A 144,179-nucleotide genomic window follows, 5' to 3' on the forward strand; every position below is an offset into this window, starting at 1 on the left:
TTGCCGCGGATATTGTGAGAGTTCACGCTTTGGTTTGAGACGGTGGCTCTTCTTGACATTCTACTCCTTGAGTAGTTAGTACGAATAAGGGCGTCCATGTGATGTTTTACTGTACCTGTTATGAATAGCTAGTGCATCCCCATCCCCTACACTCCCTGAAGACACCCTTCTTGCTTCAGCAGTCATAACGAAAAGGGCACCATTACGGAGCATGAGATATGATCAAATTATTCGTAGTACTACTTGACCAACACCCCCAGCTGGGTGAGGGATAGCGGATGACACACACACACACACACATTAGGAGCTGGTTTTGAGACCTTGAAACTGTCGGAATGAATCAGCAGAAAATTGGTGAGGATGTTCCTTTTTCCACCTTATACACCATAATACCTAGTTTCACTTGGTAGGGAACGGAAAGCCTATAGACGCAAACAATAATGATTAGTAACACAAACCATGCAAAAATGTCTAAAACATCGCTGCGGAAATTGCCTTTTTTTAGATTTAACTTGTGAACAAAGAACTCCTGACATGTATATGCAGCGCTCTTATTACATGTTAGTGGATTTTTAAAATATTTATTAGATAATCCGAAGTAATAATATATGCAACTTTGTTGTAATCATTGATCATAAGATAAACTTGCGTGCGATTAGGAATTTGAAAATACAGATCCGTTTTAAAACAACACTTCAGTACTGGGGTGGGGTTCGACAGTGGCTCTGCTGAACTTCTATAAAAAGCTGCATGTGTCCCCAAGCAGGCCCTATCAAAGTGACCGTGTGGCGCTCAAAGCACACTAGCCCTGAATCCTGGTGTTGGGTAGGACTTTAAACAAATTTGACCCGACTGATCGAGCGTCTGTTCACCAAGGAGGTGCTGCTCCAACAGCGTCTGTTCTGGCATCCAGCTGCTGAGTATGAAATGCTATTCCCCGGAAGCTATACCGGTGGATAGGGAACCTTAGGCCAACAACCTACTGTTTCCGAAACATCAATTTGTTCGAGAATCATGTAACGTTTTACGTTTATTTCGATTAAAATTTAAATAAAAATATTCGTTTAGAACCGATAAAACAAAAATAAATTTTGAATTTAGTTTTAATTTATGATCGTGTGTCGTGTTTCGTTGGCGTTCGTAAAATCTGTTCGTTCCTGTATCAATTTCAAGTTTATAGTATTTGTTATAAAGCTCAACTCATTATGGCACGCATGTGAGTTGCAAATAGGCAACAAACAGGCGCCATGCCTCCGATCGCCATGCCAATCGGTTGGCGCAATTTTATTGAATATGCTTTAGAATCAAATTGAATGATAGCTCAGATTTGAATAGTGAATAGTAAAATGATTTCAAAAGATTCAAAATTTCTTGGCGCAAGTACGACTCAGACTCGCTCATTTCGTCTACGAATCGGTTGGAGAGCAGAAGTGCGCGAATTAAATACTTACGTTCAGTTCTTGAAAGTTTAAGATTTTGCTTGAGTAATTTTAGTTAATTTGAAGATAAAATTAGTGAGTGAGTTTAAAAAAAATAAGTGGTGTTACATGTTCTGTGTTTTCTTCCTAGTTTAGTGGACCGAGGGTCCAATCAATTGCGTTTTCTGCTCAGATAATTTTATTAACGTGAATTAATACGAAAAAAGGTAATTAAATTGAATTAAGTTAAGCAATTCTTAAATTAATGTGATTTCGTGTTGGACACGGGCGCCCTGCGCTTTTTCGTACAGCTGGATTTTCTGTCGCTAATTTTCTGTCGCGGCATTCATCGTCTCATCGAGATTCCGTTCGTGGTATTCTACCGACTTCGTCCGTTGACTGTCCGAGGACCGTCTAGACCCGTGAGCCCAGCGAAGGCCCGCCTCAAGTAGGTAGCCAAACGGAGGTGAGTGAGGTCGCTAAGTCACTCATGTGAATTTACCACGTTGGTCGTTAATTGCCGACGGAAAGGTCCATCCCGTTACATTTTCGGACCAGTGTTTAGAGTGTAGGTTCGTCTTTCTGCGTGTCGTAAATTGCACGCCACGAACCTCGATCCTAACCAAAGGATAGAGGACGCACCACTCCCGCTCGGTGAACCGGAAGGTACGCGAAGCCGGGTCGCTTGGGTACGTGTGCCTCTATTCGGCGGAGCCGATCGTCCCAGGAAATCAGGCCAAGTGCCACAACACTCTCTCCGATCGAAATCGGAAGCTTCCGTTCAGCCGCCACTCACTCCGCACCTTTAGATCAGCCATATCGCACACGGGTCATCTCCATCGCTGCGCGCCAAATCGCAGTACGGACACGCCGGTGACCACCATCGTGTTACCGCCATCTTCGTAGCTATCGTCGCCATCGTCAACGACATCGAAGCCTCATTGTTCCAGCCGGCATCGAGTCTACACAAACCCTGCGCAGGTACGTGAAAAGCTTTTGTTACATGGCCATGTTTTGCTCTTTTCATTCCGTACGTTAAATACGCGTCCAATGCGAATGAATGACCTAAAATATAGTGTTTTGATTGAATTCTTCAATTAGTTGAATTACGTTACGTTTAACGCCAGTTGGCAAATAAAGCATACTCGCTAATCAAATTAAGTTTCAGTTTCGTTTCCTTACTCGAATGAGTGAACATTCCTTAGGCCTTCCCTAAAATTCGTACGAATAAAGAGTCGTAGTTAGTGCATGCGTTACGAAATTGATTACGAGTATTCCGCGAACCGTTCGAGAATTTCCCTGAGCGAAAAGGTCTTCAAAAATCAAGCAAATCGAACACGACCGATGGTCTCTCTTTGAGAGTGACGCTAAAGCCACCGTTTAGCAAATCCTCGTGAACATTCCCCGAACGGTTACAAATCCGATTATGAAAGAATACGGACTGATTCTACGGCAACGATTCTTAGCGCGAAACAACGAACACGAATAGGAACATGGAACGTTTAAACCCTAGCCCAGCAGGGTAAATTGGCACAACTTGCCAATGAGGCACGCCGCATGAAGCTTGAGATCCTGGGACTGAGTGAAGTACGTTGGACAAACTTTGGAGAATACAGAACGCCATCAGGACAAGTTCTGCTATATTATGGTTTACGAGGTGAACACGCTCCCCGGCATCGCGGAGTTGGCTTCCTACTTAGCGCTCAGGCACATTCTGCGCTTATGAAGTGGGAACCTATAAGTGAAAGGATAATCGTTGCCAGATTTAGAACACGGGTCTGAAACCTTACTATAATCCACTGTTATGCGCCAACCGATGCTGCTGATCTGCAAGACAAAGAGAACTTCTACAGTCAAGTCAATGCCGTCGTAGATAGAATTCCGAAGGGTGATATCAAGATCTGTTTGAGCGACTTCAATGCGAAGATCGGATCCGACAGCTCGAACCATGAGCGCATTATGGGAAACCATGGTCTCGGAGAAATGAGCGAAAACGGTGAGCTGTTCGCAGAATTTTGTGGTAATAACGACATGGTGATCGGGGATCGCTCTTCCCTCATCGACCGGTTCACAAGGTCACGTGGGTCTCCCGTGACGGCTTTACAGAAAATCACATCGACCACATCTGCATCAGCCGAAAATGGAAACGGAGCCTTCTTGATGTACGGAATAAACATATATCGTGTCTGATCATCACCTCCTTATCGGCGAAATACGCCTACGCATTGCGCGGATTTGTCGGCAGGAGGAAGAATTGGGCGACGGCGACACACGCCGACTGGAAGATGCCACGATGAAGAACTGGAGACGCGTGCTGCAAATATTCCGGAAGGTGGCAGCGTGGAAGACCAATGGGAGCGAGCGAGAACAATCTGGGCGAACTACGCACCCAGAGAAAACAATGGATCACGGATGAGACCTGGAGGAAGATAGAGGAGAGAAGAAGGAGAAGAAGACAAAGCCGCGAAAGAGCGATCGAAAACCAGAGGAGCCAAAGTCTTAGCCCGTCAACGATACGCGGCTCTTGAGAAGGAAGTAAAACGCTTATGTCGACGGGACAAGCGAGCGTGAGCAGACTCTCTGGTCGACGAAGGAAAGAGAGCCGCAGCAACCAGGGACATTCAACTCCTCTACGATATCTTACGACGCTTAAGCGGGGCGAAGATGAATGCAACGATGCCTGTGAAAGACGCGAATGATCAGTTATTGACCGACCCAACTGACCAGCTGAAACGCTGTTTCGAGCACTTTTTGAAGTACCAGCAAGGCCATCACCACCTCGGCATGATCTGCCTAGGATCCGACGTAAAACATGCGACAATACCGAAGTTCCATCACTGCCAACCAAAGCATGAATTCGAACAAACCCCCAGGGTTTAGCATATCAGCCGAGATACTCAAATCTGACCACATGACGCTAAACTATTGCATCGTTTATTTTGTAATAAGTGGGACACCGCAACTTTCCCGGTCGACTGGATGCAGGGTATTATAGCGAAGGTGCCCAAAAAGGGTGACCTGATTCTATGCGATAACTGGCGAGGCAATACATTGCTGTGTACCGTTCTCAAAGTTCTGTGCAAAATTATCCCTAACGGATTCAGGAGAAGATCGATGCGACTCTCCGGCGGCAGCAAACCGGATTCCGTGCCGGAAGATCCTGTGTGGACCATATTGTCACGCTCCGCATCATTCTGGAGCAGGTCAACGAATTCCAAGAGTCCCTTTACTTGGTATTCATTGACTACGAAAAAGCTTTCGACCGTCTCAATCACGAGAATATGTGGGGCGCCCTGGGACGCAAGGGAGTTCCTGAGAAAATCATCGGCCTCATCGAGGCACAGTACGAGGCCTTCTCGTGTAGAGTGCTGCACAATGGGGTCTTGTCCGACCCTATTCGGCTCGTAGCTGGTGTAAGGCAAGGATGTATTCTATCACCGTTACTGTTCCTCATCGTAATCGACGAGATTCTGGTAGATACGATTGACCGTGAACCAAACCGCGGGCTGTTATGGCAGCCTATAACCATGGAGCACCTAAATGACTTCGAATTGGCGGATGATGTTGCACTCCTCGCGCAACGTCGCTCTTATATGCAGAGTAAGCTCAACGACCTTGCCAAGCGCTCTTCGGCAGGTTTAGTCATCAACGTCAACAAAACCAAATCGTTGGATGTAAACACGGTGACTCCTTCCAGTTTCACGGTAGCCGGGCAACCAGTGGACATAGGCGCAGTGAACGCACCAAAATACGAGTTTTCAACTCTAACGTGAAATCTGTGCTGTTATACGCTAGCGAAACATGGTGTGTATCAGTGGAGAACACTCAACGGCTGCAGGTGTTCATTAACAGATGCCTGCGGTATATAATTCTGGCCTGCTGGCCTCACAACTGGATCGCAAACAACGAGCTCAATCGTCGTTGTCACCAGAGGCCGATAGCAACAGAAATACGAGAAATTGGGGCTGGGTCGGCCACACTCTACGTAAGGGCGGAAACGAAATCTGTAAACAAGCATCAGACTGGAACCCAGCGGGATATCGCAGCAGAGGCAGACCCAGAGGCTCATGGCGGCGAAGCCTCAATAAACAAATAAAGAAGTCGACCGAAGTCTAACCTGGCAACAGGTTAAGGCGATAACCATCTTTCAAGTCAGCCCTTTGCACCACCGGAGGTGTACAGGATCCATAAGTAAGTAAGTAAAGTTGAAATGTCAATTTGAGAACGGTTTTTTACCAACAGATCGTAAGTTTCGAGTGGAAGAAGGATTTTCAGTTATAATTCGTTGAAAAAAGAACGAAAAAGATATACTTTTTCCCATTGGTAATAATTATTTTGAGTCGCATTTGTTAGATTATGGCGTGATTAGCGTTAAAAATGCTTTGCCTTTCTTGTATATTTAGACTTAAAATTTTTGACAAATTTGCTTGCGAAAAAATTTAAACAAAAAAAATTTCACTTACAATACGTTTTCCAACTAAGACTCTTCGCTAAAAAACGTGCCTTGTTTTGATTTGTTTTACGTAAAACCTATTTTTTTAATCTTTTATTTATTTGAGGTGAACAAGAATAGAATTAAGATTATTATTTGTTAGATTTTAATTAATTTGCTTAATTTTTAGTATTAAGTTTGTCATTGGGGTGTTTTTTAAGCCTGTTGGCTGTATCAAATAAATAAATAAATAAATAAATGGCTCGCGCTCGCCGGAAGGTGGCTTTCTTATATCTAATGAAGTAATTCCGTTAGCCTTGTCCCTTCATTAATCGTTATGAGTGCACATTATATTTACATCCATATCAGATCACAAAGGGGCGGGGCTAACGAGCTTAATTTATTGAATACAAGAAAGCTGTTTTCCGGCGTGCGCGAGCCATTTTAATCGGGATTCCGCAAAGAGCGGTTCGACAAGATTTGATGCAGCGGAGCAGACGCAACAGCACGAAGGCGTGGGTAGCACCAGTGGCAATGCTGAAAATTTATTCCACAGGGTGGAGGCATACACAGCAAATAATTTTGAAAATTCAACGACGTGTAAAATTAAGGCCCATCGCATCAAACGAATTAACATCCAATTTTAAATTAAATTTGATTGAAGTTTACTAGCAAGCACCGTTTAAATTTATTTCGATTTAAAGAATAGTTAGATCGATTGAACGATACGTTTATTTGCATGCTCCAAGTATGTGCATGAAAATACCTTTAAAATCACAACATATATTTTATCTGTGTAGCGAACATTCATCGAGTGGCTGTCGGACAATTTCAACGCAAGGCTCCGACAAGCGTTTGGATGCAGTTAGTTATTGGAAAGGCGCATTGGGAAAAGAAAATTAGTTCTTCTCAGGGTTGATTGCAAAAAAAAGGACTGTTTCGGTGGCATCGGTGTTCGGTGTGGTAACTTAGCTGCTGTGAGTGATTCCATCCATCCAAACAAATTTATTGCATTATCCCTTCCGTCGATCGCTTGTGGTTCTGCTTTCAATTCCAATGACTAACAGAAACGAAACCAAATAATCTTGCCAGAAAATTTCACTATCCGCCGATGACAGCCAAATCGATGATGATGCCAATACCTCTTCTTGGATAAATAGTTTATGTCCTGTGTAATTAATTCTTGAAGTTCTCCTTACTTTGCCACGTACGCTTCCACTGCGGACGAAAACCAAACGTTGCAAATAAATATATTAGTGTTTGGTTTCACTCCATTTCTGATTCTGCTTATGGAGTCCTCAAAAATGTCCGAAATAAAGAAGAAATAAGCAGAATCAGAAGTACCGTGAAACCAAACGCACATATATTTATTTGCAACGTTTGGTTTTCGACCGCGATAAACGTACGTAACAAAGCAAGATAATATCCCCACTGAAAGCCAGTCGAGTGGCTTCAGCGGCCGATAAGTCACGTTAATTCCACGGTTAGAGACTCAAAGTCCATCCAACTGGGAGTAGCTATTCGACTTCTTGATTCAGTTGACCTACGAGCAGTTTGCTCAATGTTAATAAAACGACACCAATTATTATGGGCCATACCATATTATGGGCAAATACCATCAATTTTGAATAGCTACGTAGTCCTACGTCACCTTTGCGTACAACCCGATTGGGTTGCACCTTTGAATTTTTTCAAACCGTGTACGTCCCACATGACTCGCCATACGCAACCGTGCCACCGCGGCATAATTTGAATTGAACGTCAGTAGGCCATGACTTACAACACGTTTGCAAAGCAGCCAGTTTTTCGCCTGATCAGCTACGGACGACACGTAAGTACAATTTTGTTTCCGACAATTACCTAACGTAATTACCTGCTCCTTTCTCAATGACACGAGGCCACACATTTGGCGATCCTTTCCGGGCATAATTTAGACCTTTCGTCATTTTTTTCATTCACCAGATGTTTGTGTCACCTGGCTGTTTTTCAAATTAATAAACTCCGCATCGGAAAAGAATGGACCGATCAAAATTATTACATAAAAATGTCAAAACAAACTACAAACAAAAGCGCAGGTGCTGCTCGCAAAAGCTCCCAGTGCGTGTGAAAAATCGCTAAAACATGTCCTTTTCCGAGGACACAAGGCCACACAAAACTGATTAGGATGATATGTGCATACGCTTGATGACTTGAAATCGAGTATTCGGATGATAGACGTAGCGCTTGAAGAATTGAAGTAGGGTGATGCACTTTTGAAACATTGCACTCTCAGGTAGATTAGGGAGATCCGGCGTGCAACGGCGGCACTATCATCACACGGTCTCATATGCTCATGATGAGAAACCCTACACTTTTCTGAATCTTACGCAATTTATTGCTTATCCCGAGAAAATAAAAATTTGTATCGAGTGCGGTCGTAAGCAGAACGATCGGCCGGTCTTCAAATTTTTGTTCTGCTTAGTGCGGTAGATAATTAAAATAACTTGTGTTTGTTTGAAAATAATCAAACCACACGCTATACACGGCATATCTTTTACCAAAACGAACTCTGCCACACTTCCTACCTCAAATATATTCAACATCCCAGTCATTTCTCGTAGACAGGCACGGATTTAGGAGGGAGAGGGGCGTGGCCCTGGCCCCCACAAATCTTGTGTACCAAAACCAACCTTTTTTGTAGATTTTGGGGCCCCCTTTCGGCTAAATCCGGTCCTACTCGTGGAAGTGTAAATGACTCGTCGGCTTCTATCAAAGCGAGTATCATGTCAACATTTTCCTACCCATTCCTTAATTGACCTGCATTCGAACATGCTCATGCTCTCTTAAACAATTTATTGCTTATCCCTACCTAATTTTTCACTAAAAACACTAAGAAAAACAGACAAGTTCCAACTGGAATATAAATCCATTGAAGAATAAGAAGAATATTGCTCAATGAACGGCATTCTTACGCTTGTTTAAGGGTTGCAATTTATAACAGCGATATACTGCCGCTAACCGCAAGTCGAGCACATCTGTATATGGATGCCATATAAAGATGTGCTCGACTTTCGGTTAGCGGCAACATACGCACGACCACTTTTTCGCACTGTACCAGATGTTACGATTGAACCGTCCCACAGCGAGTCAGCGTAGATGATGCGTAAGTGCCCATACCGTTTGTGACCATCCATCATACTACCGCGAGCAGATATGCTCCGCGTTTCTGAAAATAGGTATCCTCATTCCATCCAGCATTCATATTTGCATTTAGTGTCCTCACAACTCATGCACTCCAACCTCTATTCCGCCTTCGAGCTACTACAGTGGGCACAGGGTTACGACACTATTACGTAAAGTAGCACTTTTTCCCTCGATAGAAAACAGATTCTGGCGACCGCGTTGCTGCTATCATCTGCAGACAAGAGGCAGCCACCAGCGCCAGCGCCATTCAACGACCAACGACGACGATGCGATGGTCGATCAAAGCGAGTGCTGCAATCTTTCTTTTTCTATATGCCAACATTGCGTATGTCTGTGCCCATGTGTGGGGGTGTAATGTTGCTGATATTGGAATGACGATGATGGGCCAACCTGTGCACATCAGCAGATTCGATGCGTGAGATTGCTCTTGCATCATATTTTCCATCCGCACACCGATCCAGAGATGTGGAAGAGTTCATCAGAGCAAGTGGTACAGAAGGACGCTGCGAAGGGAATTTTTTGAAAGCCCAATTGACCTCTATTCCAATAAAACAAACATAAATTTAAAAAATAAACAAAAACAGATCATTCGGAGTTGTCTATTTCTTTTAATTTTTGAAAAATTAGAAAAACAATTTTTTTTTTTTTACAATTTTTGGGTGTGGTTTCAATTTTAATTCAATTATTGCACTACTTCTTTTACAATTTACAAACAGAAAAAGCAATTCTGTCCATTGTCTTCATTCCAATTCAAGTTCATCAAACTAAGCAACATACTGTGGATGTGCAATTCGCACGCTGCTGTGCTGAAGAGTGACAAAGGGCGAGTCCTAGTCTGGCGATGGCTTCTGCAATATCGATAAACGACACCAAGGCCGGAGGCCGGCCTCCGGGAGCCTAGATTCAGTAGCGCCGCGTCTAAAAACGGACTCCGTACACGGCTGCCGCACAAACAGCCATAAAGCTGAACCGTTTTGATGTAAATCTATTTTTACGACAAACGATGAAGGTGCCTACGTGCCGCGGCATAAAGGGGTCGTCGTCGTCGGTCGGGAATTCTCATATCGTTATCGTTTAGTACTTCTCTGATGAAGCATTAGGCATTTCGCTGGCGCCGTGCTCCTATAATGCATATGGCGGAAAAGGTGCTTATCCCGTTGCCATCAAACGGTTGTGCACCTTCCAGCCATCAAAGTTTGAGCCAGAAAGTCGTTATTCCAAGCTTCTTCCAGCAATTTCGGGCCAAATGATTCACTGGTGTGGGAGGTTGTTACGCATCCATCGTTTTTTGATAACAAGTTATGAAGACAGTAAGGAATATTATCCCAATATAAATCGAGATGTGATAAAAATCCGAATAATAAAAAACTGTATACAAATTCGTATAAATTCTTGAGTGGACGTGATTGAAATGAATTCAAAATAGCGAAACAAATTAAAGCCCTGAAGGAAATAAAATTATTGGAAATCTAGGACACTTGAATTTCGATTGGATTTGAATTGTATTTGGATTAGATTTAAACCGGATTTGGATCGGATTTGAATAGGATAAGGATCGGATTTTAATTGGATTTAGATTGGATTTGGATTGGATTATGATTAGATTCGAATTGGATTTGGATCGAATTTAAATCGGATTTGAATCGGATTTGGTTTGGCTTTGATTTGGATTTGAATCGGATTTGGATTAGATTTGGATTGGATTAGGATTGGATTTGGATTGGTTGGATTGGTTTGGATTGGATTTGGATTGGTTTGGATTGGTTGGTTTGGATTGGTTTGGATTGGATTTGGATTGGTTTGGATTGGTTTGGTTGGTTTGGATTGGTTTGGTTGGTTTGGATTGGTTTGGTTGGTTTGGTTGGTTTGGATTGGTTTGGTTGGTTTGGATTGGATTAGGTTGGTTTGGATTGGTTTGGATTGGTTTGGTTGGTTTGGATTGGTTTGGTTGGTTTGGATTGGTTTGGATTGGTTTGGATTGGTTTGGATTGGTTTGGATTGGTTTGGATTGGTTTGGATTGGTTTGGATTGGTTTGGATTGGTTTGGATTGGTTTGGTTGGTTTGGATTGGTTTGGATTGGTTTGGATTGGTTTGGATTGGTTTGGTTGGTTTGGATTGGTTTGGATTGGTTTGGATTGGTTTGGTTGGATTTGGATTGGTTTGGATTGGTTTGGATTGGTTTGGATTGGTTTGGTTTGGTTTGGTTGGTTTCGGTTGGTTTCGGTTGGTTTGGATTGGATTTGGATTGGTTTGGATTGGGTTTGGTTGGTTTGGATTGGTTTGGTTGGATTGGTTTGGATTGGTTTGGATTGGTTTGGATTGGTTTGGTTGGTTTGGATTGGTTTGGATTGGTTTGGATTGGTTTGGATTGGTTTGGATTGGTTTGGATTGGTTTGGATTGGTTTGGATTGGTTTGGATTGGTTTGGTTGGTTTGGATTGGTTTGAATATGGTTTGGATTGGTTTGGTTGGATTGTGATTAGGATTCAGATTGGTTTGGATCAATTTAAATCGGTTTGCATCGGTTTGAATCGGTTTGGTTGGTTTTGATTTGGTTTGGAATCGGATTTGGTTGGTTTGGATTGGATTAGGATTGGATTAGGATTGGTTGGATTGGTTTGGATTGGATTTGGATTGGTTTGGATTGGTTTGGATTGGTTTGGATTGGTTTGGATTGGTTTGGATTGGTTTGGATTGGTTTGGATTGGTTTGGATTGGTTTGGATTGGTTTGGATTGGATTGGTTTGGATTGGTTTGGATTGGTTTGGTTTGGTTTGATTTGGTTTGGATCGGTTTGGATTGGTTTGGATTGGTTTAGTTGGTTTGGATTGGATTAAGTTGGTTTGGATTGGTTTGGATTGGTTTTGATTGGATTGGTTTGGATTGGTTTTGATTGGATTGGTTTGGTTGGTTTGGTTAGATTGGATTTGGTTTGGTTTTGTTTCGGTTGGTTTGGATTGGTTTGGATTGGTTTGGATTGGTTTGGATTGGTTTGGATTGGTTTGGATTGGTTTGGATTGGTTTGGATTGGTTTGGATTGGTTTGGATTTGGATTGGTTTGGATTGGTTTGGATTGGTTTGGATTGGTTTGGATTGGTTTGGTTTGGTTTGGATTGGTTTGGATTGGTTTGGATTGGATTTGGATTGGTTTGGTTGGTTTGGATTGGTTTGGATTGGTTTGGATTGGTTTGGATTGGATTTGGATTGGTTTGGATTGGTTTGGATTGGTTTGGTTGGTTTGGATTGGTTTGGTTGGTTTGGATTGGTTTGGATTGGTTTGGATTGGTTTGGATTGGTTTGGATTGGTTTGGATTGGTTTGGTTGGTTTGGTTGGTTTGGTTGGTTTGGATTGGTTTGGTTGGTTCAGGTTGGTTTGGATTGGTTTGGATTGGTTTGGATTGGGTTTGGATTGGTTTGGATTGGTTTCGGTTGGTTCGGTTGGTTTGGATTGGTTTGGATTGGTTTGGATTGGGTTTGGATTGGTTTGGATTGGTTTGGATTGGATTGGTTTGGATTGGTTTGGATTGGTTTGGATTGGTTTGGTTGGTTTGGATTGGTTTGGATTGGTTTGGATTGGTTTGGATTGGTTTGGTTGGATTTGGATTGGTTTGGATTGGTTTGGTTGGTTTGGATTGGTTTGGATTGGTTTGGATTGGTTTGGATTGGTTTGGTTGGTTTGGATTGGTTTGGATTGGTTTGGATTGGTTTGGATTGGTTTGGATTGGTTTGGATTGGTTTGGATTGGTTTGGATTGGTTTGGAATAGAATTTAGATTGGTTTGAATTGGATTGTGATTAGATTCGAATTGGATTTGGATCGAATTTAAATCGGATTTGAATCGGTTTGAATCGGTTTGAATTGGTTTTGATTTGGTTTGGATCGGTTTGAATTGGTTTGGGTTGGATTAGGTTGGATTGGGATTAGATTTGGTTGGTTTGGATTGGATTTGGTTGGTTTGGATTGGTTTGGTTGGTTTGGATTGGTTTGGATTGGTTTGGATTGGTTTGGTTGGTTTGGATTGGATTTGGATTGGTTTGAATAGGATTTGGATTGGTTTGAATTGGATTGTGATTAGATTCAGATTGGTTTGGATCAATTTAAATCGGTTTGCATCGGTTTGAATCGGTTTGAATTGGTTTGATTTGGTTTGAATCGGTTTGGTTGGTTTGGGTTGGATTAGGATTGGATTAGGATTAGATTTGGATTGGTTTGGTTGGTTTGGATTGGTTTGGATTGGTTTGGATTGGTTTGGATTGGTTTGGTTGGTTTGGATTGGTTTGGATTGGTTTGGATTGGTTTGGATTGGTTTGGATTGGTTTGGATTGGTTTGGATTGGATTTGGATTGGTTTGGATTGGTTTGGATTGGTTTGGTTGGTTTGGATTGGTTTGGTTGGTTTGGATTGGTTTGGATTGGTTTGGTTGGTTTGGATTGGTTTGGTTGGTTTGGATTGGTTTGGATTGGTTTGGATTGGTTTGGATTGGTTTGGTTGGTTTGGATTGGTTTGGATTGGTTTGGATTGGTTTGGTTGGATTTGGATTGGTTTGGATTGGATTTGGGATTGGTTTGGATTGGTTTGGATTGGTTTGGATTGGTTTGGATTGGTTTGGATTGGTTTGGATTGGTTTGGATTGGATTTGGATTGGTTTGGTTGGTTTGGATTGGTTTGGATTGGTTTGGATTGGTTTGGATTGGTTTGGTTGGTTTGGATTGGTTTGGATTGGTTTGGATTGGTTTGGATTGGTTTGGATTGGTTTGGATTGGTTTGGATTGGTTTGGATTGGTTTGGTTGGTTTGGATTGGTTTGGATTGGATTTGGTTGGTTTGGATTGGTTTGGATTGGTTTGGATTGGTTTGATTGGTTTGGTTGGTTTGGTTGGTTTGGATTGGTTTGGATTGGTTTGGTTGGTTTGGATTGGTTTGGATTGGTTTGGATTGGTTTGGATTGGTTTGGATTGGTTTGGTTGGTTTGGATTGGTTTGGTTGGTTTGGATTGGTTTGGATTGGTTTGGTTGGTTTGGTTGGTTTGGTTGGTTTGGATTGGTTTGGATTGGTTTGGTTGGTTTGGATTGGTTTGGATTGGTTTGGATTGGTTTGGATTGGTTTGGATTGGTTTGGATTGGATTTGGATTGGTTTGGATTGGTTTGGGTTGGTTTGGTTGGTTTGGATTGGTTTGGATTGGTTTGGATTGGTTTGGATTGGTTTGGATTGGTTTGGATTGGTTTGGTTGGTTTGGATTGGTTTGGATTGGTTTGGATTGGTTTGGATTGGTTTGGATTGGTTTGGTTGGTTTGGTTGGATTTGGATTGGTTTGGATTGGTTTGGATTGGTTTGGATTGGTTTGGATTGGTTTGGTTGGTTTGGATTGGTTTGGATTGGTTTGGATTGGTTTGGTTGGTTTGGATTGGTTTGGATTGGATTTGGATTGGTTTGGATTGGTTTGGATTGGTTTGGTTGGTTTGGATTGGTTTGGATTGGTTTGGTTGGTTTGGATTGGTTTGGATTGGTTTGGTTGGTTTGGTTGGTTTGGTTGGTTTGGTTGGTTGGTTTGGTTGGTTTGGATTGGTTTGGATTGGTTTGGTTGGTTTGGATTGGTTTGGATTGGTTTGGTTTGGATTGGTTTGGATTGGTTTGGATTGGTTTGGTTGGTTTGGTTGGATTTGGATTGGTTTGGATTGGTTTGGTTGGTTTGGATTGGTTTGGTTGGTTTGGATTGGTTTGGATTGGTTTGGATTGGTTTGGTTGGTTTGGATTGGTTTGGTTGGTTTGGATTGGTTTGGATTGGTTTGGATTGGTTTGGATTGGTTTGGATTGGTTTGGATTGGTTTGGATTGGTTTGGATTGGTTTGGATTGGTTTGGTTGGTTTGGATTGGTTTGGATTGGTTTGGATTGGATTTGGATTGGTTTGGATTGGTTTGGATTGGTTTGGATTGGTTTGGATTGGTTTGGATTGGTTTGGATTGGTTTGGATTGGTTTGGTTGGTTTGGATTGGTTTGGATTGGTTTGGATTGGTTTGGTTGGATTTGGATTGGATTTGGTTTGGTTGGTTTGGTTGGTTTGGATTGGATTTGGATTGGTTTGGATTGGTTTGGATTGGATTTGGATTGGTTTGGTTGGTTTGGTTGGTTGGATTGGTTTGGTTTGGTTTGGATTGGTTTGGATTGGATTTGGATTGGTTTGGTTGGATTTGGATTGGTTTGGATTGGTTTGGATTGGTTTGGATTGGATTTGGATTGGTTTGGATTGGTTTGGTTGGATTTGGATTGGTTTGGATTGGTTTGGATTGGATTTGGATTGGTTTGGATTGGTTTGGATTGGTTTGGATTGGTTTGGTTGGTTTGGATTGGTTTGGATTGGTTTGGATTGGTTTGGATTGGTTTGGTTGGATTTGGATTGGTTTGGTTGGTTTGGTTTGGTTTGGATGGTTTGGATTTGGATTGGATTTGGATTGGTTTGGATTGGTTTGGTTGGATTGGTTTGGTTGGTTTGGATTGGTTTGGATTGGATTTGGATTGGATTTGGATTGGTTTGGATTGGTTTGGTTGGTTTGGATTGGTTTGGATTGGTTTGGTTGGTTTGGATTGGTTTGGATTGGTTTGGATTGGTTTGGATTGGTTTGGTTGGTTTGGATTGGATTTGGTTGGTTTGGATTGGTTTGGATTGGTTTGGATTGGTTTGGATTGGTTTGGATTGGTTTGGATTGGTTTGGATTGGTTTGGATTGGATTTGGATTGGTTTGGTTGGTTTGGTTGGTTTGGATTGGTTTGGTTGGATTTGGATTGGATTTGGGATTGGTTTGGATTGGATTTGGATTGGTTTGGATTGGATTTGGTTGGTTTGGATTGGTTTGGATTGGTTTGGATTGGTTTGGATTGGATTTGGATTGGTTTGGATTGGTTTGGTTGGTTTGGATTGGTTTGGATTGGTTTGGATTGGTTTGGATTGGTTTGGATTGGTTTGGATTGGATTTGGATTGGTTTGGTTGGTTTGGATTGGTTTGGTTGGTTTGGATTGGTTTGATTGGTTTGGAATTGGTTTGGTTTGGATTGGTTTGGATTGGTTTGGATTGGTTTGGATTGGTTTGGATTGGTTTAAATTGGTTTGGATTGGTTTGGATTGCGTTTGGATTGGTTTGGATTGGTTTGGATTGGATTTGGATTGGTTGGTTTGGATTGGTTTGGTTGGATTTGGATTGGTTTGGATTGGTTTGGATTGGTTTGGATTGGTTTGGTTGGTTTGGATTGGTTTGGATTGGTTTGGATTGGATTTGGATTGGATTTGGATTGGTTTGGATTGGTTTGGATTGGTTTGGATTGGTTTGGTTGGTTTGGATTGGTTTGGATTGGTTTGGATTGGTTTGGATTGGATTTGGTTGGTTTGGATTGGTTTGGATTGGATTTGGATTGGATTTGGATTGGTTTGGATTGGTTTGGATTGGTTTGGATTGGTTTGGTTGGTTTGGTTGGTTTGGATTGGTTTGGATTGGATTTGGATTGGATTTGGATTGGTTTGGATTGGTTGGGTTGGATTTGGGATTGGATTTGGATTGGTTTGGTTGGTTTGGATTGGTTTGGATTGGTTTGGTTGGTTTGGTTGGTTTGGATTGGTTTGGATTGGTTGGATTGGATTTGGTTGGTTTGGATTGGTTTGGATTGGTTTGGATTGGTTTGGATTGGATTTGGATTGGTTTGGTTGGTTTGGATTGGATTTGGTTGGTTTGGGATTGGTTTGGTTGGTTTGGATTGGTTTGGATTTGGTTTGGATTGGATTTGGATTGGATTTGGATTGGATTTGGATTGGATTTGGATTGGATTTGGATTGGATTTGGATTGGATTTGGATTGGATTTGGATTGGATTTGGATTGGATTGGATTGAATTTGATCTGAATCGGATGTTGATGGGAATTGGATGAAATTTTAATTAGGTTTGGATGTGATTTGGATAGGATTGAGTTTAAACCTGGATGGGATTAGATTTAAATTGGATTGGATTTGGATTGGATTTCGATTTGGATTGAATTCTGATTAGATTTGGACGTAGATTGCATTTGGATTGAAACTTTTTTGAAGTTTATTGTCAGATTTTTTTTCTTCACTTGCTATTCCAAAATGGTAATACTGGAGGGTCAGCAATGAATGATAAATATTTTGTATTTGTAATTCTAAGTAAGAATCATGTATAATTTTTTTAACGATAAATCAATAATGTTAGTTGTTAATGGCTTAAAGAGTTGCTACGCGATGAGTGGATCGTTGGAAGTCTATTCCTCGTAGCAAATCGCTATCTCCATGTGATGGATGCGAGACAGCTTAAGGCTGCAACGTCCTAATTTACATGTCGTTTTTGGTGTCGTATGTTAGGAAGTAAACGATTGACTAATTTTCCCCTTGAAAAAGACTACATCAAATGGGCGAAACGTCGGGCAGAGTAAAACGCCAATCGTTTAATGGTTTCATAAGACTGAGATAGCTGAATTCTCTAGATAAAAACCTATTTCCAGTCGGCTCTAATACCATGCTTTCAATCATCGATTTAATTTAACATAGGTGACTGATTTCTTACAATATTCGATGCAGAGCGTGTTTAAAATATCCTTCGATAACCTTCACATATTCATAATTCATGTTTGTCATTAGAACATTTTAGTTAGATTCAATACTTCTGCATTAGAAATTCAACTTACTATGTTGATGTCTAAGCCAATACGCTAGAAGAAATGTCAAAAAAGAAAAAGTAGAATCACGAAAAAAAATTCCACAGCGAGATATGGGATACAAATTTTTACAAATAAAAAAAATTCTAAATGATATCTATTCGAAAATAAATTTGAGTACCGGGTTAGACCTTTCATTATCTACATTGTACATATATTTATTTGATTGTTCATGATAATAAATGCTTTTCTCAAATTGATCCCGGAAAAGGTACAATTTTTTATATTTATTGAATTTCTAGTCTCGTGCAATGAACCATTTTAAAAAAATCAGCTTGTAACTTTTAATATTATTTTGAGTTCCGTTGACTATACCTTGCCATGAAAAATTTTAGTGATTCTACTTTTTGTCTGCAGACAGCCTTCATTCGGTTCTCCCAGCCCATTGTCCCTGCTTATCCATTTGTTCTGCTGAAGAAACACAGTCTACAAGTGAGGCGCTGCATATGCCCAGCGGTAAAAAGAGTAGTTGGAATCATGAACTTGAACTTGACCTGATGTATTCGTGATCGGATTTGCTGTACAGTTGAAAGTCAAATTTCTGAAGCCTAGAAATAAAACTCGTTTCAACTCGTCGCTTCTTCCCCACGTACTCAATGCCATTCATTATTAAATTCTGCCTCCAATAAATCCAGATTCATGAAAAATTCACTTCGGAAAGTGAACCCCCATTGTGTAAAGTGTAACCGATACGACGACCTGTAGCAGCGAGCCCGTCACAGTCTCCCCAGCGTCTATCCGCCCGGCTTCCGAGCACCGTTTATGCGGTCACATTTTCCGTCGGATCGCCATCCAAACGTCACCGATAATAGAGCACGTGGTGGTTCGACGCCGCAGTATGACACAGTAAACCCGGCCGTGATGGCCTTCATTATTAATGCAGCGACTTTCAATTACCGCCAATAGGTTCCGCTACTGACTGGTGCTGTAACTTTGCGCATATGTTGGTACAATTTTTTGCCCATCCACGCCAGCAATCAATTTATCGGAAATTGTGTTGCGGAATCGGAAGTTGCAATAAAACCGCTAACGAAAAAAAATGGGACCAATAAAATTGAACCAGGTGGCGGCTATTTGCCGCCGGAAAGCAAGTAAATTGACTAACTGTTGCTGCCCGGACGGGATTTCCCACCGATTTTTATTAATTGATGTGGGAACATTAAAAAAGGATCAAGCGCCGCTGTACGAAAATAAAAAGTCGCACAAAGCAGCCAAATCGCCAGACGTTTTCCCACCAACCAGTGAAGTTTTCCCCGACGACGCTCTGCTCTCAGCTGAGGCGGAATATCATCGTCAACACATAAGGGCTTAGCGGAAACTGATTATGATAATGATAATGGTGCGATCATTAAAACCAACGAATCGCAATGGCTGTTTTGCGATGGTGTCGTGGCGTCGACTTTTGTTGTTGTCTGCCAACGACGCGAACAAAGTAGGCCGCCACCCGGCGGTGTTTCGGAATGGGAATCAACCGACCCAGCCGAGAGCAGTGAGGCAGTGAGGGACAACTTTTGCTTGCATTAAAGTGCCGTATTAATAAAGAAACCACGAGGCCGGAGGATGCCAGGAAGGAAAGAAAGTCGAAATTGGCGTACTGGGAGTTTGCTCATGCCACGCCGCTCTCGAGCAGGCTGAAGATTTACGTAATTCTGCGTTAATGCTTTGTCGTGTACGGTGCCATTGTTTACAGACTGGCATTACCAGAGGGAGTCGAGCTGTCGTGAAGGACACTTATCACTTGAGCATCAGGTCACTACATTTTTCACAAGCAAAAGAGCCTGTTGAGAATGTTCGGAGTATGAGGATGGTGTATTTGCTTACTTCACGTTGCAAACAATAACAGCTTTTCATCAGTTGACAGCCTAGTCTAGAACAAATCTGACGCGTTTCTGTATCCATTGCTATACGCAAACGTCCCGAACCATCAGCCGTGCACAAGTTTATGTGCAGTAAGCTGAAGATAGACAACGATAACTTCGTGAATGCTCAGTTTCACAATCTTTGAAACTGTAAATACGTCAAGATGGTGGATATAGACACCGACAGATGGTTCCAAAACGCTCATCATCTAAAGCACCTTCTGCGGGGTGGTTAAAAAATCATTTACGGACAAAGAAGGTACGTCTGCAGCAACCTGAGGACGTAGAGCAAAAAACTTTAACCACCACTAGGATGAACCGAACATTACATTCATACTGGATGACAACAGCTCTCTTTCGTAGGAACAAATCCCCATTAAGACAACTGTATCCGAACAAAAAATAACGGTGAAAAAATCGGAGAAGTACCATTTGGCCGAAAGCTACAAGGCCGAAAGTAGTTTGGCCGAATATACCAATTGGCCAAACAGACCATTAGGCCGAAAGACATCAGGCCGAATAGAACATTTGGCTGAATAGGACATTTGGCAGAATATGACATTTGGTCAAATAGGTGATTTGGCCGAATAGGACATATAGCTGCAAATGTCCTATTCGGCCAAACGTCCTATTCGGCCAAATGTCCTATTCAGCCAAATGACCTTTTCAGTCAAATGACCTATTCGGATGACTTTCGGCCAGATGGGTTTCAACCAAATGATTTGTTCGGCGAATTGGTTTCGGCCAAATGACTTTCGGTCGCATAGGTTTCGGCCAAACGATCTTTCACCGAAAAAATCCAATCCAAATCCAATTCCAATCCAAATCCAATCCAAACCAACACAAACCAACCCAAACCAATCCAAACCAACCAAACCAATCCAAACCAATCCAAACCAATCCAAACCAATCCAAACCAACCAAACCAATCCAAACCAATCCAAACCAATCCAACCAATCCAAATCCAATCCAACCAATCCAAACCAATCCAAACCAATCCAAACCAATCCAAACCAATCCAAACCAATCCAAACCAATCCAAACCAATCCAAACCAATCCAAACCAATCCAAACCAATCCAAACCAATCCAAGTCCAATCCAAACGCAATCAAACCAAACCAAACCAATTTTAATCCAACAAACCAATCCAAACCAAACTTAAACCAATCCAAACCCAATCCAAACCAATCCAAACCAATCCAAACCAATCCAAACCAATCCAAACCAACCAAACCAATCCAAACCAACCAAACCAACCAAACCAACCAAACCAATCCAAACCAATCCAAACCAATCCAAACCAATCCAAACCAATCCAAACCAATCCAAACCAATCCAAACCAATCCAAACCAATCCAAACCAATCCAAACCAACCAAACCAATCCAAACCAATCCAAACCAACCAAACCAATCCGAATCCAACCAAAACCAATCCAAACCAATCCAAACCAACCAAACCAATCCAAACCAATCCAAACCAACCAAACCAACCAAACCAATTCAAACCAATCCAAATCTAATCCAAACCAATCCAAACCAATCTCAACCAATCCAAATCTAATCCAACCAATCCAAACCAACCAAACCACCCAAACCAAATCCAACCAAATCCAAACCACCGCCAATCCCAATCCAAACGCAAACCAAACCAATCCAAATCCAATCCAAACCAATCCAAACCAATCCAAACCAATCCAAACCAATCCAAATCCAACCAATCCAAACCAACCCAAACGCAATCCAAACCAATCCAAACCAACCAAACCAATCCAAACCAATCCAAACCAATCCAAACTAATCCAAACCAATCCAAACCAACCAGATCCAACCAAACCAACCAAATCCAATCCAAATCCAATCCAAACCAATTCAAACCAATCCAAATCTAATCCAAACCAACCAAACCAAACCCAATCCAAATCTAACGCCAATCCAATCCAAACGCAAACCAAACCAACCAAACCAATCCAAACCAATCCAAACCAATCCAAACCAATCCAAACCAACCAAACCAATCCAAACCAATCCAAACCAATCCAACCAATCCAAACCAACCAAACCAACCAAACCAACCAAACCAATCCAAACCAATCCAACCTAATCCAAATTAAAACCAAACCAATCCAAACCAACTCCAACCAATCCAAACCCAACCAAACCCATCCAAACCAATCCAAACCAACCAAACCAACCCAAACCAATCCAAACCTATCCAAACCAATCCAAACCAATCCCAAACCAATCCAAACCAATCCAAACCAATCCAAACTAATCCAAATTAAAACCAACCAATCCAACCAACCAATCCAATCAAACCCAATCCCAAATCCCATCCAAACCAATCCAAACCAATCAAACCAATCCAAATCCCATCCAAACCTATCCAAACCAATCCAACCAATCCAAACCAATCCAAACCAATCAAAATCCAATCCAAACCAACCAAACCAATCCAAACCAATCCAAACCAACCAAACCAATCCAAACCAATCCAAACCAATCCAAATCCAATCCAAACCAATCCAAACCAACCAAACCAATCCGAATCCAATCCAAACCAATCCAAACCAACCAAATCCAACCAAACCAATCCAACCAACCAAACCAATCCAAACCAATCCAAACCAATCCAAACCAATCCAAATCCAACCAAACCAATTTCAATCCAACCAAACCCAATCCAAATCTCATCCAAACCTATCCATTCAACCAATCCAAACCAATCCAAACCAACCAAACCAACCAAACCAACCAAACCAACCAAACCAATCCAAACCCAATCCAAACCAATCCAAACCAATCCAAACCAATCCAAACGCAACCAAACCAATCCAAATCCAACCAAACCCAATCCAAACCAACCAAACCAATCCAAACCAATCCAAACCAATCCAAACCAATCCAAACCAATCCAACCAATCCAAACCAACCAAACCAATCCAACCAATCCAAACCAACCAAACCAATCCAAACCAATCCAAACCAATCCAACCAACCAACCAATCCAACCCATCCAACCAATCCAAACCAATTCCAATCCAATCAAAACCCAATCCAAACCAATTCCAATCCAATCAAACCCAACCAAACCCATCCAAACCTATCCAAACCAAATCCAAACCAATCCAAACCAATCCAAACCAATCCAAACCAATCCAAACCAATCCAAACCAATCCAAACCAACCAAACCAATCCAAACCAATCCAAACCCAATCCAAACCAATCCAAACCCAATCCAAATCCAATCCAAAACGCAATCCAAACCAACCAAACCAAACCAAACCCAATCCAAACCAATCCAAATCCAACCAAACCAATCCAAACCAATCCAAACCAACCAAACCAATCCAAACCAATCTAAACCAATCCAAACCAATCCAAACCAATCCAAATCTAATCCAAATTAAAACCAAACCAATCCAAACCAACCTCAATCCAATCAAAACCCAACCAAATCCCATCCAAAACCCAATCCAAATCCAATCCAAACCAACCCAAACCCATCCAAACCAACCCAAATCCAATCCAAACCAATCCAATCCAAACCAACGCAAACCGAATCCAAACCAATCCAAATCCCAGTCCAAACCAATCCAAACCAATCCAAACCAATCCAAACCCAACCAAATCCAATCCAAACCAAACCAAACCAATCCAAACGCAATCCAAACCAATCCAAACCAATCCAAACCCAATCCAAACCAATCCAAACCAATCCAAACCAATCCAAATCCAACCAAACCAATCCAAACCAACCAAACCAAATCCAAACCAATCCAAACCAATCCAAACCAATCCAAACCCAATCCAAACCAATCCAAACCAAACCAAACCAATCCAAACCAACCAAACCAATCCAAACCAATCCAAACCAATCCAAATCCAAACCACAACACAAACCAATCCAAACCAATCCAAACCAACCCAAACCAACAAACCAAAATCAAACCAAACCAACCAAACCAATCCAACCAAACCAAACCAAATCCAACCAAACCAACCAAACCAATCCAAACCAACCAAACCAATCCAAACCAACCAAACCAATCCAAACCAACCAAACCAATCCAAACCAATCCAAACCAATCCAAACCAACCAAACCAACCAAACCAATCCAAACCAACCAAACCAATCCAAACCAATCCAAACCAATCCAAACCAATCCAAATCCAATCCAAATCCAATCCAAATCCAATCCAAATCTAATCCTAATCCAATCCAAATCCAATCCAAATCCAATCCAAATCCAATTCAAATCCAATCCTATCCAAATCCAATGCAAATCGAATCCAAATCCAATCCCAATTCCAGTCCAAATCCAATCCAACTCCAAATCCAACCCAAATCCAAATCAAACCCAATCCAAATACAACCAAACCAACCAAACCAATCCAAACCAACGCAAACCGAATCCAACCAATCCCAATTCCAGTCCAAACCATCCCAAATCAAACCAAACCCAATCCAAACAACAATCCAAACCCAACCAACACAATCCAAACCAATCCAAACCAACCAAATCCAATCCAAATCCAATCCAAACCAATCCAACCAATCCAACCAACCAAACCAATCCAAACCAACCAAACCAACCCAACCAATCCAAACCAACCAAACCAATCCAAACCAATCCAACCAACCAAACCAACCAAACCAATCCAAACCAATCCAAACCAACCAAACCAATCCAAACCAATCCAAACCAACCAAACCAATCCAAACCAACCCAAACCAATCCAAACCAACCAAACCAATCCAAACCAATCCAAACCAATCCAAACCAATCCAAACCAATCCAAACCAATCCAAACCAATCCAAACCAACCAAACCAATCCAAACCAACCAAACCAACCAAACCAATCCAAACCAATCCAAACCAATCCAACCAATCCAAACCAATCCAAACCAATCCAAACCAACCAAACCAACCCAAATCCAACCCAAACCAATCCAAACCAATCCAAACCAACCAAACCAACCAAACCAATCCAAACCAACCAAACCAATCCAAATCCAACCAAACCCAATCCAAACCAATCCAAACCAACCAAATCCAATCCAAACCAATCCAAACCAATCCAAACCAACCAAACCCATCCAAACCAATCCAAACCAATCCAAACCAATCCAAATCCAACCAAACCAATCCAAACCATCCCAAATCAAACCAAACCCAATCCAAACACAATCCAAACCCAATCCAACACAATCCAAACCAATCCAAACCAACCAAACCAATCCAACCAATCCAAATCCAAACCAAATCCAATCCAAATCCAATCCAAATCCAATCCAAATCCAATCCAAATCCAATCCAAATCCAATCCAAATCCAATCCAAATCCATTCCAAACCCAATTCAAATCCAATCCAAATCCAATCCAAATCCAAATCTAATCCAAATCCAATCCAAATCCAATCAAAATCCAATCCAAATTAATCCAAATCAAATCCAAATCCAATCCAAATCCAAATCCAAATCCAATCCAAATCCAATCCAATCCAAATCCAAATCCAATCCAAATCCAATCCAAATTCAATCCAAATCCAATCCAATTCCAATCCAAATCCAATCCAAATCCATCCCAAACACAATTCAAATCCAAATCCAATCCAAATCTAATCCAAAACCAAACCAAAACAAATCCAAATCCAATCCAAATCCTATCCAATTCCGATCCAAATCAAATCCAAATCCAATCCAAATCCAATCCACATCCAATCCAAATCCAATCAAAATCCGAATCCAATCCAAATCCAATTCAATTCCAATCCAAATCCAATCCAAATCATATCCAAACCCAATCCAAATCTAATCCAAATCCAATCCAAATCCAATCCAAATCCAATCCAATCCAAATCCAATCCAAACCAATCCAAACCAAACCAATCAAATCCAAACCAATCAAACCAATCCAAACCAATCCAATCCAAATCCAATCCAATCAATCAAACCAAACCAATCCAAACCAATCCAAACCAACCCAAATCCAAACCAATCCAAAACCAATTCAAACCAATCCCAATCCAATCCAAACCAACCAAACCCAATCCAAACCAATCCAAACCAATCCAAACCAATCCAACCCAACCAAACCAATCCAAACCCAATCAAATCCAAACCAAACCAATCCAAACCAATCCAAACCAATCCAACCAATCCAAATCCAAATCGAACCAAATCGAATCCAAACCAATCAAACCAATCCAAACCAATCCAAACCAATCAAACCCAATCAAATCCAATCCAAACCAACCCAAACCAATCCAAATCCAATCCAAACCAACCAAACCAATCCAAACTAATCCAAACCAACGCAAACCAATCCAAACACAATCCAAACCAATCCAAACCAATCCAAACCAATCCAAACCAAACCAATCCAAACCAACCAAACCAATCCAAACCAATCCAAACAATCAAATCCAATCCAAATCCAAACCAATCCAAATCCAATCCAAATCCAATCCAAATCCAATCCAAACCAATCCAAACCAATCCAAACCAATCCAAACCAATCCAAACCAATCCAAACCAATCCAAACCAATCAAACCAATCCAAATCCAATCCAAACCAATCCAAACCAATCCAAACCAACCAAACCAACCCAAACCAATCCAAACCAATCCAACCAATCCAACACAATCCAAACCAATCAAACCAATCCAAATTCAATCCAAATCCAAATCCAAATCCAAATCCATTCCAAATCCAATCCAAATCCAATCCAAATCCAATTTAAATCCAATTTAAATCCAATCAAAATCCAATCAAAATCCAATCCAAATCCAATCCAAATCCAATCCAAATCTAATCCAAATCCAATCAAAATCAATCCAAATCCAATTCCAATCCAAGTCCAATCCAAATCCAAACCAAATCCAATCCAAATCCAATCCAAATCCAATCCAAATCCAATCCAAATCCAATCCAAATCCAATCCAAATCCAATCCAAATCTAATCAAAATCCAATCCAAATCAAATCCAAATCCAATCCAAATTCAATCCAAATCCAATCCAAATCTAATCCAAATCCAATCCAAATCCAATCCAAATCCAATCCAAATCCAATCCATATCCAATCCTAATCCAAATCCAATCCCAATCCAATCCAAATCAATTACAAATCAATTACAAATTTATCAAAGTTTGAAGGGAATCTAATCAAAATCCATTTCAAATCTAATCTAAATTCAATCCTATCCAAATCCATTCCAAATAAATCCTAAATCAAATTCAAAACCATGTCAAACTTCATCAAAACTCAGGCAAAATCCAATTCAAATCAAATCAAAGCCCAATTCAAATCGAATTCAAATTTAGTTCAAATCTAATCCAAATCCAAACCGAATCCAATTCTAATTTAATTCAAAATTTGCAAGTATTTTTTTCACATTGTTAACCACCAAGAAATGAATAATGAATGACGATAGTGTACGATTATTATTCACGCACCATAGAGGTGGAAGAACTGTGTGGATTAAAGCTGGTGGAATTTGTCACAATTTGGGGCCCTCCTTAGCCGTGCGGTAAGATGCGCGGCTACAAAGCAAGACCATGCTGAGGGTGGCTGGGTTCGATTCCCGGTCCCGTCTAGGCAATTTTCGGATTGGAAATTGTCTCGACTTCCCTGGGCATAAAAGTATCATCGTGTTAGCCTCATGATATACGAATGCAGAGATGGTAACCTTGGCTTAGAAACCTCGCAGTTAATAACTGTTGAAGTGCTTAATGAACACTAAGCTGCGAGGCGGCAATGTCCCAGTGGGGGATGTAATGCCAACGAAGAGAAGGAATTTGTCACAAAATGATCAAATTTACAGAAGGCTTGTTTGTAATATTTAAAATACCGTCATCGGGGGTGACAATGGGTCAAATTTGGGTGAGAATGGGTCACTGTTTCAACTACTAAGAATGCTTGTAGAATAGATTAAATGTATCTGAGGGCAAGAAAACTAAAATATAAAAGACCTTTTTGAACGATTTTGCTGTACGACCGCCAGGCTGTCGGTGAGAGCGATGACCCATTCTCACCCCCCAGACCCATTATCACCCCCGATGGCGGTAAATGAAAAAGTATCGTATCCGATAGAAAGTAATCAGCAACATTTATTTGAATTGCTTTTATAGAACTTTTTTAAAGACACAAAAAAAAAAAAAAAAAAAAAAAAAACTTTTTTGTGAGTTTTTTTTCCGGAATGCTGTCTTCATTCCAGAATAAAAAAAAGGTTTTAGGAGAAGAAGCCCCAAAACGCCCCCTCGATGCAAAACGCCTTTTGTGGTTTGCCTCATATTTACCGCCATTAATATGTCTGTAACAAAACTAGATCTAAAATTATGTAGGATAGGCGAAGAAAGTTTCAAAATAGTGCATGGGAAGGTCGGAAAAACCGAAAATTTCCACATTTTGAAGAAACATCTAACATTTTGGCGAGGCAAAATGCCCTAGTGGCAATAACCTACAAAGTACTTGCGTCTCCACGGACTATCCATACTAGAATGCTGATTCGCCGACGCGTGGTACTTTGTTCCCTAGGTTGTTCCGGCAACAAAATATCACCACTTTTTTGAAATGTGAGTATTATCAATATGATTGAGATTTTTGACAATTTTTGAATGGCATCAACTAGCTATCTTGTTTAACTGATGCATAATGTAAAAATACCCATGAATAGCGTTACAAATAAGACAATAGAGCAGTGTTTGCTTAGCTAGGGCATATTCCCCCCCCCCCCCCCCCCCCTTCCCCTACTACTGTCCGACATTTTCTGTGTTAACTCTGGAATTAAGATTGTATGCCAAAAAAAAACCCAAAATATCAAAATTACAGTTTATCTATCATCAAATATTTTTTTTAAAATCGTTATTGAAGAAAAACAGAAAAAATCCCTCGTGAAAGACAATTTCTACATCAAACTAAATAGTTGTTACATTTTCAGATTCGAATCGCTGATCCACTCAAATATTCAACCCCAACATTGCACATTTCCTAGAAACAACTCAAAGAAAGCTCAACTAAATTCCATCCCAAGAAAAAAATCGTCTCATGCCATTTGCTTGATTGATACCCGCTGGCAAAACCCATAAGATTGGATTTCAAAAAGAAAGAAGCAAGATAAAACTGCATCGGTTGACATTTCCCGTTGGTTGGCGATGCGAAAGCTTCCTCTGCCGTTCCACAACAACCGCAAAGTATAGTACCGAACTCGTATTTTTGCTGCAAATCGCATTTGTTCGATGTGTGCGCCCACGTTCGCCTTTGCGATGGATGGCGATGATTCCGACAGGGATTACGGCATCTTTCCTCGTTTATGGTTCCGGAAGCGAACACGTTTGGTCTTGTGTGAAAAACACACGTGCTTCGTAAATCGCTTCCCACCCGTGTCGTCGCATGCAACCCCCTCGGCGGCGCACACCGGCACCTGTCACCTGGTGCAGGCATCCAAGGATGCCACGATGCAAACCGCCAGAATCGCATCGCAAAGAATTTACGGAATTCAAAGCTTGCTTTGCTTTGCAAAGCGAAACGACGGTAAACGATGCTGTGGGTGGAGAAAAGAAAGGAATATTTTGCGGTTAGGGCGTATTTTACGCTGTGGAAGAACAATTGTTCACCAAGCAGAATAGCTTGGTTTGGAAGCCAATCACCCTTTCTAAAAGTGGCTCGCCGAACAAGATATGCCTCCATCTTACTGTAATCCAGAAGCAACGTTCACTTTGATTGCATTTTTTCAAGTGGCTTACCCGACTTATTTTCCCTTGCAGATTTTCTTACAAGTTGTTTTGGCAAGATCATGGCCACCAGTTACAATGAGGAGGGTCAATTTCAGGGTGAGTAAAGCACCTCTTTGAACTCCCTCAAAGCATCCGGCCAAAACCAATTGAGTGTAAGAAAACAATCGCCGGTCTGGACTCCACTCCCACGACCGCCGTACCGGAAAGGGTCAAGGATGCCAGCCAACCGAAGAAAACAAAAATGGCTTCATGCCAACCATATCCACTTTCTTACCCGAAAAGAAGAGACCATCAGCACACCGTCGTCGTTCGTTGGTTCAACGTCAATGGCTTTTGTTGACCCAAATGGAGGAAACACGGCTACTGAAAGATGGGATGGAATATAGTCAGCTCTATATGATCCTGATCCTTTTGCCCTTTTCTCGCAAGTGAAACCGTCACACTAATTGTAATTCTGAGAAAACTGTGTAGTATGAAACACGTGATACATTACGAGAAGCGTGTCTTCTAAATTGTTTTGACTTCATCGTCAAAGGAATTTGCACCATCTGTGTGTTGCTTTAACATCGACCTATGACGGAAAAATATTTGTATACACCAACGAATATGTTGCCATTTTCCATAACGTACTGGCACTTATTTCAATCCGCGACAGCTGGTCTTCTCAGATCAAACGCGACCCGCTACGTTTCAATAAAAGCCAGTTCGTTCATTCGAAAAGCTCCTTTCAGTTTTCTCTTGCGGAACCGGTCGATTTCCATTCAGCTTTGTCCTTCTCTCCCATCTGTTGCGGATTCAGGAAAGATGTAATCAAAAATGAATCGTTCTTGGACGATCGGCGTGCCGACAGTAAATCAGGAAGTCTTTGTTCCGGTTAGAATTTCCTTTATGCCGAAGGGGGCATTATTTCGCATCTTTTATCTCTTTGTATTGGAGTGTCTCTAGCACCATCATCCCGATACTCTTTGTGAAATTTACGCAACAGCCCGCGAAAGCTGCAAAACGTAAACATTCGATTATTATTGAAGAGGTTTAGTTTGTTTATTTGTCTAAACCAGTTCTGTGGACGGACTAAATTGGTATTTTCTGATTGCACACCAATTTTTTATTACAAGCGTAAAACTGGTACATTTTTTCTTATTTCCACAGTCATATAAACTACCCACCACTAATGCCACAAAGTTTTGTATACATCAGTAGTGGGATGGCCAATCCTGTTAACCATCACTGAGCGGATTTTCTTAGAGCAACCGTGCGTCTCCATACACGCGTGGTCTTTATGTTGTGGATAGTGTTTGAAGCAAAAAATCGAACAGCTTTTTTTATATTATATCTCCGAAACGCTTTGTCCGACATCTCATTGAAATATTATGTAAGATCGTTAGATCTGTCAAATTAAAACAAAAAGGGTAAGGGTCGTTGATGATCCTTGTAGTACAAATCGCATTAGGTTTCGTTTCTTTGCTAGAAGCACTTTCCCGAACTTCCTAGAACCAAATATCCCAAGATTTACGAGATTTCAGAATCTCATCACTTATTGCGAGAAGATTGAAAAATTCGAACCGGGGTCCGACGGTCGACTGTCGGAAAGCTGTTCCGCAAACGTCAAATCACTTGTTGCACAGTAAAAATTTTTGGTTTATTTTTTCGGTGTGAATATTGATTATTAAAATCAACGGGAATATGCAACTTCAAACGAGTGTTACATGCCGCTATATTTTTTAAACAAGTTTTATGATACTTTGAAGGCATTTTGTCATATATTTATGTGATTTAGAAACATTTTAGATTTCTCGAATATTCTTGATATCAAGAAATATCAACACTTTTCGTACAGTGCATGCCATTTTCCGACACTCAGTCTGCTTCTTCTTCTTTGCTCCGCAAAATTAGAATTTTTCTCTTTTCTCGCAATATGAAAATATGAAAAGACAAGAAAACTAACACCGAGCATATCACTCGGGCAGGATCAAAGTAGGCTTTGCGCGTGGTCGGTTGTGTTGTGTTTTTAACAGCGTATTTTTTATTGACGTTTTTGCGGATTTTTTCTTCGTTTTGCTGGTGCTACGCTATCCAGAAGCAGAATTCTTGAGTTCTAAATTTTTGGGTGTCTTCGGAGTTAAGGCTGAAGATTCCAGATGTTTGGCAGTTTCAAAAAAAAGTTTCGGGATGTTTTGAGCAGTGGTGCAAATTCTCAGTCTCAGTACTTGTGACAGTCTATACAGTCCATTCAGTCCACTCGCTGGTGCGTGAAAGTGACGGCCCTATATGAATGCATGGGTCAATCCCAAGTAACATTTTAAGTTTTATAACGTTCTTGAAGAGCATAATTTACTCTTCAATAGTGTTTTAAAACCAGCTTAAACCTAAAATGTTACTAGGGATATTATCACTTGAAAGAAAAAGACAGGAAAGTTATGCCGAATGATCATCAGCTTCATCCCGCTGTTGGAAAACCGAGTTTGCTAATCTATTTCTGCTGTGTCTTTTTGACTGAAAGACATTATCATAGGCAAAGAGGAGTAGAGAAAAATACACAACAAAAGATCGCACTCAGTATGTAAACCTTCGTAAAGTCATGTAGAGTCCCGCACATTTTTGCGCTTTCATGCACCACGGAAAGAGAAATTCGAAGAGCACGAAATGTTTGAAAATATCCCTCCACTCACTGGAGAGCAGAAATGCGGCTCTATCCGCAGCACCCAAATTTAGAGTAAATCTGTTCTGTCGGATACGAATGTGGAGACTATTCGCGAGTTAAAAAAAAACAACTAAATTCACCACGTAGTGATTGTGCCTTTCTCGCATTCAGCCAAGACACCTAATATGGTTCGACGTACCATTTTCTTTATGACTTTTAAAAAGCAACTAGCTTTATGTACCCGGCCTTGCTCGGAATTGCCAATTTGGTTTGCAGTTTTGTTTTAAAATCGGAAAATGATAAAACCAATTGGTCAACAGGGTAATTGTGTTTACTTATTCATATTTTATCATTTGATTAAAAGAAGACTTTTGGAAACACTGACTGATTTTGAAGAAGGGATCGTGGGTTTGAAAAGCCTTATTCCAGGCAAACGTCTTCTTCTAAAGAAGGAAAAACATCCATCGATGCCATATTCCGGGCAAACGCATATTTTTAAAGAAGGGATCACACCCACCATTGCCTTATTTCGGGCAAATCCATACTTTTAAAGAAGCAACACATCCACAATTCAGAAGGAAACACATTAATCATTGCCTTTCACTGGGCATACCATTATTCCGACGAAGGGTAACAATTATGATTGTTTTATACTCAGCAAATGCTTGCTTCCTATGCAAGATTTTTCTGATGCTGTTCTTAATTATCCCAAATGTCCTTCATGTCGAATGACCTTAGGCCAAATAGTGTTATGTTAATGGCCTGCTACATTCAGAGATATGTCATGTTCAGGGAAATGTCATATTCTGGGATATGTGTATCGGGAAGTATCATTTTTGGGAAACATAATTTTCGTTAGAGTCATTTTTGGGGAAATGTTATTACCGAGGATTTGTTATTGTCGAGGATTTGCTATTCTTAAGGAATTCGGGCAATTTGTTTTCGGAGCATTGTACAATGTCAAAGAACCTTGGATGTACTAAATAAGAGGGATTTTAAATTAAGTCGTTTTCTAAACAATACCCAACCCCAATAACCACCCCCCCCCTCCCATTCCAAAAGTTCCTTCCAGTCTCTATATAATAGTTTCTTTTGGGTAGAGATTACGTGTTTACGTGTTTGGTTTGAATTGACCCATGCGATAAAAATGTATGCTAAACTGTTCGTTCAATTTCTCTCATTCAGCTATGACACTTCTACCCAGTCTGATATAGTCTTCCTTAGACAGATAATATGAGTTCCAAATTAAGAGGACATCGATAAATGGGTTCAGAAGTCATGCTGAATTCATCGATAACTAAACAATACCCCTCTCCCACACCCTCCCCTTTTTAAAATGACTTACTCATATCAACTAAAATCGCTTCCTTAGGACAGACAATATTTGATACAAATTTGGTTCAAATCGGTCATGAGGCTCAAGATTTACACTGAGTCGATCGATTGCTAAACAATACCCCTCCCCTCATACTCTCCCTCTTTTGTAAAGAGCATCCCTAACCTCCTATCGTCGTCTCCTAAAAATAAAGAATTTGTGTTCCAAATTTGGTTGAAATCGGCCAAGGGGATCAGAATTTACACTGAGTTAATCGATAACTAAGCAATACACACCCCCCCACACCCTCCCCCTTTTCCAAAGCGCATGCTTAACCCCATATCGTCCCCTCCTTAAGATAAAGAATTTGTGTTCCAATTTCGGTTGAAATCGGCCTAGGGGTTCAGAAGTTACACTGAGTTGATCGATAACTAAGCTATACCCCTCCCCCCATACCCCCCCCCTTTTCCAAACAGCATCCCTAACCCCCATCGTCGTCTCCTTAAGATAAAGATTGTGTGTTCCAAATTTGGTTGGAATCGGCCAAGGGGTTCAGAAGGTACACTGAGTTGATTGATACCTTAGCAATACCCCTCCCCCCACACCCTCCCACTTTTCTAAAGAGCATCCCTAACCCCCCTATCGTCGTCTCCTTAAGATAAAGAATATATTTCGGGATTTTCTTGGCATGCAGTCTTAATTCCAGAGTTAAAACAGAGTTTTACTACTGTCCGACGTTTCGGCAATTGTATTTTGCCTTCTTCAATGGGAGAACTATAAAAATTAGGTGTATTATAATTGTTCATAATTTTGTATGTTCGTTAACTTACTAGTGGTCTGTTTTTTGTCAAAATTGTCTGTCTTAACATGAATCCGTCTTTGGGTATTAGGTTTCGTATCACTGTTTGTATGAGATTGATTAGTGTAATGTAATAATTGAATAAATGTTGTTACTAACGTGTCATTTGGGTAATTTTCGCCTATTTGTCCTCACTATTTCACTATTTATAATCTGTACTGCTTACTGTCTGTTACTTTGTAATATTGTGTTTCTGCGTGTCATCAGTGTATGTATTTTGTTTATAATTTCAGAGTAATTCGTATTTAGTCCTTCTGTATCTGTTCGTTTGTTAATACTTGTTTCTTGGTTGTGTATCCATACCATCTCCAGGAACGGTAGTATGGCCTTCTTCTGTGTTTCGTCGATTATTGTAGGTTTGGTGAGGTCGAAGCGGTGGTCGTAATCAATACAGTGTGTGATGAGTGCAGTTTTTTCTCTGAGTGTTTTTACTGTATCGTCCTCGTGTGTGTGTCCAGAGTTGAGCAATCTCTCAAGTTTGTTTTGGTCACTCCTGTGACCGGACAGTCTTGTTTTCAGCAAATTGCTCGTCATGCCTATATAGCTGCCATCGCAATCTTTGCATTGCAGGCAGTATATTAGGTTGTGTCGGTGATCCATCGGCAGTGGATCTTTGATGCGTGTATACAGGTTTTTATAGTGTTATCGTTTCTTGCTATTATTGATATGTCCGGGTAGTTTTTCTTGATAAGTTGTGTGATTCTTGGTGTTAAGGCTGGAATATACGGTAGGGACCTGTAGGTTATATCGTTGCTGCTGTTGTTTACTGTGGTTGTGTTGTTTGTTTGATGTTCCTTCACTCGGTTCAGGCATCTGTTTACTAGGTTTCGGGGATAGTCATTCATCAAAAGATTTGTTGTTATTATTTCCTGTTTTCAGAGTCAGTTAGGTTTGTGGATAGCGTTTCTACACGAGTGATGAAATTGTGAACCACGTTTAACTTTTGATTCATAGGATGCATTGAATGAAAGTTAATCATCCTACCAGAAGCAATGGATTTACTGTACCACTGAGTTTTGATCGTGTTATCCGGTTGTCTTATAACAGTCATATCAAGGTATGGGATTTTGCCGTCGCATTCTTCCTCAAACGTGAACTGTAGTTTGTTGTGGTATGAGTTGAAAGTGTGTAGTGTTTCTTGTAAATGATCGGCTTCCAGGATTAGAAACAGATCGTCTACATATTTTCTAATGACTGTTATGTATCGTCCGACTGTTGCCATAGCGTACGAAATTAGAGTTCCCATCACTAAATCGGCTAGTACAGGAGATAGAGGGTTGCCCATTGCAGTTCCGTAGATCTGTTTATAATGCTGATTTCGGAAAACGTACATACAAACATACAAACATTGAGTTTTATATATATATGGATGGATGGTAAATCGTTGTTGATCGGCTTTGTCCCCTGACGAATTAAATATGTTGCGAGAAAATCGGTTAAGGATTACTATAAGAAAAGTTGTCTAGCTTTTGTGTACGCACATACATAAATACGGACAGACAGACATTTGCTCAATACGTCGAGCTGAGTGGATTGATGTATAACACTATGGGTCTCCAATGCTTATATAAAAAGTTTGTTTTTGTAGTGAAATGATAGCCTTTCGGTACAACTTTGTTGTACGAGAAAGGCAAGGAACGAATTAGTTGCCTGTGATCGCATATTAGTCCCATCTTCGAAATGAGTGTTTTCAGGGTCACTAGAGCTGTATTTAAGTTCCTCTTCCATTTTTCAGAAAAAGATTATGTTTGTGAGATTGTTTCTTTATGTTTTGTATGATGCTGGGTCATTAAGCCGAAGGTCATTAGGCAGAATGGCCATTAGACCGAATAAGAGGTAATAAGTGAGAAATCAGAAGTTAAAAGTGAGAAGTGAGAGGTGTGAAATGAGTAGTGAAAAGTGAGAAGTGAGAAGTGAAAAGTGAAACGTGAAAAGTGAGACGTGGGAGCAACGTAATCACGGGACTGACACTTGTATTCCTCCACCACAGTTTGTTGCGTCGCCAACATTGGAAATTCCGCACTGACAGTCATAAGGGTAATCACGGGACGGAAAGAGATAGATGCGGTCCACACTGACAGTTCCATAAACGAAAAGCAGAAAAAAAAAGAGACTGCATCGTTACTACGAAAACACAACCAAAACATCAGATCCCGATCGTAATAGATTGAGCGTGAGTGGATCGTGCTAGCAATACGTACGTAGGGTTTCTTCCGGCAACATTCCTTATCTCGGATGGCGGTGAGTAATATCAGGCCAAGTTTAGATTGGTAAGGGAAAGAACCTTGCACCTAACGAAGCATTCAATGACGAATGGAGGAATACAACAAATTCTAACAATTTGAATTTCCATCAAAAATCATTCCGAATTTCTACAATACAATGTCACAGAACTTTTTTTCCACACTGGAAATTCTTTCAAAGCTCCGCATAAAATTCCAAAGAAACTTCTTACGAATTACATCGAAAACTTTTTCCGAATTCCAGAGCAGTGGTGGAAATAGTCGCTTCACGAGTAAGAACAGAATGTAATTGGGCCTACCAAAAATGGCATTCTCGCGCGAACCTACTGCCTGCATTTCTTTGTGGCGCTTGCTTTGTTCGCGCAAAAAGAAAAAAAGCAGGGCAGTATTTTAAGGTTCCCCCAAACACACGCGACGCGACAGTCGCGAAGCGATTCTATCGCTTGGCGACAGCGATTCTGTCGCCGTTGGTATGGAAGCGTAAATAGAACATTGCCTGCAGCGACCCAAAAACACAATAACAATAAAGATAAACACAATAACAATAAACAAATGTGTTCTTGCTCGAACAGCCGTAAAAAAAGAGGTTTGATGTTGTTTTATGACAATTTGCAAATTAACCCGAATGATTCGCGTAGCTTCACGAACATTTTTCGGGGTTTATTTTTCTGTTTTTTTTTCTACGAGTAGTAGGTAGGCTAGGAAAAGGTAAAACAAGTGTTCGCGAGTATTTTGCATTGCCTATTTCTCGTTTTGTGAGCAAGGATCACAGATTTCCTCCACTGCTCTAGAGCCTCCGAAGGAAAGAACTCCATAATCTACAAAATACCATGCGCCTTTGTGGTTCCAGTTTCGTAAGCTATGTACGATCTTCGGTCCCTGGAAATGAATGCGTCACTTCATTACGTAATCTATTGATGTCCCTTAAAAAACAATTTTTAGTTTCGAACATTTTCGAAAGGTTTTATTTTCTTCAAACAACAACAAAATTAAAAACGAAAGTTATGATTTAAGGCTACGGAAAAGGGGCCCTCCTTAGCCGTGCGGTTAGAGGGTGGCTGGGTTCGATTCCCGGTGCCGGTCTAGGCAATTTTCGGATTGGAAATTGTCTCGACTTCCCTGGGCATAAAAGTATCATCGTGTTAGCCTCATGATATACGAATGCAGAGATGGTAACCTTGGCTTAGAAACCTCGCAGTTAATAACTGTTGAAGTGCTTAATGAACACTAAGCTGCGAGGCGGCTCTGTCCCAGTGTGGGGATGTAATGCCAATAAGAAGAAGAAGAAGGAGGCTACGGAAAAGTAACGTGAATGTTGTTTCATGATTCAAATTGCGTTGTAGATCTTAAATGACTGTTCCACCAGAGTGGCTAACAGGAGATCTGTTCTTCTACCCAGTCGCGTGCGACGCTTTTAACTCTAAGTTTTTTTGCACCAAAGAGTGACAGTAAGGACAATCGAGACATTCTGAAGATTACCCAACTATCTTTTGTGATACAATCCGCTCTGGCCTGATAACGTCAAATTATTCTCTTTCCTAGCCCCATGCGAATCAGTCGAAGCTTACCGTTTTCACGTCCATGGTACACCCCTGCGGCCATTCACCACACTTATTTCTCCGAAGACAACCTTCCTAAGAATAGCAACGGACCTGATCTATCCTTCAAGCGGTGGCCTACGGTGCCTTACCTAATCCAGATTCAAACGATCTGAATGTTTAACAATATAAAATATAACCGATATAAAAAACGTACAAAAGACTTAAGATTTAGACTCCATAGTTCACATTCATTAGTGTTCAACACATTTATTTCTCCTATCGTCGCTTTATAACAGTCCCCACAACATGGCCCCCCAGGTCGTGACCGACCACAGCCTACAAGTGGCGAGCCAGATCAATCTTTCGAAGTATCTAACAAGTGTCGCCGTGACCAGCTCAAGTTCAGTCATCCGCTTCACGTTGCTCAAAACATGGATCCCGACGAGTCCCCTTCCTCAAACGACCAAGCTAGTAGATTCTTGCAATTCTCATTAGAGATTCAGTCCCGTAATCCGTAAATGACATTAAATATTTATACTGTTTACTAATTGGAAATGCATAATTTTTTTCTGGAAAAAAATAGATACAAGACGAAAAAAGATCAAATCGGGAATCAATTTGACGATAATTTGTTGATACTTATAAACAACTCACAACTCAAAATACTCCACTCTCCTTGTCGTTTACTAAGCTTGAAATCCGATCCAGATGAGAAACACAGGCGACGAACCGGTCAATAAAATGGAGGTTCTATCAGTTCCGACCGTCAGCTTCACCGTAACCTGATCAACACGGGAATGACTCTCGAGTAGACGTGTGCGCCGGTCATATAATCGGTGGCGGCGGCGTAGTGGTAACTTTTGCCCCTGAGTAAGACTGGGGCACGATGACTAACCAAATTGAATATTTTCCTCAAAAGTTGGTTAAATATGACAAAAAAAAGTTCTTGGTGGAGTTCTTGAAGAGATTTCCGGAAGGAATCACGATTTTTTTGACGTTTCATTAGAAATTCCTTTGTGAAACACTATAAGAAATTCTGCGGAAACTAATACAGGCATCCAAAAAAAACATTAAGGCTCTCCTTGGGAAATTCCTTTATTAAAACCACAGGTAAAACCATAGAATATTCTTTCAGCATTTCATTTGGAAATTCTTTAAGGAAAGAAATAGTTTCCGAAAATAATCCTAAAACAATTTCCGAAGAAATTGCTGAAAAAATCTTCGAAGGGGTTCAGAAAGGGCTCTCCGAGGGAATAGCGAAAAGAGTTTATAAAGACATTTCTGGCAAAATTTTTGAAGGAATTTTCGAAAGAACTTAGTGTAAAATACTTGTCCGAACTTGGCCAACTTCACTATTGATCCCACTATGGACTTCCCACAAATCACACCAAGGAAATACAAAACCGAACTAGCTTGTTTGCTTGCTAAAAGTAGACTCGTTTATTCGTCATAAGGTACGAAGGTTTGGGAACGTAGGCCTTGCTTATTATATGTATAGGTATTTTATAATTTTGCCTGGAAACACCGACTTCAAAAATAATTTACATTAGGGAATCGAAGGAATTCCCAGAGAAAAATCATAAAGAATCTTTTCATTAAATTTCGAAAAAATGTTCTAGGGAATTCCTAGAAGAATTTCCAAATGGTATCCTAAAAGCAATTTCCGAAGAAATTTCTTTGAATGAATTTCAAAAGAGATTCCCGAAAAAATCAAAAGAAATGGAGAATGTTGTGACGGAACTACTGTGGGAAACAACCAAGAACTTCTTCCTAAAGTTACCAAAGAATTTTCAAAGGATTACCCGTAGAAATTCCCAAGGAATTACTCAAGGTAGTTCTGAAAGAATTCCTCTGGGAATTTCAGGAAAGGATGTCAAAGAACTTGCTAAGGAACCCCTAGAGGAATTTCTTAAAAACTTCCAAGTTTTTTTTTCTAAAAAAATCCGGTGAATTCCTAAAATAATCCTCCATATTAATTTACGAAGAAATTTCCTAAGCAAACTTTCAAAAACTAAATATATTTCCGAAGGAATCTGTAAATGAATTTCTGAAGGATTTTTTAGAGAAATTCTATAACATTTTCCGTCGATATTTCAAAAGCAATTTGCGAATGGTTTTCGGAAGGTACATCCGAAAAAATTTCTAAGGGAATTACGAAAGAATTCCTAAAGGATTTTATGAAGAAATTCCTAAAGCAATTTCCTACGAAATTTTTAAAGGAATTTCCAAAAGAACGAAACCTAACGAATTTCCTATGGTTTTCTTAAACAAAGGAATGCGTGGAGGAAATTCTGACGTAATTCCTGAGGTAAATTTTAAGGAATATCCGAAAGAATTTCCGAAAAACTTTCTGGAATTCGTTTCCGGAGAAGTTTTTGTAGAACTTTTTAAGGCAATTTCCTGGGGAATTCCTGGACGAATCTTCAAAGGAATCTCTGGAGGGAATTGCAAATAAATTACTGGGAGAAATTCCAAAGGAATTCTTGAAGAAATCTAGGAATTACATCAGGAATACCAGTAGGCATTTTCTCTGAAATTCTATTAGGAATTTCTTCGTAATTTCTTTTTAAGAATTCCTTCGGAAATTCTATCATAAAATCCTTTAAAAATACCTTTATGGATTTCTCTGGAAATTCCTTTAGGAATTCTTTAGGGAAGTATTTTACCTTCAAAAACTCCTTCTTAGTTCTCTTAGGATTTATTTTCGAAAATCCATTCAGGTTCTCTTTTGGAAATCCCTATACTGAACCCAACAAAAATTTCTTCAAAAACGCCTTAAAAATTTATTTGAGAACTCCTCCAGAATTTTCTTTCTTAAATAATCAAAAAATACCGCCCAGAATTCCTTCGGATATTCCTCCAGGGACTTCTTTAAAATATTATTCGAAAAACCTCCGAGATTTTCTTTCGGAGATTTCTCCAGATTTTTTTTTCTCGGAAGATCTTCCAGGAAAACCTTTGAAATTTATTGAAAATGAAGTTGGTTGTTTTAAAGGAAATGCTGTAAGAAGTTCTGAAGAAATTCCTTGGGCAAATTTTGAATGAATTCCTTATGGATATCTAGAAGAATTTTTCCCAGCGATTCATGAAATAATTGCCGAAACAATTTCAAAACGAAAAATTTCCGAAGAAATCCTCAAAAAAATGTCTGAAGAAATTCTCAAAAAACGAATGGAATTCCTTAAGAAATTTCCGCAGGAATTGCTAAAGGAACTTCCAAAGAAATTCCACAGAGAGTCTCCGAAGGAGAATGTAGGAATTCGTGGAACAAAATCCGAAAGCATTCCTTAAGCAATTTCCGAAAGAAATTCGTAAAGGATTTTCTGAAGAAATCCGTAATGAAAATTCTTAAGGAATTTTCGGAGAAATTTTGTAAGGAATACCCAAATTCCTAATTTCTAAATAATCTTCTACGGTTTTTCAAAAGAAACTTTTCGGAGGAATATCTGAAGGAATTATCAAATAAATTTCTTGATTTATTCCGGAGCTAATTTCCTACTAATTTCTAAATGAATGTTTATACGATACTTACTTCGAATATTCTCAGAAATTCCAGGAATTTCACAAAACAGTATTAAATAATTTTAAGACAAAAAAATAAAATTTAATTTTCGTAATGCTTGAAATACCTGATACCAAAGATCAATTTAACAATTTATGTACTGTTATACTACACAACAAATAATTTTGAAAATTCAACGACATGTAAAATTGCAGCAAGTCCCAACAAACGAATAAACACTCGATATTCAATAAAATTTGATTGATTTTTACAAGCAAGCACGGTTTAAATTTGTTTTAATTTAAAGGAACAGTAAGATCGATTGAATGTTACGTTTATTTCCATGCTCCAAATATGTGCATGCAAAAACATTTAAAATCACTACATATTTTTATCTGTGTAGATGAAGCCTCATTCAAACTCTCAAACTAATCAACCAACCTATTAATTCAAGATTTGAAATTGAATTTTGACGAGAGCCACCTTAACATGTCATGAGATTAATTAAGTTTAAGACAAAAAAATAAAATTTAATTTTCGTAATGCTTGAAATACCTGATACCAAAGATCAATTTAACAATTTATGTATTGTTATACTACACAACAAATAATTTTGAAAATTCAACGACATGTAAAATTAATTCAAGATTTGAAATTGAATTTTGACGAGAGCCACCTTAACATGTCATGAGACTGGTCATAAGACTAGTTTAGTACTATTCCAATTAACTCCACCACGCTGTATTTCTTCACAGATACGTATTTCGACCTCAATTATTAGGCCGTTTTCAGTGTCTCGTGTTGGCTCGACTCGACTTAAGTTAATTGATTTTTTCATTGCGATTAGTCATCGGCGTGGCAAAATTATGATCGGCGGCGCGCCGACCCAAAATTGTCATAACACACATAAGTTACAACATTCATGTTTCTGTGGTTTAATTAATGTTTTCAATGTTGTATTTACCAGTCAGATTATTTTATTTTGTCCTGACTGACTGTTTGTAATCCTATCTAAGATCTTTCTTATGAACGTCTGGGTTTAACAGCCTTACACTTTGGGAAAATTTCCCGTCCGATTGTGAACGCTGCATTTGCAAGGTTTTTGATATTCCGTGTCATAATACCGTTAATTCTGTTCCTATACTAATATATGGGAACAGAATCTGTGGCCAAATTTCAAGAGGTGTTAGGATACCTTAAGTTAGTTCAAAATCCGCATCTAGGGCGTATTAGCAAAAGTTGGAAAAAGTAGTGGATACTAAAGTGTAAATCAATTAGGGCAAGTGTATTTATCAGACACAAGACCAAAATTTATAACCGAGACTTTCACACATTGGCCTCATCGATAAAACTATAAGATAACATCCTCTAGTCGCCCAAATAAGGTTAGGGTTTAATCATTATATACACCGTTTGAAAATAAACCTTCAAACTAAGTTCTCACCCCAAAACCACTCTACGACCGCAGGTATTGTTGAATCCTGATGATTTGTGTAAAAATCGAATACCAACACCATTGGGTAGTCGATTATTATCAGTGTTGCATAAACGCGAGCTCCCTCTCAATGCACAGTGGTTAAAATCCCGAAATACGTGATCGTCAGCTTTTTCGGTATCAAATCGTGGTTTAGATGGCATAGTGTGTTCAGCAAGTATGTGGCATACATTAAGAGGTATCATTCGAGAAAATTTTATTTTTGATTAATTCACCTAAAAGTAAGATACAAATTTTATTTTTTTCAAAATTTATTTAAACAAAATTGCGTCTTCGGGAAAGTTGTAAAAAATAATGTGAAGAAAAACTTTGTCAAAAGCACTACATGTCTATCTATTGAAACGAACAAAATATGACTAAATTTTAGGTAAAAGGTAATTTTAATCCATAAAAACTGGTATACAATGAATAACTTTACATGGTCGAATTTTTGAGGTCAACAATGTTCTAGAAACTTATTCAGCACATAAAAATACAGCATTTAACTACTAAATCATAACAATAATTTTAATTGCTAGAAGGAAATTCGAGATTTACGAACAAAATTACACATTTTTCACAACAAAATATCTCGCAAGGATGCAAAAAGTGGCAGCCAATTCAATGCACATTCATAAGATAAGCTTCAAAGTGGTTTTACAAGTGTTTTTATTTGTATCCTGTTGTATCCTCGCCAGATAATTGTTATTGAAAAATCTAGACCAACATTAGAACATTAGGACGTAACAGCCAAAATTTATTACTTCTGATTCTTTATCTACATGTATAGCTATATATGTGGACAATGAATCAGAAGGAATAATTTTTTGCTGTAACGCCCTTTTCAAATGTTGGTCTAGAAATAGCTATTTTCTTACATGTTCGGGTTGGTCTTTGGTATAAAATAAATATTTATGGTTAAAAAATGAACTGGCCTTAATTACTATTTCTGGAACTCGATTCATGTATATGCACAACATGTGATAGGTTTAGTTCGAAAAATGTTTTGCAGGTTAGCCACTTCCTTCAGTGTGGTTTCATACCTTTAAACCAGTACGCTAGACAGGTGCATTCCCTTCTTAGCTAAGGATTTGTAACATTTTTATTATGGGATTGATAAAATACTAAAGAAAGGCTATGAAACGCCTTTGGTTAAGGTGTGGCGGTTTGCCCAGATACTTTTTAAAATTCATTTTTCACGACTTTTCAAAAAAGCTTTATTACGTGTTCTCTGTAATATTTTTATATGACTACTCAATGGCAATACATTTGGGACTTTATGGACTACCAAATAACACATAGTTTGCATAAATTGCGTTGGAAAGTGAAAAGTTATCATAGGTATTTCCTTCAGGGTACTTTCTTGCGTTTTGGTGATGCCCTCTGAGACTTTTAATGACCATAAAAAAAGGTGTCGTAAGCTGGAATAAAATCAATCAATAATTGTTGGAACCACCAACCAATATGCGATTTCAATTGAGGGAATGATCCTGAACATTACCCCCAGTCATGTAGGCTATCACCTTGCCAGGGCATAATGTGGAAGCGCCACAGTAAGTACATTGAGGTACCAACCCTCATACAAACCGGAAACGGCCAATCCAAACCAGCCCGAACAATCAAAGGTATCCCAGAGTATGAAATAGAACCGACTGAGCGTAGCGAAGCAATATTAATTTTTTGAACCACCCTGATTATTAGTTTGCTGCTACCGGTGCCGGTGATTACATTCGCTCTGCGATCATTTTTTCGTATGTTTTTGGGCAAGATTGGCGAGAGGGATAATAAATCAGGCATTGCAATTTATCTCATCATTCGATCTTCTGAGCCAGGATACTAATGATATAATAAGATATCGATCTTAGTTATCTATCTGCTCAGTAAACAAAGTGCAATGTTCGCCATGGAGAAACATTTTTTCACTGCTTTTGTTGTAGCAACGCCCTCGCAACGTGAACAAACCCCGAACCACGTTGGCTATCAGGATCATCTTCAAATGCTCAAATGATAATATCTTTCCAGAGTGCTCTTTGATTAGGGATAATATCTTTTCCCAGACAAAGATAATATCCTGTGCTCGGATGATTTTGTAATGGCTGTAATAAATTGGCACGGAACTGCTAATTTATCCCAAATTTCAAATCAAGGTATATACGATTTATTTATTTATTATCAGGCTAAGGCCGGAGTGGCCTGTGCTGCACATAAAAGTCTTCTCCATTCAGCTCGGTCCACGTCGCCAACCACGCAGTCTACGGAGGGTCCGCAAGTCATCTTCCACCTTGCCCGCTGCGCACCTCGCCTTCTTGTGCCCGTCGGATCGTTGTCGAGAACCATTTTCACCGGGTTACTATCCGACATTCTGGCTACGTGCCCGGCCCATCGCAGTCGTCCGATTTTCGCGGTGTGAACGATGGATGGTTCTCCCAGCAGCTGATGCAACTCGTGGTTCATTCGCCTCCTCCACGTACCGTCCGCCATCTGCACCCCACCATAGATGGTACGCAACACTTTCCTTTCGAAAACTCCCAGTGCGCGTTGGTCCTCCACGAGTATCGTCCAGGTCTCGTGTTTTGTAGATAGTCAGTTTGGTACGGCGGCGAACTCTTTTCGATCGGAGCGTCTTGTGGAGTCCAAAGTATGTACGATTCCCAGCCACTATGCGTCTCCGAATCTGCGATCTGTAGTGCTGCATTCCAGGCAGCACCAGTACCGAGTGAACATTATCTCAACAGATTGGTGGACTTACCTCGTCACCTATGATTTGGTTAGACTAAGGAGTTTAGTTTAAACTGTGAGTCATAAAATATTCATATAACTGGGTGCTCCGGATCTTCAAAACAGAAGTTTCGTGAATAATTAAAGATTAAACATAAGTATAGGTAGACATTAAAAATGCTCTCAGTTTCTCTACTATGGAGAACTGCGACTCTGTAAGAACTTTAATGATTGAACGAAATAATGTTTTGGTCAATTCAGTGATCTCCTTGAATACCAATGTAATTCCAGGATTTAAAGGCGTTCTCGAATATTGTAAGGCGATACAATATTTTTAAAATAGATATTGCAAATCCAACTTGTGAATATTTGCGCTTCAAACTGTAGTACATGTTACAGTTAACACGATAATTATCGATAAATCAACGAATACTCGATAACGATAACGTTAATTCAACGCTCATTTTAACGTCAACGAAGCATTATCGTAAAAGTGTTATCGTTATCGAAGTTGGCGTTAAATTAACGATGATAATTTAACGATTAACAACGCTGGGTGGGACGCTAAACAGCCCTGACACGACGACCCTCCGACGAGACAGGAGGTTTGCGCAGGCCCAATAAGCCGCCTGGAAAACCAATCATTACGAACAATATAAGAGATAATGCGACTCGATATAATCGGCAAAGACCTAGGCGACGAATACAGGATCGCGATTGGAAGCTTGGAACATGGAACTGCAAGTCGCTAGGTTTCGCAGGTTGCGACAGGATGATCTACGATGAATTACATCACCGCAACTTCGACGTCGTGGCGCTGCAGGAGATTTGCTGGACAGGATAGAAAGTGTGGAAAAGCGGGCATCGAGCGACTACCTTCTACCAAAGCTGTGGCACCACCAACGAGCTGGGAACCGGCTTAATAGTGCTGGGTAAGATGCGCCAACGCGTGATTGGGTGGCAGCCAATCAACGCAAGGATGTGCAAGCTGAGGATTAAAGGCCGTTTCTTCAACTATAGCATCATCAACGTGTACTGCCCACACGAAGGGAGACCCGACGACGAGAAAGAAGCGTTCTACGCACAGCTGGAGCAGACATACGATGGATGCCCACTGCGGGACGTTAAAATCGTCATCGGTGACATGAACGCACAGGTAGGAAGGGAGGAAATGTATAGACCGGTCGTCGGACCGGATAGTCTGCACACCGTATCGAATGACAACGGCCAACGATGCATAAACTTCGCAGCCTCCCGCGGAATGGTAGTCCGAAGCACCTTATTTCCCCGCAAAAATATCCACAAGGCCACGTGGAGATCACCTAACCAAGAAACGGAAAACCAAATCGACCACTTTCTAATCGACGGTAAATTCTTCTCCGACATCACGAACGTACGCACTTACCGCAGTGCGAATATTGAATCCGACCACTACCTCGTTGCAGTATGTCTGCGCTCAAAACTCTCGACGGTGTACAACACGCGTCGGAGTGGTCCGACGCGGCTAAACATTGGGCGGCTACAAGACGGTAGACTAGCCCAAGACTACCCGCAGCAGCTGGAAGTGACAACGGCCCAACGGAAGAGCAGCTGGGCGCAGCGCCTTTTGAAGATGGCTGGAGAGATATTCGATCCGCCATTGGAAGCACCGCAACCGCTGCACTAGGCACGGTGGCTCCGGATCATAGAAACGACTGGTATGACGGCGAATGTGAGCAGTTAGTTGAGGAGAAGAATGCAACATGGGCGAGATTGCTGCAACACCGCACGAGGGCGAACGAGGCACGATACAAACGGGCGCGGAACAGACAAAACTCGATTTTCCGGAGGAAAAAGCGCCAGCAGGAAGATCGAGACCGTGAAGAGACGGAGGAACTGTACCGCGCTAATAAAGTTGAACCGTTCACGTAAGGGCCACGTGCCACAGCCCGACATGTGTTGGGACATGAACGAGAACCTTCTTACAAACGAGCGTGAGGTGATCCAAAGGTGGCGGCAGCACTACGAAGAGCACCTGAATGGCGATATGGCAGACAACGGTGGCGGTTTGGTAATGAACCTAGGAGCACGCGCGCAGGACATGCGACTTCCGGCTCCGAATCTTCAGGAAATCCAGGAGGAGATCGGCCGGCTGAAAAACAACAAAGCCCCTGGAGTTGACCAACTACCAGGAGAGCTGTTTAAACACGGTGGTGAGGCACTAGCTAGAGCGCTGCACTGGGTGATTACCAAGGTTTGGAAGGATGAGGTTCTGCCGCAGGAGTGGAAGGAATTCATTCTGAATTCACTCAGGATTAATTTGATTTATTTATTAATTAATTTGAATTAATTTATTTAGTCTACATCTAAACAGATAACACTGAATCAACAATTTAACGCCACACTACACGGTTCGAGGCCGCATCTCTCCATCCTCGAATACACCCCACGCTCGCCAAGTCGTTCTGCACCTGGTCTGCCCATCTCGCTCACTGCGCTCCACGTCGTCTCGTCCCTGCCGGATCGGAAGCGAACAGCATCTTTGCAGGGTTGCTGTCCGGCATTCTTGCAACATGCCCTGCCCATCGTACCCTTCCAGCTTTAGCTACCTTCTGGATACTGGGTTCGCAGTAGAGCTGGGCGAGCTCATTCTTCGCCGCCACACACCGTCTTCTTGCACACCGCCAAAGATGGTCCTAAGTACCCGTCTCTCGAATACTCCGAGTGCTTGCAAGTCCTCCTGGAGCATTGTCCATGTTTCATGCCCGTAGAGGACTACTGGTCTTATTAACGTCTTGTACATGACACATTTGGTGCGGTGGCGAATCTTTTTTGACCGCAGTTTCTTCTGGAGCCCGTAGTAGGCCCGACTTCCACAGATGATGCGCCTTCGTATTTCACGATTGACATTGTTATCAGCCGTTAGCAAGGATCCGAGGTAGACGAATTCCTCGACCACCTCGAAGATATCCCCGTCTATCGTAACACAGCTTCCAAGGCGGGCCCTGTCGCGCTCGGTTCCGCCCACAAGCATGTACTTTGTCTTCGACGCATTCACCACCAGTCCAACTTTTGCTGTTTCACGTTTCAGGCGGGTGTACAGTACTGCCACCTTTGCAAATGTTCGGCCGACAATGTCCATGTCATCCGCGAAACAAATAAATTGACTGGATCTGTTAAAAATCGTACCCCGGCTGTTACACCCGGCTCTCCGCATGACACCTTCTAGCGCAATGTTGAACAACAGGCACGAAAGTCCATCGCGATTCAAACGAACTGGAGTGTTCGCCCGAAATCTTCACACAGTTTTGCACACCATCCACCGTTGCTTTGATCAGTCTGGTAAGCCACCCAGGGAAGCTGTTCTCGTCCATAATTTTCCATAGCTCTACGCGGTCTATACTGTCGTATGCCGCCTTGAAATCAACAAACAGATGATGCATTGGGTCCTGGTATTCACGGCATTTTTGAAGGATATGCCGTACAGTAAAGATCTGGTCCGTTGTCGAGCGGCCGTCAACGAAGCCGTCTTGATAACTTCCCACGAACTCATTCACTAATGGTGACAGACGACGGAAGATGATCTGGGATATCACTTTGTAGGCGCCATTAAGGATGGTGATCGCTCGAAAGTTCTCACACTCCAGCTTGTCGCCTTTCTTGAAGATGGGGCATATAACCCCTTCCTTCCACTCCTCCGGTAGCTGTTCAGTTTCCCAGATTCTGACTATCAATTTGTGCAGGCAAGTGGCTAGCTGTTCCGGGCCCATCTTGATGAGATCAGCTCCGATACCATCCTTACCAGCTGCTTTATTGGTCTTTAGCTGTTGGATGACATCCTTAACTTGCCTCAAGGTGGGGGCTGGGTGGCTTCCATCGTCCGCTGCCTTGACTTTCACTGCCTGTACTCTCTGCGCCATTCAAATGTTCCTCGTGTGTTTTTCTTGAGAACGGCACAGCTGTTCCATCTCCTCGCACTCCGCTTCTTCCAGGCGGCGTTTCTTCTCCTGAAAAAGGCGAGTCAGCTGTCTCCGCTTCCATCTATAACGTTCCACGTTCTGCCGGGTATTTTGCTGCAGCGCGACCGCCCGCGCTGCGTCCTTCTCCTCCAGAATCATTCTGAATTTACTCAGAAATTTATTCTGAATTCACTCAAGAATTCATTCTGAATCCACTCAGGAATTCATTCTGAATTCACTCAGGAATTCATTCTGAATTCACTCAGAAATTCATTCTGAATTCACTCAGAAATTCATTCTGAATTCACTCAGGAATTCATTCTGAATTCACTCAGGAATTCATTCTGAATTTACTCAAGAATTCATTCTGAATTAACTCAGGAATTCATTCTGAATTCACTCAAGAATTCATTCTGAATTCACTCAGAAATTCATTCTGAATTCACTCAGGAATTCATTCTGAATTCCTCAAGGAATTCATTCTGAATTTCTCCAGGAATTCATTCTGAATTCCCCCAGGAGTTCATTCTGAATTCCCCAGGAGTTCATTCTGAATTCCCCCAGGAGTTCATTCTGAATTCCCCCAGGAGTTCATTCTGAATTCCCCCAGGAGTTCATTCTGAATTCCCCCAGGAGTTCATTCTGAATTCCCCCAGGAGTTCATTCTGAATTCCCCCAGGAGTTCATTCTGAATTCCCCCAGGAGTTCATTCTGAATTCCCCCAGGAATTCATTCTGAATTCCCCCAGGAATTCATTCTGAATTCACTCAGGGATTCATTCTGCATTCACTCAGGAATTCATTTTGAATTCCCCAGAAATTCATTCTGAGTTCCCCCAGGAATTCATTCTGAGTTCCCCCAGGAATTCATTCTGGGTTCCCCCAGTAAATCATTTTGAGTTCTCCCAGGAATTCATTCTGAATTCCGCCCAAGAATTCATTCTGAATTCCCCCCAAGAATTCATTCTGAATTCCCCCAGGAATTCATTCTGAATTCCCCCCAGGAATTCAATCTGAATACCCCCCAGGAATTCATTCTGAATTCCCCCAGGAATTCATTCTGAATTCCCCCAGGAATTCATTCTGAATTCCCCCAGGAATTCATTCTGAATTCCCCCAGGAATTCATTCTGAATTCCCCCAGGAATTCATTCTTAATTCCCCCAGGAATTCATTCTGAATTCCCCCAGGAATTCATTCTGAATTCCCCCAGGAATTCATTCTGAATTCCCCCAGGAATTCATTCTGAATTCCCCAAGGAATTCATTCTGAATTCACTCAAGAGTTCATTCTGAATTCACTCAAGAGTTCATTCTGAATTCACTTGGGAGTGCATTCTGAATTCATTCAGGAATTCATTCTGAATTCTGCCAGGAATTAATTCTGAATTCTGCGCAAGAATTCATTCTGAATTCCCATAGGAATTTATTTTGAATTTGCTAAGGAATTTTATTCTGAATTCCCTCAGAAGCTCATTCCAAATTTTCCCAGGAATTGATTCTGAATTACCTCAGAAATTCATTCTGAATTCCTCCAGGTGTAAATTCTGAATTCCTTTAGAAATTTATTTTGAATTTTCCCGTAAATTCATTCTGAATTTCCCCAGGGATTCATTTTCAATTCCCCCAGGGATTCATTCTGAATTCCCCCAGAAATTCATTCTGAATTCCCCCAGAAAATCATTTTAAATTTCCACAGGAACTCCTGCAGAATTCCCTTAGGAATTCATTCAGAAGTCCCCCTAGAATGAATTTAAGGTTCCCCGTAGAATTATTCAGTATTCCCTCAGGAATTCATTTTGAATTCCCCCAGGAATTCATTTTGAATTTCCCCAGAAGTTCATTTTGAATTCCCTCAGGAATTTATTCTTAAATCCCCCAGGAAATCATTCTGAATCCTCACAGGAAATCATTCTGAATTTCTCCAGGAATTCATTCCAAATTTCCTCAGGAATTTATTTTTAATTCCCCCAGGTATTCGATCTGAATGTTCTCTTCGAATTCTTGCTGAACTTTCTCAAAAAATCATTCGGATTCATTCATTTCCCCAGGAATTTATTTCGAATTTTTCCCAGTAATTTATTTTGTATTCCCCAGAAATTCATTCTGAATTTCCCCAGAGAAATAAATTCCAAGAACAACTCCAGGAGTAATTTCTGAATGAACTTCAGGAGGAGCTTCAAGACGATTTTTTTGTAGAAATTCCAAGAAAGATTTCTGGATCAGCTCAAGAAAGGATTTCTTGAGGAACTTCAGGATAATTTCCAGATCAAATTCGAAAAAGAATCTCCGAAGAGACGCTAAGAGGAATCCCTAGACAAATTCCTGATGGAACTCCAGGAGGAATTCCGAAGGAAACTCCAGGAGGAAACCCTACAGATACTCCAGCAGGAATTGCTCCAGGAACTCCTAGAGGAAATCAAGGGAAAGTAAGAAGAAAGAGGAAGAAAGGGAAAGAAAAAATAAAACTCTAAAAAGAATTGCCGAAGAGACGCCAGAAGGAATCCTTAGAGAAATTCCTGTTGGAACTCCCTTGTGGAGCTGCAGGAGGATTTCTTGGAGGAACTCTTTGAGGAAAATTTCTGGTGGAGCTTCAAGAAGTTTTGGAGAAATTCCTGGGTGAGCTCCTGGAAGAACTGCAACAAGAAATTCCTAAAGTAGCTCCTTCATGAATTACTGAAGTAATTCCTGAAGGAATTTAGAATGAATTTTGCTTTTGCAGGGTTAATTGATGTTTCAGGCTACAGACCTCAACCAAAACCACACTGTACTTCCCAGTTTTCTACTCCTGGTTCCAGCTTCCATCTATTGTCCGATCCTTTTCGCTCCGTGGTCAATCCTTCTCGATGCTCGTCCTGAATCCTTCCCATTCTTGGCGCTTTCCAACTCGTCCCCCGGCAATGGAGAAAATGGCCGGAATTGTACGAGAAAGGCAAAAAGCAGCCAAATATCCAAAACAAATTCAAACAAATTTTCACGGAACATGGTATCGAATTTCCAAATCAAATTATTCCGTATTTCCACAAAACATTTTTTTTTCCGAATTTCGCTAGGAAATGCTTTCAAAATTCAACATGAAGCTCCAAAACTTCTAAAATACCATGCGTCTCCATCAGATTGTGAAAATATTTCTTTCCAAGAATCCTGCCTATTATCCAAAAAACACACTATGTAGGGACACGGCAGGTATTTTCGCCTGTTCGTCATAGTCTCGAAAACCAATAAAAGAGACGCTTTATGTAAAACTCATACGTACCCAATCGTAAGCTCAGGAGAAACGTTCTGCTATAGTGGAGTTCTAGCAAATGTACGTTGCTTTCGTTGGTTTTAGCCCCTATGACGATGGACGGAAATACCTGCCGTATCCCTACCTAATAATTGTAATTTTTAATTTTGCAAGAATATTGATCGTCAAGTGCTATGCTCTTGGAAGAAAGTTTCTCGTTTCACCGGAATGGTTTGCGGTTATCTTCGATCGATTGGGGAAACCATTTTTATGCCGAGGAAAGAACCCCGTTCCTTCGAAAAAATATTTCTTTGATTAAAAATTGGAAGTCATACAGCAGATGAAACTCCATTTTCCGAGAAGATGTTAATTGCTTATTTCTCACTTTTGAGTTGAGATATTGCTTTTCCCTTCAATTTCATCATTTATACAGCGATGCTACATTTTGGCGCCATTCTAAGAACATTGCAAAATGATATGCTCACAAAAGCCGTCACATTTAGTGCTTAAATCTTCTCACCAGCTCAAACTCCGTCGACGAAGTTTAATTCCCATTGAAAGCATCTACGGGCTCACCTCATCTCCATTTAAAACAATATCCTCGCCAACCATTCAATCCACCACTCTTTTCAATGAGTTAACTTCTCCTTTCGCCATTCGGCGGATATTCGAACGAGTAAGAGTACCATTTTTTTGTATGCATTTACTCCGTAAAATCCCTCACCATCAGCCAACGAACCGTACCGAACCGAACAAGATCATCCATTTCCCTGATGAACTTTTGCAGAACGGAGGAATATCGTCACAATAGAGCCCACGCTTTCGTTTTTGCTCTTGACTCGTCGAAAAAAAAAAGAACGGCATCTAGTCGGGTCCTTTCATCGCGTGCTTCACCCGAGAGTTCATTTCCTTTTTCTCTGGATTTTGTTTGATTTGAATTTCAATGGCGGCGCGGCGGCGTTGGCTCCTCTGACTCCCTGCCGATTGCCATCGCCATCCTATATCTTCACTTTCACTTGAATTCACATTCATTATTAAATTGCCATTGTGACTTATTAAAACAGGAGTGCCTTCCCGCAGCCCACCAACCAACACGCGAGCGCCTTCTCCGAAATCCGAAGAACGACTTTTCCTCCTGGATGGTGCGATTTCGATCGCAGTAAGCCGATAAGAGGATACCCCTCGACGACGGGGACGGCGACGGTAAGTACACAAGGAATGAAATTTCCATTTCGCACCACAGGAAAATGGTTTCCTTTTCATTTGGCATTGGATTCGAATTGATCGATTTTGATTTTTTGTTCATCAAGGAGAAATCCTACAAAAATAGGAGATTTTCAAATAGCTCGGAGATAACGCGAAATTGGAATGTGGCTCAAAATATCCTAAAATATATGTTCCGCAGTTGACACATCAATTCAACGCATTTTGGAGCCTGAAATGGCACAACGTCGTTTGACAGGATACACATATATGGGGTTAGGCAAACTCTCTTCGGGCTTAAAATGCTCCACTTCCAGGTCTCAAGCTGTTAAACGGCATTATCCCCTCGAAGACGGTGTGGCGGCTGCTGGCGGCAGCGCGTGACAATGCTGGATCAAATTGCCACAACACCGGAAATGGCACATGATGATGGCAACTCCTGCCCGGGTCGGGAGGCGAAGTGCGTATTTAAATTGAGACAATGCGATCCGCGTTACAACGACACAGATGGTACCGCGACGAGCGAAGTTGGAAATCGCGTGGTGTCGCTGGGAAGCGCCCCATTTTTGGATCCAATATCATTGCGGAACGATTTTCCAGTGGAGCTTGAGCGTTGCCGTTGAATGATGAGTTTTGCTCTCATTTGAATTTCGCAGATGGCGATGGAATGGGTTAGAAAACACGTGGAGGGAATGGTTTACTTGAAGCGCTTAGGATTTGCAACATGTTGCGATGCTTGAGTTCGTGTCTCTTCAGCGTTGGGTTTGATCGATTGGACCGATTTGTATCAATCAATGGGAATCAAGATTGATTTGTACACACATTTTGAGATAAATTTCGTGATGAAGTGGCCCTGTCGAAACCTGACGCGTGCAGGTGTTTTGAAGTTCAATCACGTGCTTCGCAATGACAAGGACAAATAGCGCAGAATCAGTGGTTGGAAAAACGAAGGCTATAAATTATAGAATGTTGTACATTGTACAAACAAGAACCAACAAGCGGGTGAAAGTTTTCTTTCTCGCAGTTCTATATAAGAACTTTTTCATTTGTGTGGTTATTTGGCTTTTGTTACTCCATGAATACGTATATTTAATTAGGCGAACTCGTAATACATCCTTCACCGCAACAAACGATTCTTTTCCACACCGCCGAAGAATTTCCAAAGTAAGCGTCGTTATAATACTTGAAGTTCTTCCACATCTTTTTAAACATTATCCAAATTTTATGTCCGTAGATGGCTGCCGGTCTTCCAAGTGTTTCCAAAAGTGGCAAATTAATAAAAACAAGGAATAAAAAAAACACTAAATAATTCACCTAAAAGATCGTTCGGAAAATTCTCCAGACATTTTTTCGTAAAAAATACTCCTAGGAATTAACCAGGTTAGTCATCTAGAAATTCTTTCAAACATACCTTCAAAAGTTCCTCCAGGAATTCATTCGTAAATTCCCCCAGTAATTACAAATGTCCTCAAGATATTTCTCTTAAAAAATCTCCTCAAATGAATCAAGGAGTACTATTTCTAGATTCCATAAACTCCATAAGGAATTCTGTAAAAAAATCCTACAAAAAATTATCTAAGATTTTTTTAAGAAACTTCTTTGGAACTCCCTTTATCCTTTTAGCAATACTATTAGTAATTATTCCGTAATTTGACCGAAACGTATAATTCTCAGAAAATGACTTCTCAGATGGATCCAGGAATTTATTTGTAAATGGAGGATATTGCTTCAAAAATTCCTTCAGGAAGACCTTCAAAATAAATCTTAAGGAATCCTTGAGTCTTGAGTTTTTCTTCCTTCTTTTGGAAGGAGGCTTCCGAGCCTCTTGAAAGGAGGCTTCCGAGCCTCTTGAAAGGGGTCTTCCGAGCCTCTTGAAAGGAGGCTTCCGAGCCTCTTGAAAGGAGGCTTCCGAGCCTCTTGAAAGGAGGCTTCCGAGCCTCTTGAAAGGAGGCTTCCGAGCCTCTTGAAAGGAGGCTTCCGAGCCTCTTGAAAGGAGGCTTCCGAGCCTCTTGAAAGGAGGCTTCTGAGCCTCTTGAAAGGAGGCTTGAGCCTCTTGAAAGGAGGCCTGAGCCTCTTGAAAGGAGGCTCTGAGCCTCTTGAAAGGAGGCTCTGAGCCTCTTGAAAGGAGGCTTCCTGAGCCTCTTGAAAGGAGGCTTCCGAGCCTCTTGAAAGGAGGCTTCTGAGCTTCTTGAAGGAGGCTTCTGAGCCTCTTGGAAGGAGGCTTCTGAGCCTCTTGGAAGGAGGCTCTGAGCCTCTTGGAAGGAGGCTTCTGAGCCTCTTGGAAGGAGGCTTCCTGAGCCTCTTGGAAGGAGGCCTGAGCCTCTTGGAAGGAGGCTCTGAGCCTCTTGGAAGGAGGCTTCTGAGCCTCTTGGAAGGAGGCTTCTGAGCCTCTTGGAAGGAGGCTTCCGAGCCTCTTGAAGGAGGCTTCTGAGCCTCTTGGAAGGAGGCTTCTGAGCCTCTTGGAAGGAGGCTCTGAGCCTCTGGAAGGAGGCTTCTGAGCCTCTTGGAAGGAGGCTTCCTGAGCCTCTTGGAAGGAGGCTTCTGAGCCTCTTGGAAGGAGGCCTGAGCCTCTTGGAAGGAGGCTTCTGAGCCTCTTGGAAGGAGGCTTCTGAGCCTCTTGGAAGGAGGCTTCTGAGCCTCTTGGAAGGAGGCTTCTGAGCCTCTTGGAAGGAGGCTTCCGAGCCTCTTGGAAGGAGGCTTCCTGAGCCTCTTGGAAGGAGGCTTCTGAGCCTCTTGGAAGGAGGCTTCTGAGCCTCTTGGAAGGAGGCTTCTGAGCCTCTTGGAAGGAGGCTTCCGAGCCTCTTGGAAGGAGGCTTCTGAGGCCTCTTGGAAGGAGGCTTCTGAGCCTCTTGGAAGGAGGCTTCTGAGCCTCTTGGAAGGAGGCTCTGAGCCTCTTGGAAGGAGGCTTCTGAGCCTCTTGGAAGGAGGCTTCTGAGCCTCTTGAAGGAGGCCTGAGCCTCTTGGAAGGAGGCCTGAGCCTCTTGGAAGGAGGCTTCTGAGCCTCTTGGAAGGAGGCTTCTGAGCCTCTTGGAAGGAGGCCTGAGCCTCTTGGAAGGAGGCCTGAGCCTCTTGGAAGGAGGCTTCTGAGCCTCTTGAAGGAGGCTTCTGAGCCTCTTGGAAGGAGGCTCTGAGCCTCTTGGAAGGAGGCTTCTGAGCCTCTTGAAGGAGGCTTCCGAGGCCTCTTGGAAGGAGGCTTCTGAGCCTCTTGGAAGGAGGCTTCTGAGCCTCTTGGAAGGAGGCTTCTGAGCCTCTTGGAAGGGAGGCTTCTGAGCCTCTTGCAAGGAGGCTTCTGAGCCTCTTGCAAGGAGGCTCTGAGCCTCTTGAAAGGAGGCTTCTGAGCCTCTTGAAAGGAGGCTTCTGAGCTCTCTTGAAAGGAGGCTTCTGAGCCTCTTGAAAGGAGGCTTCTGAGCCTCTTGAAAGGAGGCTTCTGAGCCTCTTGAAAGGAGGCTTCTGAGCCTCTTGAAAGGAGGCTTCTGAGCCTCTTGAAAGGAGGCTTCTGAGGCCTCTTGAAAGGAGGCTTCTGAGCTCTTGAAAGGAGGCTCTGAGCCTCTTGAAAGGAGGCTTCTGAGCCTCTTGAAAGGAGGCCTGAGCCTCTTGAAAGGAGGCTTCTGAGCCTCTTGAAAGGAGGCTTCTGAGGCCTCTTGAAAGGAGGCTTCTGAGCTCTTGAAAGGAGGCTTCTGAGCCTCTTGAAAGGAGGCCTGAGCCTCTTGAAAGGAGGCTTCTGAGCCTCTTGAAAGGAGGCTTCTGAGCTCTTGAAAGGAGGCTCTGAGCCTCTTGAAAGGAGGCTCTGAGCCTCTTGAAAGGAGGCTCTGAGCCTCTTGGAAAGGAGGCTCTGAGCCTCTTGAAAGGAGGCTTCTGAGCCTCTTGAAAGGAGGCTTGAGCCTCTTGGAAGGAGGCTTCTGAGCCTCTTGGAAGGAGGCCTGAGCCTCTTGAAGGAGGCTTCTGAGCCTCTTGGAAGGAGGCTTCCTGAGCCTCTTGGAAGGAGGCTTCTGAGCCTCTTGGAAGGAGGCTTCTGAGCCTCTTGGAAGGAGGCTCTGAGCCTCTTGGAAGGAGGCTTCCTGAGCCTCTTGGAAGGAGGCTCTGAGCCTCTTGGAAGGAGGCTTCTGAGCCTCTTGGAAGGAGGCTTCTGAGCCTCTTGGAAGGAGGCTTGAGCCTCTTGGAAGGAGGCTTCTGAGCCTCTTGGAAGGAGGCCTGAGCCTCTTGAAGGAGGCTTCTGAGCTCTTGGAAGGAGGCTTGAGCCTCTTGAAGGAGGCTCTGAGCCTCTTGGAAGGAGGCTTGAGCCTCTTGGAAGGAGGCTCTGAGGCCTCTTGGAAGGAGGCTTCCTGAGCCTCTTGGAAGGAGGTCTGAGGCCTCTTGGAAGGAGGCTTCTGAGCCTCTTGGAAGGAGGCTTCCTGAGCCTCTTGGAAGGAGGCCTGAGCCTCTTGGAAGGAGGCTTCTGAGCCTCTTGGAAGGAGGCTCTGAGCCTCTTGAAGGAGGCTTCCTGAGCCTCTTGCAAGGAGGCTTCTGAGCCTCTTGCAAGGAGGCTTCTGAGCCTCTTGCAAGGAGGCTCTGAGCCTCTTGCAAGGAGGCTCTGAGCCTCTTGGAAGGAGGCTTCTGAGCCTCTTGGAAGGAGGCTTCTGAGCCTCTTGAAGGAGGCCTGAGCCTCTTGGAAGGAGGCTTCCTGAGCCTCTTGGAAGGAGGCTTGAGCCTCTTGGAAGGAGGCTTCTGAGCCTCTTGGAAGGAGGCTTCTGAGCCTCTTGGAAGGAGGCTTCTGAGCCTCTTGGAAGGAGGCCTGAGCCTCTTGGAAGGAGGCTTCTGAGCCTCTTGAAGGAGGCTTCTGAGCCTCTTGGAAGGAGGCTCTGAGCCTCTTGGAAGGAGGCTTCTGAGCCTCTTGGAAGGAGGCTCTGAGCCTCTTGGAAGGAGGCCTGAGCCTCTTGGAAGGAGGCTTCTGAGCTCTCTTGGAAGGAGGCTTCTGAGCTCTCTTGGAAGGAGGCTTCTGAGCCTCTTGGAAGGAGGCTCTGAGCCTCTTGGAAGGAGGCTGGAGCCTCTTGGAAGGAGGCTTCTGAGCCTCTTGGAAGGAGGCTTGAGCCTCTTGGAAGGAGGCTTCTGAGCCTCTTGGAAGGAGGCTCTGAGCCTCTTGGAAGGAGGCTTCTGAGCCTCTTGGAAGGAGGCTTCTGAGCCTCTTGGAAGGAGGCTCTGAGCCTCTTGGAAGGAGGCTTCCTGAGCCTCTTGGAAGGAGGCTTTGAGCCTCTTGGAAGGAGGCTTCTGAGCCTCTTGGAAGGAGGCTCTGAGCCTCTTGGAAGGAGGCTTCTGAGCCTCTTGGAAGGAGGCTTCTGAGCCTCTTGGAAGGAGGCTTGAGCCTCTTGGAAGGAGGCTTCTGAGCCTCTTGAAGGAGGCTCTGAGCCTCTTGGAAGGAGGCTTTGAGCCTCTTGGAAGGAGGCTTCTGAGCCTCTTGGAAGGAGGCTTCTGAGCCTCTTGGAAGGAGGCTTCTGAGCCTCTTGGAAGGAGGCTTCTGAGGCCTCTTGGAAGGAGGCCTGAGCCTCTTGGAAGGAGGCTTCTGAGCCTCTTGGAAGGAGGCTTCTGAGCCTCTTGGAAGGAGGCTTCTGAGCCTCTTGGAAGGAGGCTTCTGAGCCTCTTGGAAGGAGGCTTCTGAGCCTCTTGGAAGGAGGCTTCTGAGCCTCTTGGAAGGAGGCTCTGAGCCTCTTGAAGGGAGGCTTCCGAGCCTCTTGGAAGGAGGCTTCTGAGCCTCTGGAAGGAGGCTTCTGAGCCTCTTGCAAGGAGGCTTCTGAGCCTCTTGCAAGGAGGCTTCTGAGCCTCTTGCAAGGAGGCTTCTGAGCCTCTTGCAAGGAGGCTTCCAGCCTCTTGCAAGGAGGCCTGAGCCTCTTGCAAGGAGGCCTGAGCCTCTTGCAAGGAGGCTTCTGAGCCTCTTGCAAGGAGGCTTCTGAGCCTCTTGCAAGGAGGCCTGAGGCCTCTTGCAAGGAGGCTTCTGAGCCTCTTGCAAGGAGGCTTCCTGAGCCTCTTGCAAGGAGGCTTCTGAGCCTCTTGCAAGGAGGCCTGAGCCTCTTGCAAGGAGGCCTGAGCCTCTTGCAAGGAGGCTTCTGAGCCTCTTGCAAGGAGGCTTCTGAGCCTCTTGCAAGGAGGCCTGAGCCTCTTGCAAGGAGGCCTGAGCCTCTTGCAAGGAGGCTTCTGAGCCTCTTGCAAGGAGGCTTCTGAGCCTCTTGCAAGGAGGCTTTGAGCCTCTTGCAAGGAGGCTCTCCGAGCCTCTTGCAAGGAGGCTTCTGAGCCTCTTGAAAGGAGGCTCTGAGCCTCTTGAAAGGAGGCTCTGAGCCTCTTGAAAGGAGGCCCTGAGCCTCTTGAAAGGAGGCTTCTGAGCCTCTTGAAAGGAGGCTTCCTGAGCCTCTTGAAAGGAGGCTTCCGAGCCTCTTGAAAGGAGGCTTCTGAGCCTCTTGAAAGGAGGCTTCTGAGCCTCTTGAAAGGAGGCTTCTGAGCCTCTTGAAAGGAGGCCTGAGCCTCTTGAAAGGAGGCTTCTGAGCCTCTTGAAAGGAGGCCTGAGCCTCTTGAAAGGAGGCTTGAGCCTCTTGAAAGGAGGCTCTGAGCCTCTTGAAAGGAGGCCTGAGCCTCTTGAAAGGAGGCCTGAGCCTCTTGAAAGGAGGCTTCTGAGCCTCTTGAAAGGAGGCTTCTGAGCCTCTTGAAAGGAGGCTCCTAGCCTCTTGAAAGGAGGCTCTTAGCCGCTGGAAAGGAGGCCCTTAGCCTCGTGACAGGAGGGTTCTAAGCCTCTTGAAAGGAGGCGTCTGAGCCTCTTGAAAGGAGGCTTCTGAGCTCTTGAAAGGAGGCTTCTGAGCCTCTTGAAAGGAGGCTTCTGAGCCTCTTGAAAGGAGGCTTCCTGAGCCTCTTGAAAGGAGGCTTCTGAGCCTCTTGAAAGGAGGCTTCTGAGCCTCTTGAAAGGAGGCTTCTGAGCCTCTTGAAAGGAGGCTCTGAGCCTCTTGAAAGGAGGCTTCTGAGCCTCTTGAAAGGAGGCTTCTGAGCTCTTGAAAGGAGGCTTCTGAGCCTCTTGAAAGGAGGCTTGAGCCTCTTGAAAGGAGGCTTCTGAGCCTCTTGAAAGGAGGCTTCTGAGGCTCTTGAAAGGAGGCTTCCTGAGCTCTTGAAAGGAGGCTTCTGAGCTCTTGAAAGGAGGCCTGAGCCTCTTGGAAGGAGGCTTCTGAGCCTCTTGGAAGGAGGCTCTGAGCCTCTTGGAAGGAGGCTCTGAGCCTCTTGGAAGGAGGCTCTGAGCCTCTTGGAAGGAGGCCTGAGCCTCTTGGAAGGAGGCCTGAGCCTCTTGGAAGGAGGCTCTGAGCCTCTTGGAAGGAGGCTTCTGAGCCTCTTGGAAGGAGGCTTCCGAGCCTCTTGGAAGGAGGCTCTGAGCCTCTTGGAAGGAGGCTTCTGAGCCTCTTGGAAGGAGGCTTCTGAGCCTCTTGGAAGGAGGCTTCTGAGCCTCTTGGAAGGAGGCTTCTGAGCCTCTTGCAAGGAGGCTTCTGAGCCTCTTGGAAGGAGGCTTCTGAGCCTCTTGAAGGAGGCTTCCTGAGCCTCTTGGAAGGAGGCTTCCGAGCCTCTTGCAAGGAGGCTTCTGAGCCTCTTGCAAAGAGGCTTCTGAGCCTCTTGCAAGGAGGCCTGAGCCTCTTGAAAGGAGGCCTGAGCCTCTTGAAAGGAGGCCTGAGCCTCTTAAAAGGAGGCCTGAGGCCTCTTGCAAGGAGGCTCCTGAGCCTCTTGAAAGGAGGCTTCTGAGCCTCTTGCAAGGAGGCCTGAGCCTCTTGCAAGGAGGCTTCCTGAGCCTCTTGCAAGGAGGCCTGAGCCTCTTGCAAGGAGGCCTGAGGCCTCTTGCAAGGAGGCTTCCGAGCCTCTTGCAAGGAGGCTGAGCCTCTTGCAAGGAGGCTTCTGAGCCTCTTGCAAGGAGGCTTTGAGCCTCTTGCAAGGAGGGCTTCTGAGCCTCTTGCAAGGAGGCTTCTGAGCCTCTTGCAAGGAGGCCTGAGCCTCTTGAAAGGAGGCTTCTGAGCCTCTTGCAAGGAGGCTTCTGAGCCTCTTGCAAGGAGGCTTCTGAGCCTCTTGCAAGGAGGCTTCTGAGCCTCTTGCAAGGAGGCTTCTGAGCCTCTTGCAAGGAGGCTTCTGAGCCTCTTGCAAGGAGGCCTGAGCCTCTTGAAAGGAGGCTTCCTGAGCCTCTTGAAAGGAGGCTTCCTGAGCCTCTTGAAAGGAGGCTTCCTGAGCCTCTTGAAAGGAGGCTCTGAGCCTCTTGAAAGGAGGCTTCCGAGCCTCTTGAAAGGAGGCCTGAGCCTCTTGAAAGGAGGCTCTGAGCCTCTTGAAAGGAGGCCCGAGCCTCTTGAAAGGAGGCTTCCGAGCCTCTTGAAAGGAGGCTTCCGAGCCTCTTGAAAGGAGGCTTCCAAGACTCTTGAAAGGAGGCTTCCTAGCCTCTTGAAAGGAGGCTTCCTAGCCTCTTGAAAGGAGGCTTCCTAGCCTCTTGAAAGGAGGCTTCCATGCTGTCGTGTCCTCAGGAGACGGCTGCATCCGAATCAGCCGTCTCCAGCTGCTGCTCGATCCGCAGCAGCTCCGAAGCACTACTGCTTCCCGCGAAATACATCACAAAACTGAAGCTGACTCCGCTCATCTGTCATCACACATCTGGCACTCGTGTCCAATGTATACGCCCTCTTATTCTGTTTATATTTATATTATCAATACCCGTCTCAATCCCTACACAAGCCTCTTGAAAGGAGGCTTCCGAGCCTTTTGAAAGGAGGCTTCCGAGCCTCTTGAAAAGAGGCTTCCGAGCCTCTTGAAAGGAGGCTTCCGAGCCTCTTGAAAGGAGGCTTCCGAGCCTCTTGAAAGGAGGCTTCCGAGCCTCTTGAAGGGAGGCTTCTGAGCCTCTTGAAGGGAGGCTCTGAGGCCTCTTGAAAGGAGGCTTCTGAGCCTCTTGAAAGGAGGCTCTGAGCCTCTTGAAAGGAGGCTCTGAGCCTCTTGAAAGGAGGCTTCTGAGCCTCTTGAAAGGAGGCTCTGAGCCTCTTGAAAGGAGGCTTCTGAGCCTCTTGAAAGGAGGCTTGAGCCTCTTGAAAGGAGGCTCTGAGCCTCTTGAAAGGAGGCTTCTGAGCCTCTTGAAAGGAGGCTTCTGAGCCTCTTGAAAGGAGGCTTCTGAGCCTCTTGAAAGGAGGCTTCTGAGCCTCTTGAAAGGAGGCTTCTGAGCCTCTTGAAAGGAGGCTTCTGAGCCTCTTGAAAGGAGGCTTCTGAGCCTCTTGAAAGGAGGCTTCTGAGCCTCTTGAAAGGAGGCTTCTGAGCCTCTTGAAAGGAGGCTTCTGAGCCTCTTGAAAGGAGGCTTCTGAGCCTCTTGAAAGGAGGCTTCTGAGCCTCTTGAAAGGAGGCTTCTGAGCCTCTTGAAAGGAGGCTTCTGAGCCTCTTGAAAGGAGGCTTCTGAGCCTCTTGAAAGGAGGCTTCTGAGCCTCTTGAAAGGAGGCTTCTGAGCCTCTTGAAAGGATGCTTTTGAGCCTCTTGAAAGGAGGCTCTGAGCCTCTTGAAAGGAGGCTTCTGAGCCTCTTGAAAGGAGGCTTCTGAGCCTCTTGAAAGGAGGCCTGAGCCTCTTGAAAGGAGGCTTCTGAGCCTCTTGAAAGGAGGCTTCTGAGCCTCTTGAAAGGAGGCTCTGAGCCTCTTGAAAGGAGGCTTCTGAGCCTCTTGAAAGGAGGCTTGAGCCTCTTGAAAGGAGGCTTCTGAGCCTCTTGAAAGGAGGCTTCTGAGCCTCTTGAAAGGAGGCCTGAGCCTCTTGAAAGGAGGCTCTGAGCCTCTTGAAAGGAGGCCTGAGCCTCTTGAAAGGAGGCTTCTGAGCCTCTTGAAAGGAGGCTTGAGCCTCTTGAAAGGAGGCCTGAGCTTCTTGAAAGGAAGCCTCCAAGCCTCTTGAAAGGAGGCTTCTGAGCCTCTTGAAAGGAGGCTCTGAGCCTCTTGAAAGGAGGCTTCCGAGCCTCTTGAAATTAGGCTTCCGAGCCTCTTGAAAGGAGGCTTCCGAGCCTCTTGAAAGGAGGCTTCCGAGCCTCTTGAAAGGAGGCTTCCGAGCCTCTTGAAAGGAGGCTTCCGAGCCTCTTGAAAGGAGGCTTCCGAGCCTTTTTCTAAAAGAATTTCCGAAGAAATTCCTTAACGAATTTGTAAAGGAATTCGAATTCCTTAATTGAATTTTCAAAGGAATGTCTTAGAAAATTTCCAAAGAAATTTCCTGATTTATCTCCGAAGTAATTTCCGGAGGATTTTCTGTAGAAATTCCAGAAGAAAATTCCGAAAGAATTTTTAGAGGAATGTCCAAAGAAATTCTTGTAGAATGTTTAAGAGACGAACCAGCCACGGGCTGAAAATATCGATAATAGAGTTAGTAATGATAATAAAAATGTCGGAAATTCCTTCAAAAGTTCCTTTGAAAATTCCGCTGAGAATTCGTTAAGAATTCCCTAAGGAAATTCCTGGAATTTTGTCCTAGAATTGTGGGAAGAATTGTTGGAGGAAATCTCGGAATAATTACTGGATAAATTTCCGATAGTATCTGAAGGAATTCCTGAAATAATTTTGAAAATATTTCCTATATGAATAACTGAAATCATTCTTGAAATTTTCTGGAAAAATCGTTGGGGTATTTTCTAAAGAATTATTTTGAGATGGGTCTTCAGTTGGCCGTGCGCGCAGAGGCACATAAGCATTGGCGTAAATAAGGGGGGGCCTGGCCCCCTCCAGACCTACTTTTGAAAAGTAATTCCAACTTAGTCAGTTTTTATTTCATTTACATATTTCCTACATATTTCTTAATTTTGATTATGAATTCTATAAACATATTTTTTGTTGCGTTATCACATCTATGACCATTTGTTCAGCAAAGCATCGAAATATTTAAGTTGGACCCCCGGGAACATTTTCTCGATTTTTAAGCTAAAATCAATGCCGCTTCTAATTCAGTTGCTAGCTTAAAATAATAAATTTGTTCTGCATTTGTTTGACTAGTATCCTGGTCGCAGAAACAAAAACATAATTGTATTAAGATATAAATATTTCTGTTCTATAAACTACCATCCGCTTCAAAAAAGACTGAAGCAACTACATCAAAATGAGCACATGTACACAAATCCGGTCAATGAAATTTCGAAAGACCATTCTTTCGAAAATCTTCGAGTTAATCGCAAGGTATGCCGCAAAACAGTTGATTAAATTCCTATGGAGCTTTTTGCTCTCGCTATATAATTCTGGCACAGAAAGATATAAAATTATAAAACTTAAGAACAATGACAGACAGAAATGACAATGACAGAAAAATCAACAACGCATTCCATTGAAAGTATTAGGACAAAACTTAAGCAACCTCCGCACTCACAACAGAGATTGCATTAAAGAAATATTTTTATAATCCTCAAAAGATCTTGTTCCATTTAATTTTTTGGCGATTTCATAAGGATCATCGGAAAACTCTTTTGTGCCTGCTTTAATTAGAATTTGTTTTTTAGGATAAAAAAAATTAGATTTAGGAACCAGTTCGTATCAGAAAACATTTCTTTTGCAGCACAATTCAGATCGATTTGGTTGCTTCTCAAGTCTCTTTGATTTTTGCAGAGAAATCTCTCACCTATTCAGAAAACCATAATAAAGCCTCTTTCTAACGTCAGTAATTACAAAAACCCTATGTTATTCTGGAATTTGATTTATGACTCATAATTTTATGACTCATGGAATTTATGACTCATAAAAAACACTTTAGGATTCCAAATTTGTGTTAATCGGTACTTAACTATTTCAGCACATAGCATACATTTTGGAATTGCATGAATACTTATATTGATTATGACAACATTTCGTGGAATTTATTCCACATCTAAAGAGTTTCAAAAATTTCAAGTTTCAAAAAATCGAGATCTTTATGCATTAAGTAATCATGGAAATGCTTGAAAACTTTCAGAAATATACTCATATCGAATTTCATTTATAGATAATTCGAAGAAGATTCTTGAATCTTAGATTACACACTTATCCACATTTAGTAACATGTAGAAGACAAGTTGACACAGACACAGCGTTTTGAAGCAATCACAGCATCATTGGAAATCAATTGTATTATTCGCGATTTTTTTATGTTAGTTCTAGGACGAATGAGCGATAAACTTAGTCAAACAATTTCTATTGCAATCCATGCGCACAGTGCTTTAAATCGCCTTTGAAAATTCCATCCCACCAGCTGGTGCCATGGCCCCCCCTAGACCGAGACTCTAGTTACGCCTATGCACATGATTGCCTATCCAGGGATGACGAGTTCGATTCTCAGTTACTCTCGACTTTCTGGGCATAGTGTAGCCATTGTGCTCGCTGCACAGAGTACATATTCTTGGTCAGCGTTGAAAAATGTCGTTGGCTTTTACATATTTGCTTAATTTTCCGAAAACTAGATAACATGTCATGAACATTACCTAACACAGGACTGCTGTAAATGTGTGATTATCGACGTGAGGGGCAAAATGTCATCCAAATGACATTATGTCAAATGACAGTTGACATTTTGGAGAGATTTTACTGTCCAACCTCGGATTTTGTATTAGGAGCAATGTACTATTTAACAAAAATATAGGACTACCCAAACAATATGAAGTCATCAAAAATTTTGAAGTGATTTGGTATTCTAAGAAAAAGAAAATCAGGTCTAGTTCGAGTTGGAATGTAGCGCTATTGAATGAGAAGATGATTAGATTTATTTCATTAATTATCGAACAGGTTTTTAATCTTGGATTTCAAAACAGTAGCTATTTTGGACTTAAGATCTCAAGTCCTATCCATAAACACGATGTATGTATGTGTTGCTATTTCTTTAACTTTCATGTCTTCGATTATTACCAGCATCAAATTATATATTTACCATTGAAGGCATACAGATAATGATTTAAAGAGGGATATCATTGAAGTCCCGTTGCGTCCGAGGGAATACCTGAAAAAAGAATAGAAAAATCTATATTAAAAAAATATGAATATAGATAAGTTTTGAATGTATTCAATGCCACCAATTTTCTCATTCACTGTCGTTGTCGCTTGGCTTCTGCGATTAGGTCGCCGTTGGTATGGAAGCGTAAATTAAACATTGCCAGCAGCGACCCAACGACAGAATTGCGGCAAGTCTGAGGGAACCTTTAATATGAGTTTTGAGGTACAAAGTATCAATCAAGTTGGGCTATTCATAGATAAAATGGCGGCTCTGCAGCATTCCTCCGCTGTACAGAGGCTAAAATCGTGCTTTTTTATGTGATTTAGCGTAATGATTTCTTTCAGACATTTTTTTGTTTTTCAATCACGTCGAAAGTGAGATAATTTTTTTTCTCGTTTTACAACATACAAATAACAAAAGTAAACCTGAAAAACTTTGTCGTAGACGCCAAGTTCGTGATTTCATTCCTTTTCTAGATTCATAACGTTTCATGCCAACAAGTTTTAACTCTTATGTTACCGACAGGGCACCCGAGTACCTCTTTCGATTTCAAGGGAATATTTTTAGGGTTTCAAACGACGCTAGAAATTGAAACTCAGTGACATCTTCAAACAAGATAAAATTTCGATTTGGGCGATATCAAAATGAAAATCCTCTTGGGGAGGGGCTTCTGAATATTTTTACCCCGTAACGTTCCGATAGGGAACCCGGGTACGCACGTTTTTTCTATAACCATAACTTCGTCAGTTTTCAACCGATATGAATGATTCCATTTGCTATGGATTTAGAGATTCGTCCTCTATCCGAAACATGCCACAAAGAATCGATTTCGATAGTCTGATTGCCAAAATTGCGGATTAGCTAGACTCAAATATGGATAATTTGATGTTATAGAAACCAAGTGATGATTTCTTGTATCCTAAGTAACTAGTTTCGTACAAAATTTGAGGATTATGACAACGTGGTCTCGAAACGGTCATTCCAGAATAGGTTTACGTGGGACCTAAAGTGGCCACAAACTCATTGGAAGAAGCCATGGCAATATAGGTATCAAAATCCTTGGAATTGTTTCGGAAACATGTTTTCCAAGTAGGTGAGAACGTTGCTGGGACATTAGGCTGAATGGCCATTGGGCCAAATGGCAAATGAGGAGTGAGAGCAGGGTTCGACTATTGATGTGCTACATTAGAATAAACTGACAATTGATCAAAACATTTTTTTCTCTCTATTTTTGTGGATGCGGTAGGAGTTATTGGTGTCTTCTGACAGAAGTTTTGAAGTTTGGAGATTTTAAATATCGCTTTTCATAATATTTCTTTATTTTCTTGTACTTTATATTTTATTTTTCATTATTTTGTTGGTTTCGAACCCCCCTCAATTCTCCGTGATGGAGACTGATGGGAGAGATACAAACTCTGGGAATGATAATGATCCATCTACTGCTCAATCACATAAACCATTTCGAATCAAAATGTGTCCCTCGATTTTTTCTGGCCCATTTCCGAAAAAAGGAAAAACCAATAAATGTTTTTTAATTTCGTCTGAAGTGTATAAATTATTAAGCATATGCGGTATTTCGAAAAATTTCGTTTCAGGTGGTTCGAAACGAAATTCCGCGGAATTTCGCGGAATTTGAGCATGGCGAAATCTGTTTTCTTGATTTCGTTTCGTTTCGTAAAATTGCAAAAATTTCGCTAGAAAAAACTAGCTTCTAACGAAATTTAACGGAATTCCGCGGAATTTCGAAACAAATTTAAACTTAAACCCGACTTTATATTATCAAAAAATTTGGCTGCGCCGCTGAACAAAATCGTTAAGTTGTTTTCAAAACTTTAGGTTATACAAATTTTTCTATTACGCTTACTACATAACTCCATTCTTGGTCGACAAATATGTATGTAGTTTTCTTCAATAAAACGTCTTCAGTGTTTCCAAGATTCAAATTTAAATTTGGGGATATTTTTTTTACTATTTGCACAATATGAATGTGGATTCGATCGTGGGACGGCAGCTAGTCCGGGAGAATGCGAAGTGAAAAAACCTTACTCGCGTAGCAGAAATTTGTTTAACCAGTGTGCAATCGATCGTGTTGATGCTGATCATGGAGAACATGTTGGAGAACGCGAAGTGATTAAACTAATGTTTGCATCGAAGAGCACAAAATTATTTAGTGCGGAATCGATAGTGTTGTAATAGAGGTGTGCGCCGGTTCGATATTCGTCGGCGGCGGCGTTTGTCAGAATTTTGGTCGTCGGCGGCGTGAATCGGCGTGGCGATTTTTTCATTACGTTTCTCAAGAAATTTTTTTTTTGCATTTTTTCGGAATGCTTTCAAGATTTTTATTTTCAAAGAAAGAATCTTTCGCATGAAAAATTTAATGAAGTTCTCTCTGGAAATTATTTTCGAATTTTCCACGGGAACTACTTTGAGGTTTCGAGAAATCTAAGAAGAAATCCAAGAGAAGCTCTTTAGAATTCCTAAATAAAATTGTTTGAAATTTCAACATAAAATTCGTCGCAATTTACATGAGAAACTTCAGAATTTCCACGAGAAATTGTTTTTAACTTCTACAGGAAAATCTTCGGAAATTCACGGAAAGTTCCTTTTGAGATCCTGTTGAGCATTTTTCGAAATTTACACGGACAATTCTTCATAATTGTATGAGAGGCTGGTAGAATGGATGTTTTAATGTTGGCTTTCTCAGTCTAGAATAATTAAGATAACTAGTTTGACATGGCTAATAATAAAACAGAGAGAGAGACTTTAAGACTCTAAGAAGTTTTCAAGGAAAATTCTCTGGAATATTCACGAGAAGTTCTCCGGAACGTTAAAGGGAAACTTCCCGGGCAGAAGCCATGAACAGAATAACAAAACATGATATGGACTTGATTGATATAAGAGATAAAAGAACAGGCAACAATATCAAAAATTTGCACCAAAATATCATTTAAATATCAAGATATGCTATGGATAAGAACAAACTAATGGCACATGATATTGATCACTTATTATAAATAGCATAACTTGATCTCCTCCTGATATTTCAGTGCAAAATATTGATATTGTCGTCTGATCTTTTATCTCTTATATCAATCAAGTCCATATCTCATTTTGCTATCTTATCAACATTTGATATTATTGAGCTATTTTCGTCTGCTCGGGTTCTTAAAAAAATTGTGCGAAGGATTGCTCATAATGTAGATTTCAATAAAAAAAATCTTTGGATTTCAACAGAAAATAGTTCGCAATTTTGTTGGACTTCTACAGGAAGTTTTTTGTACAATAGACGTTCGATAACTAGAAGTCATTTAACTGCAATGCTTTTAACTGCAATTCGATAGTTACATTAGTTTTGCAGTTATCGGACAGCTGAACTTCAAAACGATTTCAAATTCGATGATAGCTGCATTGCACTGCACAATCAGGTGCACTTCTGTTGCATCTGATGTCGTCTGACAATCATTTGACGTCTAGAATGCGTCGCAGTTACCGAACGGCCTGTGCTAACTGAAACAAAAACATGTTGCAGTTATCGAACGACTTGTGTATTGTCCATAAGAAATTCTTGGGAAATTCCATTGGCCGAAAGCGACATACGACCGAATTGGTAATTTGGCTGAAAAAGTCGTTTGCCCTAACAGGTCGTTTGGCCGAAATGATCGTTTGACCGAAAAGGTCATCAGCCCGAAAATGCCGTTTGGTCGAAATGGTCGTTTGACAGAATGGGCTATTTGGCCGAAAATATCGTTTGGGCCAATAGGTCATACTGCCAAATGTCACTAACTGAACGGGTAATTTAGTTAAAAATATATATCCGTTTGGCCTAATGACCGTAATTTCATAACCTCTCTACTTTTTAAGTCGATGCCGACCTTTAAGCCAAAAGTCATCTAACCAAATCCTATTAAGCCGAATTGATGTAAACTGTTATCAGGTCGAAAATGGTTTGACCGAAAGCGACATACAGCTGAAAAACCCAGATTAATCCACCTAGCGTTGGTGGTGCCTTTCTCGCATTTAGTTAAGACACCAACCTTATATGGGGTTTATATGGTCCGATGTACCATTTTCTTCATAACTTTTAAACGCAATGGCCGATCGTTATAAAATTCAATAGTGATCAACAAGGCTTTGTACCCTGTGGAATGAAACTTGTTGCGAGAAAATCGGTTAAGGATTACTATACGAAAAGTTGTCTAATGTTTTTATAGCTTTTGTGCACACACATACACACACATACACACACATACACACCACACACATACACACGGACAGACAGACATGGGCTGGCAAAAAATCATTAAACCGAATAGATCATTTGACCGAAAATGCCGTTTGATAGGAATGGTCATTGGTCATTTGGCCCGGAAATGTCCTTTCTGCAAATCTATCCTTTCTCCATACGGCATTTAATGTGACCTATTCAGCTAAACGCCATTTTGGCAAAATGATAAATTCACGGCACTTTTCAAAGAAGGTTGCAGAAGGGACATTTTTGGGCCAAATGGCTCTTTCTGTCAAATGACAACCCAGACGACCCCACATCGCATAAGAATGCACGTTTAAAATCATTGGCCGATCCAAATTTCATCAAAATCGCATTGTGGTGCACAGATAATAAATTTATATCCGGCACAGTAGGCTATTTTACGAGTTTATTTCAGTTTCATTTGTTGACATCCCATATTCTAGCAACAAACTCAAATGAAATCGGATTATCTGTCAAGCAGAGCTTGTTATCACAAACTATATCGCAATGTATCCAGCTTTTTATTATAGCTACGGATCAACTATGGTAATCCAGTTTTGACATTTACTGTGTACAGTTTATAGCGCTGTTCTAGTAGGCTTAGATTCATAAAAAACAATACATATGTCAAAAATGTTCAGTTGTCAAACGAGGTACAATCAACGATATATTCGTATAAATAATTACAAATACATTTTCTCATTTTAGAAACAGGATGAATTAAACTTGCCAGCTCATGAATAAATGAATATGAGCGTCGTTGATTCCTACCCCATGCAAACTCAAACCAACTAAAACTAACTTGAGCAGGAATAATCGAATTAAACTTGAGAGGACCTCCGAAGATGGGATGTAAACCCAAATTTGACCGTAGGGTTGCCAATTAGACAGTCTAGCGGGTTGGTCCTAGCATTTTCTGGTATATTGCTTCAAGATAGATGAAACACGGATGGCAACGCCCTTGAAACTATTGTCTCATGGTGCGGTGAAAGCACGGATTGTTTCGAAGGTGTTAGTGTATGGTTGCCAGAATGGTTTCCGTCGGTACTTCTGCTTGTTGCATGTTCCCCGCGCTGGATATCTGCGATCTTTCCAGAAACCGGAAATCGATGCTGCATACTACTCAGAGCAAACGTGAAAGAAAAGACCCTTTATGTTGCCCTAAACAGTGCCAATTAATTCCCTGCAACATCAATGTACCTAATAATAGATAATTTGTTATGTAAACCAATCAATTCTACATCATTACTGGACAAACTAACTGCACCAACCAAATTAACAATTCTATATAACAAAATTCCGTCCAAAGATTTACTAACGAACATTTCGTACGAAGGTTTTCTGATACATAGTTAGATTTGCAATGAGTCCATATAAGGTTTAAAAAAGTTATAAACTTCATTTGAAAATAAATATTTTTCAAAACCAAGATGCATTTTTAACATTTTTTTCAGGCCATTGTTTTGGAAATGAGATTGGGGAACTTGTGTATATGGGAGAACTAACTTTGGATGGCGAAGTAGATTTGTAGGTTTAAAGATTGGAATACATGAAACATTTTAGTAACAACACTTTTTTTGTATGGATCACCCAATCAAATACTGTTAAAACTAGTCACGAACTGCATGCGGGTATCATATAGCATGCACAAAAAATCAATTACTAAAGGGACTTTTACTAACATCCAATGCACAACATTTTATTGTAAGAACAGGATATCGTTGAAGGCGACAGTACATAGGACTTAGTTAGGCCGAAGGTTGAAAGGGACTTCGTTATGATTTTATGGTTTTCATTCTCCAATTATCAACCTTGAATTTTTGTATACCTATAAACAAAAAAGTAAATTAAAAGCGTGAAAAAAATGCATATAAGATCGAACAAATTCATCGTAGGTATTAGAAACTAGATTTCAAAACAGTTGAAAATGTGAAAACCAAACAGTTTGATCGATAGTCATGACAACGATGGCTCTAAAATCATCACTGTATATTATGTACACAGCAAACGTCAAAACTCAACCGACACAGTAGATTTATAGCTAGCGTAAAAAGCTGGATAACAAACAAACTCGCTTAAAAGTCGTGGCATTACCGTGCACGGTCGGATAAGAAATATACATATATCGCCTTTAGTTTTTTACGAAAAAAGCGTTTTCGCGACTGGTATATGATTAGTTTGTGCACTTAGGCATCGCATAACAGAAAAACAATTCTGGCAATTCTTACCGAAAGACGTTTTTGATCAGATGATCTATTCGGTTGAATGACTTTTTCGGCCGAACGGCATTTTTAGCCAAATGACCTGTTAGGGCAAACAACTTTTTACAAGTCCGGCCAAATGTTCCTTTTCGCTGTACGTCGATTTTGCCCAAACGAGTATTAACCTGATAACAGTTTCCGTTAAACTTTCAGTTTTGCTAAATGGTACTTAGCTGGATGTTTTTTGGTCTTAAGGCCAGTATCGACTTGAAAGTAAAGAGGCTACGGAATTTTGTTCAATGGTCAATTGACAAAAAGTCCATTTGGATAAACGAGCGGTTATTTTTTAAAATATTACCCGTTCAGTCAAATGGCCCATTCTGTCAAAAATCCTTTTCGGCTAAACGGCATTTTCGGTCAACGATCGTTTCGACCAGACGACCTGTTAGGGTAAACGGCTTTTCGGCCAAATTACCAGTTTACCGCCCAAGAATTTCTTATCGAAAATAGAAAGAATTTTCTGCAGAAAAATCCTTTAAAATTCTAAGCAACTTATCCGTTGTTTTAAAGTTGCCATCTAGTGATGAACTAAACCCTGCAAAAAATCACAAAAATCACTCAACAGAAACTCAATTGGAACTTTCTATGGATATTCTGAATATTTTCTTGTAGAAATTTGGAACAGCTTCCCGTGAAAACTCTGAAGAGTAGCTCCTCTTGGTAATTCCAAAGAGATCTCGAAAACTGTAATTCATGTCTAAAATCCGAAAATAATTTCCAAATAAATATTTTGGAAAAACTTGAAGAATTTTCGGGAAGTTCATAAAATGTTTGAGGTGAAAAAAAATTCTCCCGTTAATGTCTTGAAAATATCCAAAATGACCAATTCAGCCGAACGGCACTTTCGACCGAATATCTATTTCGGTCAAATGGCCCCTTTCGGCCAAACTACTATTTCGGCCAAAGGGCATATTCGGCTATTAAGCTTTTCGACGTTTTTTTTCAGTCAAAGGAACTGTTCGACCAAATAACCTTATGCTAGATACCTTAGCAAAGTCTGAAAGCATAATGAGAGCATATACAAAACATATTTTGATTTTGACATGATGATGACAAAATGATTTATAATTTGTTTTCAAATATGAATCATCATGATTGAGTACATATTTTTATCTCATTTTGCTGTATATAACTAAATAGAATGGTAGGACATCAAAATATGTACTTATTTTGTTATCAGAAACTAAAATCAAAATTAGTTTTGGATATCAAATTAAGGTCACTCCTGACGGAATCCAAGCTTCAAAGTGCTCGCGTTTTCGGGGGCACACCACTCGATTCAGAGGCGGCGCACAACTGTCATTTTTGTTAATTTAGCTTTGCTCCGTCGCAGCATGCGTGAAATAATAAAAATGACAGTTGTGCGTTGCTTCCGTATCGAGTGGTGTGCCCCCGAAAACGCGAGCACTTTTAAACTTGGATTCCGTCAGGAGTGACCTTAAGTAAACATAATCGAAGATTTCACAACATTACCAAATAGTCTTTTCGTTTCGGTTAAACTATATATTCGGCCAAACAACGTTCAGCCTTGTGGTCTTCGGCCAAATGGCTGTCTGCCGAACGATTCTTCAAATTAAATTTCAATGATATGTTTTTTATTTCAGCGGGAAATTCTTCGCAATTTTTACATGAAATTTTCAGCCTGGTTTTTTTTACGCAGAGCTTTCCGGAATTTAAACAAAAAATTGTATGGATTTTTCATGAAAATCATTTACATCTTCACGAAAAATTATCTGGAGTTTCAACATGATGTTGCTGAGATTTATCAGTAAATTATACGGAACTTCCACTGAATTTTCTGAATTTGTACAGAAAGTTTTGCGGAATTCTTCAAATTTTAATCGGCGTGAAAAATTATAGATCAGCGGCGTGGAAAATTTAAAACCGGTGGTGCGCCGATGCAAACATGTCGGCGGCGGCGGCATTTTAAAAACTGACTATAAAAAGCTTATTAAACGAAGCACATTGATCTTGCGTTAGATTGATTTGAAACACAGTTTTCCTCTTCTTGTTTTCAAAATAACTTCGTTTACAATAAATATTTAGTCGCTTACCAAAGGGCTTCACATGAATTACCTTCTCAACTAACCAACAATTCCTCTCCCTAAGCCTTCACGGAGATGCAGAGCATTCCTCGGTCTCTTATAACAAAGAGTGTTAAACTAATTTTCCGCTCCTATTCCTAAATTGACAGTAAGGAGCATCGTTTGGTATTGGTCATGAATTGGAAACTTCGAAGCAATTATACAATAAGAATACATTTTTTAATTGATAATTAATAAATTAATAATACAAAAGAAATACGACTGGAAGATTTGGTGTTTTATTGTGTGGCTTTCTCAGTCTAATTTAGTCAAAACGATTCGTTTTGTTTTGCCCGACGTTTCGGCCTGTATTTTTGGTCTTTTTCAAGGGTGAAACAGTCTACCGTTTTTCGTTATTAAGTTTGCCGTTTTTCACATAGGGAGGGCTTCTCGTAATCAGTTTAAACATTTAGTGTGAGCGTAGGGACTTTGGTAGACACTGCTATTGCACACGACTTACACTACAAATTAATAATTTAATAACATTTCCCAAGAATATTATTTAATTGGTGAGCTGTGGTTATTTGATGTTTCTTGGCCAATTATGATTAGCAACAACGATGTGTACAGTTAATCAAGCTAAGCTCTTCTTTGACTATTTGCACAAAATGTAAGGAACATCTGCAATGTTGTGGGCATCCAGAACGGGTTGAAAGATCATTAAAATTGCTCATACTGACCATAACAGCTGTTCTCATATGCCAAGGACACACAGACAATAGCTCAATTCGTCCAGCTGATTGTATATAAGGCTATGGATCTGTGAAATTCAATCTGAAATACATATCTTTATGCATTTTAGAAAGGTGCACAAGATTCTTCTAATGAGCAAAAGTATGTTATATATATGTGGACGAATAAGAAGGAATAAGTTTTGGCTGTTGCACCATTTTCAAATGTTGGTCTAGTAATACCAATTCTCTATCTGCGTATACGCCTGGCAGATGTGGATACATAATTGAGTATCCAACTAAATAAAAAAATAAATCTATGCATTAATTTTCAAATTTTCAATTAGCTCAATACTATAAAACCACGCTGACAAGGCAATATGTAGTATGCTTCAGCATAATTACATAATTCTTAAGTGAACCAAGGTTTTGAACGAAATTTGAATCCGTATATGAAAAATTCCAAAAATGCTGGGGTATTGCCTTATCGTCGATTTATCACAGACTGCCTCTTCTGTTATTATAACTCTATTGGTCGCAAAACAGTTATTTGACTTCGAAAAGGTGAAATCAGAATTACGTACATAATGTAAAACCAATTTATTAAAAATTCCGCGGAAAAAAATAAAATTTCGTTTCGTTTCGAAAAATTTCGAAATAAATGAAACTTGATTTCGTATCGTTTCGAAGACTCGAAAGTAAATCCATATTTCGTTTCGTTTCGATTCGAATCCACATAGACATTTCAAATTTCGTTTCGTTTCGTTTCGTTGGCAAAAAGTGTGTTATTGCATACCCTTATAAATTATATAAATCAGTTAAAGAAATAAAAAAAAATTGAGAGTAGTATTTGATTCTCGCAATGATGCCAATAATTTATTGAATTCAAAATTTTCCAATTTATACCGAGTATACGCTCCATGCGACTCATGTGAAATCAACGGAATTATTTATGATGAATTTTTAGATTGTTCAGATGTTATCAATCACGGTTCAGGAATATTAAAAAATGATTGTATAACATTTCACCGAAAACTATTTCGCGGAATTCATTTTCGCGGTTGAACATTTCGCGGAATAACATTTGGCGGTTTGTAACTTTTCGCGGTACGACATTTGGCGGTTTGTACCTTTTCGCCGAATGACTTTTGGCGGAATGTACCATTTTGCGGAATGCACCATTTCGCGGAATATTAATAATAATAGCTTTTGTTCATTCAGCATTCCTACAATTATCACCTGCGAGGTTTCTAAGCCAGGTTACCATTTTTTTGCATTGCGTTAAACACGAGATTTACACGTTACAACTTTTATACCTAAAAAGCCGAAACATTTTTTTTCGATAAATTTCCTAGACCGGGCCAGAAGTTGAACCCAGCCTCCTTCAGCATAGTCTTGCTTGGCAGCCACGCATCTTCCCGCACGACTAAGGAAGGCCTCCCAGAATATTTAGAAGTAGTTTTCAAAATTTCAATTGCCCCTTATACCGGGCAGATACATCCATTTAAAGTAGACGTTACCCCTCCTTTCGCCTTATACCGGGCAGACGCGTCCATTTAAAGAAGGCGTTACTCCTCCCTTCGCCTTATACCGGGCAGACGCGTCCTTTTAAAGAAGTCATTATCAACTCCTTTCGCTTTATACCAGGCAGATGCATCCATTTAAAGAAGGCGTTACCCATCCCTTCGCCTTATACCGGGAAGACGTGTTCTTTGAAAGAAGCCATTATCAACTCCTTTCGCCTTATACCGGGCAGATGCATCAATTTAAAGAAGGCGTTACACCTCACTTCACCTTATACCGGGCAGACGCGTTCTTTTAAAGAAGGCATTATCAACTCCTTTCGCCTTATACCGGGCAGTAGATATGGTGGGGTTTCAGGTTTTGAAACTCGCAACCCGAATCGAACCCGAACACGATGGGTTTTTTGTCGGGTTCGGGTTTGAAAAATTAGTACAATATCGGGTTCGGGTCGGGTACGGGTTTAAAAAATAACATTCTGAAAATTATTTTATTCAGTTTTGTTAATTGTGAGGCTAGTTCGTTTATTGGGCTAACATTTTTTTCAATTTAAAGAGAATCAGAAAATATCTAGTTTGAATTTCCGGGGAAAACTTTTGTGCGGGCTTGAATAATTGAAATATGTGGGACTCGGGTCGAGTAACGGTTTACGAATGCAAAAAGCCCAGATTTCATGTAGTTAAGCAGAAATCGTTCAATATTTGAATGATAATTATTCTAACTGAATTCCGCCAAATGGCATTCTGCGGAATAATTTTCGGTGAAAAGGTATATTCCGCGAAATGTCTTTCGGAAAAAAGGTACATTCCGCGAAATGTGATTCGGAGAGTTGATACATTCCGCGAAATGTCGTACCACGAAAAAAAAATTCCGCGAAATGTTTTTCAGCGAAATAGTATACAACCTTCAAAAATAAATTTATTTAAGCGGTTAAGGTATTAGATTGCTATCGTTTGTCAAAATTGAAATACTCTGACAAAGAAACTAAATATGAGCACTCTAATTGTATAGGGGCCCTCCTTAGCCGTGCGGTAAGACGCGCGACTACAAAGCAAGACCATGCTGAGGGTGGCTGGGTTCGATTCCCGGTGCCGGTCTAGGCAATTTTCGGATTGGAAGTTGTCTCAACTTCCCTGGGCATAAAAGTATCATCATGCTAGCCTCATGAATATACAAATGCAAAAATGGTAACCTGGCTTAGAAACCTCGTGGTTAATAACTGTGGAAGCGCTTAATGAACACTAAGCTGCGAGGCGGCTCTGTCCCACTTGTCCCAGTGTTGGATGAATGTAATGTCAATAAGAAGAAGAAGAAGAAGAAGAAAAATTGTATAAAAGTAACAGTGGCTGGATCTATTCTTCCCGATTTTATTCTTATTGATAATGTTATTTTTAACGTTTGACTTTATTTCCCAAAACTTATGTATTGTAATCGTTGTCTTCTTTTTGGGCATACATAACATTTTTGCACATCTTATGATAACAATTTCCCTCATCTTGTTCCTCCTTAGAATTCTATTCCCAATTCTCACAAAAATATTCATAATTCTTTTAGAAATAATTTCGATCAAACTAATACTAATGCTAATCTTCACAGTAATGAATGTAACGATAAATCTGTTTCGAGTATTTTGAAAGACTTAATAGAGCTTTTAGGACTTAGTGATTTTTGGAAGAATATCATTAAGGAATGTTTTCCTTTTTTGGCTTCATTCATTTATTTAGTTTACATCTAAACAGATAACACTGAATCAACAATTTGACGCCACAATACACGGTTCGAGGCCGCATCTCTCCATCCTCAAATGCGCCCCACGCTCGCCAAGTCGTTTTGCACCTGATCTGCCCACCTCGCTCGCTGTGCTCCACGCCGTCTCGTACCTGCCGGACCGGACGCGAACACAATCTTTGCAGGGTTGCTGTCCGGCATTCTTGCATCACATGCCCTGCCCATCGTACCCTTCCGGCTTTAGCTACCTTCTGTATACTGGGTTCGCCGTAGAGTTGGGCAAGCTCGTGGTTCATTCTTCACCGCCACACACCGTCTTCTTGCACACCGCCAAAGATGGTCCTAAGCACCCGTCTCTCGAATACTCCGAGTGCTTGCAAGTCCTCCTCGAGCATTGTCCATGTTTCATATCCGTAGAGGACAACCGGTCTTATAAGCGTCTTGTACATGACACATTTGGTGCGGTGGCGAATCTTTTTCGATCGCAGTTTCTTCTGGAGCCCGTAGTAGGCCCGACTTCCACAGATGATGCGCCTTCGTATTTCACGACTAACGTTGTTGTCAGCCGTTAGCAAGGATCCGAGGTAGACGAATTCCTCGACCACCTCGAAGGTATCCCCGTCTATCGTAACACTGCTTTCCAGGCGGGCCCTGTCGCGCTCGGTTCCGCCCACAAGCATGTACTTTGTCTTTGACGCATTCACCACCAGTCCAACTTTTGTTGCTTCACGTTTCAGGCGGGTGTACAGTTCTGCCACCTTTGCAAATGTTCGGCCGACAATGTCCATGTCATCCGCGAAGCAAATAAATTGACTGGATCTGTTGAAAATCGTACCCCGGTTGTTACACCCGGCTCTCCGCATGACACCTTCTAGCGCAATGTTGAACAACAGGCACGAAAGTCCATCACCTTGTCTTAGTCCTCGGCGTGAATCGAACGAACTGGAGTGTTCTCGAACGAACAGGGAAGCTGTTCTCGTCCATAATTTTTCATAGCTCTACGCGGTCTATTCTGTCGTATGCCGCCTTGAAATCAACGAACAGATGGTGCGTTGGAACCTAGTATTCACGGTATTTTTGAAGGATTTGCCGTACAGTAAAGATCTGGTCCGTTGTCGAGCGGCCGTCAACGAAGCCGGCTTGATAACTTCCCACAAACTCGTTCACTAATGGTGACAGACGACGGAAGATGATCTGGGATATCACTTTGTAGGCGGCATTAAGGATGGTGATCGCTCGAAAGTTCTCACACTCCAGTTTGTCGCCTTTCTTGTAGATGGGGCATATAACCCCTTCCTTCCACTCCTGCGGTAGCTGTTCGGTTTCCCAGATTCTGACTATCAGTTTGTGCAGGCAAGTGGCCAGCTTTTCCGGGCCCATCTTGATGAGCTCAGCTCCGACACCATCCTTACCAGCTGCTTTATTGGTCTTTAGCTGTTGGATGGCATCCTTAACTTCCCTCAAGGTGGGTGCTGGTTGGCTTCCACCGTCCGCTGAACTGACGTAGTCATCTCCTCCGCTGCCTTTCGCGGCTTGTACTATCAGCGGCATTCAAATGTTCCTCGTAATGCTGCTTCCACCTTTCGATCACCACACGTTCGTCCGTCAAGATGCTCCCATCCTTATCCCGGCACATTTCGGCTCGCGGCACGAAGCCTTTGCGGGATGCGTTGAGCTTCTGATAGAACCTGCGTGTTTCTTGACAACGGCACAGCTGTTCCATCTCCTCGCACTCCGCTTCTTCCAGGCGGCGTTTCTTCTCCTGAAAAAGGCGGGTCTGCTGTCTCCGCTTCCGTCTATAACGTTCCACGTTCTGCCGGGTACCTTGCTGCAGCGCGACCGCCCGCGCTGCGTCCTTCTCCTCCAGAATCTGTCTGCACTCTTCGTCGAACCAATCGTTCCTTCGACTTCGTCCCACATACCCGACGTTGTTCTCCACTGCGTCGTTAATGGCTGCTTTGACTGTATTCCAGCAGTCCTCAAGAGGGGCCCCATCGAGCTCACCCTCTTCCGGCAACGCTGCCTCGAGATGCTGCGCGTATGCAGTGGCGACATCAGGTTGCTTCAGTCGCTCTAGGTCAGGGCTGCCCAACGTACGGCCCGCGGGCCGGATGCGGCCCTCGCCTCCATTTTTTGTGGCCCGCGGCGTGTGAGAAAAAATAACTCAGATTCTGCCCGTCAGCTTTTCTAGCTGGCTCGGGAAACTATTTTTTATTATTCATTATTAAATACGTAAGTTTTAAATCAAATCCCGAAACGAAAAATTATATTATATCTAATTTGAAATGATTGCATAGAGCGATCTCAAGACACAAAATATTGATGTAGAACATTGCTTTTTGAGTAAAGGACGATCCATAATTATGAAACATCTGAAATTTTTGTATGGATCGTCACATTTAGGCCACCCCCTTCTAAGCGTTACGTAATTTGTGGACGCTCCCTAAAGATTGGCACGAGTAGTTTACGTTTACGTTGAAAAAAAAAGAAGGCCGGTTGGCTTAACTTGCTCAGAAAGTTTTGCTTTATTCAACGAATAAAATCTGAATCCAAGCATTCAATGAAATATGATATTTGGCTCAGGTAGAGAACAAAAGTTGGTAGAGCTTCAAAGGTAGAGTGCTCAGTCAATTTAAATCTCCATTAATTGATTCAAAAAATGATACACAGTCCGAGTTCTGCCCCGGTCGAGTATAGACGCTTACTGGCAATTAATTAAACCAACTACCGCGATCGCGAAAGTATCATATTACCCCCGACCGAGACCGTGAAAGTGTCGAATCACCAATTACTAGTGCCGTCGACCGAAGCGTAAACAACATACATAGGGCTCTGAACTTGAATAAACCCTGCGCCACCGGCGACACCAACTTGCCGGATGAGTGCATCCAATTTCCCCGACTGGGGAAACCTCTGGGGAAACCCCAGAGAAATGATAATGGCGATGGAAAGGATGGAAGAGGATAAAAATTTCCACGGAGTGTCCCCGATACTTGTGGAAAAAACAATCCAAAGTTACTGTGGAAGCGGAACCAGCGCAAAGAAAACGAAGGATGGAAAAATTCTAGTGACGGTGAGGAACGAACACCAGGCAAAAAACCTGGCTAAAATTGAAAAAATTGTGTGACGAAATTACCGTCAAAGTGTACGAGCACAAAACTTTAAATTCGAGCAAAGTAGTGATAGTCTGCCGAGACTTGAAGGAAGTGAGTGACGACGAGCTTCTGGAAAACCTATCCTCCCAAAGAGTTACGGAAGTCAAACAGTTGATGAAAATGCGCGACAATGTTAAAACTCCGATGGGAGTTTTCGTACTTACGCTTAAAGGAAAAACACCCCCCAAAGAAGTTAAAATTGGATACACTGTGCTGGAAACAAGACCATGGTATCCAAATCCGATGCGTTGCTTCAAGTGCCTAAAGTTTGGCCACATTGGAAGAAACTGTTCAAGTGAGAAAAGTGCGGGAAATGTGGAAATAACTATCATGAAGAATGTGAAAACCGAGAAAAGTGTATAAATTAGGAAACGAGCACGGAGCGTTCTTTAATGGATGCCCCGTCTTAAAAGAGAAAAGGATATAATCAAAATCAAAGTGGATGAAAACTTGTTATTCTGGGAAGCCTGAAAAATGATAAAAGAACAAAGCTCGAATACTTACACTGACCAAGTGAAACAACTAAACGAAGAAAAGAAAACCCTTGAAGAAAAGCTTAGAGCTGACATCAAAAATCAGTTTGAAGTGAAGCTGAAGGAATACAAAGAAGAAATCAAAAAGTCACAAATGAAAACGAGAAAAAGATGGAATCCATGGAGGAAAAATACAAAGCACTGAACCACAAATTCGAACATCTGGTATCAGTCTACAAAGAGGAGAAAACAAGAAGAAAAGCAGCCGAGAACGAACTTGAAAGTCTGAAAAAGACAACAGTAAACTACAAGCAACATTAAATCTGTACGCACCCTCCCATAGCGGACAGAAGAACCCAACTAAGCACACAAGAAGTCAAGAGAAGCAGCCAAGTTCACCTCCAAGGAAAAAGGAAACAAAATGAAAGCAGTTACCGAAGAAGTAGGATATATTTCCACAGACCCAGAAAATAACTCAGATGACGGAAACGAGAAAATGAAATCCTAGAAAATAATAGCAAAACCAAAAAGCATTACAAAATAGCACAAACAACACAAGACCACTCAAGTACAATCAGCAGTGAACACCATATAATTTCATGGAATGTAAGAGGCTTAAGAGGAAGAAGGCCTGACCTCAACATCCTTGCAAGCACTTACAATACAATAGCTATTTGCCTTCAAGAAACTATGTGCCAAAATGACAACCAATCAGAAATCAGAGGATATTCAACATACCATCGTCCAAGAACAAACGGAGCAAGAGCAGCAGGCGGTGTAATAATCGCAGTAAAAACGACATCGATAGTCAAATCATAGATATTGATACAGATCTAGAAGCAATTACAGTTAGCATCGGAGCACCCCTGAACGCAAACTTACTAAACGTATACCTCCCTCCGAGGGAACAGATCACAAAAGAGGATATTATGGCTTTAATAGAACAAATTCCTGAACCTTTCATCCTGGTAGGTGACATAAATGCCCATCATCCCTTATGGGGATCGGAAAATATCAGCACTAGAGGTACAACAATAGAATCAATAATAAACGAGAAGAACCTGATAGTTCTGAACAACGGTGAGAAAACCTACATAAACAGCGGCACAGGAATCGGATCTTGCATCGACATTTGCCTCTGCTCTAATCAACTAGCGGGAATACTGGAACTTACCGTCTGTGAGGATTCACACGGAAGTGATCATTTTCCACTAATTATGTCGACACCGTCAAAATCGCCAGCAAGTGATCGTATTCCAAGATGGAAAATAGAAGATGCGGATTGGGAAAAATTCCAAAATAACATTAACATTGAGACGAAAAATGATGTCATCGATCAAGTAGAAGAAATAACTAAACAAATAATAATAGCAGCAGAACAATCAATTCCAAAACTAAACCAACAACTTCTGGAAAACGTGTGCCATGGTGGAGGAAGAAGGAGAAGGAGAAAGAAGTAGCCACAGCTGTAAAAACTAGAAGAAAAGCTCTACGTAAACTTAAAAATAACAAGAACAAACCTCCAAGCCCGCAACTAATATACGAATATCAAGACGCCAATGACAGAGCACAAAAAATCATCACAGAAGCAAAAACTAGCTCTTGGAAAGAATTCGTCAGCAAATTCAACGTTCATACTCCGGCCAAAGAGATGTGGAGCAATTTTAGGAAAATTCAGGCCAAATACCAATCATCAGCTATCAGAGAAATCAAGTTTAACGGCCAACGCATGAACACAAACATTGAAATAGCAAACAGCCTAGCCGACCACTTTGGAAAAATATCAAGCGATAAAGAGTACAATCAAAACTTTATACCATTGAAGAACAGGATCGAGCAAACACCTCTCGAAATAAGAAATGAGGATACAGCAGAGTACAACGCACCATTCTCCAAAACGAACTAGCAGAGGCAATGGAAGGATTAAAAGGGTCATCTCCTGGTCCCGACAACATACACTATGCCATGATCACCCATTTGCCAGTAGAATATAAGAACCTCTTGCTGAAAACATACAACTGGTTGTGGAATGAATCCATGTACCCAGTTAGTTGGACCAAATCATTCGTAGTACCTATTTACAAAGGAAAAGGGGAAAGAAACAACCCTGGAAACTATAGACCTATTTACCTAAACAGTTGTCTTGGAAAGATCATGGAAAGAATGATCAACAACAGGCTAATGTTCATCTTAGAAGAAAAAAATCTAATCAATCAACACCAGTATGCCTTTTAGGAAAGGTAGATCTACTACCGATTATCTGGGCCATTTTGACAACATCGTGAGAGAAGCAATGCATAAAAAGCGGCTAACACAAGCAGTTTTTCTGGATATTAAAAAAGCCTACGACACAACCTGGCGCAGATTAGTTCTGAATAGAATAAGCGAATGGAAAATAGGAGGAAACCTCATCAAATATCTTCAACAAATGCTGATGAAAAGGAGCTTCAAAGTTAAGGTAAACGGCACATACTCCCGCGACACGCTAATGGAAAATGGTTTGTGTCAAGGATCAGTTATAAGCGTGACCCTGTTCTTGATAGCTATAGACACCATATGCTCAGACCTACCACCAAACGTCCAAGTCTTACTTTATGCAGATGACGTAGCTTTGATCTCCAGCGACAGTAACCAGAAGAAAATAGCTAAAAACCTGCAACTTGCTTTGAAAAAATTGAAGCTTGGGAAACCCACACTGGATTCAAGATCTCAGCCGAAAAATGTGCAACCGTAGTATTCAAAAAGCGAGATCAAAAAACAAGCCAACGTAAACCTTAAAATTAACAACGACATAATACCGTACAAGCTCAGTCATAAATGTCTTGGAGTAACACTAGACCAACATCTAACATTCAAAATACACATCGAAGAAATAAAGGCAGCATGCCAGCAAAGAATACAGTTTTACGTTGCACAACAACCAAACAATGGGGTGCAGACCGGCAAACTTTATCAAAATATACAAATCAGCTGTACTAGAGAAAATGCTGTACGGCGCGCCAATCATCTCCTCAACCTGTGAATCTACAATGAAGCAGCTAGAGAGCATACATAACCAAGGACTGCGAATAATAACAGGAGCTTTTCAAACCAGCCCAATAGAAAGCCTACAAGCCGAATCGGGTATACCAAGTCTTAGAAGTTTCTTCAGTCAAAGACTCGCTATCTTCGCAACAAAGCAAACAAACAATGAACAGGCTTTAACAAATAGTGCAACAGACGAAGAGAATAACAACAGCTCAGGAGAATTGTGGGCCCAAGGCCCAGCATCAGAGCCAAACAATATCAGAACAAGAAGCAAGAATATTATCGAAAATATTGGAATTCCTCTACCACCAAGCAAATCCCTAAATATACCAAAAACTCCGCCATGGATAAGAAAAGACATTCTAATAGACAAAGCAATGATGTCCGCTAGTAGAAACGGGAAAAACCCAAATGAACTTAAAAAACTGTTTGCTGAAAGAATCCACACCAAATATAAGTTCTGCAAGCTGATATACACGGACGGATCAAAAAACGACTCTAAAACGGGATACAGCATAGTAACCGACGAAGGAATCATACGCAAGCGAACCCATAGTCTACTCAGTATTTATAGTGTGGAGAGCCTTGCAATAATAGAGGCCCTAAACTGGATTTCAAACCAGGAAAGAGTAGGCGCATATATTATTTGCACCGACTCTTTAAGTGTTGTCACATCACTAGAAAAGAAGAAAATCAGAACCAGCTTGAAAGACGAGATAGTTCATCTGTACACCAACATAGGGAAGAAAGGTACATCGGTAACATTCATGTGGGTCCCTAGTCACATAGGCATCCCAGGAAATGAGAAAGCGGACAAAGAAGCAAAGAGTGCGCTAGAGATGAGCACAATTACGCGGAAAACAGTTGATCACCGCGAAATAAAAACCATCATTAAAAATAGTATGACTAAACAATGGGAATCCGAATGGAATTCAACACCCCACAACAAACTTAGAGAGATAAAAAACAATACCAAACCATTCAAAGAGGCGCTAACAGGAAATCGCAAAGAAGATGTCATACTCAGCAGACTACGAATAGGCCACAGCCGGCTAACACATGCATACTTACTGGAAAAGGAAGACCCACCAAAGTGCGTAAAATGTAACCACCCACTCACCATTAAACACATTATCGTTCAGTGCCCTGGATACGACGACGCAAGAAAGAAAATCGGACTCCAACCAAACATGAGGGAAGCATTAGCCGACGACAACAGTCAAGCAAAAAGAGTACTGGAGTTCTTTAAAGAAATATCGCTGATCGACGCGATTTGACCCCAAAGTGAAACCTTGAAGAAGAAGATGGAAACACCTTGATGAAGATGAAATCGCTGCAATAACTCCCAAGGAGAAAACGATCGAAGCCATACAACGTAGTAATTTAGGCAGTGTCAATAAACTCTGTAAACTCTTGACAGACTCGAATAAAATTTTAAAGAGTCTATAATAAACAAAAAAAAAAAAAAAAAAAAAAATGATACAGTGAATACGAAGTCAGAAAATGCAGTACGGGCCAATTTTGCTGTTGGTAATATTTTGGCAAAACGGGTGAAACTTTTCCAGGACGAAGAGCTTGTTAAGGAAAGCATTTCGGTTGTTGTTTAGGTACATCGTGTGTCCTAAGGAAATAGCCTCCTTCAGTAACACTAGTTTGCGCGGAACACGTTGAAGAGTACAAGTTCTCACAAACAAACGATGAAAACTGACGTGAAAAACGTGGCTGGTGGCTGTCTTCATAAGAGGAATTGATGGTCATCTTCGAATGACAGAGAAATTGGCAGCTTTGATCCCTGTTAAACAGGGAGCAATTAACTGGCAAAGTAACACGGTAGATCACTTTGACGTAGTGTGTTGCGGTGTAAGATCTACCAAACAGAGCCCTAGCTTAATCCATTTTCTAGCTAGGGCAATGAGTTGTGGTAATTAAGGATTCATCGTATTTAGTCCCCGCTACCAACAGCAGTCTCAGAAATAAAACATAATTAATGTTACCTTGCAGACAGTTGAAAGACTCGAATTCCTCTTGTTTGAGGCTAGACTGTATGCAGCGGAAACAACTTTTCAAGCAATTAGCTAAAAAACTCGGTACCCGTCCCTAGGCTGAACTGATTGCTGGAAAAATCGAGTTAGGGGTTTAAATACGTACTAACTCTTCTCGAACTGGTGAACAATGGTAGTGAGAGTAACACACGGAAGTTTATATTACTGAACAGTTTGTCTTGCTTGAAATGGTCTTGTATACAGAGCTAAATCCCGGTTTGTAGCTTTACTGGTGATACTCTAGAAGCAAGACAAGGATGTGGCTAGGGCTCCGATGCATGGCCAAAAAACAGTATTACTGTTATGTTTTCTCAAGACAGGATTGATTTCCTATTGATAAGGGGCGCGCCTTCAATGGGATTGCTCTCTGTGAAGGGTCTAAATAGCGGGACCTTGTCATGGTGCTCTTGAGAAAACAAAACAACAACTGTATCGAAACCGATACTGCATTGCTTATCAATAGTAATGGAGTAATTCGACATGCACTTAAACACTAAGGATACGGGTAACGCTACAATAGATCTAATAACTGGTCGCAGTGGCACACCCGAACAGGAAAAAAAAACTGGCAAAGGTAAAGGCTGGTTGGTAAAGTAACGAAATTCCCATTTTTCAACACCGTTTACCGATGTGAATAATTTACCTGAAATGTTTCAAATGGATCCCTAATGCACCGATGAAAAAAAACAAGAACGGTTGTTTGAAAGCATTAAAATCGTGTTTCGAAAAACACTGACAATTTTGAAAATATTCAAAAAGTTATGTACCGAATATGTTCTGGCCCACCAGCAAGTGTGAATTCTAAAAATTGGCCCGTGGCTTGAAAAGGTTGGGCAGGCCTGCTCTAGGTCGTACCGCGGCGGTCGTCGGTACCAAACATTGTTGATGACGGATAGTTTTGCACGCAGGTTAACCATCACCAGATAGTGGTCAGAGTCGATGTCAGCGTCACGATATGTCCTAACGTCGATAATGTCGGAGAAGTACCGTCCATCAATCAGAACGTGGTCGATTTGTGATTCTGTCTGCAGTGGTGATCTCCAGGTGTACCGATACGGGAGGCTGTGTTGGAAGTAGGTGCTACGAATGGCCATATTCCTGGAGGCGGCGAAATCAATTAGTCGTAGGCCGTTTTCGTTCGTCGGCCGGTGTGCGCTGAACTTCCCAATAGTCGGTCTAAACTCTTCCTCTTGGCCAACCTGAGCGTTCAAATCTCCCATGATGATTTTGATGTCCTGGCTTGAGTAGCTGTCGTACTCACGTTCCAGCTGCGCGTAGAATGCATTCTTATCATCATCAGTGCTTCCGAAGTATGGGCTATGGACGTTGATTATGCTGAAGTTGAAAAACCAGCCTTTGATCCTCAACCTGCACATTCTCACATTGATCGGCCACCACCCGATCACGCGCCTTTGCATATCGTCCATCACTATGAAAGCTCCCAGCTCGTGTGTGTTGCCACAGCTCTGGTAGATGGTATGATTACCTCTAAACGTTCGCACCATTGATCCCTTCCAACAAACCTCCTGCAGCGCTACGATGCCGAATCCACGGTCCTTGAGCACATCGGCGAGTATGCGTGTGCTCCCGATGAAGTTGAGAGATTTGCAGTTCCACGAACCGAGTTTCCAATCGCTAGTCCCTTTTCGTCGCAGTGGTCTTCGCCGATGGTTCCGGTCTGTACTCTCTTGTTGATTATTCGTTGCTTATGTTTTTTTTTTAAAGCTGGCTAGCAGGGCCTGACACCAAACCCCCTAAATTTCCGGAGGACCATTCCTCCTTATTTCCGGTGGACCATGGTGCACAGTTTCACTTAGAGTCCCTCGCTGGCACTCGGACGATGATCAGCCGCCCCTAACATGGAGAACAGACGTTGTTGTGAGCCGATCCTGACATGGAGAACAGACGCTCAGTACGATTTGCACCTCCGATGAGGAGCAACCCCCCCCCCTTCCCTGTCAGCATACGACCATAGTTCCCACCGGGGTTGGTTACCCGATCTTCCCTAAGGTTGCTCGTATCTCGGCCAGCACCACAATGAGGTAGGGATAGGAGTTGCTGGGTAAGAGGCTAAGGACCGCGAGATGGGGTCTATTTTATTCCTTCAGGTACGCGTACCAATTATACGCTTTACCCAGCATTTCAGCAATCAAAAGAATTTCCCGTGGGAGTTCTAAAGACTTCCCGCGTTAAAGATAAAACCAAAATCTCATTGAAGTTAATAGAAATTTCCAGTGGAAGTTCAAAACATTTTATCATCGTCATGTTTAAAGATAAATCATTGATAACAATTAAAAAAAAAAGGTTTTCGGTCGCAAAAATGAACATAAATACTTGCACCACAGAGCCATATTTTAAGATAAAGTAAAACGGCCACGTATCGACGAGCAGTTCCACGCCCTACCATTCAACAGGCGCTTTCTTAGGCCCGTGAACTACACGTTCCATCAGTTTGTCAGGTAAGCAACACCCTAACCATTTATGCACTCACCAATGATTTTCACCGTCACCGAAACGGTCGTCACTTTGTCAGCTCGCACAATCTTGAACAAAATTTCATCAGTCTACATGAAACAGCCGTTAACGAGCATGCTAACAACATCCATCTGACTCCCAACGACTTTTCGGAGGAGTTGGAGAGCTCAGTAGGCGAATTGAAGGCCTATATCAAAACATTGGAAAACATAAAGGCATCAAGTATCGACAACATCTGGAGGGGAAGGGTCGTTTGACCGAAACCCATTCGGCCGAAAGACATTTGGCAGAATGCCACTAGGCCGAACAAACCATTAGGCCGAAACCCATCTGGCTAAAAGTCATTTGGCCTGGAAGGGTCATCCGGCCGAATAGGTCATTTGGCCGATTTGGTCATTTGGTCGAATAGGACATTTGGCCGAAAGGGTCATTTGGTCGAAGGGGTCATTTGGCCGAAATTGGCCTAAAGGGTCATTTGGCCAAATAGAACATTTGGCCGAATAGGACATTTAGCCGAATAGAACATTTGACCGAATAGGACATCTGGCCGAATAGGACATTTGACTGAATAGGCCGTTTGGCAAAATAGATCGTTTGACCGAACATGTCATTTGAAAAGTAAAAAACCAGATTAATCCACCTAGCGGTGATGGTGCCTTTCTAGTGCATTTTTTTGGGTGGGAGCGCACAGACACACACAAACAGACATCACCTCAATTCGTCGAGCTGAGTCGATCGGTATATAACACTATAAAGTCTCCGGGCCTTTTATAAAAAGTTTGTTTTTGGAGCGATCATATTGCCTTTACGTATACTTAGTATACGAGAAAGGCAAAAATGAGGAGTGAGAAGTAAGACGTCTCACTACTTACTTCTCACTTCGCACTACTCACTTTTCACAGTTAGAAATGAAAAAGTCTCACTTCTCACTGTGAAAAGTGAGTAGTGCGAAATGGGTAGTGAAACGTTTCACTACTCACTTCACACTTCTTACTTTTTACAGTGAGAAGTGAGAATTGAGTCGACTCACTTCTCACTTCGCACTACTAACTTTTCACAGTGAGAAGTGGGAAATTAGTAGTGAGAAGTGAGCCGTCTCACATGTTCGGCCAAATGTCTTATTCGGCCAAATGTCCTATTCGGCCAAATGTCCCTTTCAGCCAAATGATTCTTTCAGTCAATTGACCCTTTCGGCTTAATGACCCTTTCGGATAAATGACCCTTTCGGCCTAATAAACATTTCGACCAAATGATCTCTTCGGCCAAATGACTTTCGGCCTAACGTTCTGTTCGAACTTCTCGAGGCACTCTCCCGGGCGTCCTTGGTTGGGGCGTCCAGGCTAAAGATAAAAGACCGCCCGGCTCGGTTAGCCAGCTCGGCCAGTATTGGAAATAAATACAAAACCCATAAACGGTCATCGAAGGTAATGGTAGAACAGCATACGCATCGATAGGTTAAAATAAGAAGAAGTGGTTGAGTTTTCAGATATGTGCGTTTTCTTTTTGTTTCGTCTTGTTTTTTAACTGGAAGGTCTCGGAGGAAGGAACATTAGTGTGTTGTATTATCTGCATCCGGCGATTAATTCGATGTTTAACGCCCGTCGCCTAATCCTAGAAATTGGTTTTCCATTTGGAGTAGTAGATAAGTGGTGGTTTGAGACTAGTAAACGCCGTCCAAAGACTAAGGTGAACCACGGGGAAGAGTGCCTCTGCGAGTCCGGGTGGTCCCCGGAGGAAGCACCCACGCGGAATCGATACATTTCCCCATACTAGGTTTAGGTTTCAGGTAGTGAGGGAATGTGGTGTACGGAGTGAAGTTGTCTTCGGTTGTTGCTGCTCGAGCGTCTTCGTCGCAACCGGCCTACTTTGATCGTGTCATCGCGTTTGGATCAATTGAAGCTTCGCCTTCACGACCGCTGTCTTCTCATTGGTGGACTTCGCGAACGCGAGCGCGCACTTTTGCCTTATCTCATTTGATCGTGCTTACTCTCTATTCATCGGAAGAAAAGTCTGTTTATGGGCAGTGTTCCCCGTCATGTAGCATGATAGGAAACGAAAGCTTAAACAGCCTTTATGCGACTTAAATTTCGGAACTCATCACAGGAGGCGACCAACTGCCGGGCTTTAGAAGGCCTTTCACTCATTTGGAACACTCTCTTTCATATTGCTTCCAACAGGAACCTTTTGCTTATATTTTTCGGCCGAAAAGGCCTTTTCATTCACTTTTATCTCAGGAACATGATCATCAGATCGATGCATTTACAAATAACTCAAAACCAGAGCCTTTTTCCTGTAGGCTATTTTTTACTTCTAGTCTTCGGTGCTTCAAAACACTCGAGAACCGCATTATGCCTGCGAATTGCGGCTTTTAAAACATTTAGGAACTGGGCTCCAGTGGGCCTTTATCAGATTCACTCATTCATCATCGCCTCTTTACTTGGCAAGAACACATAGGAACAAAGCGCCATTTCGACATTTGTTGGACACCTTTTCAGAATTAAAACCTTCACTGGCATAAGATAGAGGATATTGGCATTTTTATCTCAATTTTTAGACGAAATTTTCCACAATGCACTCGTGACTTTCGCTCGCACTTGAACTCTCACGTATAACTGGATTTGATCTCGTGCCACGGTACTCATGGGAACACGATGGGCTTCTTAATCGATAAAAACGCGCATTTGTATTGGAAAACCACTTCACAATTGATTCGGTGGCTTAGCTTCAATTTTTGCATCACATTTTCACGTTCTCAGGAATGAACCCCTGGACTTGGACTCGGGAATTCATCTTGGTTGAACGGTGCTCGAATCTTCGAACGAAGGCCGAAAAGGCCTTTTCACCACTTGAACTGTTTCCACAACTGAATCTTATTTCGATAGCTCTCCTGTTGATGAACAGGACTCAAGCCCTTCGATGCTGTCATACTCCAATTAACGAATCCGGAATGAACACCATTGTGCGTGGGTGTTCGTTCGCAAAATATGGATGAACTGCTAGCGACTGTGACGATCGAGAATGAACTCCTGAATGAAGGCGGGTATTCATCTCGGTTGATACACTATTCACAATTAACCATTGGCAGAATACTGCTTTCCATTAAATTGCCGACTCGGTTGAATGAATCCCATTGGATGTGGGAATCCGTTCCTGCGACTGCATGTGTGGCATAGGAACTGGCGAACGAGAATAAACTTCAGGTGGGTTTGAAATTTATCTCAACAACCTGTCGGAACTTGGTCGATGATGTTATGCTCCGTTGAACATTTAAGCGATAGCGAGTGAACCCCATTGGGTGCGAGAATTCAGCTCAGATACTGCTCGGTTGATTGGTGCATCATTCATTTGAAGATGAACCCCATTGGATGCGGGAATTCATCTCAAAGTGTACTCGGTTGATTGTTATTCGTTATTCACTTCTGTCGGATGAACCCCATTAGGGACGGGAGTTCATATGGACCACATTTTGAGTTCTGTAGAAAGATGCTTGCACCGGTTACTTCTGCACCCATGTGCATGGCATAGGAATGAATTCGGTTGAAAATGGAATTCATCCCAGCATTTGACTAGAATATCACACAATTTGTCGTAGAGTTAGATGATTCTTGATTTAGTACGATGATTGCTTGCGTATCAATGAGAATGGATCCAAGTGCGTTGGAATTCATCTCATGAATGCTTGAAGTTTCTGTTGCCAAACTCGTTGTCTATTCCATACATACAGAACCCATTTACGTTTCAAATCGTATCGATGTCTCCAAACAGATGATGGACTATTCCTCGTTAAGTAGCGTATCACGCCGTTTCAAATCGGGTTGCCTTATGTCATTAGCGACATTTGTTTACGAAATACAGCCTCCTCAAACGCATCAAAGCCCTTCGGTAGGCTGGCCAGGATAAATTAAACACTTTTTCAAAAATTTCTTCAGGGGGTGCAAAGCGCCTTCTCATTTGGGAATAAAAACTCTCCTCTTAGTTCACTGTTCACTCTCACTTCACTACTCCTAAAACTTGACGCTCAAGTTAGGGGAATTTCCTATCACTTCTTCCAGGGGGGGGGACATTTTCCTCGTTTCAAAAAATCTGCCTCATCAGTAATTCCGCTCGAAGGGAGGGTGGACGAAGCCAAATCCATGACGCAGCCATCAGCACGTAGTAAGTTGTACGGATGATGCCACGGTGGAAAACAAATCGCAAGTCATCAGAGCCTACTTCACAGAAGGGGGATGACGAGTGTGACCGCCGTTGCCAACATCAGCCTACGAGCGGCGTCGAAAGCCCTTCGGATCACTCAAACGATCGTACCCAAGATACAAGGAACCCATAATGAACCACCCTAGCTAGTAGGAAACGGGGCCAAGTGCCCATCTGAAAATAAAAGAAAGAACCCACTCCCGCATGGTTATGCCCAGCACATTTCGGGTCTCAATCAGGTAGGGTCATCAGAGCGCTAGTGGAAAAACTTCAACGAGACCTGGACGCCATGAGAGAGTGCCTCACCAGCTGGGAGATGTGTATCAACGTAGTGAAGACCCACTCAAAATCCCCCAAACATAGTCCACCTTAAGATTGTAAAATCAACCCTAACGACACGACAGTGCACTATGGTCCAGGATACAGATTTACGCGGAAAGATGCATTTTACTCCAAAACCATATTTTTTAGAAAAAACTGTTGTTCTACCAAATTGTTTGTAATTGTAAAGCCATCATTATGGTTCTACCAAAAAATAGGGTGGCCCATCATATAAAAAAATTAGAAAATATTTTTTTAATTTCTCGGAATATTGACATGTTATGTTCTACAAAGTTGTAGCGTAGCTTATTCCAATCAATTTTGCTAAAAAACCTTTTTCTGTAGCTCTTGTGAATATGCTCAATATCTTTTTCCGATCAAAAGTTATAATCGTTTTTCTCTCAAAATTACATTTTTTTCATAAGTTGATATCTCCGGTTAGGGCAGACCAAAAAAATATATTTACACGGCATTTGAAAGAGAAATTGATATTCTTTATTATGTCAAAAAATTGGGGATATGTTATTTTTTTATCTCAAGTTTAATCAATTTTACTAAAATCATATTGTTTTGAATAAATTAATATAACTCGACAACGGAACAAGATACAGCCGATATTCTTATAGCAAAACACGCTTTTTGAAAAGCCCCAAAAGTCTTCAGAAGATGACATTCGTGAGAAATGAAAAATAAAAAATCTACAGCTTAAACACTGTTTATAAATTTTATCATTATCGTTGTATTGCAAGATTTACAAGAAAAGATGCATTTTCGGTCTGAAGCATACTTTTAAGAAACAAAATTTGTTATACAAAGTTGTTCTGGATACTTGGGCCCTTATTACAGAGTTAGGGTGGGCCATTTTATAAAAATATGAAATTTTATTTTTTTTTTATTTTGCGAATATTGACATAAAATGTTTTACAAAGTTGTAGCGCAGCTTTTTCCAATCAACTTTGCTATATGAACTTTTTATGTAGCTCTTAAGCTCACTTGTTTAGAGTAATTTTACTTACCAGGATTAGGGTGTCCCTCAAAAAATAATATTTATAAAAAATGAAATGAGCAGATCCATTTCATTTTTTATTTTTCACGTATGTCACCTTCTGAAGACTTTTGAGGCTTTTTAAAACGCGTGTTTTGCTATAAAAATATCGTCTGTATCTTCTTCCGTTGTCAAGTTATATCAATTTATTTGAAAAACATGATTTTAGTCAAATTGGTGAAACTTGAGATAAAAAAATAACATATCCCCAATTTTTTGACATAAAAAAGAATATTAATTTCTTCTTTCAGATGCCGTGTGAATTTATTTTTTTTTGGTCTGCCCTAACCGGAGATATCAACTTATGTAATTTTGACAGAAAAACAATTATAACTTTTGATCGGAAAAAGATATTGAACGTATTTACCCATCAAAAGTTGCATTTGTTTGAGCTCTAAAAGTCACCTGAACACGACTTTTTCGAGAAATCCAAAACAAAAAAAGTAGATCAAAAATACTGTTAAAAATACAGAAAAAGTTTTTTTTAGCAAAATTGATTGGAATAAGCTACGCTACAACTTTGTAGAACATAACATGTCAATATTCTGAGAAATAAAAAAAATATTTTCTATTTTTTTTATATGATGGGCCACCCTATTTTTTGGTAGAACCATAATGATGGCCTTACTATTTCGAACAATTTTGTAGAACAACAGTTTTTTCTAAAAAATATAGTTTTGGAGTAAAACGCATCTTTCCGCGTAAATCTGTATCCTGGACCATACTGCAGTGGAAAGGGCCAATGAGGCCGACTACCTTGGCTTGACCCACGACAGCAAGCTAACAAGTGACGAAATGTAACGTCTACTGTACCTTTTGATCAACCGTCGATCGTCATTGTCCCTGAAAAATAAACTTGCTGTCTACAAACAAATCATCCTCCCAGTGATCGAATACGGCACGCCGGTCTGGAAGAGCTGCGTAAAAGCTCATCATCTGAAACTTCAACGAGTGCAAAACAAGTTTCTGGGAATGATCATGAACACTCCTCTCCGGACACGAACATCTGAGGTCCATCGTCTGGCCGGGATTAGAACACTTCAAGAGCGCTTTGCTGAGTGCAAGGAGAATTTTAGGGTCCCTTGCTTGGCGTCCGACCAGCGACCATGATCCGGAAGCAAGTCCCCAAATAGGTGGTCAAAGTCTTGTCGTAAATGGTTTGTGCATAAAGTAGTTAAATTATCAAATTTTACTGATAGATAGAACCTCTTCAAGACTATTATTGGTGCACCCAACCAACCACAAAGATGTTCGTAGGGGAAAAGTGGGTAAAACCGACACCCTAAGCAACTTTACAGTTCCCCAATCTATGAAGCAATTTTCCGGCCTAGAAAGTTCATACAAGCATACTTTGGCTCTTCATGCATCAGTCCATGAGGTCGCAGGACAATATTTCGTGATAGAATTTGATTTATGATGAAAACGCGAACAGTCCATCTTCCAGCCCAAACCGCTGGGGTGCGGGTAAGATCGACACCACATGAGGTAAAACCGACACATCAAGTCGTTATGAAATCGAACATCAGAACAATTCTAAATGATGTTACAACATGATTGAAAATGTTTAACAACATTTATTTTGATATTTGTGTATAAAATTCATGTTTAGGGATCACTCATAAACGATGGTTGAACAAAATTTGATATATTTGAAATCATCACCACATATCATAATTTATTTAGTTTCTTTAGTGGGTCGAGTGAAAATATATAAAGTATAAGAATGTTATTAACAAATTTACTAACTACTGTAAATATTGACCTACAATTAAATTTCACTTATTTTAAAAAGTTGTTTATAATGGTGATTTATAATAAATGTGTATAGTAAAGTTATGACATGAAATAAAAAAGACGTTCCGTAGTTGACACGCTTCATGTTTACAGGGGTGAAAATTGATCAGGAAAGAACAACACTAGAGAACGGATTGAATATATCTAAGAGCAAAAAAAGCTAAAAAATATGGTTCTTCTTTGAGCGCTATTGTTATCTGCCCTGCAGGTTTTCCTTGATGACTCAATATTACCCCCTAGACCCAACAATAGTCCAATGATGATATGGTATGTAATCCAGTCTATGATTAAGTTATACCCTGCGGCGTCTCGTTTTCCAATACTTGTATGATTTTATGCGAATGATGAGTCTAATAAAACAAAGGTATTTCGTGATTCAATAGCAGGTGTCGAACTTACCCCAACTGAAAACATAATAATGATAAGATACATGTGGATGTTCATAATTAGAAAAGTTAACTATTTTTCCACAACATACACAAAATGATGTTCAATTATGGATCAGAGATGGATTAAATACTGAAAATCAACAAATTATTGTCAAAAAAGCTTATACACCGATGCCAAAATTTTACATAACTCATCTCCTCAATGGTGATCAATGTTAATTGTCTGTTTATTGTGACTCTTACACGTCTCCGCTAGTTACAAAATTGCTAGAAATACAAGAAATTAAACGTTTATTCAAAGTGTGTCGAAATTCTGTCCGATAATCACTTGAAATCAGAAATTTGAAGCAGTGTCGGTTTTACCCGCAGTGTCGGTTTTACCCACAATTCCCCTACATACAATTTTTGAAAATACATGTCGACCACTTACAAGTTTATGAATAATAGGAATGCTTGGAATTAAATGTGCATACCTGTAGGAATTTGTTAAACTCTGTCTACATATAATAAAGTAAATGTTCACCGTCTTCATATTAAAGTCATATTCAACTGCCATATAATAGATCCCACAGAAACCAAGGAGTAAATATGATCGATAGAAACAATAACTGACAACAATACACTTTACTCCATGATTCAAACTGTCACATAAAAAAAGCAAAATTTTACGACATTTCCAATCACCAACACACTTTCAACAGCTGCTGGTAGGGACAACTTCCCAGCCCATATCTGGGAATCACAGCAAACCCCGAATGCTGTCGCCATAAAGCACAAATCCCGCCCAACCTGGCAGGGTATTAAATATTTATGTTTCCCGGGACATCCCGGGGCAAACCTAATCACCAATGCACGCACCACTCACGGACAGTTGAGTTGGTCCCACAGCAGCAGCAGCGTGGCCTCCGAAGCGCAAAAGTCACCGAATAGTGGAGGGCTTTTCTTTTCTCGCTTTGATTCCATCAGCGTCGTCGTCGTCGTCGTCATGATTGAATATTCAATCGCAGCATGCGAGTATCGATATCGGCGAAGAAGGCGCCATTTGTTGGGCGACAGATGCCGTTGACGGTGGCGAAAACGAGTCCCGCTCTGTCGTCGTGGGAAAAAAGGATGCTGGAAATGGAAATTTAATCTTGTTATTTGTTTCTCCGAATCCCGGCGAAAGGCGGGTTCGAAACGTGCTCCGCTGAAATCGGGATCTTTCCGGATTCACGAGAGTTCGAATACGTTTAGGCTAATTTCGCAGCAAGATTTTTTGTTTTGAACCAGAAGGAATCGTCGTTGAAACATTGGCAGTGAAATAGGAATACATGAGAAAGGCAACTTTTGGAAACATTTTTTGCAATAAATTTCCGCCTTCTGACATGACATGAAAGATGAGAGCTGAATGTTGATAGAAAAATATTTACTTATGTACATATGAGGAAGAAGCTTCATCAAGTAACTGACTTGATGGGTATCTGTAAACATCATGTACAATTTTTATCTGAAAATCTTGTACTCGACACATGAAAGCCGCATGAGTTCCATGAATGCCAACCCCTTGCAGTAGTTGCTAGAACAGTACCGTAATAAAACCTGGATGAATTTTTCACAGATTTTGTGTCAAAAAGAATCGATTTTAGGCTGTAAATCATCCCGCAGGAATCACTGGATCTAATCTTGCTTGTTTTACTGCCAACGGGAACTTTGTTTGGAACATCCACGGGAACGGGAATCCGATTATTTTTGCAATATTATCGATGGTGAGGTACCATTTGCTATGAAGGCGATTAGCAGTACGAGAAATTTGTAATCAAACAATGGGACACGACAGAGTACTATTGGCCTGTTTTTGTTTTCATTTCATTCTAGATAACAAATGGTCCGTATAAAATAAATTACATTGAATAGATAACCACAAGTTGTTTTTGAACCATTTTTTCAACTGGGTTCAACATACTCTCGAGAGTGTGTAGATGCGAGCACATCATGGTCCTTCTGTTTCAGACGTCGTCAATTGGCATCCGTAAAGCGCTTTTCCCACACACTTCTCTCAATGTGGGTGGCACCAGCTGGTACCTATCGGGACCAGGCAGCCACAGCAGGACCTGACATACGGCACGTACCTTTTCAAAGGACGACCACCGTCTTTGCCAACACCGAAAGCGAAGAGAGCCCACTCAACTTATTCCTCTTGTATCCGAACCATTCTTACACCTATGTATAACACAATTCCGACTTTCCGCAGGTTGAAGTTTTTATTGCTACGTGGCGTGTCTCGAACAAATCAATCCAATATGTCATCCATCGACGGCCTTCTTTCCCCTTTGCGATTGCGACGACGTAGGCGTGGGAAAATAGCAGGCGCAGAAAAATTGTGCTGACGATGAATGCCCTGCTTGGATCGTTATTCCGTCGTTGGAGCGAATGGGAATGGACGAAAAAATGGTGACGTTGGGAAAAAAAAGCTGCCGAGTTTCGGGAAATGTTTCTGGTTGAGGGGTTTGTTATTACTTCTGCTACAATAATGCTAATATTTGTTTCATGAATTATTTTATTCAGTATAACGTCCTTCAATACCGTAATAACATTTTCTTTTATGCGTTTTATCTGAATCTGGCAGCACTGTTTCTAAATGAATCAGTAAGAGTTCGAAGCGAAAACAAATAAAATCAATGCACAGGTGAAAATGGATCGTCTGGGTCGATCAATTATCGTCTTGACGAGGAATGCTTCCCCCAAATAGAGTGCTGAACGAACGATTTGGTGACGTATAAATACCACCTGGAGCGACGACGAACGAATCGTTGTAAACAATTCAGATAACGAGCGGTATCGCGTGAAGAATGGAAATGGAAATAAATCAAATATACACAACATTCAACTCAGAACCCAGCCGGAGAAAAATCATGAACACGTTCCTCCTTCGACACGCAATTATCTGAGCGCGCGTTGGTGGCACCATTCCAGCCAAATTGGATTGGATTCCTGGACTGGATGTGTCAAGCTGGCTGCACGGTAATCGACGATTGGACAACGGACGTGCCGAAAATAAAAGCAGAATTGTTACAGCCACAGGCAGCCCCATGCCAAGGAGAAACTTTTTAATGCTACAAATTGATGAGCGATGGCTACACGAACCGCTTAATTCAGTGGCTACAAACTCCGATGACGTAGGTTCAGGATCTCTTGCATAATACAGGTGCTTCAGTCTGCCAATTAGGTGCAACGTCCGAGCTTTTAATTTATTCGTGTTTTTTTCAATCTACCACAATTTGACGAACACATTTTCTCACCCAAGTCCAAACAAGTGCTAGCAATTAGCCAAACAAAAATTCTCAAGCGGAATCGAAAAGCCAATCAATGTCCAAAACTGCTTCCCCGATTTCAAAATAACTTCCCATCGGACACGTCCACGGTAGTGATTCCATCCCGCCAACGAGGCATTGTTTACCAGTAAAACATATTACTGGATGTCTCGACCCTGCCCCATCTGAGGAGAGCCGCATTCCATCAAATGTCGTCACCAGCAGCAGCAGCAGCAGATGTGTGTTTTCCCGGAAACAGATGGTAAGTACGAACCGCACAGAAGCACAGAAGCGGCAGACATTCCAAAACAAAGTCCTTTACCGCTGGGAATGTTGTTGTTTATTTGCTCCTATTTTCCACACCCGACTCACTTACTCGATGAGGTTGGATATTGTGTGTGCATGGAATGCAGTCAGGGGAAAGTGAAATGGAGGAAGAACTCACTTGAGTAAATGCATTTCAAGATTTATTGAGAACTTTGCTCATTAGTAATGAAACATTGAAATCATGATATCAAAACATTGAAATCATAGATTTTCAAAACAAATTCTCTAAAATTTTTGACCGAATCCAAGGAGAATTCTGTCCGAGTCCAAGAAGGATTCTGTCCGGATCCGGAAAGGATCCGAATCCTGGAAGGATTCTATCCGAATCCTGGAAGGATTCTAACCGAATCCTGGAAGGATTCTAACCGAATCCTGGAAGGATTCTAAGCGAATCCTGGAAGGATTCTAAGCGAATCCTGGAAGGATTCTAAACGAATCCTGGAAGGATTCTAAACGAATCCTGGAAGGATTCTAAACGAATCCTGGAAGGATTCTAAACGAATCCTGGAAGGATTCTAAACGAATCCTGGAAGGATTCTAAACGAATCCTGGAAGGATTCTAAACGAATCCTGGAAGGATTCTAAACGAATCCTGGAAGGATTCTAAGCGAATCCTGGAAGGATTCTAACCGAATCCTGGAAGGATTCTAACCGAATCCTGGAAGGATTCTTACCGAGTCCTGGAAGGATTCTAACCGAATCCTGGAGGGATTCTAACCGAATCCTGGAGGGATTCTAACCGAATCCTGGAGGGATTCTAACCGAATCCTGGAGGGATTCTAACCGAATCCTGGAGGGATTCTAACCAAATCCTGGGAGGATTCTAACCGAATCCTGGGAGGATTCTAACCGAATCCTGGAGGGATTCTCACCGAATCCAGGAGGGATTCTAACCGAATCCTGGAGGGATTCTAACCGAATCCTGGAGGGATTCTGACCGAATACGGGAAGGATTCTGACCGAATCCGGGAAGGATTTTGACCGAATCCGAGAAGGATTCTGACCGAATCCGAGAAGGATTCTGGCCGAATCCTGGAAGGTTCTAACCGAATCCTGGAAGGATTCTAACCGAATCCTGGAAGGATTCTCACCGAATCCTGGAAGGATTCTGACCGAATCCTGGAAGGATTCTGACCGAATCCTGGAAGGATTCTGACCGAATCCTGGAAGGATTCTAACCGAATCCTGGAAGGATTCTAACCGAATCCTGGAAGGATTCTAACCGAATCCTGGAAGGATTCTAACCGAATCCTGGAAGGATTCTAACCGAATCCTGGAAGGATTCTAACCGAATCCTGGAAGGTTCTGGCCGAGATCCTGGAGGATTCTAACCGAATCCTGGAAGGATTCTAACCGAATCCTGGAAGGATTCTAACCGAATCCTGGAAGGATTCTAACCGAATCCTGGAAGGATTCTAACCGAATCCTGGAAGGATTCTAACCGAATCCTGGAAGGATTCTAACCGAATCCTGGAAGGATTCTAACCGAATCCTGGAAGGATTCTAACCGAATCCTGGAGGGATTCTAACCGAATCCTGGAGGGATTCTAACCGAATCCTGGAGGGATTCTAACCGAATCCTGGAGGGATTCTAACCGAATCCTGGAAGGATTCTAACCGAATCCTGGAAGGATTCTAACCGAATCCTGGAAGGATTCTAACCGAATCCTGGAAGGATTCTAACCGAATCCTGGAAGGATTCTAACCGAATCCTGGAAGGATTCTAACCGAATCCAGGACGCGGTCTAACCGAATCCTGGAAGGATTCTAACCGAATCCTGGAAGGATTCTAACCGAATCCTGGAAGGATTCTAACCGAATCCTGGAAGGATTCTAACCGAATCCTGGAAGGATTCTAACCGAATCCTGGAAGGATTCTAACCGAATCCTGGAAGGATTCTAACCGAATCCTGGAAGAATTCTGACCGAATCCTAGAAGGATTCTGACCGAATCCTGGAAGAATTCTAACCGAATCCTGGAAGGATTCTAACCGAATCCTGGAAGGATTCTAACCGAACCATGGAAGAATTCTGACCGAATCCTAGAAGGATTCTGACCGAATCCTAGAAGCATTCTGACCAAATCCTGGAAGGATTCTGACCGAATCCGGAAGGATTCTAACCGAATCCTGGAAGGATTCTAACCGAATCCTGGAAGGATTCTGGCAGAATCCTGGAAGGATTCTAACCGAATCCTGGAAGGATTCTGGCCGAATCCTGGAAGGATCTGTCTCCTCCAGGAACCCTGAATCCTGGAGGATTCTCGAACCGAACCTGGAAGATTCTAACCGAATTCCAGGATTCTGCCCGAACCTCCAAGGATTCGTTCGGAATCCTTCCAGGATTCGTTCGAACCTTCCAGGATTCGTTCGAATCCTTCCAGGATTCGTTCGGAATCCTTCCAGGATTCGTTCGGAATCCTTCCAGGATTCGTTCGAACCTTCCAGGATTCGTCGGAACCTTCCAGGATTCGTTCCGGAATCCTTCCAGGATTCTGCCCGGAATCCTTCCAGGATTCGTTCGGAATCCTTCCAGGATTCGTTCGGAATCCTTCCAGGATCTGCCCGGAATCCTTCCAGGATTCGTTCGGAATCCTTCCAGGATTCGTTCGGAATCCTTCCAGGATTCGTTCGGAATCCTTCCAGGATTCGTGCGGAATCCTTCCAGGATTCGTTCGGAATCCTTCCAGGATTCGTTCCGAATCCTTCCAGGATTCGTTCGGAATCCTTCCAGGATTCGTTCGGAATCCTTCCAGGATTCGTTCGGAATCCTTCCAGGATTCGTTCGGAATCCTTCCAGGATTCGTTCGGAATCCTTCCAGGATTCGTTCGGAATCCTTCCAGGATTCGTTCGGAATCCTTCCAGGATTCGTTCGGAATCCTTCCAGGATTCGTTCGGAATCCTTCCAGGATTCGTTCGGAATCCTTCCAGGATTCGTTCGGAATCCTTCCAGGATTCGTTCGGAATCCTTCCAGGATTCGTTCGGAATCCTTCCAGGATTCGTTCGGAATCCTTCCAGGATTCGTTCGGAATCCTTCCAGGATTCGTTCGGAATCCTTCCAGGATTCGTTCGGAATCCTTCCAGGATTCGTTCGGAATCCTTCCAGGATTCGTTCGGAATCCTTCCAGGATTCGTTCGGGATCCTTCCAGGATTCGTTCGGGATCCTTCCAGGATTCGTTCGGGATCCTTCCAGGATTCGCACTGAATCCTTCCAGGATTCGATTGGAACCCTTCCAGGATTCGATTGGAATCCTTCCAGGATTCGATTGGAATCCTTCCAGGATCTGCCCGGAATCCTTCCAGGATTCGTTCTGAATCCTTCCAGGATTCGTTCGGAATCCTTCCAGGATTCGTTCGGAATCCTTCCAGGATTCGTTCGGAATCCTTCCAGGTCTGGTTCGCAATCCTTCCAGGGTCTGTCCGGAATCCTTCCAGGATTCGTTCGGAATCCTTCCAGGATTCGTTCGGCATCCTTCCAGGATTCGTCCGGAATCCTTCCAGGATTCGTTCGGAATCCTTCCAGGATTCGTTCGGAATCCTTCCAGGATTCGTTCGGAATCCTTCCAGGATTCGTTCGGAATCCTTCCAGGATTCGTTCGGAATCCTTCCAGGATTCGTTCGGAATCCTTCCAGGATTCGTTCGGAATCCTTCCAGGATTCGTTCGGAATCCTTCCAGGATTCGTTCGGAATCCTTCCAGGATTCGTTCGGAATCCTTCCAGGATCGTTCGGAATCCTTCCAGAATTCGTTCGGAATCCTTCCAGGATTCGTTCGGAATCCTTCCAGGATTCGTTCGGAATCCTTCCAGGATTCGTTCGGAATCCTTCCAGGATTCGTTCGGAATCCTTCCAGGATTCGTTCGGAATCCTTCCAGGATTCGTTCGGAATCCTTCCAGGATTCGTTCGGAATCCTTCCAGGATTCGTTCGGAATCCTTCCAGGATTCGTTCGGAATCCTTCCAGGATTCGTTCGGAATCCTTCCAGGATTCGTTCGGAATCCTTCCAGGATTCGTTCGGAATCCTTCCAGGATTCGTTCGGAATCCTTCCAGGATTCGTTCGGAATCCTTCCAGGATTCGTTCGGAATCCTTCCAGGATTCGTTCGGAATCCTTCCAGGATTCGTTCGGAATCCTTCCAGGATTCGTTCGGAATCCTTCCAGGATTCGTTCGGAATCCTTCCAGGATTCGTTCGGAATCCTTCCAGGATTCGTTCGGAATCCTTCCAGGATTCGTTCGGAATCCTTCCAGGATTCGTTCGGAATCCTTCCAGGATTCGTTCGGAATCCTTCCAGGATTCGTTCGGAATCCTTCCAGGATTCGTTCGGAATCCTTCCAGGATTCGTTCGGAATCCTTCCAGGATTCGTTCGGAATCCTTCCAGGATTCGTTCGGAATCCTTCCAGGATTCGTTCGGAATCCTTCCAGGATTCGTTCGGAATCCTTCCAGGATTCGTTCGGAATCCTTCCAGGATTCGTTCGGAATCCTTCCAGGATTCGTTCGGAATCCTTCCAGGATTCGTTCGGAATCCTTCCAGGATTCGTTCGGAATCCTTCCAGGATTCGTTCGGAATCCTTCCAGGATTCGTTCGGAATCCTTCCAGGATTCGTTCGGAATCCTTCCAGGATTCGTTCGGAATCCTTCCAGGATTCGTTCGGAATCCTCCAGGATTCGTTCGGAATCCTTCCAGGATTCGTTCGGAATCCTTCCAGGATTCGTTCGGAATCCTTCCAGGATTCGTTCGGAATCCTTCCAGGATTCGTTCGGAATCCTTCCAGGATTCGTTCGGAATCCTTCCAGGATTCGTTCGGAATCCTTCCAGGATTCGTTCGGAATCCTTCCAGGATTCGTTCGGAATCCTTCCAGGATTCGTTCGGAATCCTTCCAGGATTCGTTCGGAATCCTTCCAGGATTCGTTCGGAATCCTTCCAGGATTCGTTCGGAATCCTTCCAGGATTCGTTCGGAATCCTTCCAGGATTCGTTCGGAATCCTTCCAGGATTCGTTCGGAATCCTTCCAGGATTCGTTCGGAATCCTTCCAGGATTCGTTCGGAATCCTTCCAGGATTCGTTCGGAATCCTTCCAGGATTCGTTCGGAATCCTTCCAGGATTCGTTCGGAATCCTTCCAGGATTCGTTCGGAATCCTTCCAGGATTCGTTCGGAATCCTTCCAGGATTCGTTCGGAATCCTTCCAGGATTCGTTCGGAATCCTTCCAGGATTCGTTCGGAATCCTTCCAGGATTCGTTCGGAATCCTTCCAGGATTCGTTCGGAATCCTTCCAGGATTCGTTCGGAATCCTTCCAGGATTCGTTCGGAATCCTTCCAGGATTCGTTCGGAATCCTTCCAGGATTCGTTCGGAATCCTTCCAGGATTCGTTCGGAATCCTTCCAGGATTCGTTCGGAATCCTTCCAGGATTCGTTCGGAATCCTTCCAGGATTCGTTCGGAATCCTTCCAGGATTCGTTCGGAATCCTTCCAGGATTCGTTCGGAATCCTTCCAGGATTCGTTCGGAATCCTTCCAGGATTCGTTCGGAATCCTTCCAGGATTCGTTCGGAATCCTTCCAGGATTCGTTCGGAATCCTTCCAGGATTCGTTCGGAATCCTTCCAGGATTCGTTCGGAATCCTTCCAGGATTCGTTCGGAATCCTTCCAGGATTCGTTCGGAATCCTTCCAGGATTCGTTCGGAATCCTTCCAGGATTCGTTCGGAATCCTTCCAGGATTCGTTCGGAATCCTTCCAGGATTCGTTCGGAATCCTTCCAGGATTCGTTCGGAATCCTTCCAGGATTCGTTCGGAATCCTTCCAGGATTCGTTCGGAATCCTTCCAGGATTCGTTCGGAATCCTTCCAGGATTCGTTCGGAATCCTTCCAGGATTCGTTCGGAATCCTTCCAGGATTCGATTGGAATCCTTCCAGGATTCGATTGGAATGCTTCAAGGATTCGTTCCGGAATCCTTCCAGGATTCGTTCGGAATCCTTCCAGGATCTGCCCGGAATCCTTCCAGGATTCGTTCGGAATCCTTCCAGGATCTGCCCGGAATCCTTCCAGGATTCGTTCGGAATCGTTACAGGATTCGTCCGGAATCCTTCCAGGATTCGTTCGGAATCCTTCCAGGATTCGTTCGGAATCCTTCCAGGATTCGTTCGGAATCCTTCCAGGATTCGTTCGGAATCCTTCCAGGATTCGTTCGGAATCCTTCCAGGATTCGTTCGGAATCCTTCCAGGATTCGTTCGGAATCCTTCCAGGATTCGTTCGGAATCCGTCCAGGATTCGTTCGGAATCCGTCCAGGATTCGTTCGGAATCCTTCCAGGATTCGTTCGGAATCCTTCCAGGATTCGTTCGGAATCCTTCCAGGATTCGTTCGGAATCCTTCCAGGATTCGTTCGGAATCCTTCCAGGATTCGTTCGGAATCCTTCCAGGATTCGTTCGGAATCCTTCCAGGATTCGTTCGGAATCCTTCCAGGATTCGTTCGGAATCCTTCCAGGATTCGTTCGGAATCCTTCCAGGATTCGTTCGGAATCCTTCCAGGATTCGTTCGGAATCCTTCCAGGATTCGTTCGGAATCCTTCCAGGATTCCTTCAAAGACTCGTTAGGAATCCTTCCAGGATTCGTTCGGAATCCTTCCAGGATTCGTTCGGAATCCTTCCAGGATTCGTTCGGAATCCTTCCAGGATTCGTTCGGAATCCTTCCAGGATTCGTTCGGAATCCTTCCAGGATTCGTTCGGAATCCTTCCAGGATTCGTTCGGAATCCTTCCAGGATTCGTTCGGAATCCTTCCAGGATTCGTTCGGAATCCTTCCAGGATTCGTTCGGAATCCTTCCAGGATTCGTTCGGAATCCTTCCAGGATTCGTTCGGAATCCTTCCAGGATTCGTTCGGAATCCTTCCAGGATTCGTTCGGAATCCTTCCAGGATTCGTTCGGAATCCTTCCAGGATTCGTTCGGAATCCTTCCAGGATTCGTTCGGAATCCTTCCAGGATTCGTTCGGAATCCTTCCAGGATTCGTTCGGAATCCTTCCAGGATTCGTTCGGAATCCTTCCAGGATTCGTTCGGAATCCTTCCAGGATTCGTTCGGAATCCTTCCAGGATTCGTTCGGAATCCTTCCAGGATTCGTTCGGAATCCTTCCAGGATTCGTTCGGAATCCTTCCAGGATTCGTTCGGAATCCTTCCAGGATTCGTTCGGAATCCTTCCAGGATTCGTTCGGAATCCTTCCAGGATTCGTTCGGAATCCTTCCAGGATTCGTTCGGAATCCTTCCAGGATTCGTTCGGAATCCTTCCAGGATTCGTTCGGAATCCTTCCAGGATTCGTTCGGAATCCTTCCAGGATTCGTTCGGAATCCTTCCAGGATTCGTTCGGAATCCTTCCAGGATTCGTTCGGAATCCTTCCAGGATTCGTTCGGAATCCTTCCAGGATTCGTTCGGAATCCTTCCAGGATTCGTTCGGAATCCTTCCAGGATTCGTTCGGAATCCTTCCAGGATTCGTTCGGAATCCTTCCAGGATTCGTTCGGAATCCTTCCAGGATTCGTTCGGAATCCTTCCAGGATTCGTTCGGAATCCTTCCAGGATTCGTTCGGAATCCTTCCAGGATTCGTTCGGAATCCTTCCAGGATTCGTTCGGAATCCTTCCAGGATTCGTTCGGAATCCTTCCAGGATTCGTTCGGAATCCTTCCAGGATTCGTTCGGAATCCTTCCAGGATTCGTCCGGAATCCTTCCAGGATTCGTTCGGAATCCTTCCAGGATTCGTTCGGAATCCTTCCAGGATTCGTTCGGAATCCTTCCAGGATTCGTTCGGAATCCTTCCAGGATTCGTTCGGAATCCTTCCAGGATTCGTTCGGAATCCTTCCAGGATTCGTTCGGAATCCTTCCAGGATTCGTTCGGAACCCTTCCAGGATTCGTTCGGAATCCTTCCAGGATTCGTTCGGAATCCTTCCAGGATCTGCCCGGAATCCTTCCAGGATTCGTTCGGAATCCTTCAGGGTTCGTTCGGAATCCTTCCAGAATTCGTTCGGAATCCTTCCAGGATTCGTTCGGAATCCTTCCAGGATTCGTTCGGAATCCTTCCAGGATTCGTTCGGAATCCTTCCAGGATTCGTTCGGAATCCTTCCAGGATTCGTTCGGAATCCTTCCAGGATTCGTTCGGAATCCTTCCAGGATTCGTTCGGAATCCTTCCAGGATTCGTTCGGAATCCTTCCAGGATTCGTTCGGAATCCTTCCAGGATTCGTTCGGAATCCTTCCAGGATTCGTTCGGAATCCTTCCAGGATTCGTTCGGAATCCTTCCAGGATTCGTTCGGAATCCTTCCAGGATTCGTTCCGGAATCCTTCCAGGATTCGTTCGGAATCCTTCCAGGATTCGTTCGGAATCCTTCCAGGATTCGTTCGGAATCCTTCCAGGATTCGTTCGGAATCCTTCCAGGATTCGTTCGGAATCCTTCCAGGATTCGTTCGGAATCCTTCCAGGATTCTGCCCGGAATCCTTCCAGGATTCGTTCGGAATCCTTCCAGGATTCGTTCGGAATCCTTCCAGGATTCGTTCGGAATCCTTCCAGGATTTGCCCGGAACCTTCCAGATTCGTTCGGAATCCTTCCAGGATTCGTTCGGAATCCTTCCAGGATTCGTTCGGAATCCTTCCAGGATTCGTTCGGAATCCTTCCAGGATTCGTTCGGAATCCTTCCAGGATTCGTTCGGAATCCTTCCAGGATTCGTTCGGAATCCTTCCAGGATTCGTTCGGAATCCTTCCAGGATTCGTTCGGAATCCTTCCAGGATTCGTTCGGAATCCTTCCAGGATTCGTTCGGAATCCTTCCAGGATTCGATTGGAATCCTTCCAGGATTCGATTGGAATCCTTCCAGGATTCGATTGGAATCCTTCCAGGATTCGTTCGGAATCCTTCCAGGATTCGTTCGGAATCCTTCCAGGATTCGTTCGGAATCCTTCCAGGATTCGTTCGGAATCCTTCCAGGATTCGTTCGGAATCCTTCCAGGATTCGTTCGGAATCCTTCCAGGATTCGTTCGGAATCCTTCCAGGATTCGGTTAGAATCCTTCCAGGATTCGGTTAGAATCCTTCCAGGATTCGTTCGGAATCCTTCCAGGATTCGTTCGGAATCCTTCCAGGATTCGTTCGGAATCCTTCCAGGATTCGTTCAGAATCCTTTCGGGATTCGTTCAGGAATCCTTCAGGATTCGTTCGGAATCGTTCCCGGATTGGAATGGAATCGTTCCCGGATTCGAATGGAATCCTTCCAGGATTCGTTCGGAATCCTTCCAGGATTCGTTCGGAATCCTTCCAGGATTAGTTCGGAATCCTTCCAGGATTCGTTCGGAATCCTTCCAGGATTCGTTCGGAACCTTCCAGGATCTGCCCGAATCCTTCCAGGATTCGTTCGGAATCCTTCCAGGATTCGTTCGGAATCCTTCCAGGATTCGTTCGGAATCCTTCCAGGATTCGTCCGGAATCCTTCCAGGATTCGTTCGGAATCCTTCCAGGATTCGTTCGGAATGCTTCCAGGATTCGATTGGAATGGTTCAAGGATTCGTTTGGATACCTTCCAGGATTCGTTCGCCCGAATCCTTCCAGGATTCGTTCGGAACCTTCCAGGATTCGTTCGGAATCCTTCCAGGATTCGTTCGGAATCCTTCCAGGATTCGTTCGGACTCCTTCCAGGATTCGTTCGGAATCCTTCCAGGATTCGTTCGGAATCCTTCCAGGATTCGTTCGGAATCCTTCCAGGATTCGTTCGGAATCCTTCCAGGATCTGCCCGGAATCCTTCCAGGATTCGTTCGAATCCTTCCAGGATTCGTTCGGAATCCTTCCAGGATTCGTTCGGAATCCTTCCAGGATTCGTTCGGAATCCTTCCAGGATTCGTTCGGAATCCTTCCAGGATTCGTTCGGAATCCTTCCAGGATTCGTTCGGAATCCTTCCAGGATTCGTTCGGAATCCTTCCAGGATTCGTTCGGAATCCTTCCAGGATTCGTTCGGAATCCTTCCAGGATTCGTTCGGAATCCTTCCAGGATTCGTTCGGAATCCTTCCAGGATTCGTTCGGAATCCTTCCAGGATTCGTTCGGAATCCTTCCAGGATTCGTTCGGAATCCTTCCATGATTCGTTCGGCATCCTTCCAGGGTTCTTTTGGAATCCTTCCAGGATTCGTTCGGAATCCTTCTAGGATTTGTTCGGAATCCTTCCAGGATTCGTTCGGAATTCTTCCAGGATTCGTTCGGAATTCTTCCAGGATTCGTTCGGAATCCTTCCAGAACCCCTCACGAAATTTGTTTGAATCATTCATTACAGTCAATCAATGTTCGAGGTATAAGCTTTTCATATGAAACTTTTCTTTTGCGTTTTAACATTTTGATATACTTCAATTCAAATTAACCTCCAACCGTGTGTTGGATATAAAAGTGATATGATGCGTGCAGACTTGGCTTATCTCCTGAATTATGATTCCTGACCTACTACGGCTCCTCATAGGTATAACTACTTCCCATTACGCTACCATCATCGTGGCGTTCCGGCCGTTTAATCTACTAACTCGAGAAGCTCTCCGCATAAATCAAGCTTAATTTCACGCCATCGACCGCCACCGCTGCCATTCATCTCACCACCACCCGCCACCGGTGTGTGGTACTGCGAAATGAGAAATTCTGAACACAAACAGTCATAAATCACTTATCCCAATCACCCCCAAAAGCGCACCCCGTTCCGGAAGTGGTTGGTAGGTACCAGAGCCCGCTCTCACGGCTCACCGCATCCATTCGGAAACTTTCGCCACACCATCAACCACGACCCCATAACCACCGAAAGTATACTTTAGTGTTATATTTATAACCATCATCCTGCATGTTTGCCTCCCATTTCCTCGGGCGTCAAGCAGCGTCATGGTCCGCCAAAATTGTCGATGTGAATACCGGCGGAAGTCAAGGAAGAAATAGTAGAAATGGGACCGAAACATATACGGTTTCGCAATGAAGCGGAATTTTATTTAGAATTTGTTACGTAGGAGTCTGGGCAGATTTTTTCTATGAAAATGTTTACTCCCACAAATCCCTTCTTTTATTTTTCTTCAAATTTTGAAAGCTTGTATGTTTGGAACAGAAAGCTTCAGTTTGCCCTTGAAATATTTATTCCTTTATCACTGCACATTTGTTCTACTACCCAAACAAAAATTATTCTCGAGAAATTCGATGGTCGATCGTGGGGGACACATGGGATGGGCAACGTAATTAAGAGTCGGACTTTTGACAGTATTTCAATTGTTTCCGACGACGACGCGATGGAGCGCACGTGCCCCGGCAAGTCGTTCGCCTATCGCGCGCTCAAATACCTACCTACTTGGCATCGGGCGGCCATAAAGAACGAAAAGAGAGGAAAAAAATGAAACGAATAAGCAATAATGCCAAGGCCTTCTACGATTTTATTGCTTTTCGCTGTCGGGCAGGTCGTCAGCTATCCAACCTTCGGATGGAAAGTTTTCTGTGGGGTGACTTTTCTCTTATTCGGGAAAACGTTTCGCGAATAAGGGAGGCGAGATCAAATTCCACCGATGGAGCTTTTCTTCACGTGGAAGATGGTGAGCCGTTTTTCTGCCGAATACCTAGCAGAAATCAATCATCATCTGATTTGTGCGAAGTTTATTGTTTGTTTTCACTCGTTGGCTGAAGGCTTCTGTTTTTGTGGATGGGTGCGGTTGGAATTTATGTGAAGATTGAGAGCAATCAGGTTTGATATATTCATGGTGATTAGGTTTGTAATATAATTTAAGAAAATTTATTGAAAATGGTTTGCTCGCAGTTGATTCATGGGATGTTATTAAATATAGCGTTGTCTAGTAGCAATTCTTAGCTCAATAAAATTGAATTTTCTCGGAATGGATTTAAATCAGTGTATTCAATCATAACACACTTCCTGTAGTTCGGTAAAATACACGCTGCCATAAAATCTACTAAGTTTTTGACCAACATGTCGTTAAGAAGCTAAATTTTGGCACATTTGTATAAGCCACCAGGTGTAGACATTGTTTACAATAATGTTTAAAAACTCAATGTGCCTAGGCGCAATAAGATTGGACTAGAATCCACTACCTTAGTAGTCGAGACAGGTGCTGTGCCACAATGATTACTTTTAATAATTTGTTTTCTACCGTATTGAAGAGCTTAAGAAGCGGATGGTTTTACTTTTTCAGAATCTGGCAGTGATTGAAACAATGACTTTTTTCTACGGTTAAAGTTAGTTGAGATTTGTGCAAACAAATAAGTCTGCCATTTGTGGATTTTGACGTAATTCTGCTTAAGTATTTCATTATTTCAAAAGACTATTCTTTCAGAATGGCATCATTGTTGCTTTCAATGTAGAGCACGCTATTAATCACCCCCCGTAATCTGTTCACCCTCTTGGGTCATTATTTTCATTCACGTCGCTCGGTGCTCGCTCGCCACCGGATATCATTGTTTATCCAATTCTCAGTTGCTGATGAAAAGCTCCCTCGGCACAATCTCCTAATGACCGCAAAATGGCTACTGCTGTTGTCGCCATCGCATCGTCGGGCACCGTTCCATTTCCACCGAGATGTTCGAGCGCAAGCACCCACCCATCATGAAACACATCAACAATAAGTTATTAAATTAAAAACCAGTGGAATTACTTTATAACAACCTCGCAGGCTCTCTGCCTGCAGCTTGTGCGGGTCTTCCTGTCGGTTATGGGGAAGAAAGGACGTGGCCAAAGACGAGGGTCTTGTGTTTCTTGTAAATCAAAAGATTTACGTTTGCGTCCCGGCTGACATTTTTCCCGACTTGTACCGCCGTGCAATCGCGCCCACCACCCACGCCAGTGTAGTCACATGAATAACATCACAAACAAAAGCCAAAAGCAAGTGAAATTAATTTCATGATTTTTATGGCTTGCTTAGGTTTTTCCTTTATTTCTGTGGTGAGCAATTTATGGCCCGTGCCATGTCGGCGCTGGTCATTCATCACCGGTTGCGATGCTTTCTTCTAATTGACAAATGGCTGCTTGGATTGGTATGGGAAGACAATGTGCAAATGGCTTGGATTGCATGAGAACTCTTTTCACCTCACCTCAACTTTTCACCAGCAACGAGCCAATTTTCAGACCTACTTGTGAGCCAGAAAATATTTGGTACATTTTTTATATATTTTCAAAATAATCAATGCTTTCAAAGTAGGATTACGTTCTTCGGGAAGATAGGATATTCAAATTTGAAACCGTCACGAAAAGTGATCAAGAGGTATGAGCTAATAACTTAACCGTCTTCCAACCGATTTAGGAGCAGTTGGTATCTATCGATCGACGAGCTTTCAAGATTCACTTACCCCTTAAAACGGGAAAGTGGGACCTATTCTGTTTTAAACTGTCGAACAAACCTTAATAAAGGAATATATAATGTTCATATTATTTCTGAGTCGTATTCATGGTTGGAGGCTGGTTACTTTTCGGACTTTTGTTTTTGCAGCAAGAAAGGTATTATAATGTTAGCAGATGTGAAAACAAGATCACAGCCGATCTGCTATTATTGGCTGTTGTCTTCTTTGTGTCGGCTTACTTTTGTACCTAATGTTTTAGGTGGAAAGTAAAGCAAACCTTTATTCACCTTTCGAATGAATATTTATCTGTTTAGAACACAAATTATTATATAAATCAGTACTTCAAAAGAAACATTTTTATTTAGGCGATGCGCAGTGTTGTAAATTTGTTAAAAACGAAATTGTCAATTTCTGTGTTAAAACACTTTATGTATCTGAAAATCTGTAAATCTGATGCGAAGATTAAAAATAACAAGACAAGACCTGTTGACCTGTTGCACTGTGAACGGAAAAATATCGCATAGTTATAACCATTGCTCCCTTTCATGCAGGAGATAGTTTTCAGAATGTAAAACACACACCTGGTACTTAACTGTACAATTCTTTTTAACAACGAAACCAACGATATCAAACTGCATCTGGTTCACATCCATTTGGTATATAAGTGTCAAAGTTATTTTTCACTAGACAAAAATCTAAAAACAGTTAAAATGGTTTTATCGAAACTGTTGTTCAAATATGTCCCAATTGCCCCATGTATGAAAATGACGGGCAAGTAAAAATTGCAGATTTTATCTCTAACTTTTACTTTTATATCGCCACACGATTCTTTAATTGCTCAAAATATTCACTTTCCACATCAATGATAAATTTAGAAACGACTATTTTTTTTGGAAATATATGGAATTAAAGAAAAAGTTATAGATTTTCCCGGTAGTTTTAAGTCATGCCGAGCAGTAGCATTAGTATGGCTTTCGGCCAACAGCCCGAGCAGGAGCGACGACCTCGATAACAGAAATTGGTATGATTTAGCATTGCATAAGAGGTAAAACACCAAAAACTTATATGCAGAATACTTGAGGCATACCATGCTTAGGTATTTCAATACCAAATAAATAATAATTGGTAATGCATTTGGTATTGAAATTCAATTTAATAACCGAGATTGTTATGGCTTAAGTATTGTGCATATTAGTTTTTGGTATTATTCCTTTAGTATTTTACCTCTTATGCAGGGCTAGTTCATAACAGAGTATGGTATCAATAACAGAATTAAGTATTATTGAGCCAATTTCTCCTGCTCGGGAAGGAACAAGGTTTCCAACCGTCTAAGACGAGTTTAGTACTTACTTGATACTTGATGGGCTACAGCTCTTCGATGAACCTATGCCGAATGGAGTATCCTTCTCCACTGAACTCAATCATGGGTCAATCGCTTCCAGTCGCCCGAACATTGAGCGCCCTCAGGTCCTCTTCAACTGCAAAAGCCATCGTGGCCACGCAGCTCTTCCACGAAATACGGCCTCTTCCGGGTCTTCCCAGGTGCTCCCCACTAAACATTATCTTCTTTAGAGCGTTCTTCCGAAATACGCTTCGAACAACGGTGACCCAGCCCACCGTAGTCTGCCGTGTTGTATAAGCAATGATATCCAGCCCTTTATACACCTGGTACAATTCATGTGATTCATGTGACGCCTTACTTCAGATGCAGTCTCTCTTGATTTACCGCCGAGTATTGTCCTGCAGAAAGCACCTTACGCTCTGCAAACACCTGAAAGCTCTCCGATCAGCCTCAGCCTTCAACGTCCATGTTTCAAGGGCCCACCGGAAGGAATCAGAGTGGTATGCAGCGCGAGTTTTGTTTTCGTTTTGCAGACAACGGGACTTAAGCTGGTTAGCGAAGTCCGTAATAAGCCCTATTTGCAGCAATGCAGCACGCCTTTTTCACATTCACATGGGTAACATATCATTATCGCACGTCACTAATGTTTCCAAGATACACAAATTCTTCTACCGCTTCAAATTTTTCACCATCCAGCACTATTTCGCTACCACCACCACCTAATGAACCCACGTTGATTGCCAGCGAGCCATGTACTTCGTGTTGCTGGTATTGATCGTCAAGATCCAATCCTCCAATCTGCTGTCTCTCCCTCGCAAAAGGCGCAAAGCCTCTTCCACGGCACGGCGATCAATTCCGATAATATCGATGTCGTCCGCAAATCCCAGGGCAGCATAATGCGATCTTCGCGATATGGTACCGCTTCTTTGCACACCAACTCTCCTTAATCGCTCCTCGAGCGCTATATGTTGAACAGTAGATTCGAGAGTGCATCAAACTGCTTTTAATCCACCTAAGGTAACAAACCATGACGTCAATCTTTAATCCATCCGCAGTACCGCCGCATAATTTCGATCAATCAAATAGCGTTATACTACACAGCCGTAGCAGTTTCGCCGGAAAACCATGTTCAAGCATAATCTCTGCGCATGGTTCATTCCGTTTTCACTGAATCATACGCCACATACATGAAATCAATAAATAGAGGTGAGGTGTTAATACCAAAAGTTGTGCTCCCCGGAATTTATCAAGGATTTGTCTCCAGGGTAAACATTGTTGATCTCGTCGTTGATCGGCCCTCTGAAAAACCTGCTTGGTATTCGCCGACGAAGAGGCTCTTCAAGCAGTCTCAATCTGTTGAACAGAATACGGGACATAATATTTGTACGCATATGCCGAATTAAGGAGGTTATTCCTCGGTAATGGTGGCGCAGTCCAGTCTGTGCCCTTGCCCGATTAAAAAAGAGGCCGTCCAACATAAGCTAGTGGTAGGCATTTCCTCGCTCTACCCGCATATTTTCGACATAATATGGTGCAGAACTTCATGAGCTGCTCATCGCTGCCATGTTTGAGGAAGTTTCAGCCGGGAGCTTTGGTCCTTCACTACGCAGCCATATTGTTTTTCAGCACTTTAACACTAGCTTTTTTAACCTCATCTTAGTCTTAGGCTGACTCACAGCTTGTCCATCGTTAGCGCCAATATTTATTCTGTTCACTGATGCACCGTCACTTCACACTATTCAACAAAGTCTCGGAAGTGTTTGCTTCCACCATGTCAGCCCTTCGGTTTATATCCTGTGGCCTTAAATTCGCCTTGTTGGTCGTTGCATGACCGCTGGGGGATGGCGCTGGCTTTCTCCGCACGCTATTGACGAATCAACGTAAAACCTACACGGGCATCAACATCCGGCTTCATGGCAGCGTTCTTCTCGTCTGTCACTCTCTGTCACTCCCATCGATCCAACTCGTCAATCCTGGGTCGCCTCTGTGCAGTGCCTACCACTTCTCGTGCTGTGTTGTGCTGCTAACTCCGCTCCATGGATCTGACTCCCTATAGATCGTTGGTGTTGTCGCTTCAATGTTGATTGCATATATCCGTTTCGTCAACGAGCTTCTGGCGGTACACAGCCGATACTCCTTCCACCAACAATCGCGCTGGATATTGTAACGCGCATCGATTTCGCTGTGATCTTTCGTTCGATACGTAGTTGACAACCGTGATCGAATTTTACTGACAACGAGGTGAGTGATCAGAGGTCAATGTTCGGACCTCTAAATGTCCGCACATCGATAACTTATCCGAGATATGGCACCCATCCACCAGAACATGGTCTATCGTTGGTTGCAAGTTTCACCATTTGGGTGTCTCCATGTGTGCTTTCGGATGTTCTTTCACGTGTTGCAAAGAAGTAGGTGCTACTGATGGCCATCCCTCTGGTACCAGCAAAATTGATACCTAGCCGGTGGCCTTTGTCGTGTGGTAGCGGGTGGAAGGCTCTCCCTACCGATGTTGGGACGGAAAAAGTCCTCTCTACCAACCTGGGCGTTAGCGTCTCCGATAATTTTCCACGTCATGCTTTGGGCACTCTCCATAGAAACTTATCAAAGGACATTCATAAAACACAGTATCCTTCTCGTCGTTGGATTTATCTCATTTGTCGGTGCGTAAATGTTGATTAGACTGTGAAGTTGAAAGAAATTTGCTCCTGTATCCTCAGCTTTAGCCTTCAATAGGTTTCCACGTACCCACATGCACTTCACTTCATCTGCTTGCATCACTTGCACGGTAACCAACTTCCATGCTTTTGCTTTCTCACGCCGAATGCAGTGTTGGTCGTGGGGTCCACAGCTCAGGAATTCACGTTCTCCGGATCTGGGCCATCGACGTTTTGATAATGCTTAGCAGTTCGCGAGCCAGGTATTTAGGGTATTCCAAGTACCGAAATTTCATAAATTTCGTTATGAAATTTTACTTTCTGTATGCTCATTTTCAAGTTTCCAAAATAAAAGTTCAGAATTAAAAATAAACAACCATATTTCTAGTAATATTTTTTATCCAATCACATTTTGCCATTAGTCGTATAAGGAACCTATGCCAAGCAAATCACGCACTGAACGCGATCGAAAGATGTACAGCGACACGTACCATAACAATCCATTTATCAGATCAGGGACATTTCCTGGGGACATTTGGATTACCCTCGACCATTTCTAATAACAAGTAACAAAGGATTAAATAATTAAAGTTTTTGGCTTCTCAACTTTTTGATATATTCGCGAAAAACAACAATCTATCGGAAAGCTTTTTTGTTATAACCTTTACACCTCGGAGAATTTTCCGCCGAATTTGGTCCTCGTGTATTTTAAAGGAGCTGATTTGATTTTCCGTGTTCGAATTCGAAACATCATTGCAAAAAACACATGGGAAAACCGGTAAAAAGATTCCTTGAGGTGTGACTACTCTTTACTTGGGATCCAACAAATCACTCACATAGTATACGGTAAGCTTCATTTGCCAATCTTTTATTGAGGAACTGTGGATCTCGATCTGCATTGTGGCTTATTGACGTCTCCATGCAACAACTGCACGAATACATTCCGAACGCGATCGACCACAGTCTTCCTAAGATAGTAGCTTCATCCAACCGTAGACGGTCAATCAACCATCTTCAGGCGTAAAACTTCATAAATAGTACGCCTCCTTAATAGATGGTTAAGTTCGGAAACGTCACGGGATTTGATCGGCGGCATGTATTTTCAAAAGGGCGGAAATTTCTGATTGCTCAATTCCCTAATCGTCCCTGAAAAATGCATTGGGGAATCAACCGTGACGTTTTCAGACTGTAAACCAAATGGATATGGACTTGAAGTAGTCATATCAATCTTCTCCATTGCTGTCCGTGATCAACTTCTCCTCCTGAAAGATATCAATGGCGGCCCATGTCCAGTTTTAGCGTTACGAAAAATAAATGTTTCCTTTATCGGGAGCTGCAGCCATTTTGAAGTGTATTTACCAACAGAATGCTGAAAATAGTGCCCTACTTGCCCAGTCACTCTGAATGGGCAGCTCTACTAGTTCTGGGGATGCGTCCGTATCGAAATTCAAGTCTTCGATGACACCGAGACGCATGTAAGCAGTATTAACGGTATTAACAGGCACAAGGTATGCTGGTGTAATAACCAGAAGCTGACGTTCTGCTTCATTTAGGATTTCAGAAATCAAATTCTTGGCGCTCCATCCGCGCCGTTGTCGCACCCGTCAAATCTGGAAGAACCGAAAGTTTGGTGAAGGTTAAACATTTTTAAAACACGCAACCAAAGGCAAAACTTTTGGATTCCATATATTTTATTTACGTGAGGTATGACAATGTCTGCAGAATTTTTTCGGTTTTAGAAAGAACAACCATTCCAGTTCTTTCGGCAGATCGAAGTAATAATAGGGCTACACTCTACGTATGAAAGAAACGAACGTTTAGCATTTCAAGATCACTCAACCCAAAGGTGACATTCGCAGCAGAGGTAGACCCAGAGGCTCATGGTGGAGAAGCCCCATATCAAAGAAATATGCAAAAGAGTCGACCGAAAATCTAACCTGGCAACAGGTTTGAAAGATAGCCGGGCATCTAGCTCAGGATGAATTTTCAAAGCTATTCTCACCAACGCTGGAGGTATGTTAGGATCCATTCAGGTTCTCTTTGGGAAAATTCCTTTAGTAAAACATATAAAAGCTATTCCTGTGCAGAATTCATTCTGGAAATTTATTAGTAAAGAATGAACTATTTTTCCTGATGGAATTCTAAGATAACTAATTTTTCTGCATGAAAGGATTCTAAATTTCCGGAGAAAATTCCTGAAGTAGTGTTGGAAAGTGTAGTAGTGAACCTCGGTTTAAGAAAATCTCTTGAGCAACCCCACAGACATTTCCTGAAGAAGGAATACCTAACAGTATTTCCAAAATGCATCAGCGGCTGCTTCCGCATCTTCCTCGATTGCTTTTCCCCAGAGCCAACGTGCCTGTTCCAGGTTCTCTGCAGGTTCGTTTTACTGGTCAATTCTCTTCCTGCATACTTTTTGCACTAACATGTCCAACCCACTGTAATCTGCCTTCTTGCTTATCAACCTGCCTATGTCTGCATTTTCGTATACTTGGTTTAACTTTCCTGTGGTTAGACATTCATTCATCTGCTCCATTTCCACCATTTTTTCACACCAGCGCTGCCAATGTTATTGAGCACAGTATTTTAAACTCAAATACTTTGAGAATTTGATAAGCTGCATCTGGTAACGTCCATGATTCATGGCCGTACAGGACGATTGGACGAATCAACGATGTGTACAGAGCTAGTTTTGTAAGTGTCTGTAGGTAGCTTCGTGAAGTTACAAAAGAATTTTCTGGAGGAATTTGCAAAGGAGTACCCTGAGAAATTCTCTATTAAATTGCTTAAAGTTATGTTTTGTCTTAGTCTTAGTTTTGTTTAGTCTTAGTTTTGGAAGAATTCTTATGTGAATTTGAGGAACAATTATTGTCAAGGAACTTGCTACGGAACTCCTAGAGGAATTACTAAAAATAATTTCCGAAGGAATATCAAATTGATTTTCAAAGAAATTCCAAAGCAAAATTCCGAAGTTGACAGAAATTTCCGAAGTAGTCCGTTAATAAATTTCTGAAGGAGTTTTTAGAGATTTGGAATTATGAAACAATTTCCTAAGGAACTCCTAAAACATTCTCTGTAGATATTTCAAAAAGAAGGATTTTCAGAAGGTATATCCGAATTTCTGAACAGAAGATTCCTTGACGGTAGATGTCCAAAGGAATTTTCTGGAGAGATATCTAAGACTGTCAGAAGTTTTCTTCAGGAGTTACTTTGAAAAAAAAAAAAACCTGTAGGGACTTCTACGGATATTAGCTTCAGGAACTTGTTCTAACAGAATTCTTATGGAAATTTCGTCCTATGGAACTTTTCAAGGAATTCCAAGAGAGTTCTTAGAATAATTTCTTGAGGAATTTCTCAGGGAAAACACCTGTAACGATGTTCCCAAGGTTTTCTTAAACAAATTTCTGAAGGAACTTTTTTTCCGAACTAATTCCTGAGGAGAAATTTCCGAATATAGCTGGAGAAGAATTTTCAGAAAGACTTTCTGTGAATTCGTTTCAGGAGAGAATTCCTGGACTGAATCTCCATAGGATTTTTTGGAGAATTACAAATAAAATCCTGGAAAGAAATCTAGGGGAATTACTTCAAAGAAAATACCAGTAGCTGGCATTTCCTCTGAAATTCTATTAGAAATTTCTTGCATAAATTCCTTTGAGGAATTCACTCCGGAAATTCAACTTCAAATATTTCCCTTAAGAGAATTCCTTTAGTGGGTTGTCCATAAACCACGTAGACTCTTGAGGGGAGGGGGTTCAGTAAAAAGTCTCATGTCAGTCTACTAAGGGGGTGGCCTTGGTTATACAAAAAGTCTACGTAGACTTTTTTTTCTTTTTTTTCGGAAAACATTTACAATACCAGCAGCTTTGTGTAAAGTTCACTTGTTTGATTTTTTTTCAGATTCTTGATTCCGTTTTTTTGCAAGACTGTTACCGAAATAATCTCTCGAATCTCTTATGGATTTCACTGAAGTAATAGTCTGAAACTATGCAGCTTGAAAATATCATGTTGATTTGAAGCAGCAATTCTTCTGTGTTGAGCACGAAGAAATTCTTCCAAAGTATCTCTCATGCAAAAAAATTCGAAAAATTTCAAAATTTCCGCTTTGGATTACATTGATTACATTATTAGGACTACTAAAATATCTATTGATTTCGGCAGGAGACTTCTTTAGAAACTACACTAGGCTGATTCTTAAGAATTTCCACAGGGAATTATATCACACTTCGACGAAAAATTATTTAGAATTTACAAAGGAAGCATTTTGGAATATCCAAGAAGAAGTCTTTGGAATTTCCAAAAGACATTCTTTCGAACTTGTAAGGGGAATTCTCCGAAATTTCCGTGAGAAATTCTTCAGAATTTCCACTGAAGATTTTCTGGGAAATCCTTGGGAAATTTTTCTTAATTTCTGAAATTCTTGGAATTTTCGCGAGGAATTCTTTGGACATACATATAACCGAAATTCTTCGAAATTTAACGGCAATTTCTTCGGCAGTTCTAATGAAATTTTTTTGGAATTATCTATGGAAAAAATTTTTTTTTGAAAACTTTCACGAGAAATTATTTGAATTTCTCACCAAAATCCTCTTTCGAGTTTTCACAAAAAAAATATTGCAAAATTCTTGTGAAGAAAGCATTAGTAATTTTCATGAAAATTTATTCTATTTCACGATAAATTTCACCACAAATCTCAACTGAAATCTCCATAATTTCCATCGAAAATTATCTGGAAAACTCTCTGGTAACGTCCATAGGATTTGTTTTTTAAATTTCTTCAGGAAATCGCTCCTACTTTACCAAGAGAAATGTCCAAAATATCGTAGGAAACCCCTTTAGCATGGTTTCAACGGGAAGAAATTCAAAATTTTCACGAAAATTCTTCGACATTTTAACGGGAAAACTTTGGAATTTAGAAAAAATTCTTGAGATTTCAACGCAAATTGGAATTCTTTTCAAGAAAAATATCGGAATTATCTACGGAGAGTTCTTTGAATATTACCTGTGAAACTTTTGAAGGTTAGTAAATCGAGGAAATTCTACGGAATTTCTACGACAAACTTTTTAGAATATAGACTTGACTTGACTTGGAATTTCAACTCGAAATTCTGAAAATTCTTGGGTTTTCTACAAATTTGAACCGGCATGGTGAATTTATAATTCAGATGCGTGACAGATTTCAATGCAGTGGCGCGTTTATGCAAGTGCCGGTGGTGGCGGTGGCGCAGCTAATCTTCACGGAGGAATCAAACTGCAACAGAAATTAAATTAATTGGCTTCTGAGATTTGGTTTCAGGAGCTATGGGCAGAGTGGGATTCGAATTCTGATTTCGTTGATATTGAGTTGGATTTTATTCAGACTTTGATTTTGTTGAGTTTGAAATTTGAATTGTAATTGTGTAGTGTTCACAATGGATTTAAAATGGATTTATATATTTGAATTAGCTGAAAACGTGGTTGACTTCTCAATTTTTTTCCAATCACTTATGACATTTTGTTAAATTGGGTGAAAAAGTCTACGTGGAAGTCGGGGTTCAGCCCAAACCGAAGCCAAGCGGCGTTTTCGACTGACTTGTAATATTTTGCTCGTTACAAGGACAACTGAAAGAATTTCACATCAATTATGGTGAGCATACATTTGTAGCAGTAGTATATCCTCATAAATTTATAGAGGCTGAGGGATGAATTCGATGCGGATTTGCGATTAATTAAATCTGCTAAACGAAAGTTTGAGCATAGAAAAAATCAATGGTAATTTTTCGTTGGTGCTTGGTGTGATTGGCTGAACCCCGACCACGGTAGACTTCAAGGAGTGGGGGAGGGTTTTGAAAAAAGTCTACTAGGGGGAAGAGGGGTGGGTTTGAGAAATGCTGAAAATTCAAAGCCTACGTAGTTTTGGCGGGAAGTTGTTTGTAGAAATTTTTCAAAATCTCTTAAAGTAGTTCAAACAGGAATTATTTTCGAAAATCCATTTCAGGCTCTCTTTACAAAAAATGCCTTTCAGGGAAATATATTTAGAAAAATTCCTGGGCATTGAAACCTTTCCAGAATTTCTTCAAAAACTTCTCCAGAAATTCATTTAAGAGCTCCTCAAAAGAATTTTCCTTGAATAATCTAAAAACTCCACCAAGAATTCCTTTGGATGATTTCACCAGGGATTTCTTTGAGAAGTTTCTTTGAAAAGCCTCCTCGATTCCTTCTTAGATTTCTTCCAGGAAATTCATTGAAAATTAATTAGATAATGAAATAGTTTTCGGTGGAGTTGCTAATTGAATTTTTGAAAAATTAAAACAAATAAATTAAACAACTAAAACTGGAAAAATCCGAAGATTTTACTGAAAGAATTTCGTAAAGAACCCATGAAGGCATTTCCGATGGAATTCCTGCAGGAAGTTCTGAAAGAATTCTCGAAGAATGTTTTAAAGGAATTGCTGGAAGAAGCTCTGAAGAAATTCCTCAGGAAATTTTGGAAGGAATCCCTTATGCAATCTCTGGAAGAATTTATTTGAAGAATTCATAGAATAATTGCCGAAGAAATTCATGAGGAGCTATTCTTTTAAAAATTGAAGAGTTGCTAAATATTTTTTGAAGAAACTCCAAATGGAATTTCTTGAGAAATTTATTACATGAATATCTTCTGAGGACCGCTAAAGAAACTTCCGAAGGAATTTCTTAACGATTCTACTAAGGAGTTCTTAACAACATTTTAATTAAAAATACTGAAACAATTTTTTGTATGCATCCCATAAGGAATTTTTGGAGAAATTTAAAGACATTTGTGAAGAATACAAAAAGTACTTTTCCAAGGTTTTTTATTGAAACTTTTCGGAGTGTTTATCTGGAGAAATTTACTAGAAAATATACCAAGTGGTTTTTTAGCTCTTGGGGATGTATTCAAGCCTTCATAAAAGCTTATATGTGCCACAAGAAACATAATTTCAGAGTCACCTAGGGCAGTGTTGTCTTTACACTCTGTGCAAGAAATTCTGATCTTTGATTTTACTCCATCTAAACGATGGACATTTAGAAAGTACCCAATAGCCTTCTATTAGTTGCACTTACTTAGTTAAGATTGTAAAATCGTGTGGATGGAGTAAAACTGTAAAGAGCAGATTTTCTTGCACAGAGTGTAGGACAACACTGCCTACAGATTTAGGTCCCTCGATCGAATGAAAATATGGCTTAGACGAATTCCAAAGACCATTTCAACATTTTTTTGTAATATTCTACTTAGTAGACGTCTTTACCAGATACAGCCTAATTCAAAATTCGTCACAACTAATCGACCAACCAATTCATTATCCAATGTTTGTCACCACACTGTCTTAGAGACACCATCACTTGAGCTTGAGATTTGTAATTGAATTCTGATGAGTTCCACCCTCAACAACATCTCTGCAACAACCAACTAACAACAACAATTCTAACACGAGTTTAGTACTATTCCAATCAGTTCCACTACGTTGTATTGTCTTACAAATACGTATTTCGTCTCTTGTAAGGCCATCTTCAGTGTTTCTTATTTTACTCGACTCGACCAAGTTGAATAGATTTTTTTTATTGCGATTATTCATCGGCGTGGCAAAATTATGACTGGCGGCGTGCTGACCTAAAAAATCGCCGGCGGCGGCGGCGTGAGTAAAACCCCGGCGGTGGCGGCGCACAGGTTCAAGTAATGATTGCTCTATGGTGGTGGGGATTCCGTTGATTACGGCAATAGCAACAGAGATATAACGTTATCCAGCCTGCTCACTTTAGCAATTATATTGTGTTGACCTGATATTGTCTAGGTCTCCCTTGCTTCTATGGACGCCTCCTTCAGTTTTTCAAAGATTCAGGCGATCGAAGGCTTTTCCGTGGTCAAACAAAACAAATAGAGGGACTCTTGAAGTTCATTGACCTACTCCAGGATGACGCAAAGGCGACAGTATGAATTTCATATGATCATCTGGAATCTTGCCTGCTGCCGCCGAGAACTGTCAACCTTTCTATATATCTGAATTTTGTGGATAAGTCGTCAAAACTCGAAGAAGTTCTAAGTCGAACCAATGTTTCAGCTGATCAGTTGATCGGTGAGTACTGACATGTCGCGTCCTTCTGGCACCCACGGATTTGCTCGTTCCACCAGGCGTCGAAAGTATCGTAGAGGAGGCGATTATCGCCGGTTGTCGCGGCTTTCCTACCATCGTTGACCGGGGAGTCCAGCCGCGCCCGCTTCTCCCGTCTGCAGCCAACAGCGTTTGACTTACTTCTCCAGAGCCACTTTTAGTAGACTAGTATTTGGATTCTCTGGAAACGGATCAACTGAAAATGGAGACGGTGCCTTCTTGAGTCCGAAATAAACGCAACGATGATATCGCGTTTGACTATCATCTTATAATTCGCAAGATCCGACCACGCATTTCCAGATTTCAGTGGCGGGAGAATTCGATTCACCATAGACCGACTAGAAGATCCTGTTTCTGAAGAGATCATGCCGAAGGAAGAATATGGAACCCAGGTAGTACGTTCAATGAAGGTGGCAGCGTAGAATAGAAGTGGGCGACGAAGAATGCTTTTATTGAAACCGATGAGATCAATTTGGATAAGCTGCGCACTTAGCGAATAAATGGAATGGATTACAGATGTAACCCGACTGGAAATTGGTAATCGTATAGAATCAAAGACTGAGGAACGGAAGAATCACAGGAGTAAAGTACGATTCCTGTCTATGGTACGTATCTCTGTAAGTGGGAGTCAAGCGTTGCTGCAGACAGGACAGGCTGGCGTGGGTGGACATCCTGGCCGAGGAAGAAGAGATGACTGCTGATGGCTGATAATATCGTTTAAATTCACGCTCTTTTTGGCATTTCCCTTATGCGCATTACTTTCGTGTAAATTTCAACAACTTTTTCTATCTGTGCATAGAGTTTTAATGTTAAAGTTCACAGATTTAAATTTCACTGAAAATAAAGTACATGACGTTTCATACCAAGATACATTATTTTATCAAAAGAATAAACTCATAAAACGTTATACGTTCAAGCAGAACTGACTTTCAAATGCAGCCAAAATAGTTGATGGCTATTTCAGTCAATTCAAGGGTTTCGAGGCCTTCAGTAGCATGAATTTGGATATAGAGTGATAAGAACAGTTGACGACTCCGAACTCATGGTGGAACCAAAGTGGGAAGCCGCCAATTTGGATTCTACACACTAGAAAATAACATCGATACGAGGTTCAAATAGGTTGTTTAGATGGCGTTGGTCACACGTAGATCACAATATGTGTTAATGGTAGTATTGAAGAGCAATAACTTGAAATGTATAACTATTTAGAAACCCAGATGACTAGAATTTTACGCTACCTTTTGACAGCGCAAGGTTGTAAATTAAATAAACACCAATGGATCGCCAAAAGTTGAACATGTCAAAAACAAAACAAAAGTCAAATTTCTTTAGCCCAGCAATTTGAACGGAAATGTTTAGACGTTCAATTCGCGTTCAAAAATTCGAGCAACTTGTTCAGTTTACTTGTCCTGTCTAAACGCAGAGGGAAATACAGAACTTGCGATATTATACTATTATTAAAATTCAAAACAAAAAATCAAAAAAGAGCTTTTGACAAACTTGGCCTAACATTCGCGATTTTGAACCAACATCAGGCGATTCTTTCTGGCCGGAAACACTTTTCTGTTTTCGCTTCGATTTTTTAAAAAAATATGGGTTCTTCGGGAAAGTTGACCTCAAACGAATCAAATAATTGACTGAGACTATTAAAAGAGATACAATGCACTATGGTCCAGGATACAGATTTACGCGGAAAGATGAATTTTACGCCAAAACTATATTTTTTAGAAAAAACTGTTGTTCTACAAAATTGTTCGAAATAGTAAGGCTATCATTATGGTTCTACCAAAAAATATAAAAAATATAAAAATATAAAATATAAAAATATAAAAAAAATAGAAAATATTTTTTTTTATTTCTCAGAATATTGACATGTTATGTTCTACAAAGTTGTAGCGCAGTCATTCTCAATCAGTTTTGATAAAAAACTTTTCTGTAGCTCTTAAATTGCATGATTTAGAGCAATTTACCTAATTGGATTAGTGTACCACAAAACAGTATTTTTTATCTCCTTTTTTTTTATTTTACATTTCTCGAAAAGTTGCCTTCAGGTGACTTTCTTAGAGTTTCAAAAAATGCAACTTTGATGGGTAAATACGCTCAATATCTTTTTCCGATCAAAAAGTTATAATCGTTTTCTGTCAAAATTACATTTTTTTTCATATGTATATCTCCGGTTAGGCAGCACCAAAAAATATATTCACATTGCAATCTGAAAGAGAAACCAATATCTTTATTATGTCAAAATTGGGGATATGTTATTTTTTTTATCCCAAGTTTCACCCAATTTTACTAAAATTATGTTTTTTCAAATAAATTGATATAACTCGACAACGGAAGAAGATACAGACGATATTCTTATAGCAAAACACGCTTTTTAAAAGGCTCAAAAGTTTTCAGTTGTAGCTGCGCTACAACTTTGTAGAACATAACATATCGGTATTCAGAGAAATAAAAAAAAAAAATTCCAATTTTTTTATATGATGGGCCACCATATTTTTGCAGAATTCACATAATGATGGCTCATTATTTCGAACAATTTTGTAGAACAACAGTTTTTTTCTAAAAATATAGTTTTATAGTAAAATTCATCTTCCGCGTAAATCTGCATCCTGACCATAGTGCACGTTTGGAAAGGAAAGGTCAACGAGCGGCATGACAGTGCTACAAGGACTAGGGGTGGTAAAATAATTGGAATAAGTTGTTAGAGTACTGGAAGTCACTATGGAGCAGAACTTGATGAGACAGAAGGTCGGAAAGATGAAGCGTCTCTCTATCGCACAACCGAGTGGACAGAGTTGACAACAACCAGCATAATTACATAATTGGAGAGAAAATATGAGCAAAATGTCAAGCCCCAAATTGTAAAAAATAATCTACAATATTCGCAGAAATTCAAGGGAATCACTCTAAAAATATTGAGAACAAAGACTAACTTCTAAACACAATTCGGCGTCCTGGACAACTCCAGAATTTATATCATCACCTATTAGTTAGGTCAACAGACGGTTTCTCAAATATCGTTTGGATATCAACATGCGATAACTAAAATATGATGCTGTACCCATAAGCGTGTTCGAACTCCAAAGTATGTGCTGACTTCACTTACACTCATATAAAAAACATTAACATTTTGAATTTTAGGGAGAGTTGAAACTATATTTGACCTCTGGGAGTCCGGCTAAACCAGAAGGACGTGCCTGCTTCCCAAGCTGCTGGTCTAGGAGCCAACGGCAGCTTCCGTGGGCACACACAAGACCCATTTTCTCCCGGGTCCCCAGGCGTTGCGTTAGAAGGGAGAGTTTTCGGGGGTGGTCCCTAACAAAAAATATTGCGTTACCTTTTAGGCTGTTTATTCTTGCGGGCTACGGGCGGTGGTAATGTGCAGCGGTCAGTCCAGGGGTCGGTGACAGGGCGACTCTGCGGACCGGTAGACGGCGGCGTCTGAATGGCGGCTTGACGACGGCCGGATGGTGTCTTCAATTGACCGCGGCACGCCAGAACGGAGCAGTTGCACGACCGTTGAACGGCGGCCAATCGGTGGCCGATCGAGGTATAATGACGGCGTGAAGTGCGCGTGGGCAGAGCAGGAGAGAGCTTATTGCAGCGTTGAATGGCGTCACGTTAACGGTTGGCTAGTGGCTTGTCGGAGAACGGCGATGGCTTGCGGTTGGCAGCTTCGTAGTCAGGAATCAGGGCTCCGACGACGCGCCGGATGGTGTTCCTCACCTGACACGGATAACTGAGAAGGCCGTAGCGCAAATCGGCAGTGGCGCGTCAGAACGGGATTGACGACGGCAGCTGAACAGCGGCGGTTGATTGATAGGCCGTGACGAAGGGTAGTGATGGCGACAAATAACGTCGGGCGGACAGGAGTGAGGCTTACGAGCCGCTGAAGACCGGCATTGTTGACGGTTGGTTGGTGGCTGGCCGAAAGAACCACGATGGCTTACAGGAATTTACTTTGCTGACGGCAGAATGGCGGCTCGATGACCGATTCGGATAACGGCGATGGCTGGCAAAAACTTCTTTGCGGCGAGCAGATTGGCAGCGAACTGCTGAAGGGAGCGGCACCGATGACGAGGAAGCGGATCGAAATGGTCTACAATCGCGGTGGTTGCTTGGGTTGTGGCGTAACTACCTTTCCCGATGAACCGCGGCTTTTGCACCGGCAGCAAAGTCTCCGAAAATAGTTTTTAAGGGTTTTCCGCGTGGGATTTCCAGAATCCAATTATCTTTATCAAAAAGACGTCCGTACTCTCTCGGCATCTGCTCACGAAGGTTCACTCTTGCTTCACATTTTCTACCTCCCACCAATCCAACGCGCTACCCTAGCAGCTGTAGGAGAAACGCATTCTCCACCCGGTTCTCCGCTCTCGCCACATCCTTACCCTGCTACCACGGTTCCACTCTTCTTTGTATCCAGTGTTTGGTAACCCCACGTCGCCGCAGCCAAAGCGAACGATTTTTAAATTCGATCGTTGTTAAGCTAATATAATGATTTTTTTCCTACGACGCCACAAAACTTGTCAAACAGTTACCGTTCGGTAACAGAGTTTAACTCTCAATCCGCCATTTTCGCGACAACGTTTCTGGAATTACTGATTTTCACAGCTGGAAGAGCAAATCCGCAACAAATCCGCGAAATTCGCGAAAAGCACCGAAGAAAATCATTAAACTGGGCGACTGTTGTAACATCCCTGTGTCTGTGATGTCTGTCTAAATCACAAAAATCTGTTTGGCGCAAAGGGATGCAAGGGATTTTCAAATAGGGTCAGAGCTTTGTCTGACCTCATTCGGATAGTCGCCAATATGGGGCAAGGACGCATTTCATCTACACTGTTACTTCCCAGCGTAATCGAAAAGATCTTGGTGGGTGCGATTGACTGTGTACCATACCTTGAGCTGCTTTGGCGGTTTATTATTACTAACTCTTGTTGATCACTATAACATAATCATTCACAAAGCTAATAATATGCTAGGCTTTATCAAGCGCTTCTGTTTCAACTTTCAGGATCCCTACACAATCAAAACACTATATATTTCCTTATGTACGATCCATACTGAACCATTGGTAGCATTGGCATGGTCAGCCAGTTTCTAACTTATACATGAAGAAAGAATAGAATCAGTACAAAAGCTATTTCTACTATACGCTCTTCTTCGTAAAATTAGGTTGGACGTCATTTCCTCTTCCATCTTTTATGAATCACGTTGCATGCTTATAAACATACGAAACATTGAAACAGCGTCGAGGAGTTTGCAACGGTTTCGATTTTGTTAGCACAATAGTAGTATCTCAACGTGTCAGCACAACTGAAATTTTGTCGAAATTAAATTTTACGTATGCCTTCCTCATTTACTTCATTTTGGGACCTTATTTTTCACTAACCACCGCCGAACAAGAATTATGCCAAATTGGACCTCCTTACCGAATGATGGCTGTTTATAAATGCAACACTGCGAAGCTATGGACTGTAAGTCAATGTCTCGGCATAACATTAAACAATATTTTCAAAAACAAACATAAGAAAATCAAACAATTTAAATTCATAATTACAAACAACCTTAGCCAAAAAAATTTTTTTTATTTTTTTAATTGATCCTTCGCGACATCTACCATAGCATTACGAAAGAAAAAAAACATGTATATGTATTTGTACTAGTCTAAGTCAGTTGACGAAATAAATAAAATAAATAAATAAATATTGTTATTGGAACATTTGAACGCATTCTGATTTGGCAAGTGAAGCATCACGAAGCGCTATATTAGTACTGCGAGTCGCTCTTTTATTATTGTGCTTAATATGAGCCTGACCGTAATAGCTTCTTTGCGACTCGAAACTCGAAAAAAAAATTTTTTTTCGCCCCCTTTATATTTTGGGAAAATTGAAAGGGAAGGGGGTGACATAAAATAAATTTAATATTTGTATCGGCCGCCTTTACAAATATTTATATAACATTTTGTCCTACTAGTCTCGAAAGGTCAAAGGGGGGGGGGGGTCGATAATAAAAAATAAATATTAAAATGAAAAAAATCAATTAATTGATGGGAACACGGGTACCCTGTCGGCCATCCACGTGGTAAAAAAATCAGATGCTCCTCCTCACGTCCCTCCTCACTGTATCAACGTGATTTTCCCACAGATGCTACACTTTATGGAGTTCTCAGATGTCACCGAGTTTCAGCTTTCAGCTATAAAAAGAAATTGAAATATCACCACTTGAAGTTGAAAAAGGAACACCAAATTTTATTTTGTTGCCTCCTCAAAATATTATTTTTTGGTAAAAAAACCGAGGGGAGGGGAGACAAAATAGATTTTAAATATTTGTATCGGCCTGAAATAAAATATATAATCGCCCACCAATGGTTATTATTTTTGGATACATCTCAAAAAATCCGAATTAGGTCAAGTATTAAAAAAGTTCTTCTTCTTATTGACATTACATCCCACACTGGGACAGAGCTGCCTCGCAGCTTTGTGTTCATGTTCACTAGTCATATTACGGATTAATGCTGCGAGGTTTTCTAAGCCCAGGTTACCATTTTTGCATTCATTATATCATGAAACTAATACGATGAAACTGCTATGCCCAGGGAAGTCGAGCAATTTCCAATCCGAAAATTGCCTAGATCGGCACCGGAATCGACCACTCAACTCAGATCGGCACCGGGAATCGACCCTCAGCATGGTCTTGCTTTGTAGCCGCGCGTCTTACCGCACGGCCAAGGAGGGCCCTATTATATTAAAATATATTATATATTAAAAAAGTTATACAATTTCAATTTGGAGCCAATATGACCACCCCAAAGCACAGACAACGTAAATTTTTGTTTGAGCGCAGACCGAAGGTTAAGGATTAGAAACAACGCAACACAAGTATGAGTACATGGAGACGGTTAGAAGAGCGTAGTACATCGTATGTTAGCATTGAGACAGTATTCGCCTTGCAAACCTATGAGATGTTTGTCAGTTTGTCTTTGTTGTCAATTGTGTCCTTCCATAAGATTTAACCCCAGGCCTATTTTTGCTACACCCACATAAAACACATTAAATCCGAGAGAACACCGAAAAGGCGTTTACCCCCGGGAGGGGGACTTATGGGTCTCTTCCTCTACATAAATAAGCCAAGGATAAACACAAAACAATGAATAGGGTTTAAGTTTGGCGGGAAAGGTATTTCCTTCGCCCATGCTTGAATTATTGAAAACACATCTATTTCATGTGTCCCATCGATGCCACGTTCCGCAAGAACAGTCAATTTACTTTTCCCACACCTACTCACTGGCAGAACGGACTTCAGCCGTAGAATTGAATCATACGCTTGACCTGGCGGCACAGTCCCTTTACTTCGACGCCTGGGGGCCAATAAAATGAAATTTAGGAATTAGGAATCACCCAACCCAGAGGGTACCGTGGAAGGGGTTGCGTTGGTTTCGCGGAAGGAGCTTTCCCGGCACGAACCGAACCCTACTTGATTATTCAATTCCCCTACTGTTCCGCTCTGAGGACAAGTTGCTCCAACCGACTGGCAGCGGCCGGCATGTATCGATATTCATTCCTGTCTCGTTTCGTGTCAAATTCCAAAGTTTGACCTTTCACGCGGGGGAATCGACGTTGGGTTTCTCAAGAACAGGCTAATACTGTCGTGTCAACTTTGTTTGCTTCGGCGGAAACCACTTTGAACGATTCCGCAACACTGCTGTCAACTGTCAGACGCATTTCGCGTCACGGTCTCATACCGCTCTATTGGAAAACGATCCAAATTTGATTACCGGGTCGCATCGTCGTTGATCACTCATGCGAAATTCATTCAATGATATTATTTCGGTTGAAATCGAATCGCGTAGGAAAATCCTATTAATTGCGGCACCTGGAGCATGAGTTAAGGACGGAACCGTCGTCGTCGTCGTGATACAATTTCGACTGTGACACTTCCCGCACAATCAGCAGTCTCTCTTCCGGGAAATCTTATCTGCCGATGACAGCATGTGAGCACGCTTAGGAGCACGTACGAGTACGGGTGTAAAATAAAATTTTCGCCGAAGGTTTTTCGAGGAAAATTAGGAAAAGTTAGAGCAAAGAAAGTTTCGGGAAGGTACAGAGTGGGTGCGAGACTGAATTATGGTGATGAGATACGTAATTCGATAACCCCGCTGATATCGGTATACCCAAAGGAACTGGAAATATGAAACGGTGAATTTTAATTGTTAATTAAGGGAGATCAAGAGTAATTTTTGTTGAACTTTCTTCGACACATTAGAGAGAAAAGTCGTCTGAGCTTCGTTTGAAATTGCTTTGTATTTTGAGAAATACTTTTTCGATAAATGAAGCGTCACAATCTGCATTACATCGATTTTTTTAAAGAACGAAACATTTAAGTAACATGAAATGATTACCCAATGGGTTCCTGCAAACATCCTTTAAAAGATTTTTTGATGAAAAAGATTCTGACAACAACCTCCCGCAAGAGAATCCAGACCACACAAAATTTATGTTCTTCGACTGTCTGACTGGAATCTTTCCAGGATTCGATTAGATTGGGATTCTTTGGGGTCCTTCCAGACAAGGTCCTTCCAGGAATTGATTCGATTCCTCCCAGGATTCGACAGAATCCCTTCCAGGATTCGATTGGAATCTTTCCGAGTTCGATTGAATCCTTCTTCCGGGGATCTCGATTGGAATCCTTCCGGGATTCGATTGGAATCCTTCCAGGATTCTAGGTTGGAATCGGCTCCAGAAGTTCGAGTGGAATCCTTCCAGATCTCGACTGGAATCCTTCCAGGATTCGATTGACTGAATCCTTCCAGGATCTCGGTTGGAATCGCTTCCGGGATTCAGGTGGGTCGCTTCCGGGATTCGATTGGAGATCCTTTCCCCAGGATCTGATCAACCTCCAGGATCTGGATTGAACTCCTTTCCAGGATTCGATTGGAATCCTTCCAGGATCTGGTTGGAATCCTTCCAGGATGCGATTGGAATCCTTCCGGATTCGATGCAGTGGAATCCTTCCAGGGTCTCGATTACGGGATCCTTCCAGAGATTCGATTGGAATCCTTCGGGATTCGATTGGAATCTTCAGGGGCCGTTGAGTCCTTCAGGATTCGATTGGAATCCTTTCCGGGATTCGATTGGAATCCTTCCAGGATTCGATTGGAATCCTTCCAGGATTCGATTGGAATCCTTCCAGGATTCGATTGGAATCACTCCAGGATTCGATTGGAATCCTTCCAGGATTCGATTGGAGATCCTTCCAGGATTCGGATTGGAATCCTTCCAGGATTCGGATTGGAATCCTTCCAGGATTCGCTGGATTGGAATCCTTCCAGGATTCGATTGGAATCCTTCCAGAGTTCGATTGGAATCCTTCGAGGATCTCGGTTGGAATCCTTCCGGGATTCGATTGGAATCCTTCCAGGATTCGATTGGAATCCTTCAAGGATTCGATTGGGAACCTTCCGGGATTCGCTGATTGGGTTCAATTCATCTTCAAGGATTCGATTGGAATCCGCTTCCGGGAGTTCGGATTGAATCCTTCCAGGAGTTCGGTTGGAGATCACCGGGATTCGATTGGAATCCTTCAAGGATTCGATTGAATCCTTCCAGGATCTGATTGACGCGCAAAAAGCGTTCCCGAATTCGTGAACCAGCCGAAATACACCGTGATTTTATTTCATGACATGATTCCGGGAACACCAGTCACGCGTTTTCCAAGAACGTTCCAGAAAACGTGACTGTGTTCCTGTGTTCCCGAGATCCGTGGCTGTAGTTCTGAAAAATAAGCACCGTGAACGCTGGTTCCGCTAGTTCACCGAATTCATGAACGCTTTTTTTGCGCGTTTTGCGTGTTTCAGGATTCGATTGAACTTCTTCCAGAATTCGATTGGAATCTTTCCAGGATTCGATTGGAATCCTTCCAGGATTCGATTGGAATCCTTCCAGGATTCGATTGGAATCCTTTCTATAATCGATTAGAATTACGACTGGCATTAGTCAGACGTTCAAGATTCGATGAGAATCTATTCAGGATGTGATTTGTATCTACTTTTCGGTCAGAATCCCTTCAAGATTTTGTCAGAATACCTTTCAGATTCGTTCAGAATCCCTGTAGGATTGGGCGGAATACTACGCCTTTACTTGCAAAGCTAACTTTATTACGTAATTATGACATGGTCGGCTTCGACAGCGTTTGTTCGTTTATTCCCAAATGGTTTTACATGAATCATGTCCCTCATATTTTTCGCGAAAATTCTATCAAAGCATCCTCAATTCAAGTTCATTTGTCAAAGCCCCCTGCCGGTCATGAACAAAACCAAAACCGACAAGTTAGAGATAAGAATCATAATTGCATGCAAAACTCTTGAGAAAATTATTTTCCCGATGACTGAACGAAAACTTAAATGAAACAAATGTTTTTTTCTTTTCACGATTTATCTCTCCCACAGAAAGCATGTCGCCTCCCCGCCTAACCCAATTCCAAGGAAAGATGATCTCATTATCCGATTCGTTGTCACAGAAAAGGACGCAGCTTCCTACATATTCCGTGTAGGAATTCCTGCGTGCTTCCGACTCATTGCGAATCCGAGCGTAGCTGTTCTCGTGTCTCAGGGGAGTCAACCCGCACGGCACAGACACAGAAAAACAGACGGAGCTATTGGTTGAATACATTTATAGCAAACTTAGCCAATCGAAAAATGTTACTTGAATGTTTCCATAAACATCTCCTAAATGATAAACTGTGTGAAACTCCTTTTGATTCTGTGATTCCTTTAATGAAGAAATCCAAAAAAAGGTTTTTTTTATTTGTAATAGTTAAACTACGCGATGTGATAAGCTTTGAGCAGTGCTGCATCCGGTTATCCGTGTAGGTACCAAACTGACGGCAAGAGCCATAAAGTTGAAAGATAAATTAAAAGCATCAGCTGGTCAGCCAACGCCAGTGACAGATTCCATGGGAATGGAAAGAAAGCACATTTTGCACGTCCCCGAGTGCAAGACACGAACTTGCGGCAACGACAAAAAAAAATGTGATGAGGGTAATGAAATCTTTTATTATATTTGCAACTGCCGGACATCTCACTGCCGTTCGCTTACGAATGCGATGGAAATCTTTGGAGGGGGACTGGGGTCTGCGAAATGGCGGTCATGTTGCATGGTGGGTGAAGTTAACACGTGATTGGCAACACTGCACGAGTGGAACAGGAATTCAACTGACTGCATTAGCTGGCAATGTTGTTGTTGTTCTGAAGATGAGTTGCGGTGTATCAATGCTGTTAAGAATTTGCAGTTCTGAAATTTCACTGCAATGTAGAAATACCGTGTTTAACAGACCGGATTGTGAAGAATTAGTGCCACTTGGAAAGTGTATGATGATGCCTTATTACTGTTGCCAATTCGAACAGGCGCGTGAGCAGAATACCTGTAAGTAAAAAAGGAAAAAAAAATGAAAATTAGAATTGAATGATTAATAAAAGAAAATTATTTCAATGGTTTGTAAGAAAATACTTTCATGGCGGTAGCACTTCAGAAGTGAACATGTCCACCAATCCATTTCAACTGTAAAGTTTGAAAAATTTTAGTTCAATTATGGCCAATTCCAGGTCCGACCAACTTTCCTACTATGTATCTTTTCCTATATTTGTCATATTCTAGTAATCGCTAGAACTGGAAGTGGATTCCATATCCCAAGTTACACCAAAATCACATACTTTTTAGGAAAAAAAAAAAATTTCGTATTTTAGTTAGAATAGTGACGAGCAGTACCTTCTTCGTTAAGGCTGAAAAATTGGCTAATGTTTTATATGGCAATTGTGCACACACATACATACATACACACGGAAATACAGACATTTGCCCAGTTCGTCGAGATGAGTCGATTGGTATATAATACCATGGGTCTCTAAATCTTCTATAAAGTTCGTTTTTGGAGCGAAATTTTAGCCCTTCGGTACAATTTTCAAAATTTGCTTCTGAGAAGCAGCTTTCCAGATTCTAGGAAAATAGCTTCCAGCTTTCTCTTTGAAGATAGCTTTCATTTGGGAAGAAGCTTCCAGCTTCTGGGAAGCAGCTTTCCAGCTTCTGGGCAGATTCTTGAAGCTTGGGAAGAAGCTTTCCAGTTTGGGAAGAAGCTCTTCCAGCTTCTGGGAAGAAGCTTTCCAGCTTCTGGGAAGAGCGCTGCTTCAGCTTCTGGGAAGATGCTTTCCAGCTTCTGGGAAGATGCTTTCCAGTTTCTGGAAGAAGCTTTCAGCTTCTAGTGGAAGATGCTTCCAGCTTTCCAGCTTCTGGGAAGAAGCTTCACAGCTTCTGGGAGGAGAAGCTTTCCTGCTTCTGGGAAGAAGCTCTAGCTTCTGGGAAGAAGCTTTCCAGCTCCTGGGAGAGCTACCCGCTCCAGCTTTCTGGGCAGAAGCTTCCAGCTTCTGGGTAGATTCTTCCAGCTTCTGGGAAGATGCTTCCAGCTTCTGGAAATAGCTTCCAGCTTCCAGGGAAGAAGCCTTCCAGCTTCTGGGAAGAAGCTCCATCCTCCGGGAATACCAGCTTCCAGGAAAAACATCCTTCTGGAATAATCGCTTTCCAGCTTCTGGGAAAGCTGTCCAGCTTCTAAGAAAAGCTGTCCAGCTTCGGAAGAAGCTTTCCAGCTTCTCGAAGAAGCTTTCCAGTTTCTGGGAAGAAGTTTGAAGCCTGGGAAGAAGCTCTCCAGCTTCTGGGAGAGAAGTCTAACTTCAGGAAGAAGTTTTAGCTTCTGCAGAATAAGCTTCCAGCTTCTGGGAATAAAGCTGTCCAGTTCTGGGGAGAAGCTTTGCAGCTTCTGGGGAGAAGCTTTCCAGCTTCTGGGAAGAAGCTTCCAGATTCTAGTGAAGAAGCTTTCCAGCTTCTGGGAAGAAGATTTGGCTTCTGGGAAGAAGCCTTCCAGCTCTGGGAAAAATCTTCCATCCTCCGGGAAGAAGTTTTTTCCTGGAATAAGCTTCTTTTCTGGGAAATTAGCTTCTGGGAAATTTCAAAAGAAGTTCCAGTTTCTGAAGAAAAGCTGAAGCCCAGCTTCTGAAAAAAGCTTAGCTTCTGGAAGAAGCAAGTTTTAAAGAAGCTTGTTCTGAAGAAGTTTTATTTTCTGCAAGAAGCTGTTTGGAGAAGCTAAGTTTCTGAATTAAGCTTCTGAGAAGTGCCATCAAGGCTTTTGAGAAGTTAGCTTCCAGCTCTGGTGCTTCGAAGATGCCCTTTGATACTTGCTTCTCAGTGCCAAGAAGCTCTGCTTCCAGCGCAGTTTCCATGCCCAGCAGCTCAAGCCTCGAGCAGCTCTGCTTCTGCTCTTCTGAGCAGCCTAAGCTTCCAGCAGCTTGCTTCCTGAAAGAAGCTTCTGCTTCCAGCAGTTTGCTTAGCATACAGAAGAGCCAGTTTGCTTCCCAGCTTGCTGCTTGAAAAGAAGTTTGCTTTCTGAGGCAGCTTCTCAAGCTTCCTGGTACAAGCTTCTGCTTCCAGTGCCAGGCTTGCAAGCTCTGGAAAGCTGTTTCTGCTTCCTGGTGCCAGGCTTCTGCTTCCTGAAAGTGCCAGCTTCAAGATTCCTGAAAACAGTCAAGCTTCTGAGTTGTGCTTCTGCTTCCGAAAAGCAGCTTCAAGCTTCGAGTGCTGCTTCTGCTCTGGAAAAGCAGGTTTGCTTCGAAAAGAAGCTTCTGCTCGAAAAGAAGCCCAGCTTCTAGAAAGAAGCTTGCTTCCCAGTGAAGCTCTGCTTCCTGAAAAGAAGCTTCTGCTTCTGAAGAAGCTTCTGCTTCTGAGTTTAAGTTTCCTGTTGTTCTGTCTCCTGTCTGTTCCTGGAGTTCTCCTGGGTTCCGAAGTTGTTCCTACAGCTCCGTCCCTGGTTGTCTAGCTCCTGTCAGGTCTTGCTCCGGCTTCCTTGCTCCGGTTGTTCCCGTCTTGCTGCTTCCGGAAAGAAGCTCCAGCCCGTCCTGTCAGCTCCGCTCCTGGCCAGCCCCGTCCTACAGCCCGTCCTGTCATCTGGCCCTGTCAGCTCCCGGGTCTGCCAGCTCCTGCCTCCCGGAGCCAGCCCGCTCCCGGTCAGGCTCCGGCCCGGTTGCTCCTGCTCCCGAAGTTCAGCCTAAGAGCCTGAGCCTCCTGCTCCCGGAGCCAGCTCTGCCTGGCCAGCCTGCTTCTGGAAAGCAGTTTAAGCTCTTGAAAGCTTTCAGCTTCTGGAACGAAGCATAGTTTCTGGAAAGAAACTTCTGTTTCTGAAGAAGTTTCAAGCCTTTTTGAAAAGAAGTTTCAGTTTGCTTCCAGCAAGCTGAAGAAGCTTTAGAAAAGCTTTCTGAAAGCAGCTTCAAGTTTCCAGCTTGCTTCTGAGCTTGCTTCCAGAAAGAAGCTTGCTGTTGAAAGAAGCAGCTTCCTGAAGCTTCAGCTTCTGAAAGAAGGCTTCTGAAGCTTCCAGCAGTTGTCAAGCTTCTGAAAAGAAGCTTCCATAAGTTGGAAAAGAAGCTTGCTTCCAGAAGCTTGAAGAAGCTTGCTTCTGAAAAGAAGCTTGCTTAAAAGAAGCTTTCAAGCTTCTGAAAAGAAGCTTTCAAGCTTCTGAAAAGAAGCTTTCAAGCTTCTGAAAAGAAGCTAAGCTTCTGAAAAGAAGCTTTCAAGCTTCTGAAAAGAAGCTTTCAAGCTTCTGAAAAGAAGCTTTCCAGCTTCTGTTAAGCTTGGAAGAAGCTTTCTGAAAAAGCATTGAAAGCTCTAAGCTTCTGAAAAGAAGCTTGGCTTGAAAGAAATCAGTTTGCTGCTTCTGAAAAGAAGCTTAATCTTCCAAAGTAGTTTGCTTCTGAAAAGAAGCTTGTTGTTAGCTTGATTTTGAAAGAAGCTTCGCTCTGAGCAGCTTGCCTGAAAGAAGTTTGCTTCTGGAAAGTACAGGCTTTTCAGCTTCTGAAAAGCAGTTTCTCAGCTTCTGGAAAGAAGCTGTTTGAGTAGCTTGCTTCTTGAAGAAGCAGTTTCAAGCTTCTGGAAAGCAGCTTGCTTCCAGCAGTTTCTGCTTCTAGCAGCTTTGAGTTCTAGAAAGCAGTTTCCAGCTTCTAGAAAGAGGCTTGCTTCCTGGAAAGTTAGCTTTCCTGAGTTTTTGAGTGAGCTTCTGCTTTTAGAAGTTTGCTTCTAGAAAAAGCTTGCAGCTTGGGAAAATAGTTTCTAAGTTTGGAAAGAAGTTTCTGAAGCCTAGAAGCATCCAAAGAAGCTCTGCTTCTGAAAAGAAGCTTTCAAGCTTCTGAAAAGAAGCTTTCAAGCTTCTGAAAATAAGCTTTCAAGTTTCTGAAAAGAAGCTTTCCAGCCTGCTTGAAAGAAGCTTTCTGCTCTGGAAAGAAGCTTGCTTCTGCGAAGAAGCTTTCCAGCTTCTGAAAGAAGCTTCCAGTTTCTGGGAAGAAACTCTCTCCAGCTTCCTGGGAAGAAGCTTCTAGTTTCTGGGGAATATTTTCCAGCTTCTGGAGAATAAGCTTTCCAGCTTCTGGGAAGAAGTTCAGTTTGAAGAGCCTAGCTTCTTGGGAAGAAGTTTTCCAGCTTCTGGAGAAAAAGCTTTCCAGCTTCCGTGAAGAAGCTTTCCAGCTTCTAAATAAGATTTCATTTGGGAAATAGCTTGACCATAGCTTTCTGGGAAAAAGCTTTCCAGTTTGCAGCCTAGCTTCCGGGAATATATTTAGCTTCTGGGAATAAGTCAGTCAAAGCTTGCCATTTAAGAAGCCCAGTTTTGAAGAGCTTTCCAGCTTCCTGGAAATAGTTTTCTTTCCAGTTTCTGGGAAGAAGCCTTCCAGCTTCTGGGAAGACGCTTTCCAGCTTCTGGGGAAGAGAAGCTTTCTTCCATCTTCTGTGAAGAAGCTTTCCTTGGGTTAGCTCAGTCTGGGAACAAGCTTTCCAGCTTCTGGGAAGCCTTAAGCTTCTCAACAGTTTCCAGCTTCTGTAGCAGCCTAGCTCTGGGAAGAGCCCAGGCTCTGAAACAGCTGTCCAGCTTCTGGGGAGAAGCTTTCCAGCTTCTGGGAAGGAGCTTTCCAGCTTCTGGGAAGATGCTTTCCAGCTTCTGGGAAGAAGATTTCCAGCTTCCAGGAAGAAGCTAAGCTTCCGGGAAAAAGCTTTCCATCCTCCGGGAAGAAGCTTTCCAGCTTCTGGGAATAAGCTTTCCAGCTCTCAAACAGTTTCTCCAGCTTCTGAATAGTTCAAAAGAAGCTTCCAAGTTTCTGGAATAGAAACTTTCCAGCTTCTGAAAAGAAGCCTAAAGCCATGTTTGAAAGAGGCTTAAGTTTGAAAGCAGCTTCTGAAAGAAGCTTCCATTTATTTGAAGAAGTTTTCAAGCTTGTTGGGAAAAGAAGCCTAAGAAGCTAAGCTCATCGGGGAAGTTATGCTTAGCTTTCTGAAAAGAAGCTAAGCTTCTGAAAAGAAGTTTTCCAGCTTCTGAAAAGAAGCTTTCCAGCTTCTGAAAAGAAGCCTAGCTTCCAAGAAGCCCAGTTCTGGAAGAAGCCCAGTCAAAGTTAGCTTTCTGTTTGAAAGAAGCTGTTTGGAAAAGAAGCTTTCCAGCTTTTGGGAAGAAGCTTTAGGCTTCCAAAAGAAGCCTCAAGCTTCTGAAAAGAAGCTTCCAAGCTTCTGAAAAGAAGCTTCCAAGCTTCTGAAAAGAAGTTTCCAAGCTTCTGCAAGAAGCTTCCAGCTTCTGGGAAGCCTAGCTTCTGGCAAAGCTTCCAGCTTCCTGTGAGCCCAGCTTCAAGAAGCTTTCCAGCTTCTGGTAAGAAGCTTTCCAGC

Source organism: Armigeres subalbatus, chromosome 1 (genome assembly GCF_024139115.2).
Source record: "Armigeres subalbatus isolate Guangzhou_Male chromosome 1, GZ_Asu_2, whole genome shotgun sequence".
Classification (NCBI taxonomy): Eukaryota; Metazoa; Arthropoda; class Insecta; order Diptera; family Culicidae; genus Armigeres; species Armigeres subalbatus.